The sequence below is a fragment of the Heterodontus francisci genome, chromosome 10 (genome assembly GCF_036365525.1).
Source record: "Heterodontus francisci isolate sHetFra1 chromosome 10, sHetFra1.hap1, whole genome shotgun sequence".
Taxonomy (NCBI): Eukaryota; Metazoa; Chordata; class Chondrichthyes; order Heterodontiformes; family Heterodontidae; genus Heterodontus; species Heterodontus francisci.
The window spans coordinates 109,258,322-109,402,500 of record NC_090380.1 but is presented as its reverse complement, the minus strand read 5'-3'; positions in this window follow the sequence as shown (position 1 = coordinate 109,402,500).

The window sequence follows — 144,179 nt, the reverse complement described above, 5'->3', positions numbered from 1 at the left end:
CACTTCCGGGGCCCATATCCCTCTATTCCCTTCCTATTCATATATTTGTCAAGATGTCTCTTAAACGTCGCTATCGTATCTGCTTCCACCACCTCCCCTGGCAGCAAGTTCAAGGCACTCACCACCCTCTGTGTGAAAAACCTGCCTCGCACATCCCCTCTAAACTTTGCCCCTCGCACCTTAAATCTATGTCCCCTAGTAACTGACTCTTCCACCCTGGGAAAAAGCTTCTGACTATCCACTCTGTCCATGCCGCTCATAACTTTGTAAACCTCTATCATGTCACCCCTCCACCTCCGTCGTTCCAGTGAAAACAATCCGAGTTTTTCCAACCTCTCCTCATAGCTAATGCCCTCCAGACCAGGCAACATCCTGGTAAACCTCCTCTGTACCCTCTCCAAAGCCACCACGTCCTTCTGGTAGTGTGGCGACCAGAATTGCACGCAATATTCTAAGTGTGGCCTAACTAAGGTTCTGTACAGCTGCAACATGACTTGCCAATTTTTATACTCTATGCCCCCCAACCGATGAAGGCAAGCATGCTGTCTGCCTTCTTGACTACCTTATCCACCTGCGTTGACACTTTCAGTGACCTGTGGACCTGTACGCCCAGATCTCTCTGCCTGTCAATACTCCCTAAGGGTTCTGCCATTTACTGTATACCTCCCACCTGCATTATACCTTCCAAAATGCATTACCTCATATTGTCCGGATTAAACTCCATCTGCCATTTCTCCGCCCAAGTCTCCAACCGATCTATATCCTGCTGTATCCTCTGACAATCCTCATCATTATCCGCAACTCCACCAACCTTTGTGTCATCCGCAAACTTACTAATCAGACCAGCTACATTTTCCTCCAAATCATTTATATATACTACAAACAGCAAAGGTCCCAGCACTGATCCCTGTGGAACACCACTAGTCACCTCCATTCAGAAAAACAATAGGGGTAGGGCTCAGATAATGCAGGCATCCTTGTTCCCCTCCAGCTCTGCTTTGCTCTCTTCTATTGTGTGCCTCCTTGTCCTGCAAGAGAGAGGGCAGAATGTCAGTGATTGTCAAGGACTGTGTTTGGGTCATGTGCCTACCATAGCTGAATAGCTGGAGTTATGTGGAGGCAGTGAGATGTGGGTGTGAGGCTGGCAGCATTGATAGGTGTTTGAGGTTGAGGTGGAGTATCTGCATGTTAGCCATGAGTGCCAGACAATGCTGCTGGGTGGGGATGTGGTGCAATGAGCAACGTGAGAACTTGGTGCTGTGATGGGTAGGAGATGCCATTTGAAGACGCATTCACTGACCCTGACAACCCATGTAAGGTTATTAGACTTCTTGTGGCACTGCTGCCGGGCCCCCAAGTCCAGACTCCGGGCGTTGACCTCTCTGGCCACCTACTCCCATTCCCTTCTGAGGATGGTCCTAGAGGGCCTCCTGGGCCCCTGTGGAACTATTGCATCTCTCCTCCTGTCCACCTGCACCTCTAATACCCCCAACACCACATCTGTCAATCTGGAGTCCTCTCTTTGCCCTCATATTCAATTTTCTATATTTTAAATGGCAACAATTTTCTTCAGTGCTGCTTCCCTTTAAGAGGGACAGCCTTCCATCAATAAGGGAAGGGTGGCTTCACCACATGGTTTCCAGACAATACTACCTTTTCCCCACCCCACCCGCCACAGCTGAGCAGAGCATTTAAGAGAGGAGAGCAGTACAGGAGCCACTCGAACCTGAGGTGGGGACAACAAATTCAAGTGTTACCCTCCTCACTCTGATCAAGCATGGGCCAAGTCACAAATCGCGACCCCCGTTCTGGTCACTGCAGTTCATTCATTCATTGGTATCATATTCCCAGAAGGTTGACTGTCATGGATCTCCACCTCTGTCTGTCCTGTGCTGTCCTTATACATTCTGCATAGATCAACTGCATCCAGTCCATTATATCTGTCATCCGATTTCTTTTCTGCTTCCCTCTCCTATGTTTTCCATCAATCTTTTCTTCCAATAATTGTCTCTGTCTACCTTCTGCTCCAATGATATGACAAAATCTCTCTTTGATGTTATGCACTAATTTCTTCTTTTCTCCAGTCATTTCCAGCACTCCCTGATTAGTCCTTCTGTCTGTGTAGGATATGCAGAACATCCTCCGATATGTTCATATCTCTGCAGTACATCAAGAATATTGCAGCAATTGAAAGGATATGGAAGAGGACAAACAGAATGATTGAGGGGATGGAGGGACTGGATTAGAAGGACAGATTATTATAAATTGGGCATGTTCTCACAGGAAAAGAAAAGTTTGAGAGGTGATATAATTTCTAAATGGACTGGATAGTCTAGACAATGGAAAGTTGTCTCACCTTAATCCAGGCAGTACAACCAGAGGATTTGACCTGAGTTTAAAGGGATTAAATTCAAGGCTAATTTGTGGAAACCGTGGGCTAGAATGTATTGGAAAAACAACAACGTGAACCACATCCATCGTTATTAATGTGAAAATAGGCCAACATCTTGTGGCAAGGGAGAGATAGCCCATGATTTGCAAATTGTCAAATGCTGGACCATTTGTGTCACCATTAGCTTCACAAAATGGTATCTTAACCTCCTCATGATTTTCTTGAAATTCCCACATTGCAAATTATTTGCCCATTAAACTCACCACAGAAAGTTAAGTCTTGTAATTAATAGCGTAATTACCCTTTTAATGACATGGTAATTCTTAATGACTGTTAATAAATCTCTTTGGCCCCAAAAGTGAACAATTAATAGTCTGGAGTTTCATTCCTTCATGAAGTGAATTATTTTTGCAGATTTTTAAAATATCAATTTTTAAATTTTAATTTGATTATCTTTTCCTTTCTGACTCCTTTCTCTCAATCCAATCTTTACTTCTCTTTCTGTACCTCTGGTGATCGGTGATCAGTGGCCGGTGGGGGTGCAATGAGGCTGTTTGGAAGCGATTGGTGGGCAGGAGAAATGGGTTGGTATTTTAATGTACCTTCAGGAAGAGCTCACATTCGAGTGTATGGGGCCATCCTGCAGCTTCGCGCCATGTTGTGCTGAGCAAGTTCTGCAGGTAGAAAGTGAAGTGATGGGGTGATTGAAAATGGGTCCAGGAAGAGGCACAGGACACCAATTTGGATAAATTATTCTGGCCTTTCAATGTTCCTGACTTGCATTCCTGCTACCTCTGCCTTATGCAATATGGTTGTTGGTGCATTTCTGACTAGCAATGTAAGCACACTTCCTGCCAGCCATATTGGAACCTGTTGGAATCCAGAAGACAAGCTCTTTGCGGACAAATTTCTAGGCCCTTGAATTGAAGTTCATATCCACCCTAGACATCATTTATAAGGTAAATCTAATCTAAACACCACTCTTAGTTCATCTAAAAGTACCTACCAAAGGTGTTCATTTCTGGCTATTCAAATTGCTCGTTGAAAGGTACCCATACCTGGGAATCTCCTATAAAAATACCTCCACCTCAGGAGCTCCTACAAAGGTAATCCCTGCCCACAATAGGTTAACATACAGTAGCTGTATCCAAGGATTCTTGCACATCAGATTATGCCTCTGACCAAAGCTCTTCGAATGAAGATATCCCTCCCTGATGTACATGTTAATAGAACACCTTGGATGAAGGAATTTACATACCATTCTTCTGTGCTTATCAAAAAAAAACATGATCAAGAATGGAGCTCATGGGTTTCAGTTACATTGCAATCTTATGCTTTTCAGATCAATAGTATATGCATCTTTATTTGTAAATTATGCTGTTCCACAGAAAGGACACATTTATAAAACATCTTTCATGATGTCAGTACATTCAATATTGCTTTATAGCCAATGAAATATGTTTGAAACATAGTCACTGTTGTAACATAGGAAATGCAACAGCCAATTTGTGTACAGTCAGGTTCCACAAACAGCACAGATCCTCTTTTTTTATTGATATTGGTTAAGGGATAAATACTGTCCAGGAAACAAGGGAGAACTCCACAGCACTTCTTCAGAATAGTGCCATGGGATCTTTTGCATCTTATTAAAATTTGTTCATAGGATGTGAGCATCGCTGGCTAGGCCAGCTTTTGTTGCCCATCCATAATTATTCTTGAGAAGGAGATGGTGAGCTGCCTTCTTGAACTGTTGCAGTCCTTGGGGGTGCAGGGACACCCAGAGTGCTGATAGGGAGGGAGTGCCAGGATTTCGACCGAGCGACATAGTTCCAAGTCAGGATGGTGTGTGGCTTGGAGGGGAACTTGCAGGTGGTGGTGTTCTCATGCGTCTGCTGCCCTTGTCCTTCTAGGTGCTAGAGGTCATGGGTTTGGAAGGTGCTGTTGAAGAAACCTTGGCGAGTTTCTGCAGCACATCTTGTATCTCATTGAAACTTACAAAATACTTAAAGGGATAGACAGGGTAGATGCAGGTATGATGTTTCCCCTGGTTGGGGAGTCTAGAACCAGGAAACACAATTTCAAAATAAGGGGGAAGCCACTCAGCATAGAGATGAGGAGAAATTCCTTTCCTCGGAGGGTTGTGAATTTTTGACATTCGCCACCCCAGAGGGCTGTGGAAGCTCAGTCATTGAGTATGTTTAAAACAGAGATTGACAGATTTCTAAATACAAATGACATAAAGGGATATGGGGATTCTTTTTTTCTTTCTTTTGGGCCTCCTTATCTCGAGAGACAATGGATACGCGCCTGGAGGTGGTCAGTGGTTTGTGAAGCAGCGCCTGGAGTGGCTATAAAGGCAAATTCTGGAGTGACAGGCTCTTCCACAGGTGCTGCAGAGAAATTTGTTTGTTGGGGCACAGTTGGCTCTCCCCTTGCGCCTCTGTCTTTTTTCCTGCCAACTACTAAATCTCTTCGACTCGCCACAATTTAGCCCTGTCTTTATGGCTGCCCGCCAGCTCTGGCGAATGCTGGCAACTGACTCCCACGACTTGTGATCAATGTCACACGATTTCATGTCGCGTTTGCAGACGTCTTTATAACGGAGACATGGACGGCCGGTGGGTCTGATACCAGTGGCGAGCTCGCTGTACAATGTGTCTTTGGGGATCCTGCCATCTTCCATGCGGCTCACATGGCCAAGCCATCTCAAGCGCCGCTGACTCAGTAGTGTGTATAAGCTGGGGGTGTTGGCCGCTTCAAGGACTTCTGTGTTGGAGATATAGTCCTGCCACCTGATGCCAAGTATTCTCCGAAGGCAGCGAAGATGGAATGAATTGAGACGTCGCTCTTGGCTGGCATATGGGGATAGTGTGGGAATAAGGCATTGAAGTGGATGATTAGGCATGATCGTATTGAATGGCAGAGCAGGCTCAGTGGGCTGAATGGCCTACTCCTGTATGCTACAAATTGCGCATCAGTGGTGGAGGGAGTGAACATTTAAGGTGGTGCCAATCAAGTGAGCTGCTTTGCCTTGGATGCTGTTAAGCTTCCTGAGTGTTGTTGGAGCTACATTCATCTAGCTGAGAGAGCAGATGGAGTCAAGGTTTAGTATCTCATCCAAAGGACTGCACCTCCAACAATGCAGCACTCCCTCAATAATGCATTGGAGTCTCAGCCTAGATTACGTACTCAAGTCTCAGGAATGGGATTTGACCTTCTGACTCAAATGCAAGAGTGCTACCCACTGAGCCACAGCTACCATCTAATTAGCTGGATCTCATATGTGCCTGCTATAAGTATAGCTATTTCTACCTATGCTCAGGACTTCAGCTGATGGTTGCTCTCTATGTGTGAGTTAGTGTGTGAATAAATCATTGCCACTAATAAAAGTTTATATCTTCTCTCTGATCGACTGATTTAACTGGCCATGACATGCTTGAGGAAATCTAGTTTTTGTCTTTTGGGTCAGTGAGCAGTGGGGTTGGTGTCGGGGTGGAGGGGCAGATGTTGGGGGTGGCTTGTGGAGTGAAGCATTGATTGATTTTTGTCATTCAGTGCAGTAGCGTACTTTAAATGTAATATATGGTCCACTGATTGGTTCCGCGTTCAAGGATGCTGTAATTTTGTTTTCATGGAATCACATCATGATCCCGAATACACCCAAAATAAATCTTTGCAATCGCATATGATGAGAAAAGAATTTCATTTACTCTCAGTGAACTAGCAATCTAATAATCCTAAACTTTATAGAAAGTGAGAGATGTTCTTGTTTGTCCTTTTTGAACAGCCTGTCATCAAAAACATATTGAAACTTGTGCTTGAGAGTCTCCAAGTCAAGCTACTGAGGAATCCATTGAAGTATTCAGTACAATTGAAGATGAATTACTGATACAATAGCCACTTCCAGCACTGAAAAATGATTGAGTGATCACTTACGCGTAGCAGAAAGATACATTTTGTACTTAAAACAGCAGTTGCCTTTTATTTTTTACTCAGTGTGATGGCATATCAAAATGAGCTTTTAGTAATGAGCTTTCTGAGATTGTTTTCCCCTGTGCCGTTCTTTAAAGTTAGACCACTTGCAAGTTCTCCTTCAAGCCGCACACCATCCTGACTTGGAATATATCGCTGTTCCTCATTCCTGACCTATTTGTGCTCATCAAAGTGAGGGACATGAGCCCCTATAAAGTTAATAGTTTTGCTATGATCAAGCAGTGCTGCATATCAGGGTAGAGACCAGACACTTTCTCTGCACCGTGTCAACAATGTGCTATGGTTCTAGCTTCAGAAGACCCTTCTGCTCCTGTACTAATACAACATTTCCATTTTTCACACCATCCAACCTTTTAATCTCCTCTAGTCCTAGAAATGTGTACAATAAGAATGTGCAATCACTAAGAACATTTATATGAAGTTCCTTTGCCTGCTAATTTGGCAGGGGTGTAAAAGAAAGTGATTAAAGACTTCTCGTAAAATAGCAGATGATGCAATCTCAGATAAACATGTACAGCATTCAGACGTTAATATTCGCACACGGCTATGTCAAGAGCTAAATGAGACTCCAACTTCGGTGTGAAATTGTGCTGAATTATAGAAAGTTTAAACCCATGTTTCCACTATCTCTGTAACTGTCTCCAATCCCACAACCCTCCGAAATATCAGCACTCCTCCAATTCTGGCCTCTTGCACACACCAGATTTTAATTACTGCACCATTGGTGGCTGTGCCTATAACTGCTTAAGCCCTAATCTCTGGAATTCTCTCCTTAATTCTCTCTGCCTCTCTACCTCTCTACCTCTTTCTCTCCTCCTTTAAGACGCATCCTAAAACCTACCTCTTCCACCAAGTTTTTGGTCACCAGTCCGAATATTTCCTTATGTGACTTGGAGTTAGGCAGCACTTCTGTGATGCCCCCTGGGACGTTTTAATACACTATCAACATCCTTGGGGGTTATAGTTGACCAGAAACTGAACTGGACCAGCAATATAAGTACTGTGGCTACAGGAGCAGGTCAAAGGCTTTGAATTAAGCGGTGGGTCACTCACCTCCTGACACCCCAAGGTGTGATTGAATACTTTCCACTTGCCTGGATGGGTGCAACTCCAACAACACTCAAGAAGCTCAACACCATCCTGGGCAAAGCAGCCTGCTTGATTGGCATCCTATCCACCACCTTCAACATTCACTCCTTTCACCACCAAATCACAGTGGCAGTTGTGTGTACTATCTTCAAGATGCACTGCAGCAACTCACCAAGGCTCCTTCGACAGGACACTCCAAACATGCGATCTCTACCACCTAGGAGGACAAGGGCAGCAGATGCATGGGAACACCACCACCTGCAAGTTCCCCTCCAAGCCTGATTATATCACCGTTCCTTCATTGTCACTGGGTCAAAATCCTGGAAATCCCTTTCTAAAAGCACTGTGGGAGTATCTACTCATCACCACCTTCTCAAGAGCAATTATGGATGGGCAATAAATGCTGGCCTAGCCAGCGATGCCCACATCCCGTGAAAAGAATCAAAAAATATGTTAAAGAAGCAATATAAATGCAAGTTGTTGTTAATATTGTGGAATGTCCTACCGAAATTTTGGTGGGAACTGAAGCTTTTTAAACTAAATGAGTCAGACTCATAAAGGTCAAAAGAACTCATAATACTCAATATTGCAGTGAGAGGAATGACAGTATAAGCAATGGAAGCATTGTCAAATGAAAAGACATCATCCAGAGTAACCATGGCATGAATTTCCCTTCTGTAACATCGGCGTTTGAAAGGTTTACAAATGGATCAATGGATCATTGAATTAAACACAGTGAAAGTTTATGAGTCTTTTCTTTGCTTCATTCTCTGTGTGCTGTACACCATCCAGGATGAAGGTGATAAAGCCGGAGGTGGCTAATTAACATTTGCATCTAGACAATAAATTAAACACTCCAACGTCTCTGTGCTACAGGTTTGATGGAGTGTCTGGCACTCTGCCACCAACTGAAATGAGGTTTGGTCTCATTCCCTGGAAAATAAAAGCAGAAAATTCCTGAAATAAGCAGCAAACCTATCAACATCTGAAAACATAAAAGATAGGTTAACAACATAAACAACTTGCATTTCTATAGTGCTTTTAATGTTGTAAAAATATCCTGAGGCACTGCATAATGGCACTGTCAGGCAAACCTTTGAGCCCCACAAGGAGATAGTAGGACAGTCTGCCAACTTGAAAATTCCCCATTCATCCCTACTCTCTGCTTCCTGTCCATTAACCAATCCCTCATCCTGCTAATATATTACCCCCGACTCCATGAGCCCTTTACTAACCTTTTGTGTGGGCACCTTATCAAATGTCTTTTGAAAATCCAAGTATACCACATCTACTGGTTCCCCTTTATCTATCCTACTGGTTACAGCCTCAAAAATTTATCAAACAAGATTTCCCTTTGTAAAACCATGGTGAATCTGATGATATTATGATTCTCTAAGTGCATTGTTAAAATTTCCTTAATAGACTACAGCATTTTCCCGATGACTGATGTCAGGCTAACTGACCTGTCGTTCCCTGTTTTCTCTGTGCTGCATTTGTTAACTTCCAATCTCTGGGTCCGTTCTAGAATCTAGAGTCAGATATTACTTTCTTTTATCCTTCCTTAGTGGAATGGACAATTCCTTATGACTGGCATGGGTGCCAACTTCAACCACAATTGGTTCGTTGTCTGGTGGTTCACCTCTCCTGAAAGGATACCTTTGCTTGTGGTCAAGCTTTTTCCAGTTATTGTTATCCAGTTCTGCTGTCAGCTAAATCTGTGCTAATCTTGGCACACCACTGGCCTGCATACTCACAGTTTGAACAGATGGTAGTTAACTACAGCTTGTAATCAAATCCTGAGTGCATTGCATAGTTCTGCTGACCCACTCCAGTTCTTTCAAGATATGTCAAGTTAACAGTCCCAGAATCTTTCATGAGTTAACACTATGGCCAGAATTTTATGCCACCCCAGTGAGCTGGAAGGTGGCCGGGGGTTGGGGGGTGGTGGGGGTGGAGGGGGGGTTGGGGGCTGGGGGGGTGGTTGGTGGTGGCGTAACATTGAGCAGAAAGCTCTGGGACACCTTCTCGACCCGGTCCCGCCTCCACCCTATTTTATGTCGGATGTGGGGGTGGGGGGGGGCAAGAAATGGCCCAGCCGCCCCAGGCGAATCATGGCTCTTAAGTGGCAAATGAGCGTCCGGGAGACGTGAAAGGCCGCCCAGTGAAAGCTGGCAGCCTCTCAGCACCTCGGGGGTGGGCCCTGACAAATGGGCACAGGGTGCCCAATTGAGGGCCCCCCCGCATCCCCAAACACCCCCAGGACCCGAGACGACCCCCCTTCCCCCCAAACGACTATCCTTGCCTCGCCAGGACACATCCGATCTTCCTGGCAGGGCAAACTAAACCTACCTGCACTCCTAGCTCATTAGAGTGGCGCAGTGGTTAGCACCACAGCCTCATAGCTCCAACGACCCGGGTTTGGTTCTGGGTACTGCCTGTGTGGAGTTTGCAAGTTCTCCCTGTGACTGCGTGGGTTTCTGCCGGGTGCTCTGGTTCCTCCCACAGCCAAAGATTTGCAGGTTGATAGGTAAATTGGCCATTGTAAGTTGCTCCTAGTGTAGGTAGGTGGTAGGAGAATGGTGGGGATGTGGTAGGGAATATGGGATTATTGTAGGATTAGTGTAAATGGGTGGTTGTTGGTCAGTACAGACTCGGTGGGCTGAAGGGCCTGTTTCAGTGTTGTATCTCTCTATGACTCCATGTCCTTGGCTGGGCTGCAGTCCCAGCAGTGGCCACCACTCCCAGTGGTGCTGCTGGGACTAAGAGCTGCCGGCCTGATGATTGGCTAGCAGCTCAATGAGGTGGGACTTCCTCCCTCAAGCAGGTGGAAGTCCCGCCTCAGACCAATTCAAGCCCAGGGACCCGTAAAATACAGGACGGAGCCCAGGGCTGGCCGGAAGTGGGTTCACCACTGACTTTTACGTCGATGGCCAGGTCCCGTCCACCCGCGCAAAATCCAGCCCTATAGTTCTGAGAAGGCACGTTTGGAATGTCTCATCAATGCACTGGGTATATGTTTGCTATTATCCCAAAAATAATTTTGAGCCTTCTAATTCCTTTGTGGAAGAGTGTGAAAATCCTACTGATGGATTTGGACTCCTTCCAAGAATTAAAAGTGCCTCAGTAATTAGATTATAATTCATTATCTGTTCTGAATCAAAAAGAAAGGTTTATTTTATTTGCCCAATATATGTCAACGTTTGTAAGAAAAATGATTTATTTTGCATACATAAGCAAAACGTTCCATCAATTTTCATCAGTTTTCTTTCCATTTGGTTTACTCTTATAGTCAATGACTTCAGTCGACCACCTCGAATTTTAACCCAGCTTCAGGAAGCCTTGCTATAACTGGAATCTTCTGTCATCCCAGTCGAACAGAACTAGTGCTTCAAGCACTGGCTAAGGAAAAAAAATCTTCTATTTGATGATAGCCTATGTTTGTTCGCTAAGCATAGCACAATTTTTTTTATACTTTCATAGGATGTGAGCATCGCTGGCTAGGCCAGCATTTCGTTCCCATCCCTAATTGCCCTTGAGAAGGTGGTGGTGAGCTGTCTTCTTGAACCATTGCAGTCCATCTGGTGTAGGTACACCCACAGTCCTGTTAGGAAGGGAATTCCAGGTTTTTGACCCAGCAACAGTGAAGCAACAATGATAGAGTTCTAAGTCAGGATGATGTGTGGCTTTGGAGGGGAACTTGCAGATGGTGGTGCTCCCATGAGTCTGCCCTTGACAGAGACTTCTTAGAGTTTGGAAGTAAAAAGTAATTTATTACCTCCAACAATGCAAATGTTCTTTTTCTGGGTTTTATCCTGTTTACTCAATAATATAGGCTGTAGTTCAATGTAGTTTTCCTGCTAAGACAGACAAAATTCTTCCTTCAGTGCAGAGCATGCTTCGCTGATCTCCGGTTCAAACCAGTTATTGCACATAGTCAAAAGTTACAATACACCATGTGACCTTCTCTCACTCCTGCTGTTGCCTAGGAAACAGGTTTGCTGCTAGCACACTATTCTCAAACAATCTAAAAGCTTCTGTCTCTGCCTTAAAGGTACACTGTCCCCCTTAGTTTTTAAACAGAGTCTTAAAGGCACACTGTTTCTAAACAGAGGAGAAAAAACTGTTTCTGTGACAACACAGACTGCGAGGAGTCACAAATGGTGCTGAACATTGTGCAATCATCAGCGAACATCCCCACTTCTGACTTTCTGATGGAGAGAAGGTCATTGATGAAGCAACAGAAGATGGTTGGGCCTAGTACACTAGCCTGATGAATTCCTGAAGCGATATCCTGGGAATTGGCCTCCAACAACCACAACCATCTTTTTTGTACTAGGTGTGACTCCAGCCTATTCATTATTCCACTCAAGATGCAGAATTATAATGTGGCGTCTTTTTTATTGGCATTTGCCGAGGCCTTTTCAGCCCAGTGCCGGGAGCCCCACCAGCATGACTAAATCTATCCCATGTTCTCTATGAACTGGGTTGAGACCACTTAAATTATAGGATCAAACGAAATAGGAGCAGGAGTAGGCCATTCGGCCCCTCAAACGTGCTCCGTCATTTAATAAGATGATTGCTGATCTGATTGTGGCCCTAACTCGACTCTTCTGCCTGTCCCCCATAACCCTCGACTCTCTTGTAGATTAAAAATCTGTCTAACTCAGCCTTGTATATATTCAATGACCCAGCCTCCACTGCTCTCTGGGATCGAGAATTCCAAAGATTAATGACCATCTGAGAGAAGAAATTCCTCCTCAACTCTGCCTTAAAAGAGAGACCCCTGATTTTGAAACTGTGCCTCCTAGTTCTAAATTCCCCCAGGAGGAGAAACATCCTCTCAGCATCTACCTTGTCAAGCCCCCCCAGAATCTTACATGTTTCAGTAAGATCACCTCTCATTCTTCTAAACTCCAATAAGCATAGGCCCAACCTTCTCAATCTTTCCTCATAAGACAACACCTACATCCCAGGAATCAGCCTAGTGAACCTTCTCTGAGCTGCTTCCTATGCAAATATATCCCTCCTTAAGTAAGGAGATCAAAACTGTACGCAGTACTCTAGGCGCCAGATCTTACGTTCATCCAGATGGCAGGTTTTGTGATGGGGAGGCCGGAGAATTGGAGCAGAATCGTCTGCCATGGACTGCGATGCTGGATTTCTGGGTTCTGATCTACCCAGGAGTAGGATAGGCCAACGACAATTGAGGCCAATTGAGGCCCTTAAGTGGCCTATTAAAATGAGTGACCCACCCTGTGGCCTTTTAGGGGGTTGGGGGAGTATGGTATCTCCTACGTGGACAATTTGTGGCCCACAGAGGACACTCTCCTGCCAGGAACAACTATACCCCCCGGGTCTCCCCGTCCCCCGGACCAGAAGATCAGCCCCTAGTCCCCTTCGCCGGGGTCTTCTGGACTGTCCCGGCGACCCTGCTTCACCTACCTGTGTTCCAGGGTTCCAGCGCTGGGCCTGGATTACAAGCCCTCTGCAGTACTGGCAGTGGCCACAGCTTCTGGTGGCACTGCTGATACTGCTGAGCTGCTGGCCCTGTGATTGGCCAGCAGCTCTTGGAGGCGGGATCCCTGTCCCGATAAAGTCTTTAAAGGGATGGGGATCCCGCCTCCGAAAACTCTGACTGCAAAAGACTGGAGGATTGCTCCGGTAGGCTAAAAAAATGCAGAAGTGGGACTCCCCCCTGCACCTCCCCCCCTTTTTAGCCCAGCGCCGCAACCCCGCCTCCTGCACAACATCGAGCCCGAGGTGCGGACTCACCAATGCCCTGTACAGTTGTAGCAAGACTTCCCTATTTTTATATTCCATCCCCCCTTGCAATAAATGCCAATATTGCATTTGCCTTCCTAATTATTTGCTGTGCCCGCATGCTAACTTTTTGTGATTCACATATAAGGACACCCAGATCCCTCTGTGCTGCAGCATTCTGCAGTCTCTCTCCATGTAATATTCTACTTTTCTATTCTTCCTGCCAAAATGGACAAACTCACATTTTCCTACATTATACTCCATCTGCCAAATTTATGCCCACTCACTTAACCTATCTACATTCTTTTGCAGACACTTGGTGTCCTCCTCAAAACTTGTTTTCCTACCTATCTTTGTATCATCTGCCAATTTGGCTACAATACACTTGGTTCCTTCATCCAACTTACTAATATAGGTCTAAGTAGTTGAGGTCCCAGCACTCATCCCTGTGGCACTTGTTGCGACCGACCGCTCCCGTCAAAGCCCTCAATCAAAATAGACAATTCTGATTGTGGTGGGACCAACGCACTGTTAATTCAATTCCATCGTTCCACAGATCGGCTAACATATCATTTAAAACTTTTCAAATTGAAGAAAGACCCAGCCAACTTGTACCATCTATTACCCCCCGAACGAGGCTAACCAAACCAGATGACTTTAAATCAACAAATTAACTCTTTAATTAGAAGAACTAAATTCTTAAACACTATGAAGATATAAACAACATTTAAAATAGAAAAAAAATAGAGTCCTTGCAAATTTACTGTCCAATGTTGCTTGAAGTCCTCACAGGATGTTGCTCGAAGTCCTCACAGGATATTGCATTCCTACTCCAGCAAATTTCAACAATTAACGACTTGCAAACACTTTCAACAAAATCGATCTGACTTTAGAGTTTTTGAGGGATAAAAGATTGTCACAGTGTAACTTCCCTTTCTTCAATTTAAATTACCAGAGATCTCCATTTTGGCTTAACTTTTTCTTAGAATTTTGTGAGATAATAATTAAACAGACTAAAATCCTATTCCTTCAGTTTAAATGGTTGAGAGCTCTTTTCAGGTATGCTCATCACAGCTGTCTGTGTCTCTGTCAGTTTGTTAGGACAAACTGTCTCCACTAAAAGCCAGTTCAAAACTCAATTGTAACAAATGTATCGCATCCGACTCACTCCCAGTGGCTATATTTATGGTAACGAGAATGCACCCTTTGAATCGCAGTCTCCAAATGGTTGTTTCTAATGGCAACTGAAAATGCACTTTTCTATAACTCCTAAGGCTTGCTGGTTCTGAAAACAATACTGATCCCTTGCAAGCCTTAAAGGCAAACCGCATATTCCACAAAAAAAAACTACAGGAACATGACACACTCCATTAGTTACAGTTTGCCAACCTAAAAATGCCCCATTTATCCCAACTCTGTTTCCTGCTAGTTAGCCAAACCTCTATCCATGTTAATACATTACGCAGAACACCATGAGCTCTTATCTTGTGTAGTAACCTTTTATGTGGCACCTTATCAAATGCCTTTTGGAAATCCAAATACACTACATCTACTGGCTCCCCTTTATCCATCCTCAAAGAACTCATATAAATTTGTCATCACATTTTCCCTTTTATAAAACCATGCTGACTCTGCCTGATTGCATTAGGATTTTCTGAATGTCCTGCTACTACTTCTTTAATATTGGATTCTAGCATTTTCTCAATGACAGATGTTAGGCTAACTGGCCTATAGTTTCCTGCTTTCTGTCTCCCTCTGTCTCGAATAGAGATGTTACATTTTTAGTTTTCCAATCTGTTGGGACCTATCCAGAATCTGGGGAATTTTGGAAGATTACAACCAATGCATCCACCATTTCTGCAGCCACTTCTTTTAAAACCCTAGGATACAGGCCATCGGGTCCAGGGGACTTGTAAACCTTTAGTTCTATTCGTTTTCCTAGTACTTTTTCCACAATAATAGGATTTTTTTTAAATTCCCCTCTCTGTTTTACTTTCTATGAAGACAAATACAAAATACTTGTTCAAAGTCTGCCAATTTCTTGTTTCCCATTATTAATTCTCCAGTCTCATCGCCTAAGAGGCCAACACTTACTTTAGCTACTGTCTTCCTTTTTATATATTTGTAGAATCTTTTACTGTCTGTTTTTATATTTCTTGCTTGTTTACTCTCATACACTAATTTCTCCCTCTATTTTTTTAGTCATCCTCTGCTGGTTTCTAAAATTTTCCCAATCTTCTGGCCTACCACTAATCTTTGCAGCATTGTATGCCTTTCCTTTCAATTTGATACCCAGCCTTAACTTCCTTAGTTAGCCACAGATGGTGCATGCTTCTCATAGAATCTTTCTTTCTCAATGGAATATATCTTTGTTGAGAGTTATGAAATATCTCCTTAAATGTCTGCCACTGCTTCTCTACCATCTTACTTTTTAACATATTTTCCCAGTTTGTTTTAACCAACTCTGTCTTCATGCCCTTTATTTAAGTCTAAGCCATCAGTTTCAGACCCAAACTTCTCACACTCAAACTGAATGTGAAATTCTATCATGTTATGATCACTCTTGCCGAGGGGATCCTTTACTATGAGGTCATTTATTAATCCTGTCTCATTACATATTACCAGGTCTAAAATATCCTGCTCCCTGGTTGATTACAGAATGTTCTAAGAAACTGTCCTGAATACACTTTATGAACTCATCCTCCAAGCTACCTTTGCCAATTTGATTAGTCCAATCTATATGAAGATTAAAATCGCTCATGCTTATTGCAGTAACTTTCCTACAAGCACCCATTATTTCTTGATTTATACTCTGTCCTACAGTGTGGCTATTGTTTGGGACCAATAAACTACTCCCACCAGCGACTTCTTTCCTTTGCTATTTCTTATCTCCACCCAAACTGATTCTACATCTTGATCTTCTGAGCCAAGATCCTTTCTCACTACTGTACTGATCTCATCCTTTTTTAACAGAGCTACCCCACCTCCTTTTCCTTTCTTCCTATCCTTCTGAAATGTCAAATACCCTTGAATATTCAGTTCCCAGCTTTGGTCACCTTGCAACCACATCTCTGTAATGGCTATCCTATCATACCCATTTATTTATATTTGCTACATGCATTCAGATAATGAGCCTTTAATTCTGTCTTTTTACTATTTTCCCAACTCTGACCTTATTTGTTCATGCACTCTTATGTTTGTGCATTCTGTCCTTTCCTGTCACACTCTGGTTATCCTTGCCATATAGCTACCCTGCATTATTGCCTTGCCCTTTCTCATTAATTTTCTAAATTTTCCCTCACCTGAACCCTTCCCATCTCCATTTAGTTTAAAGCCCTCGCTACAGACCTAGTTATACAATTTGCTAGGACACTGGTCCCAGCGTGGTTCAGGTGAAGGCCATCCCAATGGTATAGCTCCCTCTTTCCCAGTACTAATGTCAGAGCCCCATGATTCAAAACCCACTTCTCCCACACTAGCGTTTGAGCCATGCATTCAACCCTTTGATCTTATTTACCCTGTGCCAATTAATTTGTTGCTCAGGTAGTAATTCAGAGATTATTGCCTTTGTAGCTCTGCTTTTTTATTTAGCCCCTAGCTGCTCTTACACCCTCAACGGAACCTCTTTCTTAGTCTTACTTATGTCATTGGTACCCACATGGAGCACGACAACTGGATCCTTCCCCTTCCACTCCAAGTTCCTCTTCAGCCCGAGGAGATGTCCTTAACCCTGGCAGCGGTCAGGCAACACATCCTTTGGGACTTATGCTTTCGGCTGGAGAGAACAGTATCTATCCTCCTAACTATACTGTCCCCTCCTACAACTACATTTGCTCATCCTCCCTGCAGTCCTTGCTGTTCATCCATACAAGTTGCAAGAACCTCAACCTGTTGGTATGGAAGGGCTGAGGCTCCTCTATTGCTGCCTTCTCGGTCCCCATACCTGCCTCACTCTTAGTCACACCTGACACTGAGAGTGGATCAAATCTGAAGTACCTCACCGAAGCAGTGTGACTGCCTCCTAGAACAAAACATCCAGGTAACTTTCACCCTCCCTAATGCATCACAGTGTCCCCATCTCTGACTTCAGTTCATCATCTCAGAGTCGAAGTTCCTCGAGCTGCAGATGCTTACTGCAGATGTGGTTACAGTGGATCACACTGGCGTCCACCAGCTCCCACATGCTACAGCTACACCACATCACTGCCCTGCCATCTTTATGTGTTTTATTTAACTAATTAGGTTTCAAGCTTATTCTTATCACTGAATGATAGCTTGTGGTTATATTAAGTAGATTAACTATTTAAGCACCAAATTTAATGCAATACTAATATCTCCCCAGTACCAGTTTAAACTACTGCCTCAGTTTAAACCAACAAATCACCTCCCTGCTCACTGAATTGATGCCGCTAGGCTTCAGCTCTCAGGTCTCACTGTCTCCAACTCCCTCTCTTGGATCACACCTTGTTCTGTAAAAGAGCAGAACAGCACCTCCTCCCTCACTGCACCAAAATTCCCACACTTACCAAATTCTCGAGTTAATTACTCTGTCTCGCAGGACTCATGTCATGCTGAACTTTGTGCTACTTACTTTGTGCATTGGCAAAACCTCCTGTATTTATACTAGCTGGAATTCCAGACACCTGAGTCAGGCCCTGCTGGCTAGAGAACCAATTCTAACTAGCTACCTAACATCACATTAGACCCTCACACCCAGAAAAAGTGGGGACTTTCAACCCAATCAGCCTGTGCTGAATTTGTGCCCCTACTCATTAACACTTAGGAAGCCAAACAGCTACTGATGGTCTGCATGGTGAAGAGTACAATGTCTTAGCTAAGAGCCTAGCACTCTTGCTACTGAGTCAGAAGATTTTTTTGTTCAAGTCCCACTCCAAACATTTGAGCATCCAATGCAGGCTGATCCTTCAGTGCAGTTCCAAGGGAGGTGTTTATTTTTAATAAGCTGTTAAAACCGAGTTCCCTTCTGCTCTCTCAGCAGGATGTGTAAGATACTATGGTACTCTTTTGAAGAAAAGCAGGGCAGTTCTCTCCAGTCAATATTTATCCCTCAACCAACATCACTAAGACTATCTGGTCATTAGCACACTGTTGTTTGTGGGAGCTTGCTATGGGTAAAGTGGTTGCCATGTTTTCAACATTATATCAGTGACTGCACTTCAAAAGTATTTGAGGGCTACAAAGTGCTTTTGGCTGTCCTGGGGTTATGAAAGGCATTATATAAATGCAAGTCTTTCTTTAATTGGTAACACAACACTATCACATCACTCACTGAAGCTACCTCGAGGACCTCTTCACTTTAATATTACAAAAGAATACAGATATACTGGAAAAGGTATAAGAAAGGTATACTGGAATGAAACTAGAACTGAGAGGGTACAACTAACAGGAAAGACTGAACAGTCTGAGATTCTTTCCTCTGGAAAACAAAAGAATGAGAGGTGACCTGGGACAGAGTTTTAAAATTATGAAAGGGTTTGATCGCGTAGCTGTAGATATGTTTCCACTTATGGGGAGACCAAAATTGGGCCATAAATACGATCGTCATTAATAATCCAATTAGGAGTTCAGGAGAAACATCTTTACTCAGAGAGTGAGGTGACTGTGAAACTCGTTACCAGATGTAGTGGTTGAGGTGAATAGCTTATAAGGGGAAGCTAGATAATTACATGAGAAAAAAACATATAGGAATTAATAGGGTGAGGTGAAGTAATGTGAGCAGAGACTTGTGTGGAGCATAAACACCAGCAGAGATTTGTTGGGCTGAATGGTCTGCCTCTGTGCTGTAACATTCTATGTAATGCAAAATAAAACCAATTGAATATCCAAAAGAGTAGGAGATCAGATATTTTAGTGACTTGGACAGTGACCTTTCACTTCTGAGACTTGGGTACAAACAGCATCCCAGACTGATGGAATGAATGGTCTCTGTACGTGTCTTACCTGAACTAGGACTATTATATAATAATTAGGACTATTTAGCAAAACCCTGGCCATTAACTGACTATTGTACTCAGAGAATGCTGACTCTTGCTGGGATTGCCCGGATTGCAAAACAAACTGAACATTTTAGTTAGCATTCACACCTAAAGTTATTTTTTTCTTTTCAAGAAGCATGTCCCTGCATTAAATAAACAGACCTTGTTCACACCATGACTGGCAATCTGATAAAAGGAAATGGTTTTACTTTATTGTCGTAAAAGTCTATTCTTCCATAAGGAATGGGCCATACTTACTGAAAGCTATTACCCTGTTGTTTTATGATTGCATTATTTTTTGTATTGATTTTATATTATAATGCATAGATCACAGAAATTTCCATTACATTCAGAGATGTATAACTTTCACAAGCTATTCTACTCCTTTGACACACATTATTGCTTCTCATAACCAGTACTACTGTATTTCCAGTTCGCTTTTTTTTCTCCTTGTTATCCAAGATTGCTCCCTTTTGACTTACCATCAATTTGTCCATTGTCAGGCAAGGTTCCATGCCTGCACTCTTGAATCTGAGTCATGGGCTCATGGTCACATCTCCAACAGTGCAGCACACCCTCAGTATTGCACTGGAATCTCATCCTGGATATTCTGCTCAATGAGTTATTCTGATCTAGAATGTGCTGCTTGAAAGGGTGGTGGAAGCAGATTCAATAGTAACTTTCAAATGGGAATTGGATAAATACTTGAAGGGAAAAAACTGACAGGGCTATGGGGATGGGCTGAATGGCCTCCTTCTGTGCTGTGAAATTCTATAGCCTTTTATTTCTTTGTTGGTGAACCCCTGCTATCCTGGCAGCAGTTGTGTTACTTTCATCCTACAGCAATCTGCTGTTTTCAGCCATCTTGCAGCCACCATGTCGAATCATAAGGTGGCTGCTCAGCGACACAGGCTACCTTCAGTACACGTGGCTGGTGGTTCCCGTCAGCCACACGACCACTCATGGACAATGCCCCTACAAAGAGATCCATGCTGCAATGAGGAACCTCGTAGAGCACACCATTGGTGTTCTGTAGCAACGGTTCCACTGCCTGGACTACTCGGTGGGAGCCATCCAGTACTCACCAAAGCATGTCTACCAATTTGTGGTCTGCTGCATCTTCCACAACCGAAGGGTGCAGCCCTTCCTATCAGAGCTTCGGTGAGCACTTCAGGAGTAGGAGGAAGAGGAATAAGACAGGGAGGGGGAGAAAGGAGGAGGCATCTGGCACATCATTGCTCTGGCCGGGATGGCTGTGAGTGTCACGCCAGACTCCGGTTCCCATGAAAAAAATCCCCAGATCATAGTTGCTCAATACTTCCCCACCTTACCATCCATCTGCTATGGACCACCACAGGGTCTTCTCAGCCACAATCCTGAAATAAAAGCCACCAGTAAACAACAATTCCATACCTCCTTATCTGACAAAACTTCCAATAATACATATAATACTCAACTATTCACCTTTGTGGATCGCTTTCCCTTAGTGCCTTTGCCAATCCTAGTTCTCCTTTGCAGCACTACCCTAGTGGTTGCAGCATAGCTGGTGGAAGGCTGCAGGTTAAGGAGACTGCAGGTAGCTTTGCAGGATGACCTTGAACAGTGCTTGGCCTTGTGGACCCGGCTTTGGACTTCACCACCTCGACATGGGTGGCAGCAGTCTGGGCTGGCCGCTGACAGGAGGATAAGAGGCTTGAGCACCACAGAGCTTATACCACTCCCCCAGGGTGACACCTTAGCCATTTTAGTGATCTGCTGGGGGATAGATTGGTGAACTGCTATGAGGCCCTGCAAGCCCTTTGAAACACTGGCATCCTCAGTCATGATGGGAGCAGAGTGAGCCTGCATGGCAACAAACTGGACTTGAAGGCAACAAGCAGAGATTTCATGTCCTCAGTCTGAGCTTCTATTGCAACAGTCAGACATAGGATGTTTTCTGCCTGAGCTACATTGAAAGATGAGATATTGGCCATCAGATGCTGCACCACAGCTGGATCCGGAAGTGCTATCATGGAGTGGAAAGGATGGGCTCCAAGTTCTGAGTGCTGCCCTGTGCCATGTTGATGACAGACTCCTCCATGCTTCTTAACAGTAGCTGCAAGCTTTCTGACAGGCCCGCCAATGAACCAAACATTTCGATGTGTATGACCATCAGTGTTCTCATGTAGGCCGCCCCCTTGACGTCCTCATCTGAGTCCTGTGCAGCAGACCTCGTTTACAGCCATTCTCTCTGGGGATCTGGCATCTGTGCTATTCTTTTCCCCTGGCATGGCTGCAGCCTACTCATGCCCGGTGACTCACCATGTGTAGATCCCATCTCTATACTATCCTCTAAGGTATGCGCAGTGCCAGTATCTGAGCTGATGACTGCGAGTGTCAGATGAAGTGATGATGCTCTTCCTCTGGGTCTTCATCCTCAGGCACTACTGGCTGGCCAGGCAGCAGTTCTTGGGTATCTGAAAGCTTAAATGAACAAGGGGAGGGTGGGAGTGAGGGAATGGGAGGTGGAAGGAAAGCAAGACTTGCATGGTTACTCCATCTACAACTTTTCCATCATAGCAGATTATAGGATGAGGGTGAAGTGGGATTGCAAAAGTTGCCAAAGGCAGGAACTTACCATCATCCTGGAGGGCTTCAGAGATGCCATTTGCCAAGCACCATCTCCTCCCAGAGGGTGAAGAGAGGTAGTCGTACCTGTTCATTGCTGATCCCTTCTGTTATGGGCCACCTGGTCTCAGTGTTTGTGTTGCCATATGTTTGGGTGATGTGCTTGCATTGCTGAATAGCTAGTAGCATGTGGAAGCTGTGCAGTGAGTGTGAGAGTTACAGCAACAATAAGTGTTTGACGGTGAGGTGGAGCGTACGAATGTTCGGCATGAGTCCTGGTTTCTAGAGATTGTTGATGGGTCAGTGATGGGGGCGCACTGCATTGAGCAGTGTGTGAGGTTGGTGGTGCAGTTACTGGGATATGGAATTTGAAGATGCATTCACTCAGCTTGACTGCTCTTGTGACATTGTTGAACTTCTTCCCTCACTGCATCCATGTCCTCAGGGTCAGACTCCTGGCAATGATTTCCACGGTTATTTTCTCCCACTGTCTTTGCAGTGTCTGTCTGGAGGGCTTCCTGGTCTCCTGCAGATAAATCACCATGTCATGCTTGGAAGGAGCTGTGAGGAAATAAACAATGAATTGGAGGAAGTATGAAAATAAAAAGTCAACTGTTAACCTGAACCACAAGAACATGGACACTTGCACCACAGACAAAATGAAGTAGCTGTCAGGTGACCACTACTGTATTCACAATACACACCTCCATCTGTTGAGGATGAAACTCATTAACCTCATCTGAAATAACTCTGGGGAGAACACTTTTGAAATTGAAAGGAGTACCATTGCATGTTGATGACTCCTATCTGCAGGAATGGACGAGCAAAGGATTTGGGAGAAAGACTGACTCACAGCCCAAACCAAAATGAATAAGAGTGAAGTAGCACCATTATGACAGAATGGTCACCATTCAGACATCAATAGATAGCCATGGTTTCCATATTCTGGACCATTGTGTGGCCACACTAGGGGACAGACACCTGACAGAGACTCAAATGTGATGGATTTTTACCTTAAAATGTAGCCCTCTAGAGAGAGAGGGGAGATTAAGTCATGATCACTGAAGGTCAGTTTCCAGCCAGAGGCTGTGAGAGAGATCAGCTGAACAGGAGAACCCTGCTGAACAAGAACTTAACAACCACGCGGAGAGAAATTACAAAGTGACTTTGAAACTCTCTGGGCTGGACTTTTTGTAAGAGGTGGGACTTCCAGAGGAACCCTGCCTCGGTCTTTTTGTGCCCCCCCGGAGCAATCCTCCATTGTTTTTTTGTCTAAGTGTTCCGCGCAGGGTCCCCGTCCCTTTAAAGTTATGGATCCCACCTCCAAGAGCTCAATAGTATTTGCAGCACCACCAGGAGCGGTGGTCACTGCTGGTATTGCAGAGGACTTGGACTCAGGCCCAATGCTGGAGCCCGGACCCAAGGTGAATGAGGCAGGGTCACAAGGGGCAGTCCGGAAGGCCGAGGCGAGGGGGGTTAGGCTGAAGTCGTAAAGCCCAGGGGAGAGGAGGTCCTGTGAGGTGTATTGTTTCACAGCCGGGGCCTCCGTGGGTCACAGATTGCCCACAGAGGATGGACCCTGCCACAATCCCGCAGGGAGTGTGCCTTGTTTAGATGGAGGCACCCCCCGCCGCTAGTCAGATCCCAGCGGCAGTAGTAAGAGGCTTTTAAGTGGCGATTAATAAGTCACTTAAGGGCCTCAATTTGTCTCTGGGTGCGAAGGCTGTCATAGCCCCTGGCAAGATCATATAGCGACAGACTCTCTGCCCCCCACCGCCCCTCGGCCAACCCTTCGTGATTCTATGGCCCCCCTCGCCTCTGACCTCACCTCACAAGGGCCCATAAAATCCAACTCTAATCTGTGAAGGTAAACCAAATTCACACCACCAACTTTGGGCTGGGTTTTAACCACTAGAACTCTACAATACCTCAGCAAGTTCAAGACTTTTTGTTTCATTCATTCATAGGATGTGGGGTCGCTGGCTAGGCCTGCATTTATTACCCATCACTAATTGCCCTTGAGAAGGTGGTGGTAAGCTGTCTTCTTGAACTGCAGCAGTCTGTGGGGTATAGGTACATTCACAGTGCTAGGTAGGGAGGTCCAGGATTCTGAGCCAGTGACAGTGAAGGAACGGTGATATAATTCCAAGTCAGGATGATGTGAAGTTTGGAGGGGAACTTGCAGGTGGTGGTGCTTCCATGCATCCACTGCCCTTGGCCTTCTAGGTCGTAGAGATCAAAGGTTTGGATAGGGCCTTGGCAAGTTTCTGCAATGCATCTTGTAGATTTATTTTTTTATTTATTCATTCATGGGATGTGGGATGATGGTACACACTGCTGCCACTGTGCGTGGGTGAGAGAGGGAGTGAATGTTGAAGGTGGTGGATGGAGTTCCAATCAAACGGGATTTATCCTGGATGATGTCAAACTAATTGAGTGTTGTTCGAGCTGCACCCATCCAGGCAAGTGGAGAATATTCCATCATACTCCTGACTTGTTCGTTGTAGATGGTGGACAAGCATTGGGGACTCAGAAGGTGAGTTACTCACTGCAGAATTTCTAGCCTCTGACCTGCTCTTGTAGCCACAGTATTTATGTGGCTGGTCCTAGTTCAGTTTCTGGTCAATGGTAACCCCCAGGATGTTGATAGTGGGGGATTTAGCAATGGTAATGCCATTGAATGTCAAGAGGTTATCTTCTCTCTTGTTTGAGATGGTCATTGCCAGGCACTTGTATGTTGCTTGCCACTTATCAGCCCAAGTCCGAATGTTATCCAGGTCTTGCTGCATCTGGACACAGGCTGCTTCAGTATCTGAGGAGTCATGAATTGAACGGATCATCAGTAAGCATCCACACTTCTGACCTTATGATAGAGGAAAAGTCATTGATGAAACAGATGAAGATGGTTGGGCCTAGGACATTACCCTGAGGAACTCCGACAGTGATAAGTTGGACTGAGATGATTGACCTCAAACAACCACAACCATCTTTCTTTGTGCTCGGTATGACTCCAACCAGCGGAGAGTTTTCTCCTGATTCCCATTGACTTCAGTTTTGCTCAGGCTCCTTGATGCCATACTCTGCCTTGATGTCAAGGGCAGTCACTGTCACCTCACTTCTGGAGTTCAGCTCTTTTGTCCATGTTTGGACAAAGGTTGTAATGAGGTCAGGAGCTGAGTGACACTGGCAGAACCCAAACTGAGCATCAGTGAGAAGGTTATAACTGAGAAAGTGCCGCTTGATAGCTCTGTCAACAACTCTTTTCATCACTTTGCTAATGATCGAGAGTAGACTGATAGGGCGGTAATTGGCCAAGTAGGAATAGTCCTTTTTTTTGCGTAGAGGACATACTTGGGCAATTTTCCACATTTCCGAGTAGATGCCAGTGTTGCAGCTGTACTGGAACAGCTTGGCTAGGGGTGTGACTAGTTCTGCAGCACAAGTCTTCAGTACGATTGCCGGAATGTTGTCAGGGCCCATAGCCTTTGCAGTATCCAGTGCATTCAGCCGTTTCTTGCTATCACCTGGAGTGAATCAGATTGGCTGAAGACTGGCATCTGTGACGCTGGAGACTTGAAGAAGAGTGCAAAAGACAAGGCTGAAGATGGATGCATATGCTTCAGCCTTGTCTTTTGCACTGATGTGGCTGATAACGGATTAAGGGGTTCTCTACCATGGTCTACCACAAACCTACCTTCACTGGTCAATACATGCAATTAGATTCTTCAGTTCCACACGCTGTAAGATTGATCTTATTGGCAACCTTGTAAATAGGGCCCGTGTCATTTGCTCACCATGCAAGCTTGATGCTGAAATTGGGCGAATCAAAGACATCCTGCAGGACAATGGCTACCTTGATCAGATCATTTCTCGCCTAAGGCCGTCATTTTCAGCCCTGAAAAGTGCCCAGTCTACCTCAAATTACCCTGAAAGGGTAAAGTATCCCAAAAATTTGAGCAGCAGATGAAGCTAGCTATTTAAGCTAGCATAGTAATGCAGTAACAACATGTGTGGTGTTCACCACTAACGGGATGCCTATCACACAAATGAGTAATGTGATATATGAATTTCAATGCCAGTGTGATGCTCGGTATATAGGCCGTACGTCCCAAAGACTGACGGATCGTATCAAACAACATGTCTCTTCTGCTGTTCGCAATGGGCAAGGTACAGGCCGTACCCAACCAGCCCGTGCTTGCAAAACCCAAAACACAATGTCCAACATCAGGTGTGATGCTGCAATTGGACAACTTTTGCTAAATAATCCGCAGTGTGCTAAGAATTACACTGACAACCAATTTAAGATTATCAGTAGGGTTCGCAGTGTGGCACATTTGCGTGTACTGGAAGCTACATATATTAATACACAGGACCCTGTTCTTTGTAGACAGAAAGAACATGTACACACATTATGCCTGTCTCAGCTGAACGAAATAAGTGACAGCCATTCGCTGGTTCATTCCTCAGGGCAATGCCTTGACCAATCAGAGTCAAGCTGCCTGGTTTAAATTTCAAACAAAGCTTGGCAGTTAACTGTCAGTCACCGTAAATTGGTGCATTCTCCATGGCAATGCCTCTACAATTCACTTGCCAACCAATCAGCACTCTCCTCATGCGATATAAGTTGTTCTTTTCCCTTACATTGGTTATTCTTGTGTATTGGCCTGATGAGTGCAGCAATTCTCAAGAATGTACTTTTGTTGAACCCTTGAATTGCTTCTTTAAATGTTTCCCACTGTTCATTTACTGCCATACCTTCCAGTTTATTTATCCAATTAACCTTAGCCAGTTCTCCCCCATACCTTCGTAATTGGCTGTGTTTATGTTTAAGATTCTTGTTTGTGATTGAACTGTATAACTTTCAAACTTAACATGTATTATCAATGGTATTATGATCACTATTTCCCAGTGGATCTTTTACTATGACATTGCTTATTAACCCTGCTTCATTACACAATACAAGATCTAAGATAGCTTTATCCCTAGTCGGTTCTACAACGTATTGCTCCAAGAAACTGTCACAAAAGCATTCTACAAAGTCATCTTCTCGACCACTGTTGCAAATTTGATTATCCCAGTTTATATGCAGACTAAAGTCCCCCACAATTAATTCATTACCAATAATTTCCCATTTAATGTTCTCTCCAATAATATAACTACTGTTAAGGGGCCTGTAAATTACTCCCACCCAGTATTTTCTGACTCCTGGTATTCCTAATTTCCACCAGAACTGATTCTACTTCATGATCATCTGAGGCCAGGTCCCTTCTTATTAATCTTCTTATGCCATCCTTTACTATCATGGTTACCCCTCCCCCTTTGCCATTCTGTCTATCTGTCTGAAATATTGTGTACCCTAGAATATTCATTTCCCAACCTTGATCTCGTAGTAACCATGTCTTGGTAATGGCAAATAGATCTAGATCATTTACCTCTATTCGTGCCACTCGTTCATCTATCTTATATATGCTTCATGCATTCAGATAAAGGAATTTTAATTTCATTTTTTTACCTCTGTTCCCTGCCTTATTTATTTACCTTATTTGCTGATGTACAATTTTTGTTAAACTCTCTGACCCTCCCTGTCCCATTCTGATGTACAACCACAGCTGCAGGATGTGGATGTCACTGGGATGCTTAGAATTTTTTCAGGCCCCACTTACCAAAACCAGAAGGGAAGTGGGATTTCAGTTTTTCAGAACTATGCAATATTTTCAGTGCTCCTGGCCTTCCTAAATTACCTCAGTATTTGGAAGAGAATCACCAAAGGATAGACTACAATAAAAATCAGATCTTTGAGTTGCTGACATCTAAAACGTCCCTCCATTCATTGTAAAAATTATTTCTGCTCCCTTCATCTCATCTCTCCTCCCCTCTTTGCTGTTCTCTCCTCTCCTCTCCTCTCTCCTCCTTTCCTCTCCTCTCTCTTCCTCTCTTCTCCCCTCCTCCCCTCCTCTGCTCTCCTCTTCCCTCTTCCCCTCCACCCCTCACCTCTCGTCTCGCATCATCTCTCCTCTCCTCTCTTCTCTACTGTCCTCACTCCTCTCCCCTCCACTCCTCACTGCTCCTCTCCTCACATCTCCTCTCTTCTCTCCTCTCCTCTCCTCACTCCTCTCCTCACTCCACTCCCCTCCTCCCCTCAACTCCTCATTTCTCCTTTCTTCACATCTCCTCTCCCCTCCTCTCCTCTTCCCTTCTCTCTCCTCTCCACCCCTCCTCTCTCCTCCTTTCCTCTCCCCTTCCCTTCTCTCTCCTCCTTTTCTCTTCCCTCTGCTCCTCTCTCCTCTCCTCTTCTCTCCCCTTCACTCTCTCCTCAGTCCTCCTCTCCCCTTTCCCCTTCTCTCTCCTCCTCTTCCCCTCTTCTCGTCTCCTCTCTTCTTTCCTCTTCTCCTCTCCTCTCCTCTCCCCTCCTCTTGCCTTCACTCTCTCCTCTCCCCTCCTCTCCCCTCTTCTTGTTTCCTTTCCTCTACTCTGTCCTCCTTAACTGTCCTCTCGTCTCCACTCCCCTCTTCTTGGCTCCTCTCCTCTCCTCATCTCCCCGCCTCTCAAGGGGTACTGAGGTCCACTGGTGGATAGATAGATTTAGGATATAATTCAGCTATGATCTCAATGAAAGCTGTAACAGGTTCAGGGGGCAGAATGGCCTATTCCTGTACCTATGTAGTGGCCTCAGGTTTTTCCTCTGTTTTTTTGCCTTTCCCAGGACAGAGTGACCAGTGATTAGGAGAGTAATGGATGGGGTGACAGTGTTTAGAAAAAGTTATACCACAACAATCTAGCAAATGCTCAGTAGACCATCTGGTCTTTTCCTAGTTTTGTTTTCATATGTTTTTAACAAGGCAGCCTAATTCACCACTGACAAGTCTTCAATCCATCGAGCTTCCTGCTCTGCATAAGACTAACAGACTGCATGTTAAACATACCAACTGAAAAATTCAGTGCTTCTAAGCCAGCAAGAAATAAGACTGTGACATCAGATACAAAGTATTATAAAAGACTCCCAACATAGAATCATCGAATGGTTAGACCACAGAAGGAGTTATGAGCGGCATGGACAGAGTGGATAGTCACAAGCTTTTTCCCAGGGTGTAAGAGTCAGTTACTAGGGGACAAAGGTTTAAGCTGCGAGGGGCAAAGTTTAGAGGGGATGTGCGAGGCAAGTTTTTACACAGAGGGTGGTGAGTGCCTGGAACTTGCTGCCAGGGGAGGTGGTGGAAGCAGATACGATAGTGACGTTTAAGAGACATCTTGACAAATATATGAATAGGAAGGGAATAGAGGGATATGGGCCCCGGAAATACAGAAGGTGTTAGTTTAGGCAGGCATCAAGATCGGCGCAGGCTTGGAGGGCCGAATGGCCTGTTCCTGTGCTGTACTGTTCTTTATTGTTCTTTGTTCTCTGTTCAGCCTGCCATGCCAGTGCTCGCTCTCTGCAAGTGCAATTTAGCCTGTCTCACTCCCCTACCCTTTCCCCATAGCCCTGCAATTTTTTTCTCTTCCAATTCTCTTTTGAAAGCCACAAGGGAATCTGCTTCCACCACACTCTCAGGCAGTGCATTCCAGATCCTAAGCACTCATTGAATAAAAAAAGCTTTTCCTCATGTCACCATTGTTTCTTTTGCCATTCACCTTAAATCAGTGTACTCTGGTTCTCCACCCTTCCGCCAATGGGAACAGTTTCTCTCTATCTACTCTGTTCAGATCCCTCATGATTTTGAACATCTAAATCAAATCTCTATGGATGCCAGTGTATCAGAGAAAGTCTAAGACTTTCGAATTCTAAGACTAAGTGTAAGTTGAAGTTGAAGTAGAGCTAGATCTTTACAGCATAAACTGTTCAATTGGAGAATCTTAGTACATTAGAGTTAGATATTGGTAGCATTTATTTTAAAGATGAAAATATTGATCAGCTGTGTATAACTATTCCAGTTCATTAAGCTGCTATCTTATTCCTGTTTACAGAGGTCACTGGAGTGTACTGGCCTTTTATGGTACATTCTGCTTCATTATTGCCACAACACTCCTTTATCAATGTCTTCCTATAATTATTCATTGGGATCATTTGAAGCTGTAAAGTCCCTAATCTTTAACAATGATTTGTGCTGTCAGCTTAGCTTAAAGGTAATAGCCATTAAATTCAACAATGTATTCATGAAGATATTGGATTCATACATAGGCTGACCTTCTTCATTATTGTCTTCTTCAATATTCTTCCCCTTTTGAAATGGATATATCTTCCTTTAATTGAGATCAGGAGAGTCTCTCCACAAACCTTCTCCTCCTTCTCCACCAAGAGATAGGAATCCACATAGATCCTGTCCATCATCCACCTTCTTCCAATCTCTTGATACCAAGTATTGCCTCGATTTTGTGGGTATTCAGTTCATCCATTGACCAGCTCCAGGCAATCTATAAGAGCATGGCAATCTATGCATCTGTTACAAATTTTGAATCTGACTTAGATGTTACACAGGATTAGCACTGGGGAAGACCAAAATCACAGCAAAGCATGTGTTATTGGCCTACCTCCTGCTTCAGAAGTGGGTAAAGGATGCCTTGTGTGTTCCTGCCCAATATAATGGGCAATGCACATCTGGTTGGAAGCATAGGCACGGTTCCCACTCGGGTATTTTGTTATCTTAAGAGGTCACGTAGAAGTCACAAAATTGGGTGCTATTCAGCCCAATTTAAACCCCTGTACCTTTCACAATCTTTTGGTAGGCAAACTAAAAACTCTGTAGTGAGACTCTTAGCTTAAGATGAGTGACTTTTAGTTTGGTAGACCTGGCTACCTCCTAGAGTTAACTGAACTGTCGTTTTTTTTTCTCCCTGTGTTCAGGGAGGGCTGTTCCTCTCCCCCGATTCCTTCCCCAGCCAAGGATTCACCCATAGGTCTGTCAATAAAACTGGTTACCTCCACTCTCCCTTTGGTATGTGGGTCTCTAAGTATTTTGTCCTGCGAATCTCAAAAAGAATTGAATCATCCCTACTGATCAGGCTGAGATAGGTCAATTAACTCTGAAGGGGGAATTGCACTTCCCTCCTGTTTGCCTGCCAAAGACCAGGCGGTGGAGGGTGGGGGGGGGGGGGGGGGGGGGGGGGTGGGGGGTAGTTGCAAAGGAATGGGTCATTTTGGCAATTTTAATAACGCTGTTTTGTGACTGTGGATAAGGTGCCCAACTAAACCTATTTCAGCAGGCAGCTGGATGTAAATAATGCCTGAAAGTTAAAATAGCCCAGTACTTACATTCATGGAGATTTTAAAGCACAACACTTAAGCATAATTCATTGCCTCTGAGTCTGAAGGTTGTGGATTCTGGTTCCACTTCAGAAGCCTGAGCACATAATCCAGGCTGATGCTCCAGTGCAGCGCTGAGGAAGTGCTGCACTGTTGGAGGTGCCACCTTTCAGATGAGATGCTAAACTGTGGTCCTGTCTTCCTTCCCAGGTTAACAGAAAGGATCCCATGACACAAATTTTAAGAAGAACAGGGGAGTTCTGGCCTGACTAATATTGATCCCTCAACTAACATCGCTAAAAAACAGATTATCTGGTGATCTAACTCACAGCTGCTTGTGGGATCTTGCTGTGCACATGTTTGCTGCTGCATGTCATTTGTTGCAACAACATTTCAAAAGCACTTCTTTGGCTGTGAAGTGCTTTTGGACATCCTGAGGTCATGTAAGGCACTATAGAAATGAAAGTTCTCTTCTTTTTGACCCACAAAGTAAATGCTGCAAAGCTGGGCAGAGCTGTACAGTGAGCACACATGGGAATAGATATTCTTCAGCTGTGAGTTCATTTATTGAGTAACTGAGCTTCGCAAGTAAGAAAAGTCTAAGAGTGAAGGCTCAAATATCCCCCACCCACCACCCCCCAGTCTGTGTCAAGTTTCTCAACTTTTGATTGCAGACCAGATATTATAAATACCAATGGCATAAAGAGATATAGGGACAATGTGGGAAAAAGGCATTGAAGTGGATGATCAGCCATGATTGTATCGAATGGCCGAGCAGGCTCGATGGGCTGAATGGCCTACTCCTGTTCCTATGTTCCTAAATGAGCTAGGGGGTGGAAAATTAGCAATGGTTCTCAACATGGTCCGGAGACCCCAGCTGAAAATGTTGTGTGAGGACAGGATGAGAGTCAGCGGTGATACTCCCTGCATTGAATGACCTGTCAATATTTACTGTCAAAGCTCACAAATGAGCAATGTGGCACTTGGATGTGGTACTGGAGGGTATTTGTTTTGCCAAACAGGGATAATCACTGTATATTAGGTGGGAACTTTTGGGACAAATAATATGGAAAGATATGGTATTGTGTATATAACAAATCCCCACCCTGGTACTCTTGTTAGTTGGCAAAATGAATAATTTACAAATATCTCAAGATAAATATGGATAAGGATGGCATTTGCCCAATTCAAGGTCATTGACCGAGAGAGACTCACACTTCCTGCAACTTCCTGAGCGGTTTAGGGAGGGTGTTTCAGAGCTTAAGGCCTGCAGCTGAAGGCACGGCCATCAATGTTCCCTTATAATTCTTTACTTCCCTTCTATTGGCTGTTAGGAGGAAGGAGGCAGAGAGTGTTTAGTTATGATGCCCTGTCCATCATGTGCGTAGAGTTGATAGACCAGCTGATTTTTTCCTGTCCGTCCTGTCCTGTGCGTTCGTAATTCAATCCTTGTGGTTCTTCGCTGTACTGCCCCTGAGGCCTGACACTGGTACGTGCAAAGTGGCTTTTGAGTGGAAAAATTCTCCAGACATTCCTTTGATCACTTTAAAAGTGGAGAGGGAAGAACTACTTTAAACCATAATATTGCCACTAAAGTAACAAATCTAAAGCAAAAGCAAGTTAATAAAATCACAACAAACTCCTGGAACATTGCTTCAGGGTGCTGCTCTGTAATTTTTGCTTCCCTGCTGCTGCTCCGCAATATGTGTGTTCTCGGAAGACTTGATATTTAAAGCACCCCCAGGTAGGCGTGACATTAAAAAAAACATGCAACCTGGCGGTGTAGGTGGCACAGCGCTCTTGGATCCTGTTACCAAGGGAACAGTGGGTAGCTTTTGTCCCGAAGAAGGAGTGCATTGTATTGTACACCCCAGCAGTACCCAGAGATGAAGCAGCCAACTCTATACCAATGGAGTATTGCTCAGCCTTAATGCCACAGAGAGATAGTACGGACAGACAAAGCGAAGCATCGACTGTACTAATCAATTGTTACCAGTACATAACTCACTGAAGTAAAGTAGCAGCTCAAGAGAGTGTGGGTGCTGAGACGTGAAGCCTTGCAATCAAAACTCTGATGAATTAGACTGATTTGGTTGAATCGGTGATTAGCCAGGCATTATGCCTGCAACATCTGACATGGTCGAATAAGACTTGCAATCGCAGTGACACGCTAAACATCCAATAACGAGGGCCCTACAATCTGTTAACAAGCTGGTCCGTAACCGCTTTTAAATTGGTTCTCAAATCACTCCATATATATATCCGTTTACATTCACGCTAGGTGTCTAATGTATTCCAGCCCGCACTTATCACACATGCACACACTTTCGATGAGCTCCTCTAACATGCTTCCTCCAGCAGTGCAGTCGGCTTTTAAATTTATTGATGCAGGCACAAGATTGCAGGTTTCTAAACTGCTGTGAGGACAGATCAACTTTTGCAACTTTCCACGGCGAGAAGATGAGTTATTTTCATAGCCGCATTCTCCCTCTTTTTCTTGGAACTGTCATTTGACTTCCCCCAATCTCCACCACCCCAGTTTTTGCAGGGCATCGATGTGTTTTCTTGAAGCAATGACGTTTCTACATAAAGATCAGCACTGTGTGTTTCCTGTTACCGATTATTTCTGCTTACCTTCCAACAGGTTATTGCAACAATTACAGAGAATGTAGAGCACAGAAACATTCACTCCAGCTGGTCAATGCTGGTGTTTTGTATTCTTTACAAGCCTGCTCCGACATTGCTTTATCTAACCCTATCAGCTTCTCTTTCTGTTCCTTTCTCCATCATGTGTTTATCTGGCTTCCTCTTAAAGGCATTTGCTCTATTCACCTCAACCATTCCATGTGGTAGTGAATTCTCATTCTCACGACTCTTTAGGTTTAATTGGCACCCCATCCACAACTCTCAACATTCAGTCCCTTCACCACCAGTGCACAATGGCAGCAGTGTGTACCATCTACAAGATGCACTGCAACAACTTGCCAAGGTTCTTTAGACAGCGCCTTCCAAATCCGTGACCTCTGCCAACTAGAAGGACAAGGGCAGCAGGTGCAAGATCCCCCCCCAAGTCACACACCATCCTGACTTGGAACTATATCGCCGTTCCTTTACTGTCGCAAGGTCAAAATCCTGGAACTCCCTCCCTAACAGCACTGTGGGTGTACCTACACCACAAGGACTGCAGCAGTTCAAGAAGGCAGCTTACCACCACCTTCTCAAGGGTAATTAGGGATGGACAATAAATTCTGGCCTAGCCAGCGATGCCTACATATCACAAGTGAATAAAAAAAATGTTTCTCCTGAATTCCCTGTTGAATTTATTGTTAGTGACTAATATTTATGACATCTAGTTTTGGCCTCTACCACAAGTGAAAACACCAGGTAGAAATTTACCACAGGCTTTGAAACCCTGATGTTGTGTCCAAATGGGGTCCTGAGGCAACGCTTGCTGGCAACGAGGCCAGATCAGCAATCCTCTGGGAGGTGTCAGCCTAATTGGTCGCCTTCAAGCTCTCCATCCTATTATGAACATTGGGCAGGCTCCCAATGCTGCAGGCCCAATCAGAGGCCCAGCAGCTCTGGAGCATTGGCAGCCCCACCAGAAGAGATGGGCTCCATTGAGGCAGGTCGGGAACAGCAAGGTCGCCTCAACATGGAGATGCCCTTGCTTGCCTCCAGAGAAGATAATGATTAAAGGATCCTGAAGCCGCTAGGCCCTCAGATCGGAGGCAAAACCCCTCCAGAGTAATTTCTTGGGTATCTGGTGCGGCTCTTCCTGCCTGTGGCCTTGTCATTGGAGTATGGAGCCAGCGACCTCTGCACGTAATGGGGGTGGGGGGGGGGGGGGGGCGCTCCGCTAGTGACAAAATGCCAGAAAAGCTGCAAAATCACATTAATTGAAGCTTTAATCATCTTAATTGGCTGCCAGCCTCCATGGAGTGGGCCACGATCCTGTTCCCAGCCCACCCCTGGGAAAGTTCCCCGGCAGTGGGAACGTGTTGGGGAGCCACCCTGATGCAGCTCCCAACAATTTTCCCGGCCCTTGCCACCTCCTCCAAGCCTGCCACCACATGGGCCATGAAAATTCAGCCGGATATCTTCTCCGTGTCTACACTATCAAACATCTTCAGAATTTTAAAGACCTCTATTAGGATATGCCTGAGCTCTCTCTTTTCTAGAAAAAAGGTTCCTCGCCTGTACAATCTTTCCTGATAGTATAACCTCTCAGTTCTGATATCATCCCTGTAAATCAGCTATTAATCTCTTAAAGCAAAAGGCATTTAAAAAGAAATTCAACACTTATTTCAAGTTGCATCCTTCTCCAGTGCTTTTATAAAGCCACGACCTATGATTGAGTTAGGGCTCTGGATGCTTTGACAGAAGTCTAATGTCTGATGCTGGGAGCCCATCTGCAGGTGGGATCTGAAGCAGTGAGCAGTGGCAGATTGGTCCATCAGAATCTGTCTTTGCCTGGTATCTACTTGTGGAGGTGGGGAGATGGGGAGTGGTCACTAGCTGGTACACAGGACCAAGAACCTTTGGCCAATTTATTCAACTTTCCAACCCGGGTAGTGCATCAAATTTCTTTGGAAGTGTTCTCTCCCCACGTCCCCTTGCTTAGGTCTCTTATTGCAACAGCACAGCTGAGCAATATGTGCTGGTCATCTTGATCAAACAGTCGCTCTGAAAATGGGCCATGCGACATTTTCAATGACCAGTCTTTTATGTGGTTTGGTGGTCAAACTTTGTTTGATAACGCTCCTGTGAAGCACCTTGGGTTAAGAACAGAAAATGCTGGAAATACTCAGCAGGTCTGGCAGCATCTGTGCAGAGAGAAGCAGAGTTAACGTTTCAGTTCTGTGACCTTTCACCTTGGGTTTGTTTGCTACATTAAAGGCGCTATATAATGCAAGTTTGGTTGTTGTTGGTGTGGTGGCAATTGGAGTGAGGATCCACTGTAACTGCAATGCGGTGCATGTACGAGTGGGGAGGCCCAGGGGCCACTGTGTGAGGAACTGTGGAAGATCCTGCAGAAACAAAGTTACTGCAGACAAGTGGCTTTAATTTAATAATAATTTATATGCTCGCACCAAAAAATGGCGATTAAAGCCATTGAATTGTTGTATAAACCCAGTGCAACATTAATATCCTTCAAGGAGTGACCACCTACTCCTGTCCGATCTACCCTACGTGTGACGCCAGTCCACACTGTATGGATGACTCTTCAAGTCCTCAAGGCAGCTAGGGATGGGTGATAAATACTGCTTTGCCAGTGCTGCCCACATCACAATAATGAATGAGGAAAAGGAAGCGGGAAGAAATTAGAGGGAAACAATAAGAGCAACAATGCATTTAAATAGCACTTTAAATGTAGTAAAATCTTTCAAGGCTACAAGCATTATCAGACAAATATTGACACGAAACCACATAAAATGATATTAGGACAGCTGACCAAAAGCTTATACGAAGAGCAGGTTTTATGGAGCATCTTAAAAGAGGAGAGAAAGGAAGAGAGGTGGAGAGACTTATGGAGGAAATTCTAAAGCTTAGGACCGAGGCAGCTGAAAGCATGGCCATCGATAGCGGAGCCATTAAAAATCGGGGATGCTCAAGAGGTTAGAATTAGAGGAGTACAGATATCTGGGAGGGTTGTGGGGCTGGAGGAGATTACAGAGATAGGGAGGGTCGAGGCCATGGAGGGGTTTGAACAGGAGGATGAAAATTTTACAAGAGAGATATTGCCGGACCACAAGGCAATTTAGGTCAGCAAGATAGGTGAATGGAATTTGGTGCGAGTTTGGATATGGGCAGCAGATTTTTATAATAAGCTCCAGTTAATAGAGTTTATAGGGTGGGAGGCTATCCAGGAGAAAGGCAGGGATGAAGGTTTCAGCAACAGATGATCTGAGGCAGGGGCGGTGACGAGTCATGTTACGGAGGTGTAGGTAGGCAGTCTTGGTGATGGAGAGGTCATGGGGTCAGAAGCTCCGCTCAGAGTAAGTTAAGATTGTGACAGCCTGGTTCAGCTTATGGCAGTGGCCGGAGAGTGGGATGAAATGGGTGACTAGGAAACAGAATTTGTGTCAGGGACTGAAGGCAATGGCTTGGTTCGTCCCAATATTTAATTGGAGAACCTGCAGCGTGACAAATCAGAGGCAGTGGGAGGGTGATGGGTGCTGAATGTCATTGCTGACAGTGACAGGCAGAATTGTCAACACAACACAGGGTGGAATATTGCTATTGGAAAGCAACTCTATTGCAGACATCTCCAAGTGCTTCCACTCTCAACATGTTGAAGTGGCAAAATACTAGGAATACAATTAGCATGAATGATGATAACTGCTCTTGTCACAAAGCTTTCCCATTAACACAAACTTTCATTTTTCAGTTCTGTCTCATTAGAATCTACTTATTACTGCTCTAATTGTGCCCCATACTGTTTATTACCCAGCTCAGCATCACTGACATGATGCCCACCTGGAGTGTTGCTGTCCTGCACAGCATTGCAATGTGTTTATTAGTCCTTTTATGTTTTTTCTTTTCTTCCTCAGGCTGATTGATTCAGCTCCTGTAGCCTTTTATCAACCATCCCCTGCAACCCCCACACCGCGCACACCCCCCGCCCCCTCTCTCCCAGCCCACATCAAGTTCTTTTGTTCTTTTAAATTCTGTAAGCTTTAGGTGTTGGGTTTCTCCTCTGTCTGAGTCTGCGCCGTCCCACTTGGCGCATCCACCATTTTGAAATCCTCCCCCCACCCCGATTCTATTATTGAGGAACTCCTGGAGAAAGGCCAAGGCCTATACTGCAGAGACTCAGCAATGTTTGAGGAGTAAAAACAGAAGAGGCAAGACAGAGAGTAATGATTAAAAGGGCATTAAGTTTGAGGAGCCAAAACGGGAAACATGACTTGTATTCATATTGCACTTTACTGCTTCTCTCAGAAAGATCAGTCGGAACGTTGATGGGGGTGCTAAAATATGGCTCTGCGTCCCTTGGCTGAAAAATTTGGGGAAACATTTGCTGTCCACCAAAGCTCCTCAGTCTCATCCACTTCCATAGCAACATGCGCTGCACTATGGCTCCACTCCTGACAGTTTCAGAGTGAAGAATGGTGTGAAACAGGGTTGTGTCCTAGCCAAGTGTTTGGCATCTTCTTCTCCATGCTGCTGACCTTTGCCTTCCCTGTGGATAAGGAAGGAATCTACTTGCACATTAGGGCATTTTTAAAAATTCTTTCATGGGATGTCGGCAACACTGGCAAGGCTAGCATTAGGGCAATCCCTAATTGCACTAGACAACTGAATGGCTTGCTTGGCCATTTCTGAGGGCATTTAAGAGTTAACCACATTGCTGTGGGTCTGGAGTCACATGTAGGCCAGACCAGGTAACGACAGCAGGTTTCCTTCCCTAAAGGGCATTAGTGAACCAGATGGGTTTTTACGACAATTGATGATAGTTTCATGGCACCTTTACTGAGACTACATTTCAATTCCAGATTTTTTAAACTAGTTAATTGAATTTAAATTCCATCAGCTGCCATGTTGGGATTGAAGCCATGTGCCCAGGACATTAGCCTGGGCCTCTGGTTTAATAATCCAGTGATATTACCACTACACCACCATCTCTACAATCTATCAAGGCTGAAAGCAAAGACAAAAACAGTGTTGCACCTGATTAGAGAACTCCTCTACATTGATGATGCTGTGCTAGTCGCTCACACAGAAACTCAGCTACAAAGACTCATGGGCTGTCTCTCCAGTGCCTGTAACTTGTTCTCCTTGACTATAAGCATAAAGAAAACTGTGGTCATGGGACAAGGTGTTGCATCTCCGCCCCGATTACACTAAATAACACCCCACTGGAAGTGGTTAGCAAATTCTGCTACCTTGGGTTCACGGTGACAGACAATCTGTCCCTTGATGCAGAGCTCGATACATGCTTAGGGAAAGCTGCTACCACCTTTGGCTGACTTGCGAAACACGCATGGGATAACACCAAGTTGACCCGTAGGACCAAACTGATGGTTTATAAAGTTTATAATGCCTGCATTCTCATCACCTTGCTGTATGGCTGTGAAACATGGGCAACTTACAGTTACCAGGAAAAGAAGCTCAATAATCTTCCAGTCTGCGGTGCATTATGGGTATATTCTGTCAGGACAAAACCACAAAAGCAACAGTCCTCTCAAATGCAGAACTCCCAAGCGTATTGGCACTAATCAAACAGAGGCGGCTTCGGTGGATCGGACACATCCACAGGATAGAAGATGGTCGCATAGCCAAGGACCTTCTGTATGCCAACGTCAGAAACAACAACTCAATGTCACTTGGCAGCTTCACGTGCGGCACTTGTAGCAGAACCGGCCTCTCAAGGATTGGCCTTCACAGCCATCAGCAAAGGTGCACCAAGAGAGGACACCCCATCTGAATGGATTGTTTGCTGCGTGTCCATCATCTTTCATAGATGGAAGGATGTCAACCAAGTCCCTTGACTGGAGAGGAGGAGAGAGGAAAGGGGAGGAAAACAGACTCGAGGAGGGAAGTGAAGACAAGGCGGAGAGAAAAAGAGAGGAGGGACAAGGGTTGGGACGGAAGAAAAGGGAGAGGGGGAGGAGATGGGAGGGGAGGAGAGAGGAGGGTGGGCAGGGGAGGAAAGAAAGGAGACAGAGGAGAGGGGAAGGGTTAGTAGGGGAGGAGAGAGGAGAAGAGGGGAGGGAGGAGGAGGGGAAGTGAAGAAGAGTGGAGATGAGGAAGGAGAGGGGAGGGGAGGAGGAAAGGGGAAGGGAGGGGAGGAGAAAGGGAGGAAACAGGAGGAGGAGGGGAGCAGAGAGGAGTGTAGGGAGCGAGGGAAGTTGAGGAGAGGAGCTGAGAAGAGAGAAGGGGCAGGAACGAGGAGGTCAGGGGAGGGTTGGAGAGGAAAGGGGAGGCAAATAAATGGAGAGGGGAGAAAAGGAGAGGGGTCAGGAGGGGAGGAGAGGAAAGCAGAAGGTAGGGGAGGGGAGGTGGAGAAGGGATGGAAGGAGGCGAGGAAAAGGTGCAGGAAGAGATTTGACATGTCGGGGGGGGTGGAGAGAAGGAGGGAATAGGGGAGGGGAAGAGAAGAGAGGAGAGCAGAGGGGAGAAGAAGAGGAGAGGACAGGAGAGGAAAACAAAACAGCAGGAGTTCCTCCTTCTGATAACTAACCTCCTCTTTGTCAGCATCATCAACAAAAACAACCATCGCCAATATCTTCAATGTCTCACGACTCTTCACAGAAACCTAATTAGAGAATGTCAATATCTAATGATCCCTGGTGCAAATATCTGAACATAGATGCATGGCAGTGAGACGGAGCTCCCAGCATGACCCGGAGTTGGCTGACAAGAAGAACAATCATTAAAGGGGCAGCATCAGGAGTCATTTGTGGTCCTACATCGATATGGCTCCCTACTTCATTTGTATTTCATTTGTAATTCCCTTCCCGCTTCTGAGAAACCATTACCTTACTGTTCAAATAGGAAGTTCAGCTTAAAGAGATGAAAGGACATCTGGTTCAATACGTTACTAAACTTACAATCACAAGCATTATATGCAACATAACTTTGTGGGTTATTTCTGAGCAGCAGATCTGAGAGGACAAAGGGGCCTTCAGGCAGCCAGCTGTGGGGTCCGGCAGAAAGGAGAGAACAATCCCAAGGCATGTTAGCTTAATCTGGTGGCGAGAAATTAGCTAAAAGCACAGATTTTATCATGTGGATCGCACTCAAAAGCAGCATGGGTTAGAGAATTGGTGCCTCGGTGTTGTAATGCTAGCCCAATTCCTTACTGGTATCATGACATTGTTGAAAGTAGCAGAATGTAACACCTTGGGCTGAAATTTTCCCAAGGCGTGGGGCCCCAACACAAGACCAAATGAAGGTTCCGAACCCACACATGCCGGCAGCAAGACTGGCTCAGGAATATTCCTGGAGGCAGCCTCCTAATTGGCTACCTCCGAGCTTGCCGTCCAATTAAGGACAGTGGGTGGGCTCTCGATGCACCAGTCCAATCAGAGGGCTAGAAGGTGGGATTAGAATGGGTGGCTAGTTTTTTTCAGCTGGCACGGGCATGAGGGGCTGAATGGCCTCTTTCTGTGCTGTAACTTTTCTATGGTTCTATGGACGGCAGCTTTGAAACTTGGGCATCTCTATCGGGAGAGGTGAGTGCTGCTGAGGCAAGATGGGGACCGAGAGGCCATCTTAACATGGAGTAAGCTTAAGATAAAAATTCAGAGGGGCCAAGAAGGCAAGTCTCTCGGATCAGAAGAGAAACCCCTCTGGATGGCTCGTTGGGGCCGCAGGACCTGCATTCCCTGCCCATGGCCCTTTCTTTGGGGCATGGAGCCCCTGGCTCTGCTAGCCAGCCCCAGACTCCCACAGGGAGGCCGCCTCCATGGTGCTGGTGGTCTCCGCATATGGCAAGGGGCTAGTCTGCCACCAGCAAAATGCCAGAGGGCTCTCTAAGTTGCCCCTACTTGAGGCCTTAAATATGCTAATTGGTCGCCCACCTCCATTCAGGGGGCAACTGATCCATCCCCATGCTTGCCGCTGGGAATGTGTCAGGAGCTGCACCAACGCAGTTCCCTGCTATTTTCCTGCCCCCCTGCCTCCAAGCCCGCCACCCCAGGGGCTGGATTTGGTTGAGGAACCGATGTTGGGATCTATGCCGGGGGGCTGGGGGCTGGGGGCTGGGGGCGGAAGATTCTAGCAGCAGCGGCCCACCACGGAGTCCGACGCCAGGAGTACCAGGCCCGATCGTTCCGGCAGCGGCAAGGCTCCCTGGTGGCCCCCCGCACCAACCCCCCACACCCCCCCCCCCCCCTCCGGCCAGTTGGGCGATGGGACCTGACTTTGGATATGTAAATTATGAAAACGAAGACATTTAAATATAATTGTCAGCGATCTTTCCGGCTGTCCGGGATCTTCCGAGCAGTGGCCAGCATTCACACGCCTTCATTTTCCCATCCAGGGAAAGCTGGAGCCACCAAGGTGAGGAAGTGGCGTACTTATGATTTTCAGTGTAGTCGGGGGAGCTACAGGGTCAAATGTGCATTACAAGTGTAAGTGGAGGGGGGAAGGGGTGACCTCTGCAATTTGCTCAGTTTGGGGGAGGGAAAGGTCAAGTCTTGCAGGTAATTGTTTTGTGGGGGGAAGAGAGCAGCTATTAAATTGTTAAGTTGTTATTGGGGGAGGAAGGGGCGATAGTTTATTTTGCGGTGCATTGAGGAGGGTAGGGCTTTACAAATTTTAATCTACTGGCGGCACTGGCTGCCCTTTAAAAAGGGCGCCAGCCCGGCGCATAGGCAGCTAGCACCGTTGCTGGTGTCACTGAGCCCGCTCCCTCCATGTAATTGGGGAGGAGGGGTGGCCCGACCGGCGTATTATGTTGGGCCGCCACACGTGCAGGCCGCCGTTTTTTTCACCTGCCGCCAGGAGAAGAAAGTTCAGCCCCGGGGCTGGGAAATTTCTGTCCCTTATCACAAAATGCTTCACATACAGTCAATTCTCCTGAAGCAGAGTGACCACTGTCATGTGTCCAAACACAGAAAAGAAAAACTTGCATTTACATTTTACAATCTCAGGACATCCCAAAGCACCAGTTAAAGCCAACGATGCACCTTTTGAAGTGTAGACCTGGTTCTAATGTAGAAAACGCGGCAGCCAATTTGTGCACAGCAAGCTTCCACAATCCGCAGCGAGATAATTGACCAGCTAATCTGTTCTTTTGTAATGTTGGAAAGGACATCTGGGAGTTTTCCCAAGCTCTTATTCAAAATAGTTCCATGAGCCAGTCTGCATCCATCTGGGAGGGCAGACCAGGCCTCGGTTCAATGGCTCATCCGAAAGATCCTGGAAAGATAGCAAAATCCTGGATACAGCGATGAGAACATTGAGCGGATAATTTTATTTTTGGTAATTCCGGTTGAGGGAAGACTGTTGGGACATTGGGAGAATCCCTTGCTTTAATTTGAACAATGCGATGGGATCTCTCACATCTACCTGAATAGGCCGATAAATATTTACAACGTGCAATGTCGAGTGTGTGGAATATATGGAAAGAAATGACAGGAGAGGGTTTTTTTAAAAGTTAAATTTCATGATTCTGAAAAGAGACATATCCAAGGGGAAAAATTATTTTTTGAAAAACGTCAGTGCAGTAATAAATCGCTGTTTAACTTGATATTTGTGTTTTTCCCTGCAGATTGCTGATCTTTGTTTCCTTTCTCTCTGTTTGATGCTTTGGCGTGATGCCAAAGGCTGATGGCAGCCTTTCAGGGCTTTAAGTCAAGCAGCATTCATCATGTGTGCACCAAGGCAACAACAAGAACAGTATGCATTTACATTGTGCCTTTAATGGAAGAAAACGCCCCAAGGTGCTTCACAGGAGCATTCTCAAGCAAACTTAACCAACAGGTAAGCAAAAGCTTTGTCAATGTTTGAAGGAGTGTCTTAAAGGAGGAGAGAGAGGTAAAGAGGCAAAGGGGGTGGGGATTCCAGAACATAGGGCCTATATAACTGAAGGCACGGCTGCCAATGTTGAAGCAGTGAGCATAAACAGGCCATTTGACCATGGGGACTATCGCAGCGAGCCAGATCCTGATGAAGTAGGTCACACACCAGAGCAGTACTTGTGATTTTACTGCTCCTCAGCTCCCCAATTATCCTGACTGTAATGTTGCTCTGATTGAGATCGGCCAACTCAGCAAAGATCAGGGATTCAATGTTGGACTTTTCTCCATGTCACACTACATCAGCTAAAGCAGCCAGAACAATTCTGGGGCTAGAGCAAGCAGAGAACTGAGCAGTTCAGGGCTTAGAGGAGACACAGAAAGGAGTATTAGAGCAGGCTGAGAGCTGAAAGGGAGGGAGCACACAGGGCAGTGCAAAGCTTAGAGAAAACACAGCAAGGAGATTAGGGCAAAGTTAGACTAGACCAGAACATGGCAGAAGTGAAATAGAACCAGGAGAACACATAAATGGCAGGTGGGCACAGGCAGATAGGATCAGGACAAAACAGAAACATAGAACAAAGGGTGGTCAGATGTGAGATGATATCAGGACCTGACGGGAATGAAATAAAAACAGAAAATGCTGGAAATACTCAGCAGGTCCGGCAGAATCTGTAGACACAGAAACAGGGTTAATGTTTCGGGTCGATGACTTTTGACCCAATCTGGAAAAAATGGGTCTAGAGGAGGTGTAAATAGGAATAGCAGAATGGGGGCACAGGTTATGATCTAAAATTGTTAAATTCAACATTGAGTCCAGAAGGCTGTAAAATGCTTAATTGAAAGATGAGGTCCTGTTTCTCAAGCTTGCATTGAGTTTCATTAGAACGGTGTAGGAGGCTAAGGTCAGAAAGGAAATGGAATGGAGAATTTAAATTGAAAAAGACCGGAAGCGTGGAATCATGCTTGCGAACTGACAAAGATGTTCAGCAAAGAGATCCCCCAATCTGCATTTGGTTCCCCCAGTGTACAGTAGGCTGCATTGTGAGCAGCGAATACGGATTACTAAATTGAAAGAAGTACAAAAAGTTGAAAGAACTCCTCCCTTCCGATTGTTCAAGACCCGAAACACTTCTTCCAGGTGAAACAGTGATTTACTAGATCATAACCGCTGCTCCATTTTTTCGAACGGCAGCTGTTGTTAATGATTCTGCTATTCCCATTTATTTCCCAAAGGTCATCAACCTGAAACGTTAACTCTGTTCCTCTCTCCATAGATGCTGCCTGACCAGCGTTTTCTGTTTTTATTCCAGATTTCCAACATCCGCAGGATTTAGCTTTTGTATTACTGGCAGAAATAACATGGGACCAGGAGCTGGCAGAAATGATTGAACCAGGCATACGGACAGACAAACATACAAATTAGGAGCAGGAGTAGGCCACTCAGCCCCTCGAGCCTGCTCCACCATTCAACAAGATCATGGCTGATCTGATTGTAACCTCAGCTCCACATCCCCGCCTACCCCGATAACCTTTCACCCCTTTTCTTATCAAGAATCTTTCTACCTTTGCCTTAAAAATATTCAAAGACTCTGTTTCCACTGCCTTTGAGGAGGAGTGTTCCAAAGACTCATGACTCTCTGAGAGAAAAAAATTCTCCTCATCTGTCTTAAATGGGAGACCCCTTATTTTGAAACAGTGACCCCTAGTTCTAGATTCTCCCACAAGGGGAAACATCTATTCCACATCCACCCTGTCATGATTCCTCAGGATCTTAAATGTTTCAATCAAGTCGCCTTTTACTCTTCAAAACTCCAGCGGATGCAAGCCTAGCCTGTCCAACCTTTCCTCATAAGACAGCCCGTTCCAAGTATTAGTCTAGTAAACCTTCTCTGAACTGCTTTCAACGCATTTACATCCTTCCTTATGTAAGGAGGCACCAGGGGACGAACCAGGGGTCATGGTCTAAGGGGTAAACCTTTCAGGACTGAGATGAGGAGAAATTTCTTCACGCAGAGAGTGGTGAGCCTGTGGAATTCGCTATCACAGAAAGCAGTTGAGGCCAAAACATTATATGTTTTCAAGAAGGAGTTACATATAGCTATTGGGTCTAAAGGGATCAAAGGGTATGGGGCGAAAGCGGGAACAGGCTACTGAGTTGGATGATCAGCCATGATCATAATGAATGGCAGAGCAGGCTGGAAGGGCCGAATGGCCTACTCCTGCTCCTATTTTCTATGTTTTCTATGTTTCTATGAGGCTAATACTGTACACAGTACTCCAGATGTGGTCTCACCAAGGCCCTGTATAACTGAAGTATAACCTCCCTATTTTTGTATTCAATTCCCCTCGCAATCTTCCTTTCTTTGGCCTCCTTATCTCGAGAGACAATGGGTAAGCGCCTGGGGGTAGTCAGTGGTGTGTGGAGCAGCGCCTGGAGTGGCTATAAAGGCCAATTCTAGAGTGACAGGCTCTTCCACAGGTGCTGCAGAAAAATTTGTTTGTCGGGGCTGTTACACAGTTGGCTCTCCCCTTGCGCTTTTGTCTTTTTTCCTGCCAACTGCTAAGTCTCTTCGACTCGCCACACTTTAGCCCCGCCTTTATTACTGCCCACCAGCTCTGGCGAACGCTGGCAACTGACTCCCACGACTTGTGATCAATGTCACAGGACTTCATGTCGCGTTTGCAGATGTCTTTGAAGCGGAGACATGGACGGCCGGTGGGCCTGATACCAGTGGCGAGCTCGCTGTACGATGTGTCTTTGGGGATCCTGCCATCTTCCATGCGGCTCACATGGCCAAGCCATCTCAAGCGCCGCTGACTCAGTAGTGTGTATAGGCTTGGGATGTTGGCCGCCTCGAGGACTTCTGTGTTGGAGATACGGTCCTGCCATCTGATGCCAAGTATTCTCCGGAGGCAGCGAAGATGGAATGAATTGAGACGTCACTCTTGGCTGACATACGTTGTCCAGGCCTCGCTGCCATAGAGCAAGATACTGAGGACACAGGCTTGATACACTCGGACTTTTGTGTTCCGTGTAAGTGCGCCATTTTCCCACACTCTCTTGGCCAGTCTGGACATAGCAGTGGAAGCCTTTCCCATGCGCTTGTTGATTTCTGCATCTCGAGACAGGTTACTGGTGATAGTTGAGCCTAGGTAGGTGAACCCTTGAACCACTTCCAGAGCGTGGTCGCCAATATTGATGGATGGAGCATTTCTGACGTCCTGCCCCATGATGTTCGTTTTCTTGAGGCTGATGGTTAGGCCAAATTCATTGCAGGCAGCCGCAAACCTGTCGATGAGACTCTGCAGGCACTCTTCAGTGTGAGATGTTAAAGCAGCATCGTCAGCAAAGAGGAGTTCCCTGATGAGGACTTTCCGTACTTTGGACTTCGCTCTTAGACGGGAAAGGTTGAACAACCTGCCCCCTGATCTTGTGTGGAGGAAAATTCCTTCTTCAGAAGACTTGAATGCATGTGAAAGCAGCAGGGAGAAGAAAATCCCAAAGAGTGTGGGTGCGAGAACACAGCCCTGTTTCACGCCACTCAGGATAGGAAAGGGATCTAAGGAGGTGCCGCCATGTTGAATTGTGCCTTTCATATTGCAATAAACAGTAACATTCTATTAGATTTCCTAATTACTTGCTGAACCTGCACACTAACCTTTTGTGATTCATGCACTAGGAAACCCAGATCCCTCTGCATCTCAGAACTCTGCAATCTCTCACCATTTAGATAATATGCTTCTTTTTCATTCTCCCTGCCAAAATGGACAATTTCACATTTTCCCACATTATACTCCATTTGCCAGATCTTTGCCCACTCACTTAACCTATCTATATCCCTTTGTGTCCTCTTCACAAGTTACTTTCCTACCTATCTTTGTGTCATCAGCAAATTTAGCAATCATACTTTCAGTCCCTACATCCGTCATTTATATAAATTATAAAATAAAATATAAATTGCACAGATCCCGTGGCACACCACTCATTACAACTTACCATCCAGAAAATGACCCATATATGCCTAATCTCTATTTCCTGTTAGCTAGCCAGTCTTCTATCCATGGCAAAATGGGCAATCCCTGCACCATGAGATTTATTTTCTGTAATAACCGTTGATGTGGCACCTTATCAAATGCCTTCTGGAAATCTAAATACAGTACATCCGCCAGTTTCCCTTTATCCACAGTACATGTTACTTCATCAAAAAACTCCAATAAATTGGTTAAACATGTGTTGACTCTGCCTGATTATCTTGAATTTTTCTAAGTGGGCTGCTCTAATGTCTTTAGTAATAGCTTCTAGCATTTTCCCTATGACAGATGTTAAGCTAACTGGCCTATAGTTTCCTGCTTTCTGTCTCCCTCCCTTTTTGAATAAAGGAATTACATTTACTATTTTCCAATGTAATGGAACCTTCCCCGACACTAAGGAATTTTGGAAAATTAAAACCAATGCATCAACTATCTCACTAGTTACCTCTTTGAAGACCCTAGAATGAAATCTATCAGGACCAGGGACTTGCCAGCCCACAGCTCCAACAATTTGTTCAGTACCACTTCCCTGGTGATTGTAATTTTCTTGAGTTCCTCCTTCCCTTCCATTTCCTGATTTACAGCTATTTCTGTGATGTTACTTGTATCCTCTATAGTGAAGACCAATGCAAAATACCTGTTCAATTCATCTGCCATCTCCTCATTTTCCATTAATTCCCAGACTCACTTTCTATAGGACCAACGCTCACTTTGTTAGCTTTTTTCCTTTTTAAATATCTATAGAAACTCTTACTGTCTGTTTTTCTATTTCTAGCTAGCTTTCTCTTGTACTCTAATTTTTCCCTCCTTATTAATCTTCTAGTCATTCTTTGCTGTTTTTTATATTCGGACCAATCTTCTGGCCTGCCACCCATCTGCGCAATTATATGCTTATTATTTAAGTTTGATACTATCTTTAACTGTTTTAGTTAACCAGGGATGGATGTTCCTCCTCTTGGAATTTTCCTTTCTCATTGGAATGTATCTACTCTGTACATTCTGAAATATCCCCTTAAATGTCTGCCACTACATTTCTATTGACCTATCCCTTAACTTAATTTGCCAGTTCACTTTAGTTAACTCTGCTTTCATGTCCTCATAATTGCCCTTATTTAAGTTTAAAATACTAGTCTTAGAAACACTCTTCTCTCCCTCAAACTGAATGTAAAATTCAATCATATTATGATTGCTGCAGCCTAGGAGGGCCTTCACTATGAGGTCATTAATTAATCCTATTTCATTGCACCAGGTCTAGTATAGCCTGCTCTCTGGTTGACGCCAGAACATGCTGTTCTAAGAAACTATCCAAAAACATTGTATGAACTCTTCATCTCGACTAACTTTGCCCATCTGTTTTTCCAGTCTATATATAGATTGAAATCCCCCATGATTATCACCATACCTTTCTGACAAGCTGCCACTATTTCTTCCTTTATACCCTGTCTTACTGTGTGGTTACTGTTTGGGGGCCTGTACGCCACTCCCACAAGTGACTTCTTGCCATTGTCATTTCTCATCTCTACCCAAGCTGCCTCTACATCCTGGTTTCCTGAACATGGGTCATCCCTCTCTATTGTGCTAATACCATAATTAATTAACAGAGCCACCCCTCCACCTTATTCTAGCTTCCTGTCCTTTCTAAATGTCATGTACCCTTCAATATTCAGGTCCCAATCTATATCATCCTGCAGCCATGTCTCTGTAAAGGCTGTCACATCCGACTTATTTATTTCTATTTGCAGTATCAGTTCATCTGTTTTGTTTCGAATGCTACGTGCATTCAGATACAGAGCCTTTAGTTTTGTCCTTTTATTATTTTTGTAACCTCTAGTCTTATCTGCTGATTTACTCTTAAATTTGTACTCTCTGTCCCTTCCTGTGACGGTCTCTTTATCATTTCCCATATTAATACCTTTCTCTCTTGCCTTGTCTCTACTCTTTGATTTAGCCCATCTTCCCGAATTTGATCCCTTACCCCCACTATTCAATTTAAAACCCTCTCTACTTCTCCGGACCTGGAAAATATGACATGGAACTGGGACCAGAACATGGCAGAGATGACATGGAACCAGGAAACCAGGAAAAAATGATGGAGTGAGGAGCAGACAGTGCTGAGATAAAGATACTTGTTTTATCAGCAGACATGGTCGAAAATACTCTGATGCCTTTATTTACTTTTAAGTGTCAGTGCTTTTAAAAACATTCATTAAAAATTCACCACTCCAAGCATGACTACATTTGACTCTTTTTGTCAAGCAAGGGAAAGTGGAGATCACAGCAGGAAACCATGTTTATTCAAAGGATCAGAAACACAAGGCATTATAGTGAAAGCATTTTTTTATCCTCATTGTATACTGTTTTACAATTTATATCTTTGGTGAATATTAGGTTCATTAAGATGAGGGATGTCCGTAATGGGGGAAATGGAACATTTTTCAACTTCCAACACCACAGCGTCCAATATCAAGCACTCCCAGACCAAGTCATAGAGTTATACAGCACAGAAACAGGCCCTTCGGCCCATCGTGTCTGTGCTGGCCATCAAGCACCTAACTATTCTAGTCCCATTTTCCAGCACTTGGCCTGTAGCTTTGTATGCTATGGTGTTTCATGTGCTCATCTAAATACTTCTTAAATGTTGTGAGGGTTCCTGCCTCTACCACCACTTCAGGCAGTGTATTCCAAGTGTATTACAAGTCAAGTGCGGAACCAAGATTGCTCTATACGTAAAAACCCATCTGGTTCACTAATATCCTTCAGGGAAAGTAACCTGCCGTCCTTACTCAGTCTTAGTTAAATGTGACTCCAGACGCACAGCCATGTGGTTGAACCTTAACTGCCCTCAGAAACGGCCAAGCAAGCTACTCAGTCGTCAAGAAAGTGGCCCACCATCACCTTCTCAACGAGCAATTAGGGATGGACAAGAAATGCTGGCCTTGCCAATGATGCCCACATCCCGTGAATAAATAAAGAAAAACTTGATTGGAGTTTTGTGGAATGTCATGGCATATGATTTTATATAGATGATGAAACATGATGTAAAACTGATATCATTGGTGGAGAATTTGCTTGGAGGTGCTACAACTCCACCGTCATGTGGCACAAAGCTTGTTCCGAAGGGTGAGTGACATTTCCATCGAACTTTCAGCATACCTGTGGCAGCTGAACTGGCTCAGCTCTAGGAAAATTTGGGTCTTCATTATTGTGACAGATGAAAGACAAACACGCATAACTGATTAGATTCGTCCACACACCCTGTAAGTAGTTTAGCCAACTTCACTGAAATTGTGGGATGAATTTTATCGTGGAGGCTGAAATTCCACCGCCGGAGCCGAAACCGAGAAGTGACCCCACTTCGACTGGCGGTGGGACCCGGGGAGGCATATTCCCAGCAGTGGCCAATTAAGTGGCTGTCACCGGGGCTGCTGTCCCTATTGAGGACGGTAGTTTGTCCCCAAGAGCTGCCAGCTCAATCAGGGGACCAGCAGCTGAGCAGCCTCAACAGTGCCGCCACTCACAGTGGCCAGTCCTGAGGCTTCAGCTGCAGGATAAGGACCCATCAACAGCCGGCACCCTCAAAGAATGGTAAGTGACATCTGAAGACATTGGGTCCAGGTAAGCAGGTCTTGGTGATGGGAGGATGGGTGTCGCGGAGCACCAGTGGTGCTGTTGCCACAGGAGTAGCCATTGCCACTGGGGGGCCCCATCCAGGGGCCACGGAGAGCCCAAGAAAGTGGCCCCTCACTCCAGAGTCTGCTGGGAGGCCGCCACTGTTATGTTTATGCCAGGTTGCTGGATATTTCAGATATATCTGATTTATCTCAGAGCAATGCAGCTATCACACTTGTCTTAAATCACCAACTGGTTTCTTTACAGCATTTTAAAATATCCAACCACTTACACAATCTCAGTACAATGTCTTCTCAGAACAGTCTAGCTGTGTTTTTTTTAGTTTCAATTTCAACTCTTAAGTTCCACCTATAGGATTAAGCAATCACACACAATGAACACCGATCAGTGGACAGACTAATACAATCAAACTCAGATTAATCAAATACTACAGCCAGGTTTTGCGGAACAGTCTTCCCCCGCCCTGTTACCCACCCCCCCCCCCCCCCCCCAACCCCCAACACCGCAGCTGGCGAAATGCCTGCAGAAATGGAACAGGACCCTTAATTGGCCACTTAAGTGGCTCTATTGGGGGCTCCCGATCGGTGACACATCTGCCAGCTTTCCCACCACTGGCAAAATTGCAGGGCAGTGGCAAGACCATCAGGCATGCCCCCAATTCCACCCCCCCCCCCCAAACACACAATGCCTTGCTGCATCATTTTGCCAGCCTTCCCACCTCCTAGCCAGTTGCCAAGGAGCTGATAAACTTCTGGCCTGTATTTCAGAAATAAATTCTTTCAGAAGATAACGCTAGAAACTTTTTAGAGGTTCATGCATATGAAGGCGTCATCTCAGTAAGTTGACAAATTCATGTGTCTCAGTTTTCAGCCCTTTCTCCAATGGTCCTAGCATGCATTGGGCTGTGCCCACCTGAAAATCACTGAACCTTGCCGTGTCCTACAGGTTCAGCTCTGTGCCATCATGCACGGCGAAGGCTTTGGGACTCGCCCAATAGGAGGCATGAATTGGAGCACTGCTGACTGTCTCAGGAACTGCAGATGTTTTGGAATGGTGGCTGTATTGACTGACTTATAATTGGAAGAAAATGGTGGGCAGTGGTCTGGAAAGTAGCAAGGCCACAAGATTTGAAGGCAAGACTGTTGAGATTAATGGTGCAGGAGTTGCAACAAGGGAGGAAGTGCTAACCTGGGCTTTGGCCACTGGGTCTGGAGAATAATAGACCATTGAGCATTGGACTAGTTTAAGAGGACCTAGGTGAGAAACGAGTTCAATGACCTCACCAGGACTTGTGAGGTAAGGGTCATCACTCTTGTCATATGCACTTTTGCTGAGATGAACTGTTTATGCCTGCACATGCACATATTCACAATGTCTCTAGTTTCTCATTGGTACCCATCACGCTCTCTATACTACACCATCCAGCATTTCTCTCATACAAGCATCTTTTCCATCAGTTGAGGCCTTTAGAAGATAAGCTCCAGCCAACCTCTTCCATGTAAAGTGTGCTACAAATTTGTGTTAATTAATAGCTAAGAATAGCCCTAGCAGATGGGTTTCAGACTAACCTGGCATCGCTATAAATTACTCAATGCTTGCCACTATGTAGGACTAAATTGCGCATTGGCCCATGAAGATTGTATTGGGGTACTACTGATGGTGAAAGACCTCAAGTTTCATAGGCTAATGAGACTCTCACCTGTTTATGGCTGTACTCTTGGGCAGCCATTTTAGGGTCACCATCAAAATGGCAGCAACCTGGACATTAGTGGGAACGAGTCCATAAATGCAATGCTGCCATTTTTCATTGTGGTAGCACTCATTCCTGCCTGGCAGGGGTTATGAAATTCTGCCCCAATACTTATTCCTATGTACATTCTTTCCATTCCCAACATATTTCCCTTATCCCTAGAATAGATGACAATTCTCAACATAGGAATGCCGCTGTCCCTATCTGTCATTCTTCTGAAATGTATATCTTCTAAGGCTTTGACATCCTTTCTAAAATGGGGCACTCAAAACTGCACATAATGAGCTGGAATTAGTGTAGTGGAGCCAGTGGCGTTTCTGGCGCTGAACCAAAAAGGCACTGGGAAACCTGCCTTGGCCATTTGGTGACCCTCCACCCTACCACGACTCTCAGCACCCAGGCAGTTAACTTTAAAGACAGGGTGCCCACCTCCAAGAGCTGTCGCCAATCAGAGGGCCGGCAGTTCAGTATTATCAGCAGCACCACTGGGGGTGGTGGCCACTGCCAGTAATGCACCAGGCCTTGAAACCAGGCCCAGCGCTGGACACCCAGACCTCAGGTAAGTGAGGTGGTGTTGCCAGGGCCAGTCCAACAGGACCCAGCAATTTTGAGGGGAGGATAGGCGTTGAGGGGGAGGGGGTTTCAGGAAGGTGGGGTATTTGCCAGCGAGGGCCCTCCATGGGTCACAGATTTCCCATGAAGGAGGCGCCCCCCCCCCAGGGTGGTCACCTCATTTTACTGGGCAGTGTTCCCATGGGGCTGGGTCCCCAACCCCCGCCCTCCCCCCCACACCACCGGCCCCTGTTGTTGGTGTAATTACAGCAGCAGTGGGAAAAGGCCCTTAAGTGGTTGATGATAGGCCTCCTAAGGGCCTCAATTGGCTTCCGGGTAGGAAGGCCATCGTCGGCCTATCCCACTCCTGACTTAATTGCAGTGTGACAGGAAGGTGGTAGGCCTTCCACCCTCCGTCCCACCCACCCACCCCCCCCCCACCTCCCGCCGCAATTCTATGGGGCCGCCTCCCAGCCCGTCTCCGGGAGGGCGGGGGGACATTAAAATTAGCTCAATATCCCAACAGTGTCTTGTGCAAATTCGTCATTACTTATCTATTCTTGTGTTCTGTGCTCTATTCATAAAACCAAACCTTGAGAGGGCAGGGATTCTGGTCTCTGAGGCCGAGGTTTTAAAGGAAAGATGCTTTCAGAGTGAAAAAGGTTGGAGTCATTGGCGAACATGCTTAGGGGCGTTCAACACAGGCATGCTGATGCGGAGAGTCCTACAGCATGCATGTGGGGTACTCATGCATATCATCAGAATTATAGTCAGCTTTGAACCATGTGAATGATCTGGGGTGTAAGTCATGGTCCAGTGGGAAGGACATTCACCTCTGAATCAGAAATGGGTGGATTCAAATTCACACTCCAGAGATTTCAGCACGTAATTCAGGCTAACATTCTCGGTCAGTGCTGAATGGACAGCTACAAGGGCGGAGGTGCCGTCTTTTGGATGAACTGTTAAACCGACAGTTCGTCCGTCCTCTCAGGTGATACAATTCGAAGAAGAGCATGGAAGTTCTCCTGGTGTCCTGGCCAATATTTACCCCTCAAAAAAACATCACTAACAATAGATCATCTTCACGCCATCACATTGCTGCCTGTGGGAGCTTGCTGTGTGAAAATCGACATTTCCTACATTACAACAGTGACCAAACTTCAAAAGTACTTCATTAGTTATAAAGCACTGAGGTTGTGAATGGCACTATATAAATGCAAGTTCTTTGTTTCTCCCAGATACATCTGCTCTGTAGCCCTTCACAACATAAGGCTGTAATGCCAGTCTTTCCATCTCTCCTGATATGATGCTGTATGGGATTTTCACTTCCTACTTGGACAGATTAACCAATCAGGTTGGCCAATTGCTCATGAATCAGCAGGCATGGTGACATGGAGACCTGGAGCAGGGTCAGGTCAATATCCTATAAAGTGTTGTCTCTCCCAATGTGAAGACAATGTCACCAATGTACCAACCTCTATGCCACTCACCCGATGCCCACCCTGTCATGTGAAAGTGCTGAATGGGTAACGCTAGGGAAATAGTGATTTGCCTGCCCTCTCCCTGTGGTACTGCCAACCATGGATAAAACCTGCGCAATGCAGTGACAATGCTGATGGGGGGAAAGGACTTCCTCCTGGGCATGTCTCCCTGTTGCTCATGCTTCCCCAGTTCTGGCTCCTTTCAGTGAACGTTTGCACCCTTTATGGTGAATTTCCTTTGACAGCACAGCTGCAGTTCCCTGACTGACACTGATGGCTCCGCTCTGCGAGCAAGAACCCACGCTACATCTATAATGAGGCCTGACCCAAAGAAAATAGGCCGTGATCATGGTGAGGTCTGAATGGCAAGGACAGAAATCCTTCCATTTCATTTCTGGATTTTAATGGAGCCAGGCCGGTCTTGTTAAAGAACAATGACAAGATTGAAAAGAGTAGAAAGCTCCATCAGGAAGTGGGCATGAGGTATGTAGACCATGAGGGGGCGGCGGCAGGGTAATATTGGTCTGCACCAGTAGTGCAAAACAAGCATATATCAAATTGTCAGCACATTTTATGCACTGTCTGCTTTTATTTTCCACTGACTCTTGGTTATCGTAGACACTCTGTTTTATAATTCATTTTCCGGATGTTGATGTTGCTGGCAAGGCAGAATTCATTGTCCATCCCTATTTGCCCTTGAGAAGGTGGTTGTTCTTGAACCACTGCAGTCCATGTGGTGAAAGTGTTCCCACAGTGCGATTAGGTCGGGAGTTCCAGGTTTTTGACCCATCCACAATGAAGGACCGATGATAATTGTCCAAGTCAGGATGGTGTCAACACTAAGGTCATAAGGTCATTAAACTAGGGGCAGGAGTAAGCAATTCAGCCCCTCGAGCCTGCTCCGCCATTCAATATGATCATGGCTGATCTCATCTCGACCTCAACTCCACTTTCCTGCCCGTTCCCCATAACCCTTCAACCCATTACTAATTGCAGTATATGATGCCAAAGCACTGATAAAAATTTTGGAATCCTATGTAATTAAAATAGGAAGGAAAGCAGAAAGTGCTGGCAATACTCAGCAGGTCAGGCAGCATCTGTGGCGAGATAAACAGATTTAATGGGCTGAATTTTATAAGCTCAACACCGTTCTCGGCAGTGAGCTGCAAAGAAGGTGTGACTTGTGCACCGCCGAGCCTCCGTGATATTTCGCAGGGGGATATCGTTTAAATGGAGGGGTGGGATGGCCACCGACGATGGCATAGAGGGAGTGGCCGCTCTGACCCCAACAACGGTGTCCGACGCCATCGTGCAGGCATCAGCACCATTTTAAAAAGGCTTCGAACCCTTCAGCCAAATTTACATCTTTAAAGAAACATTGCTTTCATATTGATTGTAAAAAATTCAATACAAGCTGAAATCCCCTCTACCACTTCCCCCCCCCTCCCCACCAATGAACACACAGTTTATTTTTGAGCCTTTCCCACCAAAGAAATCTTTATTCCTAAGCCGCACTTTCCCCACTGACCTTAGTCGCCTTTCAACCCCTTCTCACCATCTCCTCAGCCAATGGAAACAGTTTTCTCTGCGCCTCCGCCACCCTGAAAATTTCACTCCTCTCCCCCTCCCCACCGGTGTCATGCCTCAGATCTCCGAACGGAGATCCGAAGGTGCTGGAGTTCCAGCCACTGGCTGGAATATCAGCGTGGGATGGCAGTCGGGACAAGGTAAGTTCTTTTGCATTTATTTATATTTATTTTAATATGCAAATGAAGGCTTGGCCGCCAAGCAGCAGGGGGGCCTTGTCTGATGCCTGGCTGCTGCCGGCAATATATGGCGGAGACTTCCCAGCATCCGTATCATGGCGGCCCGATCCCGGCAGAATTTTCCGGGCCCCCCCGCCACAACGTTGGAGGGCTGGTAAAATTCAGTCCAATGTTTCAGGTCAGTGACCTTTCATCAGAGGCAGCAGATGTTTGAGATTTACAATGTATGAGCAAGTCCGAAGTCAGGGAAGAGGTGGGAAGAGAAAAAAAAGGCAAAAAGGGAGGTCTGTGATAATGTGGAGAGCAGGAGTGATTTAATGATAGAAGGGATGATGACGATGTAAGGCTTAAAAGCTGTTTGTCTCCAACATCTTCCAGTTCCAATCACAGGTTGCTGGCCTGAAACATTGGGCAGAATTAGCGTCTGTGGAGCAGATGCAAGGTTCACTGCATATGGCCATTGGAGACATCCATCTCCATGATTTCTTCATTCAATGCAGGGGGCCCGTGCTGCACTTGCAAGTTTCCAGCAGCGTCCAAAAATAGGGATGATCTCCTGGAAGCAGGAACATGTCAGGGAAAGGAACTAAGGCACCTTGGTCCGAATTTTCCCCACCCGGCCCCATCCCCAACCCTGCCTTTAACGTTGTCTCCCCGGCGTTGGGAAAAGTCTGCCCTTTAACTCTGCTTATCTATTCACAAATTCTGCCTGACCTGCTGAGTGTCTTCCACCATTACCTGTTTCTATTTCCAGTTTCCAGTATCTGCAGTATTTTGACTTGTGCAATAGAAAGCAGCATTTGTCTTCTTCAGTCAACTTTATCCAGTGACTCTGTCAATAACTCTCGGTTTTCCTGATTTCATCCAACTCCCTTGAGGACAATTCATTCTCCCAGATGCAGGTTGTTCACTACCTCACTAATAGCACAAAGGTATCAGACTTTTGTTGCAATAGCAAGAGTTTTACAACAAATAGAATCTCAGAGCATCTCAACAGATTACTTACGAGTGCCTCTCACAGAAGAGCTTTGCAACTGGAGTAAACTTCAGAAGGGAGATCGATTAATCTTGATCCTGTCATCTCTGTCAGACAATGTGGTACTGGAGCAGTGCCACAAGTACATTGATTATCTGCTTGGACTCTCCGCTACATCTGTCTTTTGGGCCACGTGGTTTGCCTTGTTTAACCTATCAAGTCTTCTTGGACTGCAAATAGCTTTGTGATTTTGTGGCACACCATAAATCATTGCTAATATTATCTCAAACTTCTTTCTTAAACACATTTTATTCCTGTTGGTTTTCTTTTTCTCTTCTTGGCTTGACAAGAGAATGAAGGTGTTTGTTAGTTGGCTAATGCGACTCTTGACTTGTTGCTGCTCAGTCTTGGAAAGATACATTCGCCTCCTTGCGTCCCCCTGCCCAACAGTTAATGAGCAGAGTGGATTACTTTGGCCTCAAGTACATGAGAGATCCCCGTGTGAAGTATGAAGGACAGGTTATGTCAGAATGTTCCACCCATTCCGTACCCATAATGCCACCTGAAATTGGTCCTCATAACTCTGATTTTGCAACCAGAAGTAGGGAACAAGGCATACCAATTTCTGCCCCTTGGCATCACCTACAAGGACTCCCAGGTCAGATAAAGCTCTCTCCACTCAACCTCACACCTACCATGCCCCTCTACACAACCGCCACACACCATCCCACTCCACCAGATCTTTTCCATTTCAAAATCAGCCATCCTTGAGCCTTTCTGAATCAAATTGACAATGTCGTGTAAAGTTAGTAGGGTTAGGCTGGGTGCAGCCAATTGTCTCCGTGATTTGCTCCTTCACAATACTGATGGTCTGAGGCAGGGGACTGTAACCCATGGCTCTTTAACATATTATTTGCGGCTCCCAACCTTTTCCAGTTGGATCACATTAACATGATAAAGCCTAAATAAGAGCAGTGTTATTATTATGGGGATTAAAGGTCAATCATTATGCTGCACTTTACATTTTCAAATGATTATTTTAACATTAAACATCATTGTTCTCTAAATAAACCTATAGGAGTGGTATAGCTACACTATGGTTATAGATAATGCCTTTGTTTAGAGGAACAGGTTTTGATCATTATTGTTTCCATTATAGCTGAGATGATAAATTATTCTGAATGTGATATTAAACCCTTTTATTATCATGGGAAACAATAGCTGAAAAAATTGTCTTAATTCTGCACATCTTAAGTTAAAGTTTGTTTATGACTTCGCTGAAAAAAATTATAGTTAAAAAGTCAAAAAACGTGATAATTTAGAGTTAGTTCTATTTTTCTATTGATACATAAATTCAATACTTATTTTATTTATTACGTTTGAAAATTATGCAATTTGCCAAGTATTTGGTTCAGAATTTAGAATAGCCGAATTTTCACCTTGTGTCTTCCAATTGTTTTTATTTTACACATTTTTTTAAAAAGCCTCTTTAGGCAATAAAGGTTGCTGCCCCCTGGCATGAGGCATTTGTGAAACCTCTCTCGTTCACTGTGGTGTGCTGTGTCTGATCTCAGAGATATTTACTGGAGCATCAAATTGCTGATGTACCAGCTTATTTTGAAACTGGGCTATCTTGTCTATTGAAAAATAACCTGTGTTTGATCTAGCTGTGTGTGCGTGTGTGTTGGATACGTGTGTGAATGTATGTTGGGTGAATGGATATGTATGTTGACGTGTGTGTGCGTGTATGATGGATGTGTGTGGGGGTATATGTTGGACGTATGTTGGGTGTATGGGATGTGTGGGTGTATGGTGAATGTGTGTGGGTGTGTTGGATGTGTGGCTGAATTTGTTTTATTTATTCGTTCATGGGATGTGGGTATTATTGGCTAGGTCAGCACTATTGTCCATCCCTAATTGTCCTTGAGAAGGTGGTGGTGAGCTGCCTTCTTGAGCTGCTGCAGTCCATGGGATGTAGGTACACCCACAGTGCTGTTAGTAAGGGTGTTCCAAGATTTTTACCCAGCAACAGTGAAGGAACGGCAATGTAGTTCCAAGTCAGGATGGTATTACACAAATTAGGCTTGTTTCGCTAGAATTTAGAAGGTTAAGGGGTGATCTGATCGAAGTCTTCAAGATATTTACAGGAAAAGACAGGCTAGATAAAGATAAACAATTTCCACTGGTTGGAGATTCTAAAACTAGGGGGCATAGTCTAAAAATTAGGACCAGACCATTCAGGAGAGATGTTAGGAAGCACTTCTTCATGCAAAGGGTGGTAGAGGTTTGGAACTCTCTCCCACAAACAGCAGTTGAAGCTAAAACAGTTGTTAATTTTAAATTTGAGATAGACAGATTTTTGTTAAGCAAAGATATTAATGGATATGGGCCAAAGGCAGGTATATGGAGTAAGGCCGCGGATCAACCATGATCTCATTGAATGGCGGGACAGGCCCGAGGGGCTGAATAGCCTACTCCTGTTCCTATCTTCCTATCTTCCTATCTTCCTATGTATGTGACTCGGAGGGTAACTTGCAGGTGGTAGAGTTCCTATGCATCTTGTCCTTCTAGGTGGTAGAGGTCGCTAGTTTGGAACGTACTGTCGACGTAGCCTTGGTGAGTTGCTGCAGTGCATCTTGTAGCTGGTCCACACTGCTGTCACTGAGCATCGATGGTGAAGGGAGTGAACGTTGAATGTGGTAAATGGGGTGCCAATCAAGTGGGCTGCTTTGTCCGAGATGGTATCGAGCTTCTTGAGTGTTGTTGGAGCTGCACCCATCCAGGCGTGGAGAGGATTCCATCACACTCCTGACTTGATGGTGGACAGGCTTTGGGGAGACAGGGCGTGAGTTACTCGTTGCAGAATTCCCAGCCTCTGGCCTGCTCTTGTACACACAGTATTTATGTGACTGGTCCAGTTCAGTTTCTGGTCAATGGTAACCCTCAGGATGTTGATAGTGGGGAATTCAGCGATGGTAATGCCATTGAAAATCAAGGGGCGATGATTAGATTCACTCTTGTTGGAGATGGTCATTGCCTGGCACTTGTGTGGCGTGAATGTTACTTGCCACTTATCAGCCCAAGTCTGGAAGTTGTCCAGATCTTGCTGCAACTGGACACGGGCTGCTTCAGTATCTGAAGAGTCACAAATAGTGCTGAACATTGTGCAGTCATCAGTGAACATCCCCACTTTTGACCTTATGATTGAGGGGAGGTGTGTGGGGTGTGTGGGATGTGCGGCTGTATGGTGAATGTGTGTGGGGTGTGTTGGCTGTTAGATGTATGTTCTGCAGGGGTTAAAATTGAGGGAGTGATGGCTATGAACAGAAATTGGGAGAAACCAGGATTGGTTTCTTGGATGGGGAAGAAGCAAACTGTCAGCATTAACTGAGAGTGAGTGATATGGAGACGATCAACATTAACCAGGAGAGCATAGCATGGTCCCACGCAGAGCAATGAGATAAATAACCAGATTTTGTTGGTAATATTGGCCAAAGAATAAATGTTGGCGAAGATACTGGGAAGAACTCTGTTGCTCGTCTTTGAATAGTTCCATGGAATATTTTACATCCATCTGAGAGGGCACATGGGGTCCTCCATTTGACAACTCATCCTTCCCATGTCAGATAGTGCAGCACTCCTGCAGTACTGCACTGGAAGTGTCAGCCTGCATTTAGTGCTCAAGTCTCTGGAGTGAACCATGAACCTAAAACCTTCCAACAGAGGCAAAAGTGCTACCCACTGAGCCACAGCTTACAATTAATGTTATCAGGTGCTTTGAACAGAAAGTGAACTTTAGGGAAGTAGCAGGAACTCAGCCGATAAGTTGCCATCTATTTTAATATCTATAAATTTGAACACTGAACATAACACCTGTTATTAGTTCCATGCATACCTCATTCTGTGAAGAACTGTCTTTAACTCCACAAATATACAGACCTATGATATTCCCCTCATTATCTCAATTAATAGGTGGTGTTGTAAATAGTGAGGAGGGTATAGATGGGCGGAGCAGTGGCAAATGGAATTTAATCTTCAAAAGCGTGAGGTAATGCATTTTGGGAGGACTAACAAGACAAGGGAATATACAATGGATGGTAGAACCCTAGGAAGTACAGAAGGACCTTGGTGTACTTGTCCATAGATCACTGAAGGCAGCAGCACAGGTAGTTAGGAAGGCATATGCCTTTATTAGCCGAGGCATAGAATATAAGAGCAGGGAAGTTATTTATTTTATTCATAGATACAGCACTGAAACAGGCCCTTCGGCCCACCAAGTCTGTGCTGACCATCAACCACCCATTTATACTAATCCTACATTCATCCCATATTCCTTCCACATCCCCACCTTCCCTCAATTCCCCTACCTATACTACCTATACTATCTCCAACACAGAAGTCCTTGAAGCGGCCAACACCCCCAGCTTATACACACTACTGAGTCAGCGGCGCTTGAGATGGCTTGGCCATGTGAGCCGCATGGAAGATGGCAGGATCCCCAAAGACACATTGTACAGCGAGCTCGCCACTGGTATCAGACCCACCGGCCGTCCATGTCTCCGTTATAAAGACGTCTGCAAACGCGACATGAAATCGTGTGACATTGATCACAAGTCGTGGGAGTCAGTTGCCAGCATTCGCCAGAGCTGGCGGGCAGCCATAAAGACAGGGCTAAATTGTGGCGAGTCGAAGAGACTTAGTAGTTGGCAGGAAAAAAGACAGAGGCGCAAGGGGAGAGCCTACTGTGCAACAGCCCCAACAAACAAATTTCTCTGCAGCACCTGTGGAAGAGCCTGTCACTCCAGAATTGGCCTTTATAGCCACTCCAGGCGCTGCTTCACAAACCACTGACCACCTCCAGGCGCGTATCCACTGTCTCTCGAGATAAGGAGGCCGAAAAGAAAGAATACTAGGGGCAATTTATAATGGCCAATTTACCTATCAACCTGCAGGTATTTGGCTGTGGGAGGAAACTGGAGCACCTGGCGGAAACCCACGCAGTCACAGGGAGAACTTGCAAACTCGGCACAGGCAGTACCCAGAATCGAACCCAGGTCACTGGAGCTGTGAGGCTGCGGTGCTAACCACTGCGCCATTGTGCCGCCCATGTTACGATGGAGCTGTATAAAATGCTAGTTAGGCCACAGCTGGAGTACTGTGTACAGTTCTGGGCACCACACTATAGGAAGGATGTGATTGCACTGGAGAGGGTGCAGAGGAGATTCACCAGGATGCTGCCTGGGCTGGAGCATTTCAGCTATGAAGGGAGACTGAAAAGGCTAGGATTGTTTTCCTTGGAGCAGAGAAGGCTGAGGGGCGACATGATTGAGGTGTGCAAGATTATGAGGGGCTTTCATAGGTTAGAGAGGAAGAAACTTTTTTTTACCTTAGCGGATGGGTCAAGAACCAGGAGGCATTGATTTAGGGTAAGGGGCAGGAGGTGTAGGGGGGATTTGAGGAAAAAAATTTTCACCCAGAGGGTGGTTGGAATCTGGAATGCACTGCCTGAAGAGGTGGTGGAGGCAGGAACTCTCACAACATTTAAGAAGTATTTAGATGAGCACTTGAAACGCCATAGCATACAGGGCAACGGGCCAAGTGCAGTAATAGGGGATTAGAATAGTTGGGTGCTAGATGGCCAGCACAGACACGATGGGCTGAAGAGCCTGTTTCTGTGCTGTATAACTCTATGACAATTAGATTAACTGTTTAATTGATCTGACATCAGCTCCCAGAGTAAATTATGCATATGTGTCAAGCTGTGTAATTAGTTCCATGAATAAATCATATCGAGCAATTCTGCCATTTAAAATAATTCTTGGGTTATGAGTATCACTGCCAAGATCAACATTTATTGCCCAACCTCAGTTGCCTTTGAACAGGTGGTGGTGAGCCGTCATCTTGAACCACTGCAGTCCGTGTGGTGACGGTAAACCCACAGTGCTGTTAAAGAGGAAATTCCAGGATTTTGACCCAGCGACAGTGAATGAACAAGTCAGGATGGTGTGTGTAACTTGGAGGGGAACCAAAAAGTGGTGGTGGTGTTACCATGCACCTTCTGCCCTTGTTCTTCTAGAGAGATGGAGGTTGTGGGTTCGGGAGGTGCTGCCAAAGAAGCCTTGGTGTGTTGTTGCAGTACATCTGTGAACACTGCATCTATGATATGCCAGAGGGAGTGGGTGTTTCAGCTTGTGGATGGGCTGTCGAACAAGCGTACTGCTTTGTTATGGATTGGAATTGAGCTTCTTGAGTGTTGTTCCAGCTGCACCCAATTCAGGCAAGTGGGAAAAAAAACTCCAGGAGACTCCTGATGTGCCCTGTCGGTGGTGGAGAAGCTTTGGCAAGTCAGGGGATGAGCCGCTCACCACAGAATGCTCAGCTTTTGACCTGCTCTAGTGACCAAGGCATTGATGTGGCTGGTCCAGTTGAGTTTATGCTCAAAGCCCCATGATATATTAGCCTGTGAGTAGTTCTATAGTTGGCCCTGTGAATATATTAGCTGGGTGGTAGATGATAGCTAACAGCATGCATTATTCCCATGATCTGATATGTTAGCCGGTAAACAGCGCTGCCTTTTTTTTAGGTCGGCTGAGTGTCTAACACATGTGGAAATATGTCATCATGTTCAAGAGTGTCCAACCAAAACACAAGACATCCCACACAAGCAGAGATACCCTTTGCTTGATGTGGAGTGTCACTATTCACTGGGCAAATGTCTTACTTAGTTAACTCCAGAGAACTCAGCTGTAGATTGGCAAGAGCCAAACGCAAGAAATTGCCAACTTCAGATAAAGCTATGCCTGCAGTTTAAACAGTTAAACATGGTCTACTCCTGATCCTACTTCTTGTGTTCCTATTGAAGTGTTGTCACCATTGTAATGTAGGAAATGTGGCAGCCAATTTGTGAACAGCAAGCTCCCACAAAGACCAATGAGATAACAATCAAATAACCTCATTTACTGAGCACTAACATTTTCTGATGCTGGCCAAGGGATAAATATTAGCCAGGAAACTGGAGAGAACCCTTGCTCTTCTTTGAAATATTGTCATGGAATCTGTTACATCTCCCTTAGAGGACACACAGGCCCTGAGATTGTGAAAGATACCACAGAAGTGCAACTTCCTTCTTTTTAGATATGAAAATGTGTCTCTCAGATTTTGTCCTGTTCAATCTCTCAGACAGTACTTGCATCAAAGCAAATTTAATATGTCTAACACAGACTTGGTGTCACTTACACATCAGAAATGTGGTCCTCAGACTGCATAGGCACCTCAAGACAAATGAGGATAAAGAACAAAGAATATTTACAACAGGCAGGGCTATTTGGCACCTGGCGACCACCTTAATATTTCTTGGCACATTACAGAGGAAGTAAAAGAGTACCACAAGGCTAGTTTAGCCCCTGTTTTGCATTTCTCTGTGACATGATCACTAAACCTGTCACTTACAGACTGTGCATGTGTATATGGGCATGCGTGCACATTTGTGAATATAGGTATGTGTCCGTGCACATGTGTGACTATCCCTATCATATATACATCAACACAGTGGGCTGAATAATGCAATGGTAGGTGTCCAATATGCTTCGGCCCATTGTGCCCTTCCTCCCAAGAAAATCGAGCAATGAGGCCTAGCAAACAAACAAGGCTTTCAAGATTCCCCAGTGCAGGTAGCAAGTGCAAAGCTGTGCCAAAGGTGGAATCTTCCAGCAGACAGCCAACTAACAGGCCACCTCCACGTTCACCGTCATTGACAGGTTCCTGAGTTTGGAGGCCCAATCAGAGGGCCCATAGTATTGGACAAATGGCAACCCCATCAGGAGAGGTGGGCACTGCTGAGGCAGGTAGGGGAGCACGAGGACACCTCAAGGTGGAGACAGCCTCAGAAGTCTGCTGAAGATTTAAACATAAGGAAGGCCCACACTTAGGGCCATCAGTGTGGAGGGAAACCCGTCCACAGGAACAGTCATGGTCCAGGCTGTGGCCTTTGGATTCATGCAGCTTAATAATTGGGACAGTAAGGTGAGGGACTGGCAAGACGCTGCCTCCCAGTTCTGGACAGGTGAACTGGTCTGAGGCCAGCAAAATACCAGCAGTGTCTAAACCTTGGCCCTAATTGGGACCTTAATTAACCCTAATGGCTACCTGCCAGTGCGCTTAGAGCCCGCCTCCAACAAAAGTGCAAGGAGGGCGGAATGCATTGGGGAAATGACCAAATACACAACTTTCAAAATTTGCTCCCAGCCCCTCTTCCAAAGCCGCCTCCATGGGGCTGGGAATATTCCACCCACTGAATGCAAATAAGCTTGTCATTAGAGGCCTGAATACAGTATACGTTACTAACTCACGCTAGACCCAACCCCCAATTTTAACCTAGCCCACATGGGGGCAAGTTTGGGTCTAACGCACATTTTACACCCCACCCAAATTTAGGCCCCATTAAATTTAAATGAAGAGTAAAATTGGGCAAGATGTTAAAATGGCCGTGTTATGCCAATGTGCTTTGTTGAATGATTTTTTTTTAATCCACTGACTGGAGATCTGAATTTATATTTTTTTAAAGAAATGTAAAAAGGAACAGATAAAAGATGATTTTGCTAGCAGCTTAAGATGGCCACCTAGTTTGAAGCACTGTATCCTACATTGCGAGGCCTATGAGGAGGGAGACAAAATATCTGCTCATCTCAGCAAGAACCGATACCCAGGAGGTTTAAGGGAACTGCTTGTTATTTTTTTTTCTTTCAGCAAGAAGAAATACTGCTAACTACTATGCCTGAACCACTGAGTGACTGGCATGTGACAAGCCCATCCCCATCTGTGGTTTTAAGCTTGTGTTTCTCTGCAGCAGCAAGGAGAAGCATCTGGACTCTGGCACATGCAGATCCAAGTGGGGGCCCCTCTTCTCTCTCTCTATTCCAGCTTGCAAGCTTTAAATCCTGCATGTTGACTGACCACGTTTGTATACTCCGGCTACAACCAGAAACCCCATTGGAGAAAATCATCCGCATTGCTGTCTCTAAGAGACCCACCAAATCCGTCATCTATTGCTTCAAACGAAAAGCCTCAGGACCACCGAGTTCAGCTAGAAGCCAGCCGAATCACCAAACTCCATAGACTGTATACCTTTTTTTCTATGGACTCTAACTCGACCAATCTACCCTTCCCCACTCTGTAATCTATTTGTGTGTGAATGAACCTCTAGTGTGTCTGTGTGTGAAAGTTGGTGCATAGTTTATTTTTTAAATTCGTTTGGTTTAAGTACAATAAAGTTAACTTTTTTCTTTGTTAAACTCAAGAAAACCTGTCCAATTGGTTCTTGTTATGATCATAGCAAGTAAGTAATCAAACACCTACTGAATTGACCAATACATCCACTTTAAAAAAGAATTAAACCTGTTGTAGTCAAATAGGGAGAGGGAAAAGAGAGAAGCCCTTTGAGCCCTCCTCACCCGACTGTAACAGCCATCTGCCCTGAACTCTTCCTATGTAAGTAGAGCTTTTGTTAGATACCTGGGTTATGAATTGCATAATTGCAATATGACTCATTGTTTAGACAGGATAGATCAGTGTGTAAATATCAATGCAAATCACATTAAACCCTCCACAGTTTATTTCAGTACATTTGCACAAACCTGTCATTTCCCAGGAGCTTGGCCTCTTTTTATTCTTCTGCTCATTATTTTATTGCTGTTCCATTTTCGTGCTAGAAATCAATCTTATGTCATCCACAAATATTAAAATGGATCCGGTTGTAGGAGATGTGTCCGGGAACAAATCAGCGACTGCCAGAGGTGGCAATTTTACAAACCCGAGAAACTGAATAAAACAATTAATACGGAAATCCCCTCACATGAGCATTCCAACTTAATTTAGCTCAAGATCTTTCATTAGGGTAAAAATGACCTCAATTATGCCCCATAATTTGAGAGTCTCAGCAAGAGAATGGACAGTGAGAACCAACAGCACGTTCTCAAATCAGGTCAAAACATCCTGAGACACGGTCATCGAATCTTTAGATAATCCTACACTTGCTTGTCTGAGAAAGGATCTGAAAGTATATCTCCTGAGGGGATTCCACTCAATTATGTTGCTCATTGTGTCTGATTTGAGGTAAATCCCCTGTCATGGAGACTTACTTAATTATACACTGGCGAGGATATGGGCCCTTCTTTGAGAAGTAAATGATGGAATCTTTTCATTAAAATGATAATGCTTCAAAGGCTCATACTTAGATATTAAGATGAAAACTGACTCTTTAGTGTCTGTCTCATATTAATCAATAAATACAATAAATAAATGCAATAAATTGATTGGTCTAATTAGACAAGGCAGAAGGTATTGAATCTTCAGAAAAAAGATTGCAGACCTGAAGTGTTTGTTACTTTCTGGTGTTAATAATGAATGATCCATTTATGTCATTTCAGCTCACCTCATGGTTTAATCAGTTCTCACTTCCACTCTCCACCTTGCAATATAAAACATGCCAAAAGATCCATTATCATACTGAGATTGTGACAGATCCAGGCAGTCAGCCTGAGCCACCTGCCTGATTTGGGGATTTTGGAGCAGGAAAATAAGTTAGAGAATTAATCTGTAAACCAAGTGTAACAGGTCTGTCTACACCTCAGTTTAAATTTGACAGCAATAACTTGCATTTATATAGTGCCTGTAACCGAGGAAAATGTTCCAAGGTGCTTCACAAGGGTGTAATCAGACAAAAATTGGCACCGAGCTAAAGAAAGAGTCATTAGGACAGGTGACTAAGTGCTTGGTCAAGGGGATAAATCTCAAGGAGGAGAGAGAGGTGAAGAGACAGGGAGGCTTAGGGAGAGAATTCCAGAGCTTAGGACATAGACGGAAGGAGGTACAGCCAACAATGGTGGGACGAAACAAGTTGGGAATGCTCGAGAATTCTTTTGGGCATTAAGGGAATTTTTGGACACTAAGCGAATCAAGGGATATAAGGATAGGACAGGAAAATGGAGTTGATAGAGAAGATCAGCCATGATCTCATTGTATGTCTCCTTCTTTAGCCCTGTTAGCTTATTCTCCTACTGTGGTGATAATGGGTCTTTTGGCATGTTTTATATTGCAAGTGGGGAGGGAGAAAGTGAGAACTGATTAAATTGTGACATAAATGGCTCTTATTGACTGATGGAGCAGGTTCAAGGGGCTCTTTGGCCTATTCCTGCTCCTGTTTCTTACGTCCTTATATGTTAGAGTTCAGATTTTGATGAACAATAGGGTTCTTAGTGGGTTGCTGGGCTGGAGGAGGTTACAGAAGTAGGGAGAAGCGAGAGCATGGAGGGATTTGAACATAAGGATGAGAATTTTAAAATTGGGGCATTGGTAGAGGTGGTGGGCTATCCTGAGGATATGAATGGGTTACTAATTGCATCTTCTTTCTTTCTATAAAGAATCCCAACCATTGAGTAGTCTTTGTTGACCTTAAAAAGACCCAGATAAATAAGCAAAAGTTGGAATTTAGACATTGACAAATGTTTATTTACAATGCTAATGCTTGCTATATAATTTTAGGGAAAACATGTCAGATGCAATATTTTTAATATTGATAAGCTAAAAAGGCATGGTTCTTGTCTAGATTTTTGGGGTTTAGTTTTAGTTTCCACTAAGTTTCAAATGTAAAAGTCACATGTGAGTGGAAAGACATAGGACTGGATCTTGTGAAGGGGGCCAGGCACCCGGCGCTGGGCTGAGAAGGTGGGAGGGATCCCTGCCTCAACCTCTTTGTGCCCTCTGGGCATGATCCTCTGTTGTTCCGGAGGTAAAGTTTCTGGCACGGGAACCCCGTCCCTTTAAAGACGGGGATCCCGCCTCCAAGAGCTGCTGGCCAATCACATGGCCAGCAACTCAGCAGTATCGGCAGCGCCACCAGCAGTGGTGGCGACTGCCAGTATTGCAGTGATCTTGAACACAGGCCCAGTGCTGGAACTCGGGACCTCAGGTAAGTGAGGCGAGGTTGCTGAGGCCAGTTCAAATGGGCCCGGGCAAGGTGGGTTGTGGGGGTGGTCATAAAGCCCAGGGGGAGTGGGGTCCTGGGAGGTGCATTGTTTCCTGGCCAAGGCCCTCCATGGGCCATAGATTACCCATGGAGAAGGGACGTCCTCCCCTAGGCCTGCAGAGAGGGCACCTCATTTTACAAAGCACCCTTGCTGCATGGAAGAGACAGTCCCTGCCGCTGGTTAGATCCCAGTGACAGCGGTTAGAGGCCTTTAAATGGCCATTAATAAAAAAAAGGGCCTCAATTGGCCTCTGGGCAGGAAGGCCGTCATAGGCCTACCTGCCCCCAGCAAGATTGCTTGGCAATTGGTCTTCCATCTCCCCGCCACCTGTCACGTTTCTATGGGCCCTCTCCCTTCCTGCGACCTTGCCCAGGGGGGCCCATAAAATCCAACCCATAGTGTTAATCATGTCCATAACTCAGCTCCGAGTAGGCATGCAGTAGCAAAGTGGTTATGTTACTGAACTAGTAATCCAGAGGCCTGGAATAATGACCCAGAGATATGATCTCAAATTCCACCACAGGAGCTGGGGAATTTCAATTCAGTTAATTAACGAAATCTAGAATAAAAACATAATATCAGTCAAGGTGAGAACTATTTACAAATTGTTGTAAAACCGATCTAGTTTGCTTCGGGAAGAAAATTTACTGTCCTTATGTGATTCCAGCCCCACAGCAATGCGGTTGACTCTTAGCTGCCCTCTGAAATAACCTAGCAAAACATTTAGTTCAAGGGCAATTAGGGATGGACAACAAATCTAACCTTGTCAGAGATGCCCATATCCTGTGAATAAATGGAAATAAAGTTGCGAGGAAAGGATAAGAACTGTAACGAATTGAAATGGAGGAGTAATGCTGTAAGGAAGTGCAAATTGAAGATAGTGCTGCAACTGTCGCATTATCTGTCCAACATGTATCTCCTTCGTAGAGTATGTGATCAGTGAATTTACGGTTATGTGTATGTGAAACGGCTTCGCTGAATCTTGAACAAAAGCCTGCTGACAAACCAAGAAGAAAGAAGATCACAGACAAGTGACTGGAGGTCCCAGAGGTCCGGCTGGTAGAAAAATTGAACTGTTTCCAAGCGGCCCTTGAACTGTGAACAAATCACAGAGATTATATATGTGCTTTTACATTCACATCTTTCAGGACATGGACTTCAATGGGAAGACCCTGATTGCTGCTAATTATTTTGCTGCATAAACTAAAATGTGCTCATATTGCCAAGCACATTCTCCTCAAAGCTGCACATTGTTGATCTGCTAAATGAAGATAAATCCAACAAAGGCTGTGTGGTGTGATTCTGAGCTGAGTTTTGCCGTGTTAACTTCAACACAGCCTGGGGTGTTTTTGTCATTGCTAAATCACGATATTCTAATTTTGATGATTGGTTTAATAACCCTCTTTCTTGACTACATAGATGTAGAGCAATAAAGTGAGCCTTGGTGATACATCAAACCGCATCGTGTATAGTGTTTGATATCCCTAGAGAAGCCAAGAATTAAATGTGCCCTTGTAACTGAGTGGGTTACATAGGATGACTCAAGAATGTGCTAAGTTATGTACTACAATAAAATTTGACAAGAGCATAAGTCTCGGTCCATTATTCCTATATTATATATAATTAGGTCTATAATGGATTGCAGCTAACCCATTTTATCTCCTAAGGTTTTTCATTGCCTGTTCCCAAAGGTGGATCATACAAACCCCCAGAATTATTAGCACATGCTTCCATGGCAATTCCTGGTCACAATAGCTCTGGAGCCATCACATTCCACCAAATAGGATTACATTGATTTAAAAAAAAAATTTTCATGGGATGTGGATGTTACTGGCAAAGCCAACGTTTGTTGCCCATCCCGACTTACCCTTTGAGCTGAGAGGCTTGCTAGGCCATTTCAAAACGTAGTTAAGAGTCAACCACATTGCTGTGGGTCTGGAGTCACATGTAGGCCAGACCAGGTAAGGACGACAGATTTCCTTCCCTAAAGGACATGAGTGAACCAGATGGGTTTTTACAACAATCGATGATAGTTTCATGGCACCATTACTGAGACTAGTTTTCAATTCCAGATTTTCATGAATTAGTTGAATTTAAATGCCATCAGCTGCCTTGATGGGATTTGAACCTGTGTCCCCAGCTCATTAGCCTGGGCCTCTGGATTACTTGTCTAGTGACAACATTACCACAACGCCACCATCTCCCCTCGATTTACAGAACAGAAACAGGCCATTTGGCCCAACTAGTCTCTGCTGGTGTTTATGCTCCACACAAGTCTCTCCCACCCTACTTCATCTAACCCGATCAGCATAAATACAAGAGAAAAGAACTGTGGATGCTGGAAATCTGAAATGTTCTGATGAAAGGTCATCAGGCTGAAGCATTATTCTGTTTTCCTCGCCACAGATGCTGCCTGATCTGCTGAATATTTACAACATTTTCTGTTTATTTTTCAGATTTCCGGCATCTGCAGTACTTTACCTTTTTTATTAGCTGCTTTAACTTGGGAGACTGTTCCACTAATCAGCAACTGCATGGGGCTCTGGGAAGAAAATCCTTGTAATCTTACATTGCCTCAGGCTTGTTGCTGTTCTGTTTGCCTTCTCCAGCTTCTTGTTCAAGTTAAGTGATTTATATCGTCCATGCCTCACTGCAACTTGAAAACTTGGATCGTGTCTCCTCTCACTTTCCACATATGATGGGCTGACTGGCCTCCTTCTGTGCTGTATCATTTGATTAATCTCACTGGGGCAAGTCTTAAAAGAGAATAAAAGGAGATAGCTAGTTTACTAAAGGATGGAAATCAAAAGCTGGGAATTTGCTCAGAGCGACTCCAGCTCAGACATCGTGACTTTGCCCAATTGCAGAAGGAACTGATTTTACGCATGTTATGTTTGCTGATCTGATTCCTAAACATCATAGGGTAGAATTTCCCAATTCATAACCCTGGCACAGAGACAGCTTCATGGGCTGGGGTCTAGGGTTGTCAACCCTCCAGGATTGTCCTATAGCCCCCAGGAATTCTGTTGGGAACCACTTTCATCCATTGGAAGTGCTGTCGTAATTCTCCAGTTGTGATTATCCGACCCCACAATTAAACCAGCGAATTATCTGCGAACAGAATGGTTAAAAGTAGAACAACTTAGATTGACAGCTATCTTTTAAGGATTTGTGCTTCCAATGTGGAATTTTGCGTGTTTGGATGGCACAGTGGAATTGAGGTCTTGTGGTGGGCGGGGAATGGAGGGGCAGTGGATTCTGGAGGAGTTTCCTCAATTACCGATACAAAATCTTGCGATGGCCAATGACCTCTAAGCCCAGATTCCCAATATGGGATCCTGGTACAGATGCCAACTCTGGTTGGGTGCATTCCTGGAGATTTCATCAAATGACCTCCCACCTCAAGCCATCCCTCTGACAAATTCCCCCATTGGTCCATCCACTTTCCCATGGCTAACTGTGTAGGGAACAGACTCTTTGTTACCTGATTAGATTCACCTTGACTGAGACTGAAAGAGACTTTTATTCAGCATTTACAATATTTTTATAACTAATAAATGAAAATGTTGATTGAAAGTGACATAGAAATAATTTTCTTTCATGCGCCTCTGATCTTTCTCCTGGGTTTGCTTGCAGTAGTGTCCTGGAGATTGATTTTCTATTCCTGGGGACTATCGGACAATCCTGGAGGATTGACAACCCTAGCCCCCGGCCCATGAAGCTGTCTCTGTGCCAGGGTTATGAATTAGGAAATTCTACCCTATGATGTTTAGGAATCAGACCAGTAAACATAACGTGTGTAAACTCAGTTCCTACCGCAATCGGGCAAAGTCACGATGTCTGAGCTGGAGTGGCTGAGAAAATTCCCAGCTTTTGATTTCCATCTTTTAGTAAACCAGCTATCTGCTTTTATTCTCTTTTAAAACTTGCACAAGTGAGAATCATCAAATGGGCCTTCAAATGGGAATTTCCTCAGAGCTACTCCAGCTCATACATTGTAACTTTGCCCGATTGCAGAAGGAACTGAATTTACGCACAGTTTATATTCCTCGCCTCGTTCTTCTGACTAAAATGTATCACCTCAAAGAAGGAGGCCAGTCAGCCCATCATGCCTATGCTGGCTCTTTGGTAGAGCTATCCAATTAATCCCACTCCCCTTCTCTTCCTCCATATTCCTGTGACTTTTGTCCAATTCTCTTTTAAAAATTATTGATAGTGATTCGCCTACCCTTTCAAGCAGCTAATTCCAGATCTTAACAACTCCTTGTGTAAAAAAATGTTTCCTTATGTCACCTCTGGTTCTTTTGCGAATCATCTTAAATCTGTGTCCTTCGGTTACTGATTCTTCTACCAGTAGAAACAGTTTCCCTTTATTCACTGTATCAAAACCATTCTTGATTTTGAACCATTGCTGTTATTCTATCTCCTTTTACCTTTCTCTGCTCTGAGGAGAACAATCCCAGCTTCTCTGGTCTCTCCACATAACTGAAATCCCTCAGCCCTGGTATCATTCTAGTAAATCTCTACTGAGTCCTCTCCAAGACTTTTACATCCTTCCTAAAATGTGGTACCAAGAATTGCATGAAATACTCCAGCCTAACCAGCACTCTCTAAAAAATTAGCATAACTTCCTTGTTTTGTTCTCTATTCCTCTGACTAAAGCCAAAGATCCGAGGTAATTTTTTTTTATAGCCTTCTCAACTTGTCCTGCCGCCTTCAAAGATTATTGTGCATACACCCCTAGATCTCTCTGTTCCTTCATCCCTTTTGTAGTTGTACTCTTCAGTTTATGTTCCTCTCCTCTTTCTTCTGACTAAAATGTATCACCTCACAATTCCACTGGTCCTCCATAAGAAATACATTTTTGGCTGCTGATTATTAGAGAGACATTCAATAAATGTTCATACTCATGTTGTTATACAAACCTAGCCTGGAAATCACTGTGGCCAATGTTATCAGACAAACAGAATGCATTTGTATTAAATTTCTCTCATTGCTATTTTTACAGAGGTGTTAGCCCACTTCAGATAAACTGGTTAATACCTCCCTTAAAATAGCAGAATAGAGGTAATTTAAACATTCGTACCCCTAACAGTGATTTCCAGGCTTCTACTTACTGACGTAAGTGTATGTCCATGAATGCTTAAAGAAATAACTTGCATTTATATAGCACTTTTCAGAACCTCAGGAATTCCCAAAGTGCTTTACAGCCAATGAAGTATTTTCATAGTGTTTTATTTCTTATTTTCTAATCATTTTGAAGTGTGGTCACTGCTGTAATGTAGGAAAACATGGTAGCCAATTTGTGCACAGCAAGAACCCACAAACAGGAATATGATAATGACCAAATAATCTTGTTTTTTAATGATGCTGGTTAAGATGTAAATATTGGCCAGGACAGCAGATACAACTCCCCTGCTCTTCTTCGAAATAGTGCTATGGGATCTTTTAACTTTGCTTGAGGGGGTAAAGGTCACCTTGGTTTAATATCTCATTCGAAAGACAGCACCTCTAACAGTACAGCACTCCATCAGCATTACATCATTACACTTTGGCTTTCGATTTTACAGGCCTGCAAAGATAATACTAGGGAAAAATTCAGCTCAGTGGCAATATAGAATGAGCATCTGTACAAACTAGCTTTCTGCTTATTACACAGTACTCGTCACTTCTAGAATCATCCATGGAACCTTTTAGTATTACAGAGCAATGATCATCTACAGTCCATTTGTATTCAAAGTGTTACATTACAAAGTCTGCATGAATATTTGGAATTAATTCCTTGATGTTAAATTGATTAAATTAATACATTGATGTTAGATCTGATTGGCAAATAGATACATTGATAGGAAATTAAATTAGATGAGCAGAAAGAAAAAAGAAAGAGAGACTTGCATTTATATAGCAGTTTTCATGACCTCAAGATGTCCCAAAGCCTATACCAACAATGAAGTATTTTTGTAGGGTAGTCACTGTTGTATTTCTTATCTGCTAGCTTGTCCTTTTTGAATGTTGCCGATATGGAGGTTCAGAAAGATGGTTTGGCTTCATTTGTGGATAAACTGTCAATGAGAACATCAAAACCTGTCAGTATTGTCAGCTTGAGATATAAGTAAATTATTGAGTACTTGAACTATATGTGCCAATCAACATCAAACCTTGTGCATCTCTGCCCTACTGGATAGGATGGCATAACCGGATAAGGAGTGCTAGGATTACTGATGGTCATTTTACAGGCAGAATTGAGAGAGAACTGAAACCCCAGCTTTTTTCCCTTTTCTGTTCATAATCAGTGTGTTTTGAAAAGGAAGATGTGTGTGTTTCTTAACCCCTGAGTGTATGGCCAATTTGATTAACCAGAAGCATGCTTTATATGGGTTTAAATAAAGAGGATTATTTTTATTCACTCGTTCACCTTGAAAGTCTAACGCTGTGTCATTCACTCACCACTCACTCACTCACACTCACACACATACACCCGAGAAAGAAAGCCGTTAACAGGATAGTGCACTTTTACAAATTGCAAAGGAATAGTTCATAAGTCACGTGACTTTGCTCGTCTTGGGGAAAAGGCATGTGCTGCAGGCCCAGTGAGGAAGGTGTTTTCACTCCTGAAATGTAATTAGGTGGATGTGACAGCTGAAGATGTGGCAGGATTCTCTCAAAGAGATGAATTTACAGCAGGTCACAAAATTAGATGCTTGTAGACTTAATTTTCTATACTGGTGGACTTGAAAAGGAACAGGTTCGGAGATCTGAAGATGTTACAGTCTCCATTCTTTGAAGGCATGATGGTATTGCCTCGTCTAGCTTCTGCTTTCTCTGCAGTCTGTATTTTAAAGATTTTTTAAAAGGAGACCAAGATGGCTACGCTACCATGTGACTTCTCACAGTTCCTTTTCCAAACAGGTTGATTAGCCTTTTCCTGTTTATTGTTCTAAGACATTCATCCTGAAGAGGGTTAAGACAATTACCTTCTTTCTTTCAAGAGAAAGTAATTCAATTCAGGAATGTCTCCCTATGGTTTCAGGATGGGCGTTGATGACACCTCTTAGTCTGGAATGTATTCTTTGGTCCTTTCACACAGTGAGTCAGTTCTTGAATACACAAGCCAAAAGTCAGCTGATCTTTGGTGGCCATCTTTGCATCCCATGTCCACTTTTAATGTCCATTGTGGCTCATTTAAAACAAAAGGAAAATTCATTTCCAGAAGATGCTATATTGAAGATCATCCATGTTTAAAGTTATGAATAGGACATGTCTGTACTGGGCATGACACACAAGAAAGAAAGATTTGCATTTATACGGTGCCTCAGGACGTTCCAAAGCACTTTACAGCCAATGACGAACATTTGAAGTGTAGCCAATGTAGGAAACACAGCAGCCAATTTACGCATAACAATCTCCCACAAACAGAAATATGATGAATGACCAGATAATCTGTTTTAGTGATATTAGGTGAAGGATAAGAATTTGTCCAGAACAATTGGCCAGTAAGTGTTTCATCATGACATTCCAGCCATCATGAGGTGTGGGACAGGTTGATGAACCAGCTGTTTTTCTCCTGCCTGTCCATTTTAGTTCAGTCATGCATGTTCAGAAAGCAAACCTTCAAAGATGCTGTTGTTGATTCTGTATAAGGGCAAGACAACAAATTTTCAGGTCTTTTTGAGAGTTAGCAGACCTAGCCCTATAGTCACAACTCGGCATCTTTGAAATATCTTGGACTGACTTGCACTGCACTAATTCTGCAGATACCCTGCTGTCTTCACACACTGTGAGCTACCTAACTCTCTTCCTACTCACACCATCTCACCTGCTGACTCAGAAATCCCTAAATCTTTAGACGCTGCAGGCAAACCTGTACCTCATACTAATTAGGTACAAAGAAGCATAGGTTCTGATCATATTTTTCAAGCATAACACATTCTGTCTGGAAATTTGCATTTAAGCACCAAATGTACTCAGGTTCAAGGAGTTTTCAGTTATGTTTCCCAACCTGCTGCAAGTTTAAGAACAAGGCATGAAATATTTGAACCAATTTCTTTCTTATTGTTAGGCACTTGGAAAGTGTGCAAGGAGCCACTGAAGCTGAACAGAAGGTGTTATGACAAAGATTAGATACTTTTGGCAGAAGAACCAGAGGCAAGATGAGGAGAAATTTCTTTACACAGCGAGTCATCGTGATCTGGAATCCACTGGCTAAAAGGAAGGTGGAAGCAGATTCAATAGTAACTTTCAAAAGGGACTTGGATAAATACTTGAAGAGTAACAATTTTCAGGGCTAAGGGGAAAGGGAAGGAAGTGGGAATAATTTTATATATCTTTCAAAGAGCTGGCACAATGGGCTGAATGGCCTCATTTTGTCTTGTATCATTCTATAATTCTATGTATCATGAGGTTAGCTTCTTCCATTCTGTTATCGCATAAACAAGGTTCAGTCACAGAAAATGATCCAGCTTGGTTTGATGTAGTTGCGTTTCCTAACCGGCAGATAAGGGCCAGAATTTTATGCCTCCCAAAGAGCGGGCTGGTGGCAGGGTGTGGGGGGGGGGGGGGGGGGTGGGGTGCGTAAAATGGACTGGGAGGCTTGGGGTGCCCTTCCTGACCTGCTCCCGCCTCTGCCGCCAATTTATGCGGGGCAGCGGCGAGAAATGGCCCATCACCCACCCCTCCAAGACAATTAAAACCCTTAATTGGCCAATTAACGGCCACTAAGGACCTCTGCCCATAGCCACGGGGATTTTACGGTTGGCAGGTGGGCAGCCGAGGCCTCAGAAAAGCTGCCTGACAAAAGTAGGCGGCCTTCTGACAGCCCGGCGGGGGACCTTCCTGATCGAACACCCTGTGCCAGATGAAGGGTTGCCCCCGATGCTGCAACCACCCCCAATGCCCAATACACCCCCGCCCCATCAACTGACCCCCATTGCATCAGCGGGGCCCAACCGATCGCCCCCAGCAAGGCCCCAAAAACGTACCCGTTTTCCGGTGCTCCCCGACATCTGCATTCTTCAGCTGGGTTGCAGTCCCAGCAGTGACCACCGCTCCCAGTGGCGCTGCTGGGACTAAGGTTGGCCGGCAGCTCCATTAGATGGGACTTCTTGTCCCAAATGAGATGGAAGTCCCGCCTAAGCCCAATTAAGGTACTGGGGACCATAAAATCTGGTCTAGATCCCCAGGAGGAGGCGGAATCACCACAACTTTTCAGTCAGTGGATGGCTCCCCTTCAACCAAGGTTAAAATTACCCCATTGTGCCCATACCTCCATTTTATTTTCTGAGGTATGAGGTATTTTAATGGGTTGATTGGTGTCAGCTGTAGCTCAGTGGGCAGCATTCATGCCTCTGAGTCAGAATGGTGTAGGTTCAAGCCTATATTCAACTTCCAAAGTGAAAGTGCCTCCATTGGATCAACAAGTGCATCTGTTAGGCAATCTCAGGATTGTGCAAGGTTTAAGCTACCTGGTCTTCAGATTGTCCCACTCTGTGAAGAAGCATCTAACTTTCTGTTGCCCTGACCGTAGTGTGCTGAAAATAACTCAGTTTGTTGACAGTTTGACAAGGGATGGGCTAGTCGTGAGGGATGAATCATAAAAACGAGGTTCCTGAATAAGACCCTAAATGCACATGGCAATACGATATATATGCTAATTCTGAGCTGATGTTTAAGAAATCAATTATACGTAAAAGGCATGAGGCAGAGATGAAAGTAAGACTAACCCATGACAACCAATTTGAGTCTACAGTGTTGATACATGAGAATGTAACCTGCAGCAAAGAAAATAAAGAACATTTTTTTAAAGTGTTGTAACTATTGTAATGTAGGCTTGTATTCCCATGAGGTTTGAAGATTAAGAGGTGATCTAATTGAGGTGTTTAAGATGATTAAAGGTTTTGATAGGATGGATAGAGAGAAATTATTTCCTCTGATGAGGGAGCCCAGAATAAAGGGGCATAACCTTAAAATTACAGCTGGACCATTCAGAGGTGATGTCAGGAAGCACTTCTTCACACAAAGGATACTGGGAATCTGGAACTCTCTCCCCAAAAAGTTAATGAGGTTGGGAAAATTTCAAAACTGAGATTGGGTAGATTTTTGGTATTAAGGATTATGGAACAAATGTGGGTAGCTGGAGTTAATATATAGATCAGCCATAATCTAATTGAATGGCAGAACAAACTCGAGGGTTGAATGGCCTCCTGCTGCTCCTATGTTCCTAGGAAATGCAGCAGTTTGACCACAGTGAGCTCCTACAAACAGAAATGTGAAAATGACCAGATAATCTGTCTTTTACTGATATTGGTTAAGGTATAAATAGTGAATGGACAGGGAGAATTCCAATGCTCTCATTTGAAATAGTGACATGGAATCTTTGACATGCACCCGAGAGAGAAGATGGTGCCTTAGTTTATCATCTCATCCAAAAGAAGGAAAAAGTCACTCTCCGTCATCCTCGTATTTTGATGACAGAGATTGCAGGGCAGATGTTGCAGCTGGAGCATGTGGGAGCTGTTGGACACTAGTGTGATCCACAGCAAACACATCTGCAGTAAGTGTCTGCAGCTCGAGGAACTTCGACTCAGAGATTCAGACACTGTGATGCAACAGGGAGGAGAAATGTTACCTGGACACTTTGTTCCAGGAGGGAGTCACATCCATTAGGTTGGGTACTTCAGATTTACTCTGTGGTCAGGGACAGGAGAGTGTGGCTATGAGTGAGGCAGGCATGGAGATCCAGAAGGTAGCAATGGAGGAGCCTCAGCCCTTCCACTTGCCCAACAGGTTCGAGGTTCTTGCAGCTTGTGTGGACGAGAGCAGGGACTGCAGGGAGGATGAGCAAACTGACAAATGCACCGTGGTGCAGGGGGCCATTCAAGTGGGGAGTAAAAAGGAGTTGCAGTAGGGACAGTATGGTTAGGAGGATAGATACTGGTCTCTGCAGCCAAGTGCATGAGTCCCAAAGGCTGTGATGCCTGCTCGGTGCCAGGGTTAAGGATATCTCCTTGGGGCTGGAGAGGAACTTGGAGTGGGAGGGGAAGGATCTAGATGTCATGGTCCATGTAGGTGCCAATGACATAAATAGAACTAAGAAAGAGGTTCTGCTGAGGGAGTCTGAGCAGCTACAGGCTACATTAAAAAGCAGAACCATAAAGGTAATAATCTCTGGATTACAACCTGAACCATGAGCAAATTGGCATAGGGTGAATAAGACCAGAGAATTAAATGCGTGGCTGAAAGATTGGTGTGGGAAAATGGGTTTTGATTGATAGGGCAATGGCACCAGTACTGGGGAAAGAGGGAGCTGTATCATTGGGATGGTCCTCACCTTAAGCACGCTGGGACCAGTGTCCTGGTGAATTGTCTAACTAGTGCTGTAGAGAAGGCTTTAAACTAAAGAGGAGGGGTGAGGGTAAATTAAAAAAGTTAACGAGAAAGGACAAGGCAATATTGTAGGGTAGTGATACGGGTAATGATAACCAGATTGTGACAGGAAAGGACAAAGCGTACAAACGTAGGAGTGCACCAGCAAATGTCAGAGTAGGAAAATTGGTAAAAGGCAGAATTAGAGATTCTTTATCTGAATGCTTGCTGCATTCATAGCAAGATGGATGAATTGTTAGCACAAATAGAAATAAATGAGTCTGATATGATAGCCATTACAGAGACGTGGTTGCAAGATGACCAAAGCTGGGCATTGAACATTCAAGGGTATTTGACGTTTTGAAAGGATAGGAAGAAAGGAAAAGGAGGTGGGGCAGTTCTGTTAATAAAGGATGATCTTGGCTCAGAAGAACAAGATGTGGGATCAGTTTGGGTGGAGATAAGAAATAGAAAAGGAAATAAGTCACTGGTAGGAGTAGTTTATAGACCCCCTGACAATAGCTATACTGTACAACAGAGTATAAAACAAGAAATAACGGGGGCTTATAGAAAAGGCACTGCAATAATTGTGAGCAATTTAATCTTCATATAGTTTGGACGAATCAAATTAGCAAAGATAGCCTGTAAGATCAGTTCATAAAGTGTATTAGGGACAGTTTCTTAGAAAAACACATTCTGGAACTAACCAGGGAGTAGGCTATTTTAGATGTGGTAATATGTAATGAGACAAGATTAATAAATGACCTCATAGTAAAGGATCCTCTAGGCAAGAGTGATCATAACATGATAGAATTTCACATTTAGTTTGAGGGTGAGAAGTTTGGGTCTGAAACTAATGTCTTAGACTTAAATAAAGACAATTACAAGGGTATGACGATAGCGAACTGGGAAACTATGTTAAAAGGTAGGACAGTAGAGAAACAGTGGTAGACATTTAAGGAGATATTTCATAATTCTCAACAAAGATATATTCCATTGAGAAATAAAAACTCTATGAGAAGGATACACCATCCATGGTCAACTAAGGAAGTTAAGGATGGTATCAAATTGAAAGAAAAGGCATACGATGCTGCAAAGATTAATGGTAGAACATTTTAGAAACCAGCAGAGGATGACTAAAAAAATAAAGAGGGAGAAATTAGAGTAAGAAAGTAAAATGGCCAGAAATATAAAAACAGACAATAAAAGCATTTACAAATATATAAAAAGTAAGAAAGTAGCTAAAGTAAGTTGATCCCTTAGAAGATGAGACTGGGGAATTAATAATGGAAAACAAGGAAATGGCAGAAACTTTGAACAAGTATTTTGCATCTGTCTTCACAGAAGAAGCCAAAGAAAACACCCCAAGAATAGCAAAAAATCAAGAGGCAAAAGGGAGGGAGAAACTTAAAACAATCATTATAACTAGAGAAAAAGTGCGAGGAAAACTAATGGGACTAAAGTCCCCTGGACCTGATGGGCCAGCATCTGAGAGTCTGAAAAGAAGTGACTGCAGAGATAGTGGATGCATTGGCTATAATCTTCCGAAATTCCCCAGATTCTGGGAAGGTCCCAGCAGATTGGAAAACTGTAAATGTAACACCTCTATTCAAGAAAGGGCAGGGGACAGAAAGCAGGAAATTATAGACCAGTTAGCCTAACATCTGTCATTGGGAAAATGTTAGAATTCATTATTAAGGAAGTAATAGCAGGGCATTTAGAAAATCATAATTCAATCAGGCAGAGTCAACATGGTTTTTATGAAAGGGAAATCGTGTTTGACAAATTTATTAGAGTTCTTTGTGGATGTAACAAGCAGGGCAGTTAAAAGACAATCAGTTGATGTAATGTATTTGGATTTCCAAAAGGCATATGATAAGGTGACATATATAAGATTATTACACAAGACAAGAGCTAATGATGTTGGGGATAATATTTTAGCATGGATAGAAGATTGGCTAACTAACATAAAACAGATAGTTGGGATAAATGAGGAATTTTTAGATTGTCAAACTGTAACTAGTGGAGGGCCAAGTGGATCAATGCTGGGGCCTCAACTATTTAGATCTATATTCGTGACTTGGATGAAGGGACCGAGTGTATTGTAGCCAAATCTGCAGATGATAAAGATAGCTAGGAAAGCAGGTTTTGAGAAGGAGGTCCACTAGGCTGATTCCTGAGATGAAGGTTGAACAGGTTAGGCCAATACTCATTGGAGTTTCGAAGAATGAGAGGTAATCTTACTGAAACATAGGGCTGGATTTTACCTCAGGCGGACGGGAATTCGCCACCGACGTGAAAGTCAGGGGCGAACCAGCTTCCGCCTAGCCCGGGAATCCGAACCATATTTTACGTGCCCCTGAGCTTTAATCGTACCGAGGCGAGACCTCCACCCACTTAAGGGAGGAGTTCCCATCTCGTTCAGCTGCCGGCCAATCAGCGAGCCGGCAGCTCTTAGTCCCTGCAGCGCCACCGGGAGCAGTGGCCACTGCTGGGACTGCAGCCCAGTTGATGCCATGGATCCAGAAGGGAAGGTAAGTAGGGGTGCCTCCCCAGGGGGATCAGTCCTTCCCTGGTGAGGCTGGAGTGGTTATTTGGAGGGAGATGGGTTTCTTGGGTCCTGGGCTGGATTGGGAAGCGGGGTCAGCCCTCAATTGGGCATCCGGTGCCTGACTGCCATGCCACCCCCACGGGGCACGAAAATGCTGGTAGCTATCGCTGGGTGGCCTTTCACATCCCCAGTACGCATGCTTGCCACGGGTAAAATAGCCATGGGGGCGGGCGAGGGCCCTTAAGTGGCTGTTAAGTGCCACTTAAGGGCCTTGATTGGCCTCGGGCAGGCGGGCCGTTTCCCAACCCCCACCCGACACCGTAAACTTGGCCGGAGGCGGAAGTGGGGCGAGTAGGCCTCCTGGAGCCTCCCACTCAATTTTACACAGTCCCCATGCCACCATCTGACCTGCTGGAGCGGCGTAAAATTCAGCCCACATAAGATTCTGAGGGGGCTTGACAGGGTAGATGCTGAGAGGATGTTTCCCCTCATGGTGGAATCTAACACAGTTTCAAAATAAGGGGTCTCCCATTTAAGGTGGCGATGAGGAGGAATTTCTTCTCTCAGAAGGTTGTTAATCTTTGGAATTCTCTTCCACAGAGAGCAGTGGAGGCTGGATCATTGAATATATTCAAGGCTGAGTTAAACTGATTTTTGATCTACAAGGGAGTCGAGGGTTATTGGGGGCAGGCAGGAAACTGTAATTAAGGCCACAATCAGATCAGCCATAATTTTAGTGGAGATGGAGCAGGCTCGAGAGGCCGAATGGCCTACTCATCCTCCTGTTTCTTACATTACTTATGCTCTTATCGCTGCGGCGTTCTCTACCCAGCCCCCTCTAAAAACTGCTGAACGATTGAAGTCATGACGGCAGTGCTACAACTGAACGCAACATTGGCTTTTTTATGAATTGGATACAGCAGCGAATAGATTATTGACTGAAACACAGGCTTGGTGGCCGTGCATGTTGTCGACATGTCGGTGACTGAGTGGAGGAAATTTCATGCATAATCTGTTTGAGATTCCATCAAAATGGCACCTTTGCTAATAAATGAAATAAATGAAGGGGAACTAGTAAATCAGGCCAGTAAGACTAAGAGAAAGAGCAGACAGGGAGATGTTGCGGAGAACAGCCGGACTGGTGGTCTGAAGTGCATTAGTTTCAATGCAAGAAGTATAACAGGTAAGGCAGATGAACTTAGAGCTTCGATTAGTACTTGGAACTATGATGTGGTTGCTATTACAGAGACTTGGTTGAGGGAAGGACAGGATTGGCAGCTAAATGTTCCAGGATTTAGAAGCTTCAGGCGGGATAGAGGGGGATGTAAAAGGGGTGGGGGAGTTGCATTACTGGTTAAGGAGAATATCACAGCTGTATTGCGGGAGGACACCTCGGAGGGGTCATGCAGCGAGGCAATATGGGTGGAGCTCAGGAATAGGAAGGGTGCAGTCACAATGTTGGGGGCTTACTACAGGCCTCCCAACAGCCAGCAGGAGGTAGAGGAGCAGATATGTAGACAGATTTTGGAAAGATGTAAAGGTAACAGGGTTGTAGTTGTGGGTGATTTTAACTTCCCCTATATTGGCTTGGACTCATTTAGTGCTAGGGGCTTGGATGGGGCAGAATTTGTAAGGAGCATCCAGGAGGGCTTCTTGAAACAATACGTAGATAGTCCAACTAGGGATGGGGCCGTACTGGACCTGGTATATGGGAATGAGCCCGGCCAGATGGTCGAAGTTTCAGTAGGGGAGCATTTCGGGAACAGTGACCATAATTCCATAAGTTTTAAGGTACTTGTGGATAAGGATAAGAGTAGTCCGCGGGTGAAGGTGCTAAATTGGAGGAAGGCTAATTATAACAATATTAGGCAGGAACTGAAGAATTTAGATTGGGGGCGGCTGTTTGAGGGTAAATCAACATCTGACATGTGGGAGTCTTTCAAATGTCAGTTGATTAGCATCCAGAACCAGCATATTCCTGTGAGGAAGGATAAGTTTGGCAAATTTCGGGAACCTTGGATAACGCGGGATATTGTGAGCCTCGTCAAAAAGAAGAAGGAAGCATTCATAAGGGCTGGAAGGCTAGGAACAGATGAATCCCTTGAGGACTATAAAGACAATAGGAAGGAACTTAAGCAAGGAGTCAGAAGGGCTAAAAGGGGTTATGAGAAGTCATTGGCAAACAGGATTAAGGAAAATCCCAAGGCTTTTTATACGTATATAAAGAGCAAGAGGGTAACCAGGGAAAGGGTTGGCCCACTCAAGGACAGAGAAGGGAATCTATGTGTGTAGCCAGAGGAAATGGGCGAGGTACTAAATGAGTACTTTGCATCAATATTCACCAAAGAGAAAGACTTGGAGAATGATGAGCCTAGGGAAGGGAATGTAGATAGTCTCAGTCATCTCATTATCAAAAAGGAGGTGGTGTTGGGTGTCTTGCAAAGCATTAAGGTAGATAAGTCCCCAGGGCCTGATGGGATCTACCCCAGAATACTGAGGGAGGCAAGGGAAGAAATTGCTGGGGCCTTGACAGAAATCTTTGCATCCTCATTGGCTACAAGTGAGGTCCCAGAGGACTGGAGAATAGCCAACGTTGTTCCGTTGTTTAAGAACAGTAGCAAGGATAATCCAGGAAATTATAGGCCGGTGAGCCTTACGTCAGTGGTAGGGAAATTATTAGAGAGGATTCTTCGGGACAGGATTTACTCCCATTTGGAAACAAATGGACTTATTAGTGAGAGGCAGCATGGTTTTGTGAAGGGGAGGTCGTGCCTCACTAATTTGATTGAGTTTTTGAGGAAGTGACAAAGATGATTGATGAAGGAAGGGCAGTGGATGTTATCTATATGGACTTCAGTAAAGCCTTTGACAAGGTCCCTCATGGCAGACTGATACAAAACGTGAAGTCACATGGGATCAGAGGGGAGCTGGCAAGATGGCTACAGAACTGGCTCGGTCATAGAAGACAGAGGGTAGCAGTGGAAGGGTGCTTTTCTGAATGGAGGGATGTGACTAGTGGTGTTCCGCAGGGATCAGTGCTGGGACCTTTGCTGTTTGTAGTATATATAAATTATTTGGAGGAAAATGTAGTTGGTCTGATTAGTAAGTTTGCGGACGTCACAAAGGTTGGTGGAGTTGCGGATAGTGATGAGGATTGTCAGAGGATACAGCAGGATATAGATCAGTTGGAGACTTGGGTGGAGAAATGGCAGATGGAGTTTAATCCGGACAAATGTGAGGTAATGCATTTTGGAAGGTCTAACGCAGGTGGGAAGTATACAGTAAATGGCAGAACCCTTATGAGTATTGACAGGCAGAGAGATCTGGGCGTACAGGTCCACAGGTCACTGAAAGTGGCAACGCAGGTGGATAAGGTAATCAAGAAGGCATACGGCATGCTTGCCTTCATCGGTCGGGGCATAGAGTATAAAAATTGGCAAGTCATGCTGTAGCTGTACAGAACTTTAGTTAGGCCACAGTTAGAATATTGTGTGCAATTCTGGCCGCCACACTACCAGAAGGACGTGGAGGCTTTGGAGAGGGTAGAGAAGAGGTTTATCAGGATGTTCCCTAGTCTGGAGGGCATTAGCTATGAGGAGAGGTTGGATAAACTTGGATTGTTTTCACTGAAACGACGGAGGTGGAGGGGCGACATGATAGAGGTTTACAAAGTTATAAGCGGCATGGACAGAGTGGATAGTCAGAAGCTTTTTCCCAGGGTGGAAGAGTCAGTTACTAGGGGACATAGGTTTAAGGTGAGAGGGGCAAAGTTTAGAGGGGATGTGCGAGGCAAGTTCTTTACACAGAGGGTGGTGAGTGCATGGAACTTGTTGCCGGGGGAGGTGGTGGAAAAGGTACCATAGAGACGTTTAAGAGGCATCTTGACAAATACATGAATAGGATGGGAATAGAGGGATACGGACCCCGGAAGTGCAGAAGGTTTTAGTTTAGGCAGGCATCAAGATCAGCACAGGCTTGGAGGGCTGAATGGCCTGTTCCTGTGCTGTACTGTTCTTTGTTCTTTGTTCTTTATTCTAATAACATGCATAGCGATGTGAGGGTGGCGTGCCATTTTCCTGCACGGAAAAGAGTTATACTGTCACTTAGTTGCCTTCAATCTTTTTGAACTTTTGCAGGTGGTTTCAGGTTTCAAGACAGGCACATACTGCTGACATAAGAGAGAAACCAACTAAGTGTGCCTTACTGGGTAGCATTTCTATTGACCTTGAAGTTGTGGTGTTACCATTTCACAACCAGCCTGTTAAACAGATGTCTGGAACTACCTCCCTGAATCCCTTTAACTCTTCACCTTCCTCCCCTCCCTGTTGGTAAGAAGAAGCTGAACGAAGATTAGTTCAGAACAAATGTTGAATTGAGAAATATGCAAAGTAGTGGGAATGTTAGCCGCCCAAAACAGTCTTACTAAACTGAGCCAAAATTAATCTTAAATGACTGAGAGATTAGAGAGGTTAGAAACTTATTGTTGAAATGTTAAACTAACTTGTAATTGTATATCCTGAAGCTAAAGAAGCTTCATTATAGTGTGGCTAACGGACTACCACAATCCCCAATCATTGTATTGCATAAAAGTACATGTTCCTCTTTACATTCTAACCATCAGCTAGCGACTATGTTTCTCTTTGTGTACAAGTTGGCTCCTGGATAAGATTCCTGGTTACAGGAGATTGGCACTGGGTGGATCCATTGTAGTAGACTCGCAGTCTAATGCCTGAATGAAGTCAATTTCAAATATTCCATTGCATGGTTGATGATTGCCTGTTTCATTGGTGGGGCTTTGCATGGTAGGCCTATCATTGGAAGCTGACGTTCTTCCCAGTTTGTTCCAGACATCCCCGCAATTAGTGTCCTTAATCAGCATGTCCAACATTCAGCCCCCAAGCCCCAAACAATCTGCCCTGAAACTCCAGGCAACTCAGTAATGTTGCCGTTTAGGGTAGGTTTTAATCTTCAGCATTTGAGAGGCAATGTGGTAGTGCAGATCAATCGACCATTTGTACAACCCGGCCAGTTCAGGAAGGTGGGCGAACTGTCTTCCAGATTACTGCCTAGTCCACCAAAAGGAAAATGCACCTATATATTTTTTATTCGCTAGCTTGTCATTTTTGATTTTTTTTTGGACATGGAGGTCGGGAAAGAACTGTCTGAGCCTTATCAATGGATCAATCCCAAAGCAGAACAAGAAGATCTGTCAGTTTCATCAGCTTGAGAGATAAGCAAATTAATGAGAACTTGTACTGGATGAGCTGATGAAGATAAAACTTTGTGCATCTCTGCCCTAGTGGATAAAGTGGGTATAGCTGAACATGGAATAGAAAGCTGACTGATGCTCAAGAAAGAAAGGGTTCCATTTATACAGAGTCTTTCATGATCTCAGGAAATTCGAAAGCATTTTCCAGCCAACTGAAACACTTTGAAGTGTAGTCACTGTTGAAATGTAGGAAACAGCACTAGAGCACTCATCTGGTTGGGAAAAAAAACAAAGGAGTAATGGCAGGGCATCCTTCTGGTGAACTGGGATCAGTGTCTCTTGTGTTTCTCCATTTGTGATGGAAGTCCATCGGGCATAACTGTATATTGTGTATAAGACAAATACAAGTGCCAATTGCCACTAAAGTATCAATCTCACCCCGGGAACTGATGGCATCTCCGGGGTGAAGTCTGGAAATGCCTGATGGGGCATTGTAACTGTGGTCTTCTGAAGTTGAGGTTGACAAGGATTTTTAGGAAAGGTTGAAAGGTGTGTTGCTCTGCTTCCTTCCCAACCTTGGAGTGTTTGATTTTTTTTTATTATTCGTTCATGGGATGTGGGCGTCGCTGGCCAGGCCAGCATTTATTGCCCATCCCGAATTGCCCTAGAGAAGGTGGTGGTGAGCTGCCTTCTTGAACCGCTGCAGTCCATGTGGGGTAGGTACACCCACAGTGCTGTTAGGAAGGGAGTTATAGGATTTTGACCCAGCGACAGTAAAGGAACGGTGATATAGTTCCAAGTCAGGATGGTGTGTGGCTTGGAGAGGAACTTGCAGGTGGTGGTGTTCTCACATATCTGCTGCCCTTGTCCTAGTAGGTGATAGAGGTCAGGGGGTTGGAAGGTTCTGTCTAAGGAGCCTTGGTGAGTTGCTGACACTGAGTGCTGGTAGTGAAATTGAGATTCATTACATTATGTAACAACAGTTCAACAGAGATCCATAAAAATATAAATTTTAAAAATATGTAATTAAGACTTGGGGATATGCTCAGGTGTACAAAGGATATTTTAATGGCATTAGATGAGATGAACAGGAACAATATCACAAAATGAACACTTGCCAATCTAAAGGCTTCAATTACAGCTGATTGTTGTGCCTTGTTTACGTCTCCTTATTCGTGAAATTGTTACTTTATGGATTTTTAAACCTGTTAGGAACATACTGCGTTTCTCTTGTGCCCTGATCTCTTTGAGTATCAAGGTGTCATTTCCCAAGCTGTGATAAAAATGTTAAATGGCAAAGCCTGTCCACTCTTGCATGTCTTTGTGGTTCTCCTGTTGTGCTGGAGATTCCAGTCACACTGCTCCATCACTGCTGGTGCTGGTTCATTATTTTCCCAGCAATCAGCTCCCCAACCCAGGGAACACATGCAGATTCATCAGAATGATACTGGGGCCAAAAAGGTTAAGTTATGAGGCTAAGTTACATGGAGCTGGATTTTGTGCAGCCAGTGGGGCTCCCGGCGCCTGAACCCCGCCTCAGCCATTCATGTCCCCCACCTCACGCCCCCCCTAACACGATCCTTCGTTGTTCTGGAAGCAAAGTTTACAGCACTGGGATTTTCGTCCCTTTAAAGACGAGGAATCCCAGCTCCAAGAGCTGCCAGCCAATCACAGGTCTGGCAGCTCAGCAGTATTGGCAGCGCCACTGCCAATACTGCAGAGGCGTGGACCCAGGTCCAGTTGGTGGAACCCAAGGTCTCAGGTACATGAGGTGGGGTCGCTGGGGAAGACCCAGGCGAGGGGTGGGTTGGGGAATGGGCGTGAAGTCCAGGGAAGGAGTGTTCATGGAGGTGGAGGTTTTGCCAGCGGGAGTCATCCGTGGGCCACAGATTGCCCATGGAGGAGAGACCTCCAAAACCGCAGGAAGGGCGCCTCGTATTACTGGACACCCTCTCTGCGTAGCGGAGGCACCCCCACTGCTGGTTAAATCCCAGCAGTTGGGGGAAAAGGCCCTTAAGTGGCTGTTAATAGGCCACCTAAGGGCCGTAACTGGCCTCTGGGCGGGAAGGCTGTTGTCAGCCTCTCCTGCCCCCAGCAGAATCGCTTGGCAATGGAGGGGAGATGCCCTCCACCCCACCCGCCTCCCGTCATGATTCTATGGGCCACCCGCCTCTGACCCTATCTCAGGAGGGCCCATAAAATCCAACCCATGGTCTAGGGTTTGCATTTCTTAGAGCACAGAAGATGAATGGTGATCTAATCAAGGTGCTTATGCTGATTAAAGCTGTTGATAGGTTGAAGAGAGAGAAACTTTGATGGATGAGTCCACAACCTTAAAATTAGAGCAATGCTGTTAAGGGGTAATGTTAGGAAACACCTTCGCATAAAGGATAGTGGAAATCAGGAATTCTCTCCCCTAAAAAGCTGAGGGCTGGATGGAGGACGGGGGGGGGGGGGGGGGGTGGGGTGTTCAATTGAACATTTACACACTAAAATTGATAGATTATTGATGGGCAAGAGTGTTCAGGGTTACAGAACCAAGGCAGGTCAATGGAGTTAAGATAAAAATCAGCCGTGATCTAATTGAAGAGGCTTGAAGGACTGAATGGCCTCCTACTATTCCTATTTTCGTAACATTCACAGGTCACAATTGGAGTCATAGCTAAGCTGGTGCAACAAGCTGGTTACAAGCTCAAATCTTACTAAAGTTCAGCAGGGGATTGTGAGTGGAGGGGAAAGAATTTCAAATTATGTCCAAAATTGGTGCGAAGTGGGGAGGATAACTGTGCTGCTCACCCATTGATGTTAGTGTGAGGCATGTACCCTCTTCAGACTTGTGTCTCATGTTGTCAGCACAAATTGCTCTAATAATCATGTATCTCGCCCATTGGGAGAGCAGGGACGGTGGGTGGTTGGATTTTGGGCAGGCCCGATACAGATTCGTAAAGGGAAAGTGCAGTGCTCATTGAAAAGCTTCTGTACAGGACAGCAAAAAAATGTCAACTGGGAAAGTGATCAGATTCTCCAGAAATAATGCCCTGGAAGTTTAAGTGGAGAAAGTAAGGAGATTCTTATCAGATGCAAGAACAGTGTCCCACCTCCCTTCCTGGGAAAAATGGTTCAAAGTGGCTGCATATGTCAATGCAAATTGTTCAGTCTCACAAGCCTGAAAGCAGTGGAGAAAGAAGTTGAATGAGCTGCTCTGAACTGCTAAGATAATACTCTCATTCAGGGTCTTTTGAGGACTGTTGTTATTCTCTTCCTGTTGCCACTTCCAGATTCTGCTACTGCCCTCATAGCTAATACCCTGATGCTTCCTCTTCATAACACCAGACAAACTATTCAACCCTCCTATGTCACTTTGAGAACTCCAAAGGACACCACTCGCTCGCACACTCTCTTTGAGTACAGGAGCAAGGATGTCTTACTGCAGTCATACAGGGCCTTGGTGAGACCATATCTGGAGTATTGTGTGCAGTTTTGGTCCCTCTATCTGAAGAAGGATATTCTTGCCTTGGAGGGAGTGCAAAGAAGATTTACTAGGCTGATTCCTGGGATGGCAGGATTGGCATAAGAGGAGAGATTGGGTCGACTAGGCTTATATTCACTAGAGTTTAGAAGAATGTGAGGGGATCTCATAGAAACCTATAAAATTCTAACAGGACTAGGCAGACTAGATGCAGGAAGGATGTTCCTGATGGGTGGGGAGTCCAGAACCAGGGGTCACAGTCTCAGGATGTGGGGTATGCCATTTAGAACCGAAATGAGGAGAAATTTCTGCACTTGAGTGTGGTGAACCTATGGAATTCTCTACCCAGATGTCAGTGGAGGCCAAGTCACTAAATATATTCAATAAGGAGACAGATATATTTCTTAATGCCAAAGGGATCAAGGGATATGGGGAAAAAGAAAGAACAGGGTACTGAATTAAATGATCAGCCATAATCTTATTTGAATGGTGGAGCAGGCCCAAAGGGGCTGAATGGCCTACTCCTACCCCTATTTTCTATGTTTATATGTATGTTTACGTTTTGCTCTGCAGGACAAACTAAGCACACAGTGCTGGGGAGACAACCTGCACAGGAGGAGGGACTCCACTTCACCTGCTGTCATCTACTGAAGAAGCTGCTTAGATACCTTGGGCAGAGGGAGAGACCCACCTATGATAGGTGACAGGGTAGGAGAAAGCATGTCACAAAGGCATTTGTCTCTCCTCTCATGAGTTTTTTTTTAAAACTAAGAGGTCTGTGTGCCTTTAAGACTGAGAAAAAGGGACTTTCTGAGAGCATTGAATGCTGAACTGGGTGGAGCACAGACTGCAAGGCAATTTGTATCCAAGCAACAGGAAGATTTCATTGTTGTGACTTCACTGTTGAAAGCTTTTAGTTTCAGTTCTGCAGTGTGAAACGGGACAGAGAGAGCTTTGAGCCGGCTGGGAGTTCTGATTTGCTGATAGACCAGAGAAAAGACCTATTCTCTCTGAAAATAAGCTTTGAATGTCACAGAAAAAGTGCTACATTTAAGGTGTGGTTTTGAACTGCCTGAAGCAAGAGAAAAGACCCAGAGAAAGAAGAGTTGCTGCACTCTGTGGAGAAACATTGCTTTGGAGAAAGTAAGCCTTGTGTTTTGGGTGTGGCAGGTTTCTGTTGCCTCCAGTCTCAAGAATCCCTGCCTCAAGAGTGAGTTCTATTGTTTTTAGGAGATCCTGACATTTCAAGAAAGTTTCCTCTGTTAGTCTGCTACTTTAAAATTTATGTCGACCTGTTACTCCACCTTAAGCTGAAAGATCTGTGTGACATCTGCTGCAGATGAATTGCCTTGAACCTCTACCCATCACATACTGTTAATCAAACTCACCTACAGAGGCATCGAGTGGCATCTGACTATGTGACTCTGGGACACCCCACCAATCCAGAAATATCCTACCAGACTCTGACAAACAATTATTTTATTGTTCCGAAGAAACAGTTACAACTTAAATCACCCTTTTTCTCCAGTTAACCAATTTTTGAATGTCTGTGTGCATGAGGGTTCGAAAGAATAAGGAGTTATAAAATCTGTTCATACATGTAGATTTATCTCATTATCATTTAAAACTTGGTTTATTAATAAATAGTTAATTTTTTTGTTGTTTAAAGAAACCTGGTTTGGCATGCTTTTTTCTGGGGAATAAACTAAACTGTTTAGTTTGGCTAATTTCCAGTAGGTGAGAAACTTTACCAATATGCTGTGACCTGCGGAGTAGTGGGGCTGAATTAGCAGTGCATTACTCCTGCCTAGGTCGTAACACTCCAAAAATGCATCACTCTTAAAACTTAACTATCCCCTCACTCAGTCTATGTAACAGTCCAGTGCTTCATTGAGCAACCATTGTTCCGCAAAGATATACCATTGCCTCTAGCTAATCGGCAGTTTCTCTATCCCCTTTTTCCAGGATCTAAGGAACTTCTGGGTCCATTGGCAGTACAGGACAATCAAGATTGACATAAAAAATTGACGGTCAGGAAAAGACCAGCTGGTCCATCAAACATGTCCCACACTCATGATGGCCCGAGTATCCTAACTAAATCTTCCCTCTTCCCTCCCCCACCCCCACAGTTCTGTAACCTCCAGAGATCAAACCCAGGGCTAATAAGTGAAAACGTACTCTGGAAAATTCCTTTCCTGACTACCCGCCCCCCTCAGGTGGTCAAAACAAGTCCAGGAGATCACATGGACATGGATGAGGAGGAGGACGAACCTTCAGCTGAAGATCTATCGACCATCACTCACACTTACACTTAGAGCCAGCTCAGTGTCTTAGAGAGTGAACAGAATATTCCCCTAGCTGATGCATCAGATACAAGTCTACAAGAGCAAGGTTAGAGGACAACACAGGACGCAACTCACTGGAGGGCAGGCATACACGCTCGCCCAGTTGATGATGACTTCCACCACCCATCTTTGAATAGGCAAGCATTAGCTGAGTACTAGGAATTGTCAGGTGAAACGGACTGCTATCGAGGGGCTGTTGGTCTGTTAGGGTGTTCTCTTGGTCACTAAGGTAAATAACCTGATAATTATTTTTAGTGATGTTGGTTAAGGGACAGCCAAGCACAGGGGGAGAACTCTCTTGCTGCGCTTTGAAATTGGATCTATTATGTCTACCTGAGGGGGACCTCAATAACATCTCAATAAAGGATGGCACCTCCGTGCGGCACTCAGCCTTAACTTTTGTGCTTGAATGTCTGGACTGGGATTTGACCCTACAACCTTCTGACTCAGAGACTGGAGGAAAATGGGCCCAATGATTTTGACACAGCTGAACGGTTGAAGGAATGCGACATTCTGGCAAGAAACTAGTGAACAAAAATATTACCTTCTGCGGGGAGAGGCGGCAGTGAACTTAAAGCAACAAGAGAAGAATGCAATTATATTTAAAATTCTCGAAAGGTTCGGCAAAGTAATTAGATGTATTTCGATAGTGAGAGGGAAATGATGGATATAGTGTGGGGGTCCGTCAGTGAATTAATGTTTAAAAATTAGTAGTTTTAGGTTTGCAGAACCTTATAGTTTTTTTCTGTTCCTGGAGATAGATTTAGGATCTATCAGTAACTTTCGTACAAATTAATGGGAGTCGAAACTTTAAACTTGTCCCACCACCCCCAACCCCCCAACCACTGCACCCCCACCCACCCACTCTCCAAGGGTCCATGATATGCTCCAAGAGTTTCCATGCAAACAAAAGCATGGACAACCCTGGGCTAGGCTATCTTGGGCTGAATAGAGGGGGTGGCCAGGGAGGGAGGGCTGGTGGTGTGGGTGGCAGGTGGGAAGAGATGTTCATTATACTCAAAACTACAAGACTTTTCTTTTCATAGGAAATTTGAAAGCCAGGATTGTGTCTCAAGAGTCCAACATCTATTCACAAGACTGCAGGAGGAGCTGAAGTATGAAGCCTGGCAGGTCTGTCTGCTGAGAAATGCCTTGCAGCACCGTCTCCCATCTGCCGGAGATAGCAGCCGCTCCTGTGATCTATCTGGAAGATTCGTGCAGAGCAGATTAACAGTTAAGTCCCCCAACACTGACTAAACACTGCGAATAAACATCTTGCAGTACACTGCCTGCAAATAAATTGTTCTCTGTGGTAAAGCCTTTAAATACCAAAGGGGGCATAGGTTCAAAACTAACAAGTTACAAACAGTAGGGGAAGTCATACAGAACATGTTCACCCTGAGGGCTAATAGGATTGTGGAATTAGTTTGCAGGATATGACATTGAAGCAGACAGTATAAATGGGTTCGTGGGACAACTGTATTCCTGCAAAATAAAGTTTATCCAGCATCCCCTGTTCTCACAGACCTACTTTGTCTCCCGGTCCACCGACAAAATTTAACAGTTTAAAATTCTCATCCTGTTCAAATCCCTCCATGGCCTCACTCCTCCCTATCTCTGTAACCTCCTCCAGCCCTAAAACCCTCCAAGGTTTCTGCTGTCATCTAATTCTGACCTCTTGCACATCCTCAGCGTCTTTCACCCCACCATTGGTGGCTGTGTCTTCAGCTGCCTGGGCCCTAATCTCTGAAATTCCTCCCTAAACCTCGCTAACTCTCCCTGTCTCCTCCTTTAAAGCACTCCTTAAACTTTCCTCTTAGACCAAACTTCTGGTCATGTGTCCTATTATTTCTGTCTTTGACTTGGTGTCAATGTTTGCTTGATAATGCTTCTGTGAAGCGCCTCTGAGCATTTTTCTAATTTAAAGGTGCTATATAAATGCAAGTTGTTGTAACCCAATTGCGGGCATGGTGGATTCATCTTTGAGAAAACAGATACTCTGTTCCATCTCATGTATAGTTACACAAGGACTTGTCAACTTTACATCGCCGACTTTCTCATCGGAGTACTGGAATTAAATGTTCCATCAGGCTACTCACACTCACAAGTGTGGGCCAGGGAATCATAAAAAAAAACAAAGAACAAAGAAAATTACAGCACAGGAACAGGCCCTTCGGCCCTCCAAGCCTGCGCCGATCCAGATCCTCTATCTAAACATGACGCCTATTTTCTAAGGGTCTGTATCTCTTTACTTCCTGCACAGTTAGCGTTTCAGGTCAGTGACCGTTCATCAGAACTTTAATCAAGTCATAGTGTTGTAGTCTTACCGCTAACCCCTGATCCCTGCAAGTGTGGCTCCTGCAGGCTTGTGATATTAGTCCCTAATTTATAATTTGAAAATAATTGAGGACTAAATTGCTCTTTAACTTGCTGGACACCCAAGGGGACAGAATTTGACTTTGTGAAATCAATAGAAATAAAACCGGGGAGAGCTGTAAAGGGCGGCTAACTCGCTATCATCCGTTTGATACAATTTCACCAGGTCAAGATCTTCCTCAATGAACCAGAGGCTTGAGAATGTTCAACATTAGGTCCTCTGCACACTTTAAGAATTATCCAGTAGTTCTGGTATGCAAGTTTCGATTAGATTTGATTACTCACTTTTGGCAGGTTTGCATTCTGAAAGTGTTTATTCACAGGAGATTTAGCTATTGACCCAACAATAATTTGCTTACATCGTTTCACTTCTTAAATCCCAAGAGCCTGCTGATCGAAAGTGAGTTGCCAGTCAGGAAAACTGAATACTGTTCATACTTGTCAACCTTCTCACGTGGCAATCATGGCTCTTAAAGCTGAATCTCAGGTATGAAGTGAAGACCCCTGTTTCTGTTCACCTCAGCATCATTTCTCAAACTAATTCCTGTAGGCATGACAATTTCTTCAAAGATTTTGGTCTCAGAATTTCACACACGAAAGGTGGACACCCAAGGAATCAATATGGCAGGTGGTGTGCGGACATTCATTCCACACATGTGCACCACCTGCCATTTTGGTTAATGCTCCTGCATAGGCAGACAGCGCCTGTGTCTGAAACAGGTGTTAGTTCCTTTGAATTTACAAATGGCGGGGGGGGGGGGGGAGAAAACATCTATTTGAGGCCCCCTTGCAAAATTTATGAGCGACTGATCGTAACAAGCACAGTTTTAATTTGTTTACTTCTGTTATTGTGGAGCCAGGAGGAACAACAGTGCCTGCTTATTGACACTTAGGGCTACATTTTATTATGGTGACGGGGGCTCTGGCGACAGGCTGGTAAGCAGTGGGGAGACCCTGCCTCAGTCCTCTGTCAGACCTCCGAAAGCCATTTGACGACGGGCAGGTAACTGACTGCCCATTGTTGGGGATGCAGACTCTTTAAGGGACGACATCCCACCTCCAGAGCTGCCAGCCAAGCAAAGGGCTGGCAGCATTGCAGTACTGGCAGTGCCACTGGGTGCAATGGTGACTGCAGATGCTGCAGGAGGCCCTGCAGCATCGAGGATGTCTGGGACCCCAGGAAACATGAAGTCGGGGTCACTGGAGAGGGAGTGGGTGAGGGGTTGGTGAGGGTGGGGGGGTTGTCTTCCCAGTGGGGCCCTGGATTGCCCCCAAAGGAGGGATGCCCCCCGATCCCGGTAGAACGCCAGCAGGCTTTACCTGGCGGTGTCTCCTAGTGGCGGTGGGCCCCTCAGTCTTCCCCAAAATTGAGGTGGAGGTGGGAAGAAGCCCTTAAGTGGCAATTAATTGGCCACTTAAGGGCATCAATTAATCTGGGCGGGAAGGCCGTGATTCATTCATAAAATGGCAGAGGGCCCGGGCAACATCAGGAACAGTGCCCCCGCCATATTGTTTGTACCTCCACCTCTGTGCCTGTCTCCAAGGGCAGAACACAATTCTTCCCTTAGATTTGTTCCTTATTTCCTTAAAGGTGCACAGAGTGAATACTGGACATCAATGAGTGAATCACAAACCAATAATCCATCGTGTTGCGGTCTCCAGAAGGAATCATTTGGAATAAGATACGGTGTGTTGAGTCTTTGATTTCACCATTGTAATCATGCAAGGAGGTGGAACAGCAAACATCCTCCTCACTAACTCTCCCACAATGACATAACTGAGGCAGTGACTTAGCATGTACCAGCAAGTGGTGCTCACCCCTCAACCTCACGGTTATATTTAACTACACTAGCTTGATTTTATCTCTGGGACTTATTTGGGCAGGAGAGTAGCATTGTGCACTAGTAACTCTTATGCTGCTCCAGAAATGAGGCCGAGTCTATTTTTAGCTCCTGGGCTTCATATCAATCCCACTGCCTGATTTCCCACCCTCTCTGGCCCCTGTTCCTTTTCCCTTTCACCTTTAGTTGGGAGTCTTTGTCACCTGCGAGGATCAGCAGGTTAAAATCCCAACCATCAGCTCCCAGCAGCTACAGGGCGGGTAAGTAACTCAGGTGATTTTAATTGCTCACCCATCCCCTTTCCAATGGCTAGGTAGGATTAAGATCATTTGGATGAAATGTTACATCAAGGCCACGTCTGACATAAACAATCCCACAGCACTACTTAGTAGAAAATCAGAGAAGTATTCTCCAGTATCTTGGCCAATATTTATCCCTGCAAAACCTAAAAATGGATTATCTTATGATTATCACAATTGTTTGTGGGGTCTTCCTGTGTGCAAATTGACTGCCGCATTTCCTACACTTCAACTGTGACTATACTTCAAAAAGTTATCTCAATTCAGTATTCAAGACTGTGATTAATATTTAGGTCACTGATGTAGGTTTAGAGCAACAATTTAAACAGCTGCTGTCATTCCAGATTATCTGAGCAAAACATTAGGGACTAGGGTAATGAAGTAGATGTAATACTTATTTATTTTGAGATACAGCACTGAAACAGGCCCTTCGGCCCACCGAGTCTGTGCCAACCATCAACCACCCATTTATACTAATCTTACATTAATCCCATATTCCTTCCACATCCCCACCTTCCCTCAATTCCCCTACCTATACTAGGGGCAATTTACTATGGCCGATTTACCTATCAACCTGCAAGTCTTTGGCTGTGGGAGGAAACCGGAGCACCCGGCGGAAACTCACGCAGTCACAGGGAGAACTTGCAAACTCTGCACAGGCAGTACCCAGAACCCGGATCGCTGGATCTGTGAGGCTGCGGTGCTAACCATTGTGCCACTGTACCGCCCTTTTGGATTTTCAAAAGGCCTTCGACAAGGTTCCACAAAGTAGCCTCATGGCTAAGACAGGAGCATGTTGAATCTGGAGACAAGTAACCCAATGATAGCAAACTGGCTACTAAATAGAAAACAAAGAGTAAGGGTTAAAAGCAGTTACTCAGATTTCAACACCACCGCGCCACCCACCCACCCCCACAGCATCTCATTTACCAATTAGGCACACTACAGCCTGCCGGACTGAACATTGAGTTCAATAATTTCAGAGCATGACGGGGTCCCCTTTTTATGTTTAGTTATTTTTTCTTTTTTCTTTGGTTATTTTATTTTAGTTTTTTGTTCAGTTTGTTTTGTTTGTTTCTCCTGTGCCTACCCACTATTTCTGTTTTTTTTTAATGTTAGTGCTTGGAGTGCTTTGTGCTTTACAGTCAATTCACACCCTCTCTGTACTAAAGCTTTGTCTTTCAGCACACCATTTGCCTTTGTTCCATGACCTTCTGATCAGTTATTCTCTGTGACCTTGCCCAATCAACACCTTCTCTTTTTATCTCTTGCCCCACCCCCCGCTTTACTTGCTTAAAACCTTTTACATTTCTAATATTTGTCTGAAGAAGGGTCACTGACCTGAAATGTTAACTCTGCTTCTCTCTCCACAGATGCTGCCAGACCTGCTGAGTATTTCCAGCATTTCTTGTTTTTATTTCAGATTTCCAGCATCTGCAATATTTTGCTTTTAATTTACTCAGATTGGGAACTGGTGTGAACTAGCATTCCACAAGGATCAGTGCTGGGACAACTGCTGTTCACTATTTGCATAAATCATTTGGTCTCGGGAATCAGAAATTCAATTTGTAAATTTGCGGACAACACCAATTGGCGGGGGGGCGGGGGTGACATAATTGAAAACACTGAGGAAGAATGCGACAAAATAAAAGAAGTCATCAATAAACTTGCAGAATGGACGTATAATTGGAAAACAAATTCAAGAGATGAATGTGAGCTGGTGCATTTTGGTAGGAAGAATAAGGAAGTCACATACTGCTTGGATGTTAAAAGTCTGAATGAGGCAGAGCAGCAAAAGGATCTGGGGGTACAGATACACAAATTACTAAAAGTAGCAACTGCTTTATTCACCACAGCTACAGTATCAATATTACCCACCCTTACATTCAGGTCTGGGTTGGGTTTTCATGTTTTATTTTCACAGTAATTTCTCTTTCACTAACAGTGAATGGAGACAATATACACTATAGAATATTCTTTGAATCAGAGATGTTTTGGTCCTGTTTTCCTTTAAATATTTGCTTTAATGTAACATAACAGAAACGGTTTTAAAGGTACCGTGTGAATTCTTTTAATCAGGCGGATTCTGAGACATCTGTTTCGCCTTCCTCAGACATCGTGCCAGAGGACACCTCAATAGGTTACTTGATATGGGAGGAAGGCACTTCAAACACAGACACAACTGCTTGCCCCAGCTGGTATTAATTAATGTGCAGCTCTCGCATGCTGCAATTTGTTTGAAATACACAATTTTTGACTGTAATGTGTAGTCAATGTCATCAGTTGAAAGAGTTTGTGGTTTCCAATCCTTTTAGGGAGTTTGTTACAGTGACTGCACTTCAAAGTAATTCATTGACTGCAAAGCTCTTTGGGATGTCCTTTGGTTATGAAAGGTGCTACAGATCATTCATTTGGTTACTCTTTATTATGCTAACAATGCCACCTTGTCAAAGATGTAACAGGTACCCTCATCCACCATCATGACACTTTATTGATCTATACAGGTCAGGAAGGTTGTAGTTTTGACTATTAACCTGTGTTGGGTCTGGTAATATCAGGTGAGGCAACAATTCATCTCAAAATCTCCTGGCCTATAGAAGGGAAAAAAAATAATCCAGGCTTCCTCCTCATGCTCATTACCCAGTGTCTCCTGCTACTCAAGTACTTTTGTAGCTGTTGACTGAGGACAGGGTTGGGCCCTGTTATGACTCTACCCATGGTTGAACTACTTGCTGTCACTGTGTCACACATGGCAACTGTGCAAGGCAGCGGAGGACAGTGGCGACGTGGAAACCAACTGAAGGTAAAGAAAGGAGAAGATTAGAAAGAGAAAATCAGCACAGCAGAGAATGTGGAGCGAGTCATCAGATTTGATCACAGGGCAGGGCAGGGGACATCGAAAGATGTCACTCAACCCGTTTGCCCAAAAGGGATGGATCAACAGGACTCACTATCTCACTTTCATGGAAATAGTGTAAGAGCAGTAACAGAAAAGGATCAATGAAGTTCATGGTCAGATACCGTAGGGACTTGGTATCATCCTAAGCAGAATCTCCATTGCAGCTAGTAAACCAACATAGACCTGAGGCATAATATCACATTAGACCACACCTCAAAAAAATATAACTGTAGCAAAGAAGGGGTCTCAGTACTGAGAGACACCCTCCACTGTAAAATCTTATCCTTCCAGAATTCCAACCCTAATGTCTTCCTGTTATGGTTGTTTAACAGCCACATGAATGGGTTGATAGGACTTTGGTATAATGCTTTTCCAATGGCTGCACCCCTTATAATACAGCACTTGGTCTCTATTTGGTGATCAAACCCACAACACTTGAGCCCTGAAACAACAAGTGCTACCTTTAAGGTAAGTTGATGCTTACACTAGCTGAGCCAAACTGATTGGTAGGAGTAGATATAGAGGTTCCATGAGATTTTCTTTATTTGTTTTATGGGATGTGTGCATCACTGGCAAGGCCAGCATTTGTTGCCCATCTCTAATTGCTCTTGAGAAGGTGGTGAGCTACCTCCTTGAACTGCTGTAGTCCATGATGCCCTGCTTCTGCTCCCCTTGGCTCCTGTTTTTTTCTGCTGGTGTCCTGCTTGCTTAACGGAGCTCCTCTAGCCACTTGGCTGGAGATGGATGCTGACACGGTTTGGGCACTGACTTGAGAATCACCTTCCCCATTCTAGCATTTCTGCCAGGAAGCCTTGCTGTCAACCAATTGACCTGGACAAGCACTGACCATGACAATGTAATAAGACCTCTGAATCTCCCCACTCATTGGAGATAATTTTTTATCTTCAGTGGGGGCAAAAAACTGGCTTCAGTGGATAAGCCACTCATTATACAGATTGCCTGATTTACTGATCCATTCTAATGAAAAGAAAGGGCAGACTGTAAAATGGATAGTGAAAATTATCCCTAATATTCTTTGGTTGGTCAAGAACATTGAAACTGGACATTGTCAAATAATGGAGTGTGCACATTAATGCTCTGACTGTGCTTCCAGTCGATTCCTGCTTCGGTCCTGAAACTGTGTTGAGCCATAGAATCACAGAAAGAGACACAGTAGGAGGCCATTGTGCCTGTGCTGGCTCTTTGAAAGAGCTATCCATTTAGTCCCACTCTCCTGCTTTTTCCCCAAATCCCTGCAAGTGTTACCTTTTTAAGTAAAAATCCAAATCCCTTCATATAGGCCGCTGTTGAATCTGCTTCCACCATCCTTTCAGGCAATACATTTCAGATCATAACAACTCCCTGTGTAAAAAATAAATTCTCCTCATCCTCCCCTGTTTCTTTTGCCAATTGTTTTAAATCTGTATCCTCTGGTCACCGGCCCTCTTTCCAGGGAAGATTATATTTCCTTATTTACTCAATCAAAACCACTCATAACTTTTAATACCTCTATTAAATCCCCACTTGACCTCTGCTTTAATGAGATCAATCCCAGTTTCTCTAATCTTTCCTGTAACTGAAGTTTCTCATTCCTGGTACCATTCTACTCAATCTCTTGTGCACGCTTTCTAAAGCCTTGACATCCTTCCAAAAGTGTGGTTCCCAGAATTGGACACAATACTCCAGCTGGGGGTGAACCAGTAAATTATAAAGGTTTAGCATAACTTCCATGCATTTGTATTCCATTCCTTTTTTAATAAATACAAGGCTGACTTACATTTTATTTATAACAGACTTTTCAACTTGTCACAGAGATGGAGTCATTTGCTCGGCCTGGGGTTCAGGCATATCCTTGAAATGAAGAGAAGAGTAAACGATAAACATGCAGGCATAGTTCAGCATTGTTACTCCATAGCACATCTAATCGTGCATCACAGTCACTGCCTGACACCTGCTTCAACACATCTCCATGCTGAACATATATGATTCCAATGATACAAAGCAGGTGCCTCGTCCTGTCCTCCAGGTTGCATACCACCAATCTCAAGCATGCTCACCCACCCTGTGATCCCCATTTATGGCCTCTAGTTCTAGTCACACCCACAAGTGGAACCATCTTCTCTATGTCTATCTTATCAAACCCTTTTATAATTTTGAATTTCTTTATCAGGTTGTCCCTCAATCTTCTGTTTCCTAGAGAACACCAGCCTGTTCAGTCTTTCCTGATAAGTATATACTCTCATTTCTGGTATGATCCTTGTTAATCATTTTCTTGCCTTCTCCAGTGCCTCTATATCCTTTTCTATAATATAAAGACCAGACTGTTCACAGTGCAGCAAAGTGTGATTTAACTATTGTTCTACACAAGTTTAACATAACCTCGCTGCTTTTCAATTCTATCCCTCTAGGAATGAACCCCAGTGGTTTGTTTGCATTTTTTCATTGCTTTTTGTATTGTTACTTTTATTGATTCCTCATTCACTCTGTTCCTCTCTCATTTAGGCACTTATTTTCCAAGAAATATGTGGCCTCTTTATTTTCCTACGAAAATGTATATCCTTGCACTTATCGATATTGAAGTTCATTTGCCAATTACGTGCCCATTAATAATGTAACCCCATGTTTTGTCATAGTTCTCCTCTGTATTTACAAATCCCTCTAATTGGTGTAATTCCCAAATGTTGAAATTCTAATTCCGATTCTTGAATTCAAATTGTTTTGGTAAATGGTGAGCAGCAGCAGTCCCAGCACCGATCCTTGTGCAACACCCTTTACCAATCTGAGTAACTATCTGTAACCCCGAATCTCTATTTTCTATTTTGTAGCCAGCATACTATGCATTCTGCTACAAAAGCAAAATCCAATTGGAGTAAAAAAAAACGGCTTAAGGACAGATAACAGTAACTGGTTGTTTTTCAGACTGGAGGATGGTAGACAGTGGTGTTTCCCAAGGGTCAGTGCTGGGTCCACTGCTTTTTTTGCTACATATAAATGACTTGGATCTTGAAATACAGAGTAGAATCTCAAAATTTGCCAATGACCCAAAACTTAGAGGTGTGGCAAACAGTGAGGATGATATGAACTGCCTGCAACGGGACATAGATAGGCTAGCAGAATGGGCAGAGAGGTGGCCGATGGAATTTAATACTGATAAGTGTGATGTGATGCATTTTGGCAGAAGGAATGGGGAGAGGCAATATATGCTGAATGGCACAGTTCTAAAGAGTGTGCTCGATCAGAGGGACCTGGGAGTGCATGTGCATCGATCTTTGATGGTGGCAGGACATATTGAGAGAGTGGTTAGTAAAGTATATGGGATCTTGGGCTTCATAAATAGAAGCATTGAGTATAAAAGTTATGCTGAACCTTTATAAAGCTGTGGTGAGGCCCACATGGAGTATTGTGTCCAGTTCTGGTCACCACATTTTAGGAAAAATGTGAGGGTACTTGAGAGGGTGTAGAGGAGATTTATCAGAATGGTTCCAGGGATAGGGGATTTTAGTTACAAGGTTAAATTGGAAGAACGGGGGTTGTTCTCCTTGGAACAAAGGAGATTGAGGGGAGATTTGATAGAGACGTACAAGATTATGACAGGCTTAGATAAGTTAGACAAGGAGAAACTGTTCCCATTAACTAATGTACAAGGACTAGGGGACATGAATTGAAGGTTTTGGGCAAAGAATGCATGGGGAACATGAGGAAGAACATTTTTGTTTAGTGGGTGGTAATGACCTGAACTCAATGCCCACAAGGGTGGTGGACGCGGAAACAATCAATGACTTCACGAGGAAGTTGGATGGCGGCTTGGGGAAATAGACTTGCAGGGCTACAGGGATCAAGCATGGAAGTGGAATTGACAGTAGCTCTGTGGAGAACCGGCATGGACTTAATGGGCCGAATGACCTCCTTCTGTGACATAAATGACTCTATGCAGATGCTGAAAATCTGAAGTAATAATAGATTGTGGGATGTGGGTGTCATTGGCAAGGACAGTATTTGTTGCCCATCCCAAATGAATGGCTTGCTAGGCCATTTCAGAGGGCAGTTAAGAGTCAAAGACATTGCTGGGGCCTGGAGACACATGTAGGCCAGACCAGGTAAGGACAGCAGACTTCCTTCCCGAAAGGACATTAGCGAACTGAAAGGGTTTTCACAACAATTGATGATAGCTTTATAGCACCATTACTGAGACTAATTCCAGACTTTTAATAATTAACTGAATTTAAATTTCATTAGCTATTGTAGTGGGATTTGAACACTGTGCCCCAGAGCATTAACCTGGACCTTGAGATACTAGCTCAATAACATTTCCACTACTTCATCATTGCCCAGCAGACTAGACCACATTATGGAAAATGAAACAAAAACAAGAAATGCTGGAATCACCCAGCAGGTCTGGCAGCATCTGTGGAAAGAGAAGCAGAGTCAACATTTCGGGTCAGTGACCCTTCTTCGGAACATTAGTGAGTTCTTCGGTCAGTTCCGAAGAAGGGTCACTGACCCGAAACGTTGCCTCTGCTTCTCTTTCCACAGATGCTGCCAGACCTGCTGGGTGATTCCAGCATTTCTTGTTTTTGTTTCAGATTTCCAGCATCTGCAGTATTTTGCTTTTATTATGGAAAATGAAACTGAGTTAATGTTTCAGGTAAATGACCTTTCATCAGAACTGGGAAAAGTTAGAAATGTAATAGGTTTTAAGCAAGTGAAAGGCGGGAGGGTGGAAAAAGAACAAAAGGGAAGGGCTATGACCGGGTGGAAAGCAGGAGAGCTTAAATGACAAAACAATTGGTGGTGCAAAGTCAAAGGGAATGGTAATTAGACAAGTAAAGAAACAAAAGATGCGTCTAGAGGAGGTGTGAATAGCAGAATGATCAGCAGCTGCAGTCCGAAAGCAAAACCAAGAGAAAAATGAGAGGACAACCAAAACCTACAAAGAGAAAGGAAACAACCTGGAGCAGAGATGAGGGTCTGAAATTGTTGAACTCAGTGTTGAGTCCAGAAGGCTGTAAAGTGCCTAATCTACAGAAGCTGTTTGTCGAGCTTACATTGAGCTCCATTTAGGGCATACGTCCCAAAGACTGGCAGATCGTATCAAACAACATGTCCCTTCCACTGTTCGCAGCAGGAAAAGTACAGGCTGTGCCCAACCAGCCCATGCTTGCAAAACTCAAAACAAAGTCTCCAACATTGGATGTGATTCCGCGATTGGACAACATTTGCTAAACAATCCTTAGTGAACAAAGAACAAAGAACAAAGAACAGTACAGCACAGGAACAGGCCATTCAGCCCTCCAAGCCTGCACCGATCTTGATGCCTGCCTAAAATAAAACCTTCTGCACTTCCAGGGACCGTATCCGTCTATTCCCATCCTATTCATGTATTTGTCAAGATGCCTCTTAAACGTCTCTATGGTACCTGCTTCCACCACCTCCCCTGGCAGCAAGTTCCAGGCATTCACGACCCTCTGTGTAAAGAACTTGCCTCGCACATCCCCTCTAAACTTTGCCCCTCTCACCTTAAACCTATGTCCCCTAGTAACTGACTCTTCCACCCTGGGAAAAAGCTTCTGACTATCCACTCTGTCCATGCCTCTCATAGCTTTGTAAACCTCTATCATGTCACACCTCCACCTCCGTCGTTCCAGTGAAAACAATCCGAGTTTATCCAACCTCTCCTCATAGCTAATGCCCTCCAGACCAGGCAACATCCTGGTAAACCTCGTCTGTACCCTCTCCAAAGCCTCCACGTCCTTCTGGGAGTGTGGCGACCAGAATTGCACGCAATATTCTAAGTGTGGCCTAACTAAAGTTCTGTACAGCTGCAGCATGACTTGCCAATTTTTATACTCTATGCCCCGACCGATGAAGGCAAGCATGCCGTATGCCTTCTTGCCTACCTTATCCACCTGCGTTGCCACTTTCAGTGACCTGTGGACCTGTACGCTCAGATCTCTCTGCCTGTCAATACTCCTGAGGGTTCTGCCATTTACTGTATACTTCCCACCTGCATTGGATCTTCCAAAATGCATTACCTCACATTTGTCCGGATTAAACTCCATCTGCCATTTCTCCGCCCAAGTCTCCAACCGATCTATATCCTGCTGTATCCTCTAACAATCCTCATCACTGTCCGCAACTCCACCAACCTTTGTGTTGTCCGCAAACCTGCTAATCAGACCAGCTACATTTTCCTCCAAATCATTTATATGTACTACAAACAGCAAAGGTCCCAGCACTGATCCCTGCGGAACACCACTAGTCACATCCCTCCATTCAGAAAAGCACCCTTCCACTGCTACCCTCTGTCTTCTATGACAGAGCCAGTTCTGTATCCATCTTGCCAGCTCACCTCTGATCCCGTGTGACTTCACCTTTTGTACCAGTCTGTCATGAGGGACCAGTGTGATAGGAATTATGCTGAAAACCAATTTAAGATTGTCATTAGGGCTCGCAGTGTGGTGCATTTGCACGTACTAGAAGCTACATATATTAATACACATGGCCTTGTTCTTTGCAGAGAGAAAGAACATGTACACACATTGTGCCTGTTTCAGTTCAACAAAATACATGACGTCATTCGCTGGTTCTTGCCTCGACCAATCAAAGTTAAACTGTCTGATTTAAATTTCAAACAAAACTTAGCAGTTAACTGTCAGTCACCATAAACTGGTGCATTCTCCATGGCAATGCCTCTACCAGTCACAGTCCACTTGCGAACCACTCAGCACTCTCTTCTCATACAGTATAAATTTGTTGCTTTCCCTTACATTGATATTCTTGCGAGTTGTCCTGCTGAGTGCAAGACGAAAAGCTTCGACAAAATGTCTCTATTTTCAGCAATATTTAGTTCTGAACGACCAAATGATTATTTGAAGACTGGAAGAGTGATAATGATAGGAGATTCAATAGTCAGGGGAACAGATAGGTGTTTCTGTGGCTGCAGACGTGAATCAAGGATGGTGTATTGCCTCCCTGATGCCAGAGTCAAGGACGTCATTGAACATTTACAGAGCAGCTTGAGGAGGGGAGGGTGAACAGCCAACAATCATGGTCCACATTGGTACCGACAACATTAGTAGGGAGAAGGATGTGGTCCTGCAGAAAGAGTTTAGTGAGCTAAGTAAAAAATTAGCAAGCTGGACCTCAAAAGTAATAATCTCCAGATTATTCCCACTACCACACGCAAGTGAGTATAGAAATAGGAGGATAGTGCAAATGAATGCATGGCCAGAAAGATGGTGCACGAGGGGGGGCTTTAGATTCCTGGGACACTGGGAACAGTTCTGGAGAAGGTGGGATCTGTACAAGCTGGACAGGTTGCACCTAAACAGAGCTGGGACAAATTTCCTTTCAGGTGATTTGCTAGTGCTATTGGGAGGGTTTAAACTAACTTGGCAGGAGTGTTGGAACCAGGATGAAATATCACAGAGGAATAACAAGGTGCACAGAGAATTTGGAGAGATAGATGTCCTAGGCCGTCCATTTTCAGCTGCTTCAACAATGACTTTCCCTCCATCATAAGGTCAGAAGTGGGGATGTTTGCTGATGCTTGCACAATGTTCAGCACCATTCGCGTCTCCTCAAATAATGAAGCAGCCCATGTCCAGATGCAGAAAGTCCTGGACAACATCCAGGCTTGGGCAGATAAGTGTCAAGTAACATCTGTGCCACACAAGTGCCAGCAATGACCTTCTCAAACAGGAGAGAATATTCCCTTGATGATCAATGGAATTACCATCACTGACTCCACCACTATCAACATCCTGGGGGTTAGCACTGACCAGAAACTTAACTGGACCAGTCACATGAATACTGTGGCTAAAAGAGCAGGTCAGCAGCTGGGAATTCTGCAGCAAGTAACTCACCTTCTGTCTCCCCAATGTCTGTCCACCATCTAAAAGACACAAGTCAGGACTGTGATGGCATACTCTCCACTTGCCTGGATGGGTGCAGTTCCAACACTCAAGAAGCTCGACACCATCTAAGGACAAAGCAGCCCACTTGATTGGCACCCCATCCACCACCTTCAACAGTCAATCCCTTCACCACTGACACACAGTGGCAGCAGTATGTACCATCGACAAGATTCATTGCAGCAACTCACCAAGGCTTCTTCGACAGCACCTTCCATACCTGTGACCTGTACCGCCTAGAAGGGCAAGAGGAGCGATAGAGGAGAGAAGCGGAGCGGACCTGTGGGGAGAATGCCGAGAGTGGAGCCTATAAATCGAGCCCAAGGATCAAGACCCAGTCTCTTACCTTCCGGGAGAGGAGCTCTACCAGCGTGCCGGAGTTTTGGAAAAAAAAGAAAAAAAATAGCTAACAGTGACATCACAGGAGAGCTGCAAAGTGATTGGTCGTGAGTCACTGCTGTTAGGGAATAGCTCTAAATAGCTGGGTAAGTATCTCAGGTAAGAAAAGTTTAAAAGTTTAAAGTTTAAAATTTATTTCAAATAAAGTAAGTAGTGTTTTTTTTAGGGAGTTTTGCAGTAACGAGGACCAGGGAAGAAGGGGCGGCACAGTGGCGCAGTGGTTAGCACCGCAGCCTCACAGCTCCAGGGACCCGGGTTCGATTCTGGGTACTGCCTGTGCGGAGTTTGCAAGTTCTCCCTGTGTCTGCGTGGGTTTCCTCCGGGTGCTCCGGTTTCCTCCCACACGCCAAAGACTTGCAGGTTGATAGGTTAATTGGCCATTGCAAATTGCCCCTAGTGTAGGTAGGTGGTAGGGAAATATATAGGGACGGGTGGGGATGTGGTAGGAATATGGGATTAGTGTAGGATTAGTATAAATGGGTGGTTGATGGTCGGCACAGACTCGGTGGGCCGAAGGGCCTGTTTCAGTGCTGTATCTCTAAAAAAGAAAAGAGTAACTGATATTATTGGACATTAAGATCTTCCAGAATTAATTTAATTTAAAGGGTTAAGTCATGGCAGGAGAGCTCAAAGCTGTGGTGTGCTCCTCGAACTCCATGTCGGAGGCCAGGAACAATTCCAGTGCCTGGGACCAGCCTGTGTGCAGGAAGTGTGTCCAGCTGCAGCTCCTGGAAGCCCGGGTTTCGGAGCTGGAGCAGCAGCTGGGGACACTGTGGAGCATCCACGAGGCGGAGAGTATCGTGGATAGCACGTATAGAGAGGTGGTCACACCGTGGGCTCAGACCCCACAGGCAGGAGGCAGAGCAAGAGGTCAAGGCAGGCAGTGCCGGAATCTCCTGTGGTTATTCCCCTGCAAAACAGATATACTGCATTGGATACTGTTGGGGGGAATGGCCTCTCAAGGGAAAGCAGCAGCAGCCCAATTCATTGCACCACGGTTGGCTATGCTGCACAGAGGAGGAGTAAAAAATGTGGGAATGCAATAGTTATAGAGGATTCAATTGTAAGGGGAATAGATAGGCATTTCTGTGGCCACAAAAGAGACTCCAAGATGGTATGTTGCCTCCCTGGTGCTCGGGTCAAGGATGTCTCAGAGTGGTTACAGGACATTCTGAAGGGGGAGGGTGAACAGCCAGTAGTCGTGGTACACATTGGTACAAACGGCATGAGGTCCTAAAAGCAGAATATAGGGAGCTGGGAACTAAGTTGAAAAGTAGGACCTCAAAGTTACTACCAGTGTCACATGCCAGTCAGAGTAGAAATAGCAGCATATATCAGATGAATACGTGGCTGAAGAGATGGTGTGAGGGTGAGGGTTTTAGATTCCTGGGGCATTGGTACCGGTTCTGGGAGAGGTGGGACCAGTACAAACTGGACGGGTTACACTTGGGCAGGACTGGGACTGATGTCCTGGGGGGAGTATTTGCGAGAGTGGTTGGGGAGTGTTTAAACTAAAATGGCAGGGGGATGGGAACCTTTACAAGGAGTCAGAGGAGGGGGGATCAAAGACAAGAACAAAAGATAGTAAGGGGAATAAGAAAAGTGATAGGCAGAGAAATCAAGGGCCAGAATCAAACAGGGACACAGTGAAAAATATTGGCAAGAGGACAAGTAATGTTAAAAAGACAAGCCTTAAGGCTCTGTGCCTTAACGCGTGGAGCATTCGCAATAAAGTAGATGAATTAATCGCGCAAATAGATGTAAACGGGTATGATATAGTCAAGATTACGGAGACATGGCTGCAAGGTGACCAGGGATGGGAAATGAACATCCAGGGATATTCAGTATTTAGGAAGGACAGACAAAAGGCAAAAGGCGGTGGAGTTGCATTGCTGGTTAAAGAGGAAATTAACGCAATAGTGAGGAAAGATATTAGCTCTGACGATGTGGAATCTGTATGGGTAGAGCTGAGAAACACGAAGGGGCAAAAAACATTAGTGGGGGTTGTAATAGACCCCCAAACTGTAGTGGTGATGTTGGGAATGGCATTAAACAGGAAATTAGAGATGCATGTGATAAAGGAACATCTGTAATTATGGGTGACTTTAATCTGCATATAAATTGGGCAAATCAAATTAGTCACAATACCGTAGAGGAGGAATTCTTGGAGTGTATACGGGATGGTTTTCTGGACCAATATGTTGAGGAACCAACTAGAGAAAAGGCCATCCTAGACTGGGTATTGTGTAATGAGAGAGGAATAATTGACAATCTAGTGGTGCGAGACCCCTTGGGGATGCGCGACCATTAATATGATAAAATTCTTCATCAAGATGGAGAGTGACGTAGTTGATTCTGAGACAAGGGTCCTGAATCTTAGTAAAGGAAACTACGAAGGTATGAGGCGTGAGTTAGCCATGACGGATTAGGAAACATTACTTAAAGGGATGACGGTGGACAGGCAATGGCAAACATTTAAAGAGCACACGGATGAACTGCAACAATTGTTCATTCCTGAAGGTGCAAAAGTAAAACGGGAAAGGTAGTCAAACCATGGCTTACAAGGGAAATTAGAGATAGCATGAGATCCAAGGAAGAGGCATATAAATTTGCCAGGAAAAACAATAGACCTGAGGATTGGGAGCAGTTTAGAATTCAGCAAAGGAGGACCAAGGGATTGATTAAGAAGGGTAAAATAGAGTACGAGAGCAAGCTTGCGGGGAACATAAAAACTGACTGTAAAAGTTTCTATAGGTATGTGAAGAGAAAAAGATTGGTGAAGACAAATGTAGGTTCCCGTACAGTCAGAAACTGGGGAATTTATTATGGGGAATAAAGAAATGGCTGACCAACTAAATGCATACTTTGGTTCTGTCTTCACAAAGGAGGACACAAATATCATACCAGAAATGTTGGGGAACACAGGGCTTAGTGAGAAAGAGGAACTGAAAGAAATCAGTATTAGTAGAGAAATGGTGTTGGGGAAATTGATGGGATTGAAGGCCGATAAATCCCCAGGGCCTGATGGTATGCATCCCAGAGTACTTAAGGAAGTGGCCCTAGAAATAGTGGATGCATTGATGGTCATCTTCCAAGATTCAATAGACTCTGGAACAGTTCCTACAGATTGGAGGGTAACTAATGTAACCCCACTATTTAAAAAGGGAGGTAGAGAGAAAGCAGGGAATTATTGACCAGTCAGCCTGACATCGGTAGTGTGGAAAATTCTAGAGTCCATTATTAAAGATTTTATAGCAGAGCACTTAGAGAACAGTGATAGAATCGGACAGAGTCAGCATGGATTTACAAAAGGGAAATCATGCTTGACAAATCTACCAGAATTCTTCGAGGATGTAACTAGTAGAGTTGATGAGGGGGAGCCAGCGGATGTGGTTTATTTGGACTTTCAGAAAGCTTTTGACAAAGTCCCACATAAGAGATTAGCGTGTAAAATTAAAGCGCATGGGATTGGGGGTAGTGTATTGTGATGGATAGAAAATTGGTTAGCGGACAGGAAACAAAGAGTCGGGATAAATGTGTCTTTTTCTGAATGGCAGGCAGTGACTAGTGGGGTACTGCAGGGATTGGTGCTAGGACCCCAGCTATTCACAATATTCACAATTAATGATTTAGATGAGGGAACTAAATGTAATATCTCCAAATTTGCAGATGACACAAAACTTGGGTGGGAGGGTGAGTTGTGACGAGGATGCAGAGAGGCTTCAGGGTAATTTGAACAAGTTGAGTGAGTGGGCTAATGCATGGCAGATGCAGTATAATGTGGATAAATGTGAGGTTATCCACTTTGGTAGCAAAAACAGGAAGGCAGATTATTATCTGAATGGCTATAAACTGAGAGAGGAGAATATGCAGGGAGACCTGGGTGTTCTCGTACACCAATCGCTGAAGGTAAGCATGCAGGTGCAACAGGCGGCAAAAAAGGCAAATGGTATGTTGGCCTTCATAGCGAGAAGATTCGAGTACAGAAGCAGGGATGTCTTGCTGCAATTATACAGGGCCTTGGTGAGGCCACACCTGGTATATTGTGTGCAGTTTTCATCTCCTTAACTGAGGAAGGATGTTCTTGCTATAGAGGGAGTGCAGCAAAGGTTTACCAGACAGGGTGGATGCAGGAAGGATGTTCCCAATGGTGGGGGAGTCCAGAACCAGGGGTCATAGTCTCAGGATATGGGGTAAACCTTTCAGGACTGAGATGAGGAGAAATTTCTTCACCCAGAGAGTGGTGAGCCTGTGGAATTTGCTACCACAGAAAGCAGTTGAGGCCAAAGCATTGAATGTTTTCAAAAAGGAGTTAGATATAGCTCTTGGGTTGAAAGGGATCAAAGGGTATGGGGCGAAAGCCAGAACAGGTTACTGAGTTGGATGATCAGCCATGATCATAATGAATGGCGGAGCAGGCTTGAAGGGCCAAATGACCTACTCCTGCTCCTATGTTCCATGTTTCTATGTTTAAGAGCTGCAGATGCATGGGAACACCTGCAATTTCCCCTCCAAGCCACATACCATCCTGACTTGGAACTATATCCCCGTTCCTTCACTGTTGCTAGATCAAAATCCTGGAAATCCCTTCCCAACAGTTGGTGAACCTAGACCACAAGGACTGCAGCGGTTTAAGAAGGCAGCTCACCACCACCTTCTCAAGGGCAATTAGGGATGGGCAATAAATGCTGGCCTAGCCAGCGATGCCCACATCCCATGAACAAATAAAAAAAAGATAGGATGAGAGCAGGGTATAGAATGTTATTAGATGGGGCCAGAGTAAGGACAAAAGTAATAAAGTCTAAATCAGGGTAAATGTGCATGTTTGTGAATGCATGGTGTACAACTAATAAGATTGGTGAGTTACAGGTGCTGATTGACACCTGGATACATAAGGTTGTGGCTATAACAGAGACCTGGCACAAAGAAGGGCAGGAGTGGGTGCTAAATATTCCTGAATACATCGTGTTCAGGAAAGATAGAAAAGGAAGAAAAGAGGGAGGGGTATCAGTATTGATTAATGAGAGCATTGCAGTGCTGGAGAGAGAGGACTTCCCTGAGAGGTCAAGGATGGAATCTATTTGGCTCAAGCTATGGAACAAAAAAGATGCTTTACATTTTTCATTGTCGTCTATAGGCCAGCAACTTGTGGAAAGGATGAAGAGGAAATTACTGATAGATGCAAGAATTAGCTATAATGGGGGACTTTAATTATCTGAATATAGACTAGGATTGTAGTAGTGTAAGGGGCAGAGAGAGGCAAGAGTTCCTTGAGTGTATTCTGGAAACATGCTACTCTCGAAAATTTTCCTGTCCAATGAGAGGGGAGGCACTGTTGGATCTGTTTCTTGGGAATGAGGTGGGTCAAGTGGATCAAGTATCAATAGGAGAACATTGTACCATAACGTTTATGTTGGCTATGGAATAGGACAAAGAACAGTCTGGGGTAAGAATAATTAACAGGGGGAAAGCCGGCTTTAATGGAGTAAGAATGGATCTAAGCCAAATAAATTGGAATCAAAGGTTGGCAGGAAAAACAGTAGCTAAACAATAGGCTACCTTCAAAGAAGAGATAGTTTGGGCACAGTTAAGGTATATTCACTTAAAAAGGAAAGGTAGGGCAGTAAGTCCAGAGCTCCCTGGATAACAAAAGAGATAGAAATGAAGATGAAGAAGAAAAAGTGTGCTTATGACAGATACAATGGTGAACCAGGCTGAATATATAAGGTTCATATATAAGTGGAAATGCAAAAACAAATAAGAGAAGCAAAGAGAAAGTATGAAAAGAGACTGGCAGTTAACACAAAAGGGAATTCCAAAGTCTTCCGTCGGCATATAAATAGAAAAAGGGTGGTAAAAGGTGGAGTAGGAACAATTAGGGACCAAAAGGGAGATTACGTATGGAGGCAGATGAATAGCTGAAGTTTTAAATGAATAGTTTATGTCTGTCTTTACCAATGAAGAAGATACTACCCAGGCCACAATGAAAGAGGAGGTAATTAATGCAATGGAAGGATTTAAAATTGATTAGGATAAGGTATTAGATAGGCTGTCTGTACTTAAAATTAACCAAGCACCAGGGCCGGATGAGATACATCCAAGGATACTCAAGGAAGTGAGAGTGGAGGCACAGGCCATAATTTTCCAGTCTTCCTTAGACTTAGGGGTGGTGCCAGAGGACTGGAGAATTGCAAATGTTAAACCCTTGTTCAAAAAAGGGTGTAAAGATAGGTCCAGCAACTACAGGCCAGTCAGTTTAACTTCGGTAGTAGGGAAACTTCTAGAAACATTAATTCAGGACCAAATTAATAGTCACATGGACAAATGCAGGTTAATTAAGGAAAACCAGCACAGATTTGTCAAGGGAAAATCATGTTTTAAATAGCTTGATGGCGTTTTTTGAAGAGGTAACAGAGATGGTTGATGAGCACAATACTGTTTATGTGGTGTACATGGAATTCCAAAAGGCATTTGATACAATGCCGCACAGCAGACTTGTGAGTAAAATTATAGCTCATGGAATTAAAGGGACAGTAGAAATTAGCTGAGTGACAGGAAACAGAGAGTAGTGATTAATGGATGTTTTTCGGACTGGAGGAAGGAGTTCCCCTGGGGTCAGATGTCCTGATATATATTAATGACCTAGACCTTGGTGTACAGGGCACAATTTCAAAATTTGCAGATGATATGAAACTTGGAAGCATTGTGAACTGTCAGGAGGATAGTGCAGAACTTCAAAAGGACATAGACAAGTTGGTGGAATCGGTGGACAAGTGGCAGACCAAGTTCAATGCGGAGAAATGTGAGGTGAATCATTTTGGTAGGAAGAAGATAGAGAGACGATATAACATAAAGCATATAACTCTAAAGGGGGTGCAGGAGCAGAGGAGCCTGGCAATATACGTGCATAAGTCATTGAAGGTGGCAGGATAGGTTAAGAGAGGTGTTGATAAAGCATACAGTGTCCTGGGCTTTATTAAGCAAGGCATAGAGTACAAGAGTAAGGAGGTTATGTTGAACTTGTATAAGACACTAGTTCAGCCTCAGCAGGAGTATTGCGTCCAATTCTTGCCACCTTGCTTTAGGAAGGATGTGAAGGCATTGGTGAGAGTACAGGAAAGATTCACGAGAATGGTTCCATAGATGAGGATCTTCCGTTATGAAGATAGATTGGAGAAGTTGGGACTGTTCTTCTTGAAGAAGAGAAGGTTGAGAGGAGATTTAATAGCGGTATTCAAAATCATGAGGGGTCTGGACAGAGTAGATAGGGAAAAACTGTTCACATTCGTGAAAGGATTGAGAAAGCAAGAGCACAAATTTAAAGTTGTTGGCAAAAGAAGCAAAGGCAGCAAAAGGGAAAACTTTTTCACACAGTGAGCGGATGGGATCTGGATCTTAGTCTGCATTGTGTGAGATTGTAGTGGAAGCAAGTTCAATCAAGGCCTTCAAAGGGGAATTATACTGTTATCTGAAAAGGAAGAATGTGCAGGATTACAGGAAAAAGGCGGGTGAATGGCATTAAGTGAATTACTCATTTGGAGAGCCGGTTCGGACACGATGGGCCGAATGCCCTCCTTCTATGCTGTAACCATTCTGTGATTCTGTGAATTTTAAAGGTTCAAAGGAGAAGTGAGAAAACAAATAAGAGAATTAAACAGACAGTATTAGAAGAGACTGGCAGCTAACTTAAAAAGGGATCCAAAAGTCTTCTGTCGGCATATAAATAGTAAAATGGTGGTAAAAGGAGCAGTGGCATTGATTAGGAACTGTCACAAATGGATGAAAACCTTGTAAATTATGGTATTTTTGTGCACTTGGGTGTTATTGGCAGCTGCCATTAGACACAGTGAAAATAGTAGGAAAGTGAATACAAATAAGTTATAAACTCAGTTCTTAATGTGCATGTTGATCCTTTTGTTCTGGGTGTGGTACATTTTTACTGAAGAATCATTTGAGTTTGAGAACAGACTTTTTTTTCTCTCTAATCTCTGTATATACACAGCATGTTAGGCTGTTTTACTTCTGTGTTCAACTTGTTTCAAGTGGAGGGGGAGATCACTTCACCAACTCTAACATGTAGCAAGGTCAACAAGAGGTGAGACAGTTACTTGAAGGGGTTCCAGTCACATGACCTCTAAACCACCCTTTTTAGCCTAATTTTGAAACAGTTTCAGTTAAAGAGAATAGCTCAGACAAGAAACAGCTGCCTTGAAGCCCTGCACCTCTCTATCTCCAGGGCCTGCAAGAAGAGAAGAAAAAGCCACAGTCTGAAAGCAGCAAAAATCTGTCTCTGCTCTCATCCAGTTTCTCTCTCGTCGGAAAGGGTGAAATCAGAATCTAAGTTGCCTCAGCTTATCTCTGAAAGTGCACAAGTAGAAAGTTAAAGAGAAGAGATTTCCGACAATTCCTACTCCACTCGGCATTTCCAGTCAGTTATTTCTAGCTTGGACTTTTATGCCAGTTAAATAAAAACACAGACTCTGGTTTCCACTGGGACCCCAGTCAGTTTGCAATTAAGCTATTTTCTACTTGGTAAATGTCCTTGACCCTTTGATGCCTTTACTTTTCCTTGTATGTTTGTGAGTGTGCGTTGTGAAGTTAACCCCCTCCTGAGTTTAAGAGTGTGTGTTAATAGACCCTACTTTTTTTAACTTTAAAAGCATTGTTGTTGCGGTCCTTTAAAAGTCAGGGTTCACAAACAGAGGAAGTGGAGAAATGCACCATCAGGATTTCTCTTTTTCTAAAAAAAGGGAAAAATTTAAATCACAATCTGCTTACGGACAGGTGTTGAAAATGTAGAGAAATTTGTTTTCAAAATTAACTACCTGCTCATAACAGGGACCTAAAAGAGAATTTCAGCAGAGAGGCAGGGTAGTTTGCATCTGTTACCAAGGAAGAAGATGCTGTCCAAATCAGAGTAAAAGAGGAAGTAGTTGAGATGCTCAATGGGCTAAAAATTGATAGAGGAGGTATTAGATAGGCTGACTGTACTGAAAGGTGATAAGTCACCAGGGCCAGAAACATGCATCCAAAGGTACTGAGGGAAATAAGGGTGAAAATTGCAGAGGCACTGGCCATAATCTTCCAATCCTCCTTAGATACAGGGGTGGTGCCAGAGCACTGAAGAATTACAAATGTTACACCCTTGTTCAAAAACAGGTGTAAGAATAGCCCAGCAACTACAGGCCAGTCAGTTTCGCCTTGGTGGTGGGAAAGCTTTCAGGAACCATAGTTTGGAACAAAGTTAACAGTCACTTGGACAAATGTGGATTAATTAAGGAAAGCAAGCATGGATTTGTTAAGGCCAAATCATGTTTGATGCACTTGCTTGATTTTTTTGATGAGGTAACAAAGAGGGTTGATGAGGGTAATGCAGTTGATGTGGTGTACATGGACTTCCAAAAAGCATTAGATAAAGAACCGCATAACAGGCTTGTCAGCAACATTACAATCAATGGAATAAAAGGGACAGCAGCAGCATGGATACGAATTTGACTGAGTAACAGGAAACAGAGGGTAGTGGTGAGCGTTTGTTTATCAGACTGGAGGGAGGTATATAGTAGGGTTCCCGAGGAGTCAGTGTTAGGACTCTTGCTTTTCTTGGTATATATTAACAACCTAGATTTGAATGTATAGGGCACAATTTCAAAATTTGCAGATGACACAAAACTTAGGAAGCATTATGAACTGTGAGTAGGACAGTGATAAACGTTAAGAGATTGTAGAGAGGCTGGTGGAATAAGCAGAAACGTGGCAGATGACAAAGAACAAAGAACAGTACAGCACAGGAACAGGCCATTTGGCCCTCCAAGCCTGCGCCGATCTTGATGCCTGCCTAAACTAAAACCTTCTGCACTTCAGGGGACCATATCCCTCTATTCCCATCCTATTCATGTATTTGTCAAGATGCCTCTTAAACGTCATTATCGTACCAGCTTCCACCACCTCCCCCGGAAGCAAGTTCCAGGCACTCACCACCCTCTGTGTAAAGAACTTGCCTCACACATCCCCTCTAAACTTTGCCCCTCTCACCTTAAACCTATGTCCCCTAGTAACTGACTCTTCCACCCTGGGAAAAAGCTTCTGACTATCCACTCTGTCCATGCCGCTCATAACTTTGTAAACCTCTATCATGTCACCCCTCCACCTCCGTCGTTCCAGTGAAAACAATTCGAGTTTATCCAACCTCTCCTCATAGCTAATGCCCTCCAGACCAGGCAACATCCAGGTAAACCTCTTCTGTACCCTCTCCAAAGCCTCCACGTCCTTCTGGTAGTGTGGCAACCAGAATTGCACGCAATATTCTAACTGTGGCCTAACTAAGGTTCTGTACAGCTGCAGCATTTATACTCTATGTCCCGACCGATGAAGGCAAGCATGCCGTATGCCTTCTTGCCTACCTTATCCACCTGCGTTGCCACTTTCAATGACCTGTGGACCTGTACGCCCAGATCTCTCTACCTGTCAATACTCCTAAGGGTTCTGCCATTTACTGTATACTTCCCACCTGCATTAGATCTTCCAAAATGCATTACCTCACATTTGTCTGGATTAAACTCCATCTGCCATTTCTCCGTCCAAGTCTCCAACCGATCTATATCCTGCTGTATTCTCTAACAATCCTCATCACTATCCGCAACTCCACCAACCTTTGTGTCGTCCGCAAACTTACTAATCAGACCAGCTACATTTTCCTCCAAATCATTTAGATATACTACAAACAGCAAAGGTCCCAGCACTGATCTCTGCGGAACACCACGAGTCACATCCCTCCATTCAGAAAAGCACCCTTCCACTGCTACCCTCTGTCTTCTATGACAGAGCCAGTTCTGTATCCATCTTGCCAGCTCACCTCTGATCCCCTGTGACTTCACCTTTTGTACCAATCTGCCATGAGGGACCTTGTCAAAGGCTTTACTGAAGTCCATATAGATAACATCCACTGCCCTTCCTTCATCAATCATCTTTGTCACTTCCTCAAAAAACTCAATCAAATTAGTGAGACACGACCTCCCCTTCACAAAACCATGCTACCTCTCGCTAATAAGTTCATTTGTTTCCAAATGGGAGTAAATCCTGTCCCGAAGAATCCTCTCTAATAATTTCCCTACCATTGATGTAAGGCTCACCGGCCAATAATTTCCTGGATTATTCTTGCTACCCTTCTTAAACAAAGGAACAACATTGGCTATTCTCCATTCCTCTGTGACCTCACCTGTAGCCAATGAGGATGCAAAGATTTCTGTCAAGGCCCCAGCAATTTCTTCCCTTGCCTCCCTTAGTATTCTGGGGTAGATCCCATCAGGCCCTGGCGACTTATCTACCTTAATGCTTTGCAAGACACCCAACACCTCCTCCTTTTTGATAATGAGATGACTGAGACTATCTACACTCCCTTCCCTAGGCTCATCATCCTTCTCTTTGGTGAATACTGATGCAAAGTACTCATATAGTACCTCGCCCATTTCCTCTGGCTCCACACATAGATTCCCTTCTCTGTCCTTGAGCGGGCCAACCCTTTCCCGAGTTACCCTCTTGCTCTTTATATATGTATAAAAAGCCTTGGGATTATCCTTAATCCTGTTTTCCAATGACTTTTCATGACCCCTTTTAGCCATCCTGACATTTAATGCAGAGAAGTGTGAAGTGATTCATTTTGGTAGACAGAATGAGGAGAGGCAATATAAAACAAAGAGTACAATTCTAAAGGGGGTGCAGGAGCAGAGGGACCTGGGGGTGTATGCACAAAAATCATTGAAGATGCCAGGGCAGATTGAGAAAGCAGTTAATAAAGCAAAAAGGATCCTGGGCTTTATAAGTAAGGACAAAAGCAAGGAAGTTATGATAAACCTGTATGAAACATTGGTTCGGCCTCAACTGGAGTATTGTGTCCAGTTCTGGGCACCACACTTTAGGAAGTAGGTGAAGGTATTAGAGAGGTTGCAGAAAATATTCACGAGAATAGTTCCAGAGATGGGGAACTCAGGGTAGTGTCCTAGGCCCAACCATCTTCAGCTGCTTCATCAATGACCTTTCTTCAATCATAAGGTCAGAAGTGGGGATGTTCGCTGATGATTACACAATGTTCAACACCATTCATGACTCCTCAGATACTGAAGCAGTCCATGTAGAAATGCAGCAAGACCTGGACAATATCCGGGCTTGGGCTGAGAAGTGGCAAGTAACTTTCGCGTCACACAAGTGCCAGGCAATGACCATCTGCAACAAGAGAGAATCTAACCATCTCCCCTTGACATTACCATCGCTGAATCCCCCACTATCAACATCCTAGGGGCTACCACTGACCAGAAACTGAACTGGAGTAGCCATATAAATACTGTGGCTACAAGAGCAGGTCAGAGGCTAGGAATCCTGAGGCGAGTAACTCACCTCCTGACTCCCCAAAGCCTGTCCACCATCTGCAAGGCACAAGTCAGGAGTGTGATGGAATACTCTTCACTTGCTTGCATGGGTGCAGCTCCAACAACATTCAAGAAGCTCGACACCATCCAGGACAAAGCAACCCGCTTGATTGGCACCCCATCTACAAACATTCACTCCCTCCACCACCGACGCACAGTGGCAGCAATGTTTACCATCTGCAAGATGCACTGCAGCAACGCATCAAGGCTCCTTAGACAGCACCTTCCAAACCCGCGACCTCTACCAACTAGAAGGATAAGGGCAGCAAATATATGGGAACACCACCATCTGCAAGTTCCCCTCCAAGTCACACACCATCCAGACTTGGAACTATATCGCCGTTCCTTCACTGACGCTGGCTCAAAATCCTGGAACTCCCTTCCTAACAGCACTGTGGGTATACCTACCCCAAATGGACTGCAGCGGTTCAAGAAGGCAGCTCACGACCACCTTCTCAAGGGCAATTAGGGATGGGCAATAAGTGCTGGACTCGCCAGTGACACCCACATTCCATGAATGAATGTTAAAAAAAAGTTATGTGGGTGGACTGGAGAAGCTGGGGCTGTTCTCCTTGGAGAAGAGAAGATTATGAGGAGATTAGATAGAGCTGTTCAAAATCATGAAGTGTCTGGACAGGGTAGATAGGGAGAAACTGTTCCCATTGGCAGAAAGATCAAGAACCAGAGGACACTGATTCAAGGTGATTGGCAAAAGAAGCAACAGCAATATGTGAAAAACAATTCTTACGCAGCAAGTGGTTCGGATCTGGAATTCATTGCCTGAGAGCATGCTAGATTATCTGAAAGGAGAATAAATTGGAGGGCTACAGTGAAAAGACAGGGGAGTGGGACAAGGTGAGTTTCTCTTACAGAGAGCCAGTACTGGCATGATGGGCCAAATAGCCTCTTCCTGTGCTGTAACCATTCTATGATTATATGATATTCCTGAGTCCATTAGGGAAGGAAATCTGCTGTCCTTACCTGGTCTGGCCTACATGTGACTCCAGATCCACAGCAATGTGGTTAACTCTTACATGCCCTCTGAAATGGCCTAGCAAGCCACTCAGTTGTACCTAACTGCTACGAAGTCAATAAAAAGGAATGAAACCGGACGGACCACCTGGCATCGACCGAGGCACCGGAAACGACAAAGGCAAACCCAGCCCTGTCGACCCTGCAAAGTCCTCTTTACTAACATCTGGGGACTTGTACCAAAGTTGGGAGAGCTGTTCCACAGACTAATCAAGCAACAGCCTATCGCAGTCATACTCACGGAATCATACCTGACAGACAATGTCCCAGACACTGCCATCACCATTCCTGGGTATGGCCTGTCCCACCATCAGGCCAGACCCACCAGAGGTGGCGGGACAGTGGTCTACAGTAGGGAGGGAGTTGCCTTGGGAGTCCTCAACATCAACTCCGGACCCCATGAAGTCTCATGGCATCAGGTCAAACATGGGCAAGGTAACCTCCTGCTGATTACCACCTACCGCTCTCCCTCAGCTGATGAGTCAGTACTCATCCACGTTGAACACAACTTGGAGGAAGCACTGAGGGTGGCAAGGGCACAAAATGTACTCTGGGTGGGGGACTTCAATGTCCATCACCAAGAATGGTTTGGTGGCACCACTACTGGCCGAGCTGGCCGAGTACTAAAGGACATATCTGCTCGACTGGGTCTGCGGCAGGTGGTGGGGGAACCAACACGAGGGAAAAACATACTTGACCTTATCCTCACCAATCTGCCTGCCACAGATGCATCTGTCCATGACTGTATTGGTAGGAGTGACCACCGCACAGTCCTTCTGGAGAAGGCGTCCCGCCTTCACATTGAGGATACCGTTCATCGTGTTGTGTGGCACTATCACCGTGCTAAATGGGATAGATTTCGAACAGATCTAGCAATGCAAACTGGGCATCCATGAGGCGCTGTGGGCCATCAGCAGCAGCAGAATTGTACTCAACCACAATCTGTAACGTCATGGCCCGGCATATCCCCCACTCTACCATTACCATCAAGCCAGGAGACCAACCCTGGTTCAATGAAGAGTGCAGGAGGGCATGCCAGAAGCAGCACCAGGCATACCTCAAAATGAGGTGTCAATCTGGTGAAGCTACAACCCAGGACTACTTGCATGCAAAACTGCATAAGCAGCATGCAATAGACAGGCTAAGCGATCCCATAACCAATGGATCAGATCTAAGCTCTGCAGTCCTGCCACATCCAGCCGTGAATGGTGGTGGACAATTAAACAATTAACTGGAGGAGGTAGCTCCACAAATATCCCCATCCTCAATGATGGGGGAGCCCAGCACCTCTGTGCGAAATATAAGGCTGAAGCATTTGCAACAATCTTCAGCCAGAAGTGCCAAGTTGATGATTCATCTCGGCCCTCTCCTGAAGTCCCCAGCATCACAGATGCCAGTCTTCAGCCAATTCGATTCACTCCGCGTGATATCAAGAAATGACTGAAGGCACTGGATACTGCAAAGGCTATGGGTCCTGACAATATTCCGATAATAGGACTGAAGACCTGTGCTCCAGAACTTGCCGCGCAGCTAGCCAAGCTATTCCAGTATAGCTACAACACTGGCATCTACCCGACAATGTGGAAAATTGCCCTGGTCTGTCCTGTACACAAAAAGCAGGACAAGTCCAACCCGGCCAATTACTGCCCCATCAACCTACTCTCAATCATCAGCAAAGTGATGGAAGGTGTCATCAACAGTGCCATCAAGCAGCACTTGCTTAGCAATAACCTGCTCAGTGATACCCAGTTTGGGTTCCGACAGGATCACTCAGCAGCTGACCTCATTACAGCCTTGGTTCAAACATGGACAAAAGAGCTGAACTCAAGAGGTGAGGTGAGAGTGACTGCTCGACATCAAGGCAACATTTAACCGAGTATGGCATCAACGAGCCCCAGCAAAACTGGAGTCAATGGGAATCAGGGGGAAAACTCTTTGCTGGTTAGAGTCATACCTAGCGCAAAGGAAGACGGCTGTGGTTGTTGGAGGTCAATCATCTGAGCTCCAGGACATCACTGCAGGAGTTCCGCAGGGCCCAACCATCTTCAGCTGCTTCATCAATGACCTTCCTTCAATCATAAGGTCAGAAGTGGGGATGTTCGCTGATGATTGCACAATGTTCAGCACCATTTGCAACTCCTCAAATACTGAAGCAGTCCGTGTCGAAATGCAGCAAGACCTGGACAATATCCAGGCGTGGGCTGATAAGTGGCAAGTAACATTTGCGCCACACAAGTGCCAGGCAATAACCATCTCCAACAAGAGAAAATCTAACTATCTGCCCTTGACATTCAATGGCATTACCATTGCTGAATCCCCCACTATCAACATCCTCGGGGTTACCATTGACCAGAAACTGAACTGGAGTAGCCATATAAATACCATGGCTACAAGAGCAGGTCAGAGGCTGGGAATCCTGCGGCGAGTAACTCACCTCCTGACTCCCCAAAGCCTGTCCACCATCTACAAGGCACAAGTCAGGAGTGTGATGGAATACTCTCCACTTGCCTGGATGGGTGCAGCTCCAACAACACTCAAGAAGCTCAACACCATCCAGGACAAAGCAGCCCACTTGATTGGCACCCCATCTACAAACATTCACTCCCTCCACCACCGACGCTCAGTGGCAGCAGTGTGTACCATCTACAAGATGCACTGCAGCAACGCACCAAGGCTCCTTAGAAAACACCTTCCAAACTCACAACCTCAACCACCTTGAAGAACAAGAGCAGCAGATGCATGGGAACACCACCACCTGCAAGTTCCCCTCCAAGTCACACACTATCCTGACTTGGAACTATATTGCTGTTCTTTCACTGTCGCTGGCTCAAAATCCTGGAACTCCCTCCTAACAGCACTGTGGGTGTACCTACCTCACATGGACTGCAGCGGTTCAAGAAGGCAGCTCACCACCACCTTCTCAAGGGCAATTAGGGATGGGCAATAAATGCTGGCATAGCCAGTGACGCCCACATCCCATGAATGAATTTTTAAAAAAGTACCTTGTCCAGTCTTCTTTAAAGCTGATTGAAGGTTCCACAAAACTGCCAATTATATGTGAGTAATAGTCAACAATCAGTCTCTCCATGGCTTCCTTTTTTGTCATGTTCAACAATCGTCATCATTTCTGTTTGTTTTGCAATTGCATTGTTTGCAGTTATTGGATACATTTTGAGTTCAGTATGCTGAGCCGCTCAGATAAACCCGAGTGGCACCTCTAACCTTTGATTGGATGCATTTATATATTCACAGTCACTCTCATGGCTTACGTTTGCAATTTTCTTCATGTCAGATACTTTGGGCTGAATCTTAACCTCAAAAAGAGTGGGGTGGGATCGATTGAGATGTTAAAACTTTAAAAATCTCAAATCAAACCCAACCCACCTTCAACCTGCTACCTTCTGAGTTTAACGCAGATGGAACGGGGGGGGGACAGCCAACCTGCTCCCAGGAGACGAGATGGACAAGTAAATATTTTAGTGAGTTTGGCAGCGTCAGATTGACCTGCTTCGCAGTTTTAAACCCAGTTGACCTGGTTTCCCAGACAACAGGAAATTGGAGATGGGCAACCAATGCTGGCCTTACCAGCAATGCTCACATGAAAGAGAATAAAAAAGTAGAGACTACTTCACCATGACCTGACTGTGCCCTCTGTTAGCTGTAGTTTCTTATTGGAAAAGTGAGATGTCGACCCATACTCTTTCCTTCCATTTATCTCTATGATTGAACATTCCACTGTTGAATTATTCCATTGATTTATTCTAACTCAGGGGTTGTTTCGTTGTTTCAGCCTCATTATGTATTAGATGTGTTAAGTGTGTTAGACCATGACAAGATGTTTCACCTTCTGCAGAACAGTGGAACCAGAGAACACCCTGTGCTTGAAGGCAAAGAAAATGAAAAACTATTCTGCGGAAACAATATTTCAGTAAGTGAGTGGTCAATCTATGTAAATCTATGAAACAGGCCCCCTAGGGAGACAGTGGAAGCAGTTAATACTGATTCATTCAAATGTAAATTAGATAGATTTCTTTCAGAAAACAGCATTTTGGGACAGAGTGTGTGAGTGACTTGAGGCATGTTTGTTTCTATTCATTCATGGGATTTGGGCATTGCTGGCCAGGCCTGCATTTATTGCCCATCCCTAATTGCCCTTGAGAAGGTGGTGGTGAGCTGCCTTCTTGAACCGCAGCAGTCCATTTGGGGTCGGTACACCCACAGTGCTGTTAGGAAGGGAGTTCCAGGATTTTGACCCAGCGACAGTGAAGGAACGGCGATATAGTTCCAAGTCAGGATGGTGTGTGACTTGGAGGGGAACTGGCAGGTGGTGGTGTTCGCATGCATTTGCTGCTCTTGTCCTTCTAGTTGGTAGAGGTCGCGGGTTTGGAAGGTGCTGTCTAAGGAGCCTTGACGCATTGCTGCAGTGCATCTTGTAGATGGTACACACCGCTGCCACTGTGCGTCGGTGGTGGAGGGAGTGAATGTTTGTAGACTGCGTGCCAATCAAGTGGGCTGCTTTGTCCTAGATGGCGTTGAGCTTCTTGAGTATAGTTGGAGCTGCACCCATCCAGGCAAGTGGAGAGTATTCCATCACACTCCTGACTTGTGCCTTGTAGATGGTGGACAGGCTTTGGGGAGTCAGGAAGTGAGTTACTCGCCTCAGGATTCCTCGCCTCTGACCTGCTCTTGTAGACACGATATTTATTTGGCTACTCCAGTTCAGTTTCTGGTCAATGGTAATCCCTAGGATGTTGTGTGTAAGTGTAAGATGCTAGATGTGACTTTAGACCCAGGGTTCCCAAAGCTCTCTGCCACTGGGGCCTTTCCAGTGGGTGTGTTGTGGGCTACTCGATAGACATTGATTGCTGCGATTAGGCAACAACTCTATTATCTTTTTATCATGCAATTATGTAATGATAGAAGCTGAACTCGATGGATCTTAGTCTTTTTCTGTCTAGAAATTCCTATGTTTCTAAGTTGATTTGGTCATTCAATTGTGTGTTAGTTTTGACCACCATGATGCATCCAAGATTTCATAAGACACAGAGTAAAGATGCGCACATCTGTGAATTCATCAAAGGATTTGGAAAACCTTTAACTCCCCATTTACCTTTGTCTGTGTGCTGAGGAATTTTGTCCCCAATTTGTTTATATAAGCTATTGTTACAAGATATATTAAAAGCATTTCAAAGTATTTACAGCACTGGAACAGGGCATTCGGCCCAACAGTTCAATACCAGTGTATAATCTCCATGCAAGCCTCCCACTCATCTTTATCTAACCCCATCAATTGCTGTTGTGTAGTGCTGTGAACTCTGCCTCTTTGCCAGTCATAGATGTTATATTTCAGCTGATAATATCATCTGAATCTGCAACAGTCTGAATTATGTTTGAAAGCTGTACCACAAGAAAAACGATTTAGTGCTGTGTGGGTGTGAAAGTACTTTCACTTTGCACTTGTGTACGTAAATATTGGTATCGTGGAATGAAACCTTTGGGTTTCGAATTTTAAAGCTGAACAAAGGGATTAAGTGTTTGAAAACTGGACCCAGGAAACCTAGGGTAGCATCTATAAGTCTTTTTGAGAAATGCTTCATGTCAGAAGCAATATTAACGAGAGAGAATGGAGGCTGCTAGCACAATGAGGTATCAAAATCTTCAAAAAAAATATACTGGAATGAGTCAGGAGACTTGAGGGATGATTTTAAACCCATCTCGCCCCACGGGAGTAATGCAAGCAGGGTGTTATGATGGTGGATAGGGTGCTTGTGCTATGTTCCTGCCCCTTCTCCATCAACCACCACACCCTGTCCAGTGATAACACATTTAGTTTAGGACAGAAATTACTGTGTTCATTGTTAACCTTGTGGCTCACGCAAGGGCAGATTACGATTTGCACAGGTCAAGGAGGTGTGGTGGAAAGTTTGAGAAAAACTGCTCCTGAAAAACCAAATGTTGTAATATTCAAGCAGCGAGTTCTGGCTACCAGGACATACAGGGTCATACGTGGACGTACATAGAGGAGTCATTATCGATTGGCCTCAGGAAATATTTTTCACTGGTGTTTTGTGAAGTTTTCACGTGGCACACCCTTTACATGTACTGGTGCTAGTTTTCACATGGTGTACACGCTACCAAGGTTGTATCTTTACTGTTTAATCTTCAAGCCGAATGTGATTAAATCCTTCAACTGTGCAGCATGATGCTCGGACTGAGGGCCTACATCTAGGGTTTTAACCATTTTGGGTGACTGAAGTAGATCAAATCCATCAACTTACAAAGTCTTTTGTTTCCTGCTCACTTTGTTTCCCTCACTGACATCGCCTGTGGAGATCTGATTCAACCACACTTCCACTCAATCAATAATGTTGGAATGGGATAAGGAGGCTTTGAGGAACTGAAGTGATTGACAGGCTTAAAGCAATACTCAGTTACTTAGCCACCTCATTGAAACAGTAATCCAAACATTTCCCAACAGATAAAAACAAAGAAGAATCCCTTCTTAGTAAAAGCTGAGATAAGCCACATGAAGTGCTGAACTGTGAATAATTCTATGAACACAAAGCTACGCAATTGGAAGAAATTACTTTGTGTTGCTAATTAGAATTCCTGTGCTGTTATAGTTCTTTAATAATAATACACAACATGGGAAGCCATGTGCCAAATCTTTCAGTATTAGGATATAGAGTCATAGAGTCATTACGGCACAAGAGGAGCAATTTGGCCAATCAAGCCCATACCAGCTCTCTGTAGAGCAATCCAGTCAGTCCCAATCACCCGCTCTATCCCCATAGCCCTGCAAGTTTAGTTGCCTTAAGTACACATCCAATTTCCTTTCAAAATCATTAATTGCTTCCACCACCCTCGGAGGCAGCAAGTTCAAAGCCATTACCACTTGCTGCATAAAATCATTCCTCCTGCATCTCTTGCCCAAAACCTTAAATCTGTATCACCTATGTCAAGAAAACATGCTTTGTCAAATGAGGATTTTTAATTCATCAGTTGGAAACCTACATTAAACTTTTGAAAAGGAGCTATGATACTACATGTAACTTTTAAAAAGCTCACAGCCAAGATGGCTACCACAATTTGCATTAAAATACCTCACATTCCAGGACATCTAATTGGAGATGCATGTCTAACGACGCCCCATCAAGAACAATGCCTCATGAGTTTGGAATCAGCTAACAGCTTCACTTCTAAGGGCAGAACATTCAAAGCCCTCTTGGAACATTAACAGTGGAGACATACCTCCAGGGGTAAACATTAAAACAATGAGACCCAAAAAAGATTGAGAATTCCTAGACTTGAATCTAATTAAATTGCAAACGAAGACACTGGACAATCATGTGACCACCTCCCCAACTGTGGAAAAACTAGCAGCCTTTTGCTACATGGACACAAACTGCTGAGACTTTGAAGCAAGGAGAACTCATAGGGGGGGTCTCTCTCTCTCTCTCTCTCTCTCTCTCTTTCTCTTGCTCGATCTCTCTCTTTTTCTCCAGATATACTGCAAGTTTTGAAACCCATCTGCAACTGTGGAACATCCAAGTCTATCATTGCTACAGACAGAGACCCCAGGGAAGAAAGCAACCGACAACTCTGTCTCCAAGAAAAACCTGAACCAGGTGTGCCAGCTGCAAGGTGCACTTTTACCAACCAAAGACTTCAAGATCACAACTTCAGCCAGAAGACAACTGAATTACCAGACTCTACAGACTGTATATTATTTTTATTTGTTCTGGACTCTAATCTAACCCAACTATCCTTGATCACTCTGTAACCTGTTTGTGTGTGTGATTCTTGTGTGTGTGTGTGAGAGAAAGTGTAGCATAGTTTCATTATTTTATCGAGATCGGGTTTAGATTTTTTTAAGTACAATAGACTCACCTCTTTCTTGTTTAAACTGATGAGAACCTGGTCAATTGGTTCTTTTATGATAACAACAAAGGTAAAAGATAAAACACTCACTGAAGTGGTAAGCACATCCACTGTTGTAAAAGGAATAAGCCCTGTTGCGGTCAAACAACGAGAAGGACAAGAGGAGAGCCTTGTGACTACTCCTCATCTGATAATAACACCTAATTCTTTTACCACCAGCTAATCGGAACAACTTTTCTTTGTCTACCTTATCTAAACATGTCATAATTCTATACACCTCTCTCAGATCTCCCCTCAATCTCCTTTGCTCTAAGGAGAACAATCTCAGCTTCTCTAATCTAACCTTGTAGCTGAAATCTTTCATTTCTAGAACCATTATGGTAGATCTTCTCTGCGCCCTCTCCAGGACCCTCACATCCTTCCTAAAGTGTGGTGACCAGAACTGGATGCAATATTCTAGTTGTGGCCTAACCAGAGCTTTAGAGATGTTTCAACTTAGCTTCCCTGCTTTTGCACTCAATGCCTCTATTTATGAAGCCCCAAGAATTCATATACATTATTAACTACTCTCTCAATATGTCCTGCCAAATTACCAGAGTGATACTATTTATATTTGTGGAAATCAGTTTAACATAGCTCAGCAACTACCTCCTTTACCATTCAGCTTAGTACAGTTGGTACTACTCTTTCCTCTGAAGCAGAAGATCATGAGTTCAAGACCCACATGCAAGATTTGATCAGATTGTTAAGACTGCAGCAGTACAGTACTGAGGGAGTGCTGTACTGTTGGAGGCGCTGTCTTTTATATTGAACACTCACAGACTTTTACTAGCCAAGGCTATTAAGGGATGTGGAGACAAGGTGAGGAGGGTTGGCGGCGGTAGATGGAATTAGAATAGCAATCAGTCACGATCTCATTCAATGGCAGAGCCACTTTTTGAGGCTGAATGGCCTCCTCCTCTTCCTGTGCTCCTAAAACTGAGCCCCAGTTTGCCTTCTCAGGTGGATGTAAAAGATTGGAAGAGTAGGTAGGATTCCTGGTGTTCTGGCCACCATTTATCCCTCTACCAATGCTCTCGAAACAGATAAACAGCTGTTTTCTTGCTCTTTCTGGGATTATGTTGTGACAAAATTGCTTTGTTTACTGACATAACGTTCTTGACTGCACTTCAGTAGTAATTCATTAGTTATGCAGCACTTGGAGACATTCCTGAGGACTTGAAAGGCTTTATATCAGTACAAGTTCTTTCCCCAATCTTATTTCAAGGTCAGACGCAACACCCCCATTACACTTTCCCTTCAAATACTGTTAGGCTGGTGTAGCATGGGTTACATACAAAATATAGTTCTCTGTGCTATGCTCAGTTAAACACTCCCCAGTGCAGGTGCCACAGACAGTTAGAAGCAAAGTAAATCTCTTTCTAGACTGCGCCATTAACTACTTAGGTGAGGTGTAGTAATGAACATATACGGAATAATATTCCCTCTACACTATCCAAACAAGCACAACCATTCCAGATGTGCAAAGGATTTAGAAACAAAGTAAAGTTCCCTCTGAGTTCTAATGAAAGGTCAGAGACCTGAAACATTAACTCTGTTTCTCTCCACACAGATGCCGCCAGATTTGCTGACTATTTCCAGCACTTTCTGTTCTCATTTCAGAGTTCCAGCATCTGCATTTTTTCGCTCTTATATAAAGCTCCCTCTACACTGTCATGTCAAGCATTCCCAAGTCAGGTACAGCATGAGTTATAAACAGAGTAACAATCCTTCTGCATGCCCCTATTAAGCACTACTGAAATGGATTAGGGGCAGACTAACGTTGTCTCTACACTGCCTTGCCAGGTGTATGAAATTAGATGGCCACTTGAAGGAAATAGACTTGCCAGGCTATAGGGATCCAGCAGGGGAGTAACTGGATAGCTCTGTGAGAGCTGGCATGGATTCAATGGGTCGAATGGCCTTCTTCTGTGCCAAAAATGACTTGATGACTTTATGTGAGGTAAAGTTCCTTCTACCCTGTCCCAACAATATCCCTTGACCCCAATCTCAGAGGAACAATCCTTAATGTACCTGTGTGATACAGTAACTCCCATTTTGTAATCTATCTCAGTAAGATCGCCAGTTCAGTGTCAAATTATAGCCAGTTTTCTGTTGTTGGCCCTTGCCTAATAGAGACAAGATTGTCCAAACTCATTTCACAAGATAAAACCCTTAAGATCAGCAGAAAAACCAAACACTCACCTCATCAGTTCAAATCAGATCTTGAAATGAAAAGTGGTGTTGTTACTGATTGAACCACACAGTGCCTGAGAATGAAAGTTAGTGGTAGGCAGGCTTTGGTCTCATGTTAGTGGTGATAGAGTCCTTGCAACAGCATATGATGTCATTGCATTTTATTCCAGGTTCATCTCACTGCTTTCTGTGGGATTTTGCTGTGTAAAAATGTACACAATGCTAACCTGCAAGAACATATTACATTACATATTATATTGTATTTACAGCATAGAAATGGCCCAGTCGACCCAACAAGTCTAAGACACTTCCCACCTTATTTCATCTCACCCTATCAACATATCCTTCTATTCCTTTCTCCTTCAGGTACTTCAAGCTGTCTATGCTATTCACCTCAACTACACCATGTTGTAGCAAGATCCACATTCTAGCCACGCTATAAGTAAAGACTTTTCTCATTGAGACAGCCAAGCAGTTTACAGTGGGATTAAATGCTATTCAAACATATTTACTTTCCTTTTTCAGATCATTTTACAGGATCGAAGCATCTAGCTGTGAAAGGCATGCTTGTCAGTGCATGTTCTGCCCTCAAGGAGGAGGAAAGAGGATTCAACCTTTAAACATTAAAACTCCACGCATTGGGAGCACTGCTTGATCGGTACTTGCTCTCGACAGCTATTTCCCTTCTGATTCTTTTTCTCTGTTCAATTCCTGCCTACATAGGCTCTACAAAGGCTCTACTGGAGTGCAGCTCTGGTGGGGACAGTCACTCTCATGCACCTCACCCATGTGTGTCTTCCTTTATGGATCCATACAGCGAGGGTTGTGCAGCACAACTGTTTTGATGAACAGCACCACCACCCCCCCCCACCCCCCCCCACACACACACACAGACACACACAAGCACATTCACACAGATCTCATCCTCTGACACCATGTCACCGCCCCCCACCCTTGCTCAATTTTTAATCATTACGCACCAAAATGTAAAATGTGCTATGACCTTCTGTTGTAGTAATGAGTGCCATAAATGAGTGTTGTAATGAAGCAATATCAATCTTTCCAGGTAACATCCTTGAAACTTGTCTTAGTCTCATGTTCAAAGCCCTCCCTCCATAGCCTCACCACTCCCGATCTGCATAACCTCCAACAACCCCGCAAGACATCTGCACTCCACTAATTATGGTCTCTGGAATATCGTTGATTTCCATCGCTCCACCATTGGTGGCTGTGCCTTCAACTACCTGGGCTGTCTAACCCTTCCTAAACCTCTGTCTTTCCTCCTTTAATTACTCCTTAAAACATAATTCTTTGACCAAGCTTTTGGTCACCTGTCCTAATAGGCTGAATTTGATGCCGCCCCAGAGGGTTGGATGGTGGGGTAGGGGCCACTTAATGGCCACTTAAGGGCATGCACCCACTTCCACAGGTATCTTACCCATGGCAAGCAGGCATGCTGGGGACGTGAAAGCTCTCCCAACAATAGCTGCTGGCCTTTCTGCGCACCAGGGGGTGCCATGGCAGTCGGCCCCCCCACCTCCCAACCCACACCCAAGACGCAACCCCCTCCCCCCAAATGTCTACCCTTGCCTCGCTGCCATGACCGACCACTCCCCCAGCAAGGCAAGCCCAACTTACCTGAGGTACTGGCTCCATGGCGTCGGCTGAGCTGCAGTCCCAGCAGTGCCCTCCCCACTGTTCCTGGTGGCGCTGCTGGGACTAAGAGCTGCTGGTCCGCCGACTGGCCGGCAGCTCACTGAGGCCGGACCTCCTCCCTCGACCGAGTGGAAATCCCGCCTCGTGACAATTAAAACCCGGGGACCCGTAAAATGCAGGTCGGTTCCCCGGGCCAGGCGGAAGCGGGTTCGTCACCGAGTTTTACGTCAGTAACGACGTCCCATCCGCCGTTGGTAAAATCCAGCCCAATGTCTCCTCATGTAGCTCGGTGTCAAATTTGTGTCTGATAACGCTTCTGTGAAGCACCTTGGGATGTTAAAGGTGCGATATAAATTAAGGTAGTTGTAGTAACAACCTTGTGAACTGACCCTGGTACCTTTTGTACACTTTGATCATAATCGCCCTGCTCTGATATCACAATCTCCACACACGGTCTTGTCCTTATATCTCCCTGCTCATTGACTGCACTTTCCTGTATTGGTGCTGTGCTTACCAGTTCACCAGCAGGGTGCATCACAATAGCCACTGCCACTCCTGACATTGCTAACGTATTTAAACTTTACTCTTTTGTTCCAATGGCAGTGATTGGCAGCTACAAAAATCCTTAACAGCAAAAGGAGGGATGAGGGCATATGAGGAGAAGAAGTTAATAATTAAGGGAAACAACAGCTTGTCAAATTTCTTCCCAACCTCTGATTTTGCCCCGTGCCCTTTATCCCTCTCCGCACCCTGTCTATGTAGCTCATCTTCTGCCGTCTGTTTTTTGGCCTCCCAGGCCTCCGTTTATTTTTATTTTCTGTGTTTGTGGTGGCCAAATCAATATCAAACATGTCAAAATCCATCTGGTCGTGCCTGCAGAATGTCCAATCAATTTTGACAAATTCGCACACAATGCGGTGAACTTTCGTTTTTTTTAATATAGATTTCAGTCGATATTGTACCAAATAAATCCTCATTATGAGCACCATTGCTTCCCTCCTCTGAACTCCAACCTTTTGTTTTTGCCAGTGGATGTGCTACACGAGGCGCATCCATCAGGAGGAAATAAATTAAAGGCTAAAGTTAAAGGGATACTGTCTATTGTTCTAGCTTCTCCCTTCTCGTTGCTGATAGTGAGATTCCCGAGGGAATGATTTCCCCGGTTGCCTTGTGTTTGTGGCATTGTGTACACAGCATAAATATTTCTTCTGCTTTGTTATTTCCAATAAATTCCCAAACCTGCTCTTTTGGAATTTCTTTAATGAGATAACAGATCTCCCCATTATATTTGTCTAGGCTAGTTAGAATATTCTATCCAATGTTGGCTGTCCTTTTCAAGAGATGCGAAAAGATTCATTACAGTGATAGCAGGGGTAAGGGACGTCAGTTCAGGAGAGACCAAACAAATGTAGCTCTTATCATAGAATCATGGAGACATTACAGAGCAAAGGGAGGCCATTCGGCCACTCAAGTCCATGCCGGCTCTCTGTAGACATTTTCATTAGCTATAGCAGATTGAGAGAGTTGATAGAGGTGCTCAAACCACTGAGGGGTTTGGATTTGCTAAATTTTGGATCATTGTCAAAACAACAGAGGGAGAAATTAGGAGAATTTTTTTACAGAATATTATTGCTAAAAAAAGACATGCTGTCAAAGCTTTTTGTCTTGCACACATCAGGGCAGATGCAAGAATGCCAAATTTCAAAGTGAGAAACAATTTATACTGCATGAGAAAAGGGTGCTGATTGGTTGGCAAGTCAACTCTGATTGGTCGAGGTGTTTCCATGGCGAATGCACCAGGGAACTATTGTCCTCCACACTTATAATTCATAAAAGGCGCAACGCCTGGACATAATGGATATTCAGTAATGAATAATAAGATGGCAGATGAATTGAACAGTTATTTTGCATCCATCTTCACTAATGAGGATACAAGTAACATGCCAGAATTAGCTGTAAGTCAGGAAATGGAAAGGAGGAAGTGGTACTGAGCAAATTGTTGGAGCTGTGGGCTGACAAGTCCTCGGGTCCTGATGGACTTCAGCCTAGGTTCTTAAAAGAAGTGGCGAGTGAGATAGTTGATGCATTAGTTATAAATTTCCAAAAATCCCGAGATTTGGGAAAGGTTCCATTAGATTGGAAATTAGCGAATGTACCTCCTTTATTTAAAAAGGGAGGGAGACAGAAAGCAGGAAACTACAGGCCAGTTAGCTGAAAATCTGTTTTGGGGAAAATGTTAGAAGCTATTATTAAAGACGTTATAGCAGGGCACTTAGAAAAATTCAAGGTAATCAGGCAGAGTCAACATGGTTTTGGGAAAGGGAAATCACCTTTAACCAATTTATTGGAGTTCTTTGTGCTGTGGATGAAGGGGAATTGGTGGATGTATTGTACTTACATTTCCAGAAGGCATTTGATAAGGTGCCACATCAACGGTTATTGCAGAAAATAAAAGCTCATTGTGTAGGGGGTAACATATTGGCATGGATAGAAGATTGGCTAGCTAACAGGAAACAGAGAGTAGGCATAAAAGGGTAATTTTCTGTTGGAAAGATGGAACGAGTGGTGCCACAGTGATCTGTGCTGGGGCCTCAACTTCTTACAATTTATATAAATGATTTAGATGAAGGGACCGAAGGTATGGTTGCTAAATTTGCTGATGACACAAAGATAGGTAAGAAAGTAAGTTGTGAAGAGGACATAAGGAGGCTACAAAGGGATATAATAAAAGCAAAATACTGCGGATGCTGGAAATCTGAAATAAAAACAAGAAATGCTGGAACCACTCAGCAGGTCTGGCAGCATCTGTGGAAAGAGAAGCAGAGTTAACGTTTCGGGTCAGTGACCCTTCTTCAGAACTGACAAATATTAGAAACATTACAGGTTATAAGCAAGTGAGGTGGGGGTGGGGCAAGAGATAACAAAGGAGAAGGTGTAGATTGGACCAGGCCACATAGCTGACCAAAAGGTCATGGAGCCAAGGCAGACAATATGTTAATGGTGTGTTGAAAGACAAAGCATTAGTACAGATTAGGTGTTAACGGACTGAATATTGAACAGCAGCAAGTGCAAACCTGAAAAAAAAATGGGTAAGGAAACTGAACAATCTAAGATGAAATGAAATAAATGCAAAAAAAAATTGTAAAAAATGTAAAAAAGAAAAAAAGAAAAAATAACTAAAAATGAAAGTAAAATGGGGGGCTGTCATGCTCTGAAATTATTGAACTCAATGTTCAGTCCGGCAGGCTGTAGTGTGCCTAATCGGTAGATGAGATGCTGTTCCTCGAGCTTGCGTTGATGTTCACTGGAACACTGCAGCAATCCCAGGACAGAGATGTGAGCATGAGAGCAGGGGGGAGTGTTGAAATGGCAAGCAACCGGAAGCTCAGGGTCCTGCTTGCGGACTGAGCTGAGATGTTCCGCAAAGCGGTCACCCAGTCTGCGCTTGGTCTCCCCAATGTAGAGGAGACCACATTGTGAGCAGCGAATACAGTATACTACATTGAAAGAAGTACAAGTAAATCGCTGCTTCACCTGAAAGGAGTGTTTGGGGCCTGGGATAGTGAGGAGAGAGGAGGTAAATTGGCAGGTATTACACCTCCTGCGATTGCAGGGGAAGGTGCCTTGGGACGGGGACGAGGTGGTGGGGGTAATGGAGGAGTGGACCAGGGTGTCGCGGAGGGAACGATCCCTTCGGAATGCTGACAGAGGAAGGGAGGGGAAGATGCGTTTGGTAATGGCATCACGCTGGAGGTGGCAGAAATGGCGGAGGATGATCCTTTGGATATGGAGGCTGATGGGGTGGAAAATGAGGACAAGGGGAACCCTGTCACGGTTCTGGGAGGGAGGGGAAGGGATGAGGGTAGAGGTGCGGGAAATGGGCCGGACACGGTTGAGGGTCCTGTCAACCACAGTGGGGGGAAATCCTCAGTTGAGGAAAAAGGAGGTCATATCAAAAGCACCGTCATGGAAGGTAGCATCATCAGAGCAGATGCGTCGGAGACGGAGAAACTGGGAGAATGGAATGGAGTCCTTACAGGAGGCAGGGTGTTAAGAAGTGTAGTCGAGGTAGCTGTGGAAGTCGGTGGGCTTATAATGGATATTAGTAGACAACCTATCCCCAGAGATGGAGACAGAGAAGTCGAAGAGGGAAGTGTCAGAGATGACCATGTAAAGGTGAGAGAAGGGTGGAAATTGGAAGCAAAGTTGATAAAGTTTTCCAGTTCGGGGCAGGAGCAGGAAACAGCACCGATACAGTCATCAATGTACCGGAAAAAGAGTTGGGGGAGGGGGCCTGAATAGGACTGGAACAAAGAATGCTCGACATAGCCCACAAAAAGACAGGCATAACTAGGACCCATGCGGGTACTCATAGCGACACCTTTTACTTGAAGGAAGTGCGTGGAGTTGACGGAGAAGTTGTTCAATGTGAGAACAAGTTCAGCCAGGCGGTGGAGGGTGGTGGTGGATGGGGACTGGTTGGGCCTCTGTTCCAGGAAGAAGCGGAGAGCCCTCAAACCACCCTGGTGGGGGATAGAGCGATTGGACGTCCATAGTGAAGAGGAGGCGGTTGGGACCAGGAAACTGGAAATTGTCAAAATGACTTAGGGCGTCAGAAGAGTCACGGATGTATGTGGGAAGAGACTGGACCAGCAATGAAAAGATAGAGTCAAGATAGAAAGAAATAAGTTCAGTGTGGCAGGAGCAGGCTGACACAATGGGTCTGCCGGGACAGTCCCGTTTGTGGATTTTGGGAAGGAGGTCGAGGCGGGCTGTCCGGGGTTGCGGGACTATGAGGTTGGAAGCTGTAGAAGGAAGATCTCCAGAGGAGATGAGATCAGTGACAGTCCTTTGGACGGTGGCTTGATGTTCGGTGGTGGGGTCATGGTCCAGAGGGAGGTAGGAAGAAGTGTCCGTGAGTTGGCATTGAGCTTCTGCAAGGTAGAGGTCGGTACGCCATACAACAACATCACCACCCTTGTCTGCAGGTTTGATGACCATGTCAGGGTTAGACCTGACAGAACGGAGTGCCTCAAGTTCAGAGGGGGACAGGTTAGAGTGAGTGAGGGGGGCAGAGAAATTGAGATGACCAATGTCTCGCCGAGAGTTTCCAATGAAGAGATCAAGAGCGGGTAAGAGGCCAGGGGGAGGGGTCCAGGTAGAGGGAGAATGCTGGAGGCGGGTGAATGGGTCTGCTGGTCGGGGGGAGGACTCCTGGTCACAGAAGTGAGCCCGGAGGCGGAGGCGACGGAAGAAGAGCTCAACGTCATGCCGAGCGCGAAATTTATTGAGGTGGGGGCGTAAGGGGATAAAACTGATACCTTTGCTGAGTACAGAACGTTCAACATCAGAGAGGGGGAGGTCAGAGGGTATAGTGAATACATGGCAAGGGGTCAGATCAGAAGGGGCGGGGTCAGAGGGAAGTGAAGCGGAAGGAGGATCTGGAGGGGCATTAGTCCCCATCAGCTGCTGGAGCTTGCGTTCCTTGACACCTGAAAGGAAGAAAAAAAGTTTTTTGTTAATGTGTCAGATGAGACGAAAGATGAAATGAAACTGTGGAGTAGAACAGCTTTGAGATAAGGTGAGGCGGTGCTGCTGGAGAGAGAGGTCCAGTGTGTACATATGGCGGCGCATAGCACTGAGTGTGGATCTCAGGATGCGGCAAGAGTAGCAGTCTGAGGAACGTTGTATTTCTCGGAGATACCTGTGAACCTGGGTGGATTCAAAACATGATGGGTGAAACTGCAGTTAGAATCCACGTGGAATAAGTCAGGGCCGGAGACAGTCACTGAGGAAGGAGATGTGGCTGTGAAAATGAGTTTTGGTAGACACCCTATCAAACACCAGGAGACAATGGAAAGCAATGAAGGTGAACAAGGTAAAAGGGACAAACGAAAATCCCGTCGGAGAGAAGAGCAGAACTTCTTCAAGGTAGGTTGGGATATAGATTGGTTAAGTGAGTGGGCAAAGACCTGGCAAATGGATTATAATGTGGAAAAATGTGAAATTGTCCATTTTGGCCGGAAGAATAAAAAAGAAGCATATTATCTAAATGGTGAGCGATTGCAGAGCTCTGAGATACAGAGGGATCTGGGTGACATAGTGCATGAATCACAAAAGGTTAGTATGCAGGCACAGCAAGTAATTAGAAATGTTACTGTTTATCATGAGGGGACTTGAACACAAAAGTAGGGAGGTTATGCTTTAGCTATATAGGGTATTAGTGAGACCACATCTGGAGTGCTGTGTACAGTATTGGCCTCCTTATTTAAGGAAGGATGTAAATGTGTTGGAAGCAGTTCAGAGAAAGTTTACTAGACTAATACCTGGAATGGGCGGGCTATCTTATGAGGAAAGATTGGGCAGGCTAGGCTTGTATCCACTGGAATTTAGAAGAGTGAGAGGTGACTTGATTGAAACATATAAGATCCTGAGAGGTCTTGACAAGGTGGATGTGGAAAGGATGTTTCCCCTTTTGGGAGAATCTAGAACCAGATGACACTGTTTAAAAATAAGGGGTCGCCCATTTGAGACGGAGATGAGGAGAAATTTTTTCTCTCAGAAGGTCGTAAGTCTTTGGAATTCTCTTCCTCAAAAGGTGGTGGAAGCAGAGTCTTCAAATATTTTTAAGGCAGAGATAGATAGATTCTTGATCAGCAAGGGGGTGAAAGGTTATCGGGGGTAGGTGGGAATGTGGAGTAAGTAGTTCAGCCATGAACTTACTGAATGGCGGAACAGGATCAAGGGGCCGAGTGGCCTACTTCTGCTCCTAATTCGTATGTTCATATGACATGTTGCTTTTGTCTGGAGAGGACACGTCCTGGGTATGAATATATGTAGCTTATGGCAAGCATAAGTGAGCCACATTGCGAGCCCAACTGATAATCTCACATTGGTTCTTAGCGTAATTCTTAACACATTCGTAATTTTTCAGTAAGTGCTGTCCAATCGCGGAACCACATCTAACGTTAGACATTGTTTTTGAGCTTTGCAAGTATGGGCTGGTTGAGTACAGTCAGTACTCTGCCTATTGCGAATAGCCAAGGAGACGTGATGTTTGATACAATCCGCCAGTCGTCGGGATGTACGATCCCTGACACTGCACCGGCACTGGCTGCTATCAAAGCCGAAAAGACATTCTGCCTGCAACATAAATATGTAATGTGGGAGATGAATTCCGCATATATTCATAGGCAGGGACCTGTCTTCTGCAGACAACAGGAACATGTTGCACCTGTTCTGAATTAAACAAAAGCGTGGAGGACAATAGTTCCCTGGTGCATTCTCAATGACAACGCCTCAACCAATCAGAATTGACTTGCTAGCCAATCAGTACGCTTTTCTCATGCAGTATAAATTGTTTCTCCCTTTGAAATTTGGCATTCTTGCATCTGTCCTGATGAGTGCAAGACAAAAAGCTTCGACAGCATGTCTCTTCATTCAACAAAACTCAAGTTCTGTACTACCAAGCAACTATTTACAGAAAGATTGTTAGGACATGGAATACACTTTCAGTGGTAGAATCAGATGCCACAATGGTTCTTAAAAGGGAACTGTGTTTAAATATTTGCTTGAGGGAATAATATTGACTAAGACACCAGGGATAACTCTCCTGCTCTTCTTCGAAATAGTGCCATGGGATCATTTATATCTATCTGAGTGAGCAGATGGGGCCTCAGTTTATCTGAAAGAAGGTACCTTCAAAGGTGTAGCATTCCCCCTGTATTGGCACTAGCATCTATGTTCAAGTCTCTGGAGTAGATACAGGCATCACAGACCAAATGACCTGTTTTTGTTCTGTAAAATCTCTGCCCAACTGCGCCATTATATTTCTTCTTTTTCCTCCTACAAGGTTCTTCGTGCCAAACATCATGTAGAACTGAATATATGAGCTCATGATCTTCTTACAGTCCCATCTCAAATTTTCCCTCGGAGAGACATAAAATTAGATTTTCTGATCTACTTTTATTTCGGTCCCAAACGTGAAAGATTTGCAAGCATTCCCTCATGATTTCAAGGCATTTTAACAGCACTAAGAAGATTGAAATCCTTGTAAAATGTCTTTTGTGTTTGTATAAATGAGTGTCGAGAAGCTTATTGGTATTTTATTAAACTGCTTGCTATCCTGTGCTGTGCTTTACTGCAAGGACTGCAATTGAATCAAATCAATTCTGATCAAAGCAGGATCGGGTCTCAAACTCACAACCGCTAATCAAGGTATTTGTTTTGGAATAAATTAGCGTAAATCAACTGGCAAAGTAAACCTAGTGACAGTCAGCTAAGCAGCATGATGATTAATTCTCAAAGCTGGTACAAAAGTATCAATAAACTTAATTTCACTGATACCCATCGGGCCTTTGTGCTAATGCACAATCCGCAGACTGTTTACAATTGGTATTTATGAAGTTTTGATCTAAATTAACAGCAACTTGCCTTTAAATAGCACCTTTAATGCAATAAACCGTCCCAAAACATTTCACAGGAGTGAGAGCAAACAAAATTCAACATCAAGGCATATAAAGAGATATTAAGG